Source organism: Nuphar pumila, chromosome 15 (assembly GCF_984573655.1).
Source record: "Nuphar pumila chromosome 15, dmNupPumi1.hap1.1, whole genome shotgun sequence".
Lineage (NCBI taxonomy): Eukaryota > Viridiplantae > Streptophyta > Magnoliopsida > Nymphaeales > Nymphaeaceae > Nuphar > Nuphar pumila.
Genome location: NC_143263.1, coordinates 10,985,210 through 11,129,388, shown reverse-complemented (window position 1 = coordinate 11,129,388; position 144,179 = coordinate 10,985,210). Strand labels below are relative to the sequence as shown.

Here is a 144,179-nt window from a genome sequence, read left to right as displayed (position 1 = left end):
TTTATCAAATTTCAAATTCACTAACTGCTCTATTCACTCTCCAATAGTATGAATTGAAGAACACCATATTGTCTTATCACATCTAGTATCTTGCTGTAAAGCTGCATTGCAAGTAAAACTTTGGATAAGTCATGAGCCCATGATTTGTAGAAGAAGATTTCTAGTTTTAGAGTTTTTTTTTTGGCCTTTGAGTATCACATCTTGCATCTTATGGTTGGATAAGGTGCTGGTTTATGCGCATCTATGTAAACTGCTTAGTTGTTTCTCATATCATCAGATTACTAGGTCATATTCGTAAGACTCTTTTGGTGCCAGTGGGAAAGTTTTGAATGATCTGTTGCATGTTGATTCAACAGGTACACGCTTCTCTAAATTATATCTGACAACAACTGGTAGTTTCGTATCTGCTATATATTGACAGAAAATATATAATTAAAAAATATAAGTTTTTACTGGCGCAGTTTTAAACTGCATCAACAAAACTTTATCTTTACTGGAGATCTTTGCTAGCGCTATTTGTGCGCCAGTAAAGGCTTTTTGTTGGCGCAATTAGCGCAGAATTGCGCTAGTAGAAGATCTTTTTAAATTTTGTGAAAGATCTTTGCTAGCACAGAACTGCACCAGTATTGATTTTTTGCTAGCACAAATTTGCGTCAGTAAAAACAACTTTTTTCTGGCGGTGTAAAGTTGCACTAGAAAATACATCGATGTTTTTTTTTTTTCTTGTAGTGAAATGATATGCCATTTCATTGCTCATTTTAAGGCAGAAATGAACTAGGCATAGATCATAGACGAAAAAATTGTGCAGTAGAAAAGAAGGCACCTGGTTGGCATACGGATGTAAATGCTACGAGTTCAGGTTAGATATTGAACCAACACAAACCACGTTTAGTCGAGTTTGGTAAACAATTTGAAAGGAAATTTTCAAAAACACACATAAAGTTTGCACATTAATCTAAAATAATGCGCAAATGTTTTGAAAAAGTTTAAAACGACACTTAAGTTATCACTAACCCAAGAATGAGTTAAGAGAGTTAATTTACCAGTTAACCCTTCAAAGGCTCCTTTCTCTAGGTGCATTTTGAGAATATGATGTTGAGGGTAAAATGGTAATTTCACATTATATTTAACAGAAAACTTCGTGTAGCAGTGAACTCTGTAACAAATATGGAGAGATTTATAAAAATCTTGCGAGAAATTGCCTGAAAGTTTAAAACGGTAAATTTTTATGAGATTTTCAATCCGTGACAAATATCACGATATTTATCACGAGATTTTCATTTTTAAATGTGTTTTATTTAGATTTTCCTATAAATTTTATTTTTTTATTTAATTTTTTTTGCCGAGATTTTGCCAAAAAAATGAGTTTTTTACTCCCAAGATTTTGCCGCTTTTAAACCTCTTTAATTAACGACGATATTTTTTAGGTGCATTTTTAAAAAAATTCAAAACTTAGGTGATTTTTTTATTAATTCCCAAACTTTAGGTGCTTTTCTAAAAGCTTCCCAACTTAGGTCAAATACAGTTTTATCAAAACAGATGTGGATCCCGATTTGGTTTTTGAACATGATCTGATCCGATCCTTAACATCGTTCAAAAAGTTGCCTCTAAAGAAGCTTAAACCTAAGACATGAGGTAACAGCGTACATTCCAAGTTTCCAACCTACCAATATAACCATGCGTCCACTCACGTGTGGGAAAGTTATTTCTGATATGCTGTAATAGCGGATCCGATCAGAACTGCATTTTTAAGTGGATTTCAGATTGAATTCAGTTAATATCCACATAATCGGACTAGGATTCAGTTTGGAAGTTTTCATATATGAGTTTAGGGGTGTAACAAGGTCGGGTATACCTGACCCTAACCGATATTGGTGGACCCATGGGGTTGTATCGGGTCCAAAATTTAGACCCATAGTGAAAATAGGTCGGGCCTTGGGTATTGTAAATGAAGACCTAAACCTGAATTGACCCAACCAGAGTATGTACTTGAATTTGCTTTGTACTCAAACCCGAACCGACCCATACCCAAACGAACTATATACCTTTACAGGTTCACTTGATTGAATTGGCAAATTAGCCAATTCATGTAATGCCCCGAAATTTTAACTCAAAAATTTAGTTGTTTTTTTTAAAGCAATTAATGGGAGACCTTATCTATGGCATTACTTTAACCATACTAAGCTTTAGAGGGACAGTTTGTGCGCAAGCGCTACTATTTAATGGCCCAATAGAACCATGTTCGAAAAAAAATAACCATGTCTAAAACCCTATTTGTTGTCATTCTAACCGGACTATGAAGCGTAAGGGTTTAATAGCCTAATAAAACCAAATGTGAGAAAGCGACAACCAAATTCAAAAACTTTATTTATGACATTGCTCTAACCGTACTAAGCTCTAGATAGTCAACGTGTGGGTAAGCGCATAACGTTTAATAGCCCAATATGATCAAGTTTGTGAAAGACGCAACCAAAGACAAGAATATTTTTATTAATGAAACTGAAATACAACAAAAACATTAGACTGGGTCCTAACCCCGTTTCAGAATAGGGTTCATGTCTCACTCATAATTCAGTTTCAACTAAAGAATTTGAATTTGAAACATAACATATATCATATGGTTTCATTACCATATTTCAAACCGTACATTAAACAAGCATAATTTTTTGATTTCAAATTAATATTACTATCCTAATACATCAAAAATAAAAATGATAGTCTTAGAAACATAACTAGTTTCTAAATCAAGTTTTTGGGATCTTAAAAGGTTTGGTTCTTGATACCATCTATCACATCCCACCAATCGTTCCACCAAAACAGAGACTATTTCATCGAGTCTCAGTAGGAATACTCTAACATTGCATGCTTATACAATACTATAAGTACACAAAATCCTACCCTCATTCAAAATATATGCATTTCAATCATAATAATCATTATGTATCAATTAAGAATTTATAACAATTACTTATGAATCAAATTACAAAATTAAACACATGACCATGATCAAGCATGTGAATCATTAGTTGCTTACTTCCAATACATAAATTCAAATTGATGCATGCTATAACAGTTTTGACCAAAGCTAATACATAATCTCACATGTGGCTTTCTCAGTAATTTAATATTCATATTTAATGTCATAAAACATTATGCCAATATCCACAATTGAGTGTTGTCGTTATTAGGGCATATTTTTAATATATGTTTAACATAAAATAAATGTGCTCAAGTATAAGGTATTTGTTTCTCTTTATTACCACTCTCATCAGGTAAGCGTGAAAAATTATCGAGATAGAGGAGATGACGAAGGATGTTTATTATGCTATGTATTTTAATTTCTCAAGTTACTAAACCAAATTCTTAAGCGGGCAAAGCTTATCTGCAAAAAAAACCCACAAAAGCAATATAAAATATGATGCATCATATACCACTACAGCAGTCATGAGACCTACCACCTAAGACAATATTTGGTAGTGCAAGCCTTCTACCACCTAAGGATTGGTGACCAGGTGAGCTGTGATACAACAATACTCCTATCAAACATATTCTACCTACCCTTTTTCATGGTAGATAAGGGTTCGCTGGTAATATATACTCTCCAAATGTACACAGGTTTTGGATATACGATAATATAACCCTTTGAGAATGCCCAGAATATGCAGATTATTCAATAACATAAACCTTCCAAGTGTACCCAGATCCTCCAAATAAGGTTATTTTATTAAGAAAAATTGGCTAAAGCATATATATATGTATATTTATTTTTCATATATCATTTACAACTTGACCCATCATAGACACAATGCTCAAATACCCCTTTCCAAGGTAGCTCTACAACATTAGCCTTTCTCGGTGAGAGTAACAAGTTGCCCACTCATGGCAATTGCATATCATATCACATAGATAGCCCTTTTTGATTCAGTATGTCTATGATTTTATTTTTTTATTATTTTCTTAATTATTTCTTATGAGTATATATGTGCATAATTATGTTTTTCATATGAAGTACACCATCACAACACGATATACTTTTCATTGGTGATACAAACCATATTTCATAACATGTTGAATATCATGATAGCATAACAGATCATGCTTAACATCATGACAACATATCACATCATGTTTAACATCATAACAACATATCAACATCATGCTTAAAAACATGACAGTCATCATTTTATTAGAGTGATAATATTTTGAATGTTTCTATGCACATAAGTTCCATACATACATGGTATTTCAAATAACTTTTTGTACATATTGTTTCCCTTCGTCATTCATGTATACATGAACACATTCTTAAAACAAAATTTTTTATGCATATAAGCACATCATTCAAACTAAATTTTTTGTGTACATATACACGTTATTCAAAGTAATTTTTTTATGCACCTAAGCACCTTATTCAAACTGAATTTTCTGTGCACATGTATACATCATTCATATTGAATTTTCTGTGCACATGTATGCATCATTCAAACTAAAATTTTCGTGCATATATGCACCACATTGAATATAAAAAGTTTTTGAACATGCACAACATTGAGTATAAATATTTTGTGCACATATGCTCAACATTAGATCTAAAATTTCTGTCAAATCTAAAAATTTTGTTCACATATAACAATATTAAATCTAAAATTTTTGTGCACATATGCACACTCTATTAAAACAGATTTTTATGTACACATAAGCACTTTATAGAATTAGATTTTGACCTATGCATAAACACTTTATGTGCACATAAATATTTTATAAAAATCAGATTTTATGTGCACATGTTTGAAACATTTTTCTAAATTTTGAGAATTTTTGGATTCACCATTTTAGAAAACTATGAATTTCTTTTAAACTGATCAAAATAGAAATATCAAGACAGAACACATTTTCAAGAAGCATCATAATGATTTCATATTTTTTATGAAGAAAATATCATAATCATGCATTTCATGATTTTGATTCGATATAAACACATCATACACAAGCATATAAACATCTAAATATTTTGTAAAAGCATAAACTATATATATATATATATCATAAATCAATCATAAGATCCAATGTTTTTATATATGAAAATACATTTTTCTCAAAAATGGTACCTCTATCTGTGGTGCTTCAATCAATCAATCGAGGGTTGGTTTGGATCACACGCTACTATTGAAAGGACTAGAAGAGGTAAAGAGTATGCTTTCTGTGGGGGTTTACGGGGGCTTTCCTTTTCCCTATGTTGGCTTACGTAGTACTTTGAAAAAAATTTCAAGTTTATAAAAACCTCCAACAAGATTTCTAATTTATAAAAACAATATTCAATCAAGGCATACATGTTTTCATCATGTTAGATAAAGAAAATAATACTATGTTCGAATTTGAGATAATCTGAAATTTTGAACATATTTACACAGTATAGTTTCATCAAAATCGATGCAAAACATGTGCATAGATTCAAACCATGGTTATAAACCATGATCTTGAATCAAGATCTAGATTCACATGAATCATTCATAGATCTAAGCCTGTTTGTATAGATTTTTCATACTTTATTGCAAAAATCCAAGTTCTACGGCTTCACACATCCGAAATAACACTCAAAAATTGCACATATAAATGAAGGCTACAAATCTGTAAAACATCTAATCTAAGTCCATACTTATATCTGGAACTAAGGTTGAATCCCAAAATACAGTAGAATATGGTTATGGTACTTAGTTATATAAGATCAAATACCGGATTTGGCCTCTATGAACACACCACCACTCATTTCCTCTACGCATGCACCTCCACCACCAAGACCAGCTCCTTCTCCAAGAAGGGGTGTGGGGAGGAAGAAGAGTAATAAGGGAGAGGTTGAGGGAGTAGAGAAGAGAAAATAAAGAATTAGAGAGAGGTAGAAAGATATTCCTAGAGGGAGGGACGTGTGGGTGTAGGAGAGAAAAGGCCTCTCTTAATTATAAAGTCATTAACTCTCTAAACCCAATCCTAATTATAGTTTAATTAAATTTGATGTGTATTAGGTGTATTTCTAAATATCGTAACCAAATTAGAGTTCCTACATGATTAGGAAACTATCAAACTCATTAACAACTAGGATTCTTAATAGAATTAGGTAATTGCAAAATTCAATAATTTTTTTAAATTTTATAATATATGTATAATAAAATTTTTAAGGCATTTTTTATGACTATCATGGGTATGGTTGTGTTCTTACATATTTTTCGAGAAGAATGGTCTCCATTTCAACAAAATCAGAGTTGATACGAGCCCGACAAGTTTCAGGGATATTATGATTATTCCAAGAGGTTTTAAAGAGTGTTCTGGTCACCAGGGTCATAGTCGACCGATCCTGAGTTGACCTAATGGTATCAACTGCAAGAAGGTCATTCTTGACCATTTTTGGTTGACCAAGTGGCATATAGTGTAATTTCTAAACATGGGTAAAGATATGAATGGGTCCAAGGGAAACCATTTAGTACTGTTTTGGCATGCAAGGGCAATTTGGTTCCTGCACTGCCAAGGCTGCCGCCCAGTGGACCAACTCCAGTAGTTCTTGAATCTGCCTTTTTTATGAAAATTGATCGTATCCGATTTTGGTTTCAAATCCATGTTGAAATCAGTGTTCTAGAGAAGTTACTTAGATATGCGTATCCTGTAGTTTTTGGTTTCACTTGATTAAGGAGAAAAAAAATATTAGTTGATGTATACGTAATCTGAAATAAAATTTATTTTTAATGTGTATATATAGCCTTGCTATTTTGGTGTTTGAACTTCAGGAATGAAGTGGTGACAGATGAGTGGCTGAATCGTGTATGTTGTTCATGTTGATTCATGAGAAAAAAAAATAGTAGCCCTGAGTTTTTGTTGTTTTAATGAACCTTCAAAAATGAAAATGATAGTGATTTAGATGTTTGCCGGTTATCCATCCTTTGAGTAGCCTATCTCTTTTGTGCCGAGCGAGGAATTGAGGATTTGGACCTTCATTGATACTTGCAGAAGCATCACCAACAACAACAATAAGACGAGAGAGAGCAATCGTCTTTCCATTAATGAATCTTTGCAAATCTTGACTTTCAGTGTGGGTTTTTCGTAGAAGAAAATTGGTTGGGTTGAGCTTAAGAGTAACAAAGTTGGAGACGTTAAGAATTGATGAACAGGGAAAGGAGGAAGAAGAGCTCTCATGCTAGACGATGAGGCAACCATTGAAAATGAGATGATGAAGAGTGAACAACAGACTTCGCTCAGGTTTTATTAACTCCTTTATGTCGAGGTAAGCATTGTTTATAAATAAATAGATTGCCCTGGAGTTCACACAAGAATATGGGGGTACCCTTAAAAAAACTTCTTTGTATATATAATTTTGAGCATTCCCCATAAGTCAAGCTCGAGGTTAGGCAGACCCCTACCAGTTATACAACTATACCATTGGGTTTTAAACTTGCAATCCTAACACAAGATGACATGCACTAGCTATACTTACCAGACAAGCTAAACTTGTCTCCTCATTTTGGTAGAGATAAAGTTATCACCGGCGCTCGCCACCCATAAAATGCTTTCATTTTCATGTCCAATTCAAATCTTTGTCTATCAAATGTTTTTCTTTATTGTTGTTTTGAAGGTAACAAGAATTTTCCTTGTTTGATTGGAGGCATCATTTATACACTAAGGATGCACTCTAATAAGAAAAATGTCAATGCCTCTGGGGATCCCTAGTTATTCTAAACGGGGTGGTTAGGCTATAAAGAAACCTAATTTTACACCACCCACGATTTATGATGAAGTGCTTTGCTTTCTAGTCATCTTGTCAGAATTCAGGGAGTCAGCTCATTCTGATTCTGAGCCAATCAAACTGAATCAGTCAATTTTTAACCAGCAAATGATACATTACAAAAAATTTATTAAAATATCTAAAATGATAATTTAAATCATTTTAAACAATTTAAAAATAAGCCAAATCAGCTTGGTTTCGTATCGATTTTTGGCAGATAAAATATAAATAGGCCGATTCAGACCAATTCACAATGATACTGACAACATTGGTTCTGGTATACATGTGCCAGGCAGTTTTGACTGTCTGTTCTGTGCTACAAAAAGTAATTAGGCTTTAGGAAAAACGTGTCTTTCTTTTTCCCTGATAAAAGGAGATCCAGTGGGTGTCGTATTCTTGGGTTACCAAGCTCTTGGCTCAAGGAATAGAGGATGGTCCTTGACTACTTATCTGTGTTAAAAAAAACAGCTAATATTGATTGGTGTTCATTAATATCAGCCTGTTTGCCTCAACGTTTAATGAGATTGAATATCAGCAAAATTGTAAAAAGAAAAAATGAAGTCATTGAATGTGTATCTGGGCATCATTCAATTGAAAAAAAAAAAGTTATTGGATATGTATAAACTTCTGAGGACACATTCAAAGGAAATTTTTTTCATGCCGCTTATTAAACATTTTATACAGTAACAGAGAAGATAGCTACCCACAAGGGCTCCACAAACCTGGTTAAGTGGGCCAGCTTAAGACATTCAAGTTGAAGGATATCAAGAGTTCGATACCTGTAGTGTGTTCCTTACGACAAGCTGAAGCCAACAGGAAACTATCTTATACCCAATGGTCAAGGAGGAAGTACTTGTGGAGTTATACTGTGGACACAGAAACAAAAACATGGTCAATGTGGCACCTTTTGGCCCATTAAGGTTGTGTTTGATTTCCTGTCTAGGTTAGGACAGAACAACTTGCCCAGGAAGAACAGGAAAGTGGTCATATCCAGAGCACACACTGTCCAGTTTGTACTGGACAGGTTTTTTTTTTTAAACTGTACCATTCCCACCAATCTAGGGGAGTTGATAAAAAAAAAGTGTTCTGCACATCCCATGGGTGTGTGTCCGCTGTTTGATAGCAGGCGCTTGATGCACGAGACTCACAATCAAACACACCCAAAGGGCCGTCTCAACCAAGGTTGTTAAATGCGATGAGGCGAAGCGAGGCGTTGAGCATGCGCTTCGCCTCTGAGGCGTATGCCTCAGGTACTGAGGCGTATGCCTCAGGTACTGAGGCGTACGCCTCTCACAACTGGTATGGAAGTGAAGCGGTGGGAGGGGAGGCAGTAAGAGAAGGACTGTTGGATCATTTTTCAGATCACACAGTTTCACAATCGTCATCATGATATAAAACAAGAAATATAACAGTGTAAATAACATGATTAACAAACAACCGAAACAGTAACAGGAAGCAAGCATGGCATTTACCGCATCAGACCAAAATCCAGACGGCAGCATAACAAACATATGCACAGAACATAAAGCAAACAACAGGAACATGTTTAGTTTATGTATCAGGCTAAGGCGTACGAAAGTACTCCCCTAAGAGAAGATTCGCCCCCACATACTGTGCAGATCAGGGTCCGGCGTCCTTCCCCCAGGATACAATAGCCACGACGAACCGAACGGTGCACTCTGACGGATCGTCCTTCGAAAACAGCCTCTTCGAACCAAGGTTGCAGAACAACCCCTTTCGGGATAACTCACAGGAAAGAGAGAGAGTAACAGGAGAGATGGGAAACTTCTTCAGAATTCGTCTGTCTCAGTCTCTCCGTAACCCCACCCCTGACCACGCTTTTATAACCCACGAACGGTTATGAAACGTGGAAGGAGCCCGTTACAGAATCCGAGGGGACGTGATCCGTTAATGGACTTCGAAAGATCGAGATCCGTTGCGGAATCCGAAGTTCCATAACGGGCACGGAATCCGAGGAGTCGTGACCCGTTATCCATTCTCATAACCCGTTACCGAATCCAAAGAAACTTTGGGTAAAAAGATACTTGTCTTGATTGGATATGGCCCTAAAGGGCCAATTACCCGAACCCGAACCCGAACCCGACCCGACTCGGCCCGGCTCGGCTCGGCACGGCACGGCGGGCGGGCGGGCGCGTGCGCGCGCGCGTGTGTGTGTGGTGGTCATCTCACTCCCTTGTTCTCAGGAACAAGTGTATGAGTTCACTAATTGCTTATAAAGCTCTCAGAAAACTCATGCAAAAGCAATATGGGACTATTCCACCTCATCAAGACCTCTATCTTAAACACCTCATTCCTTCTTTGAATTTCTCTTCATTCTTTCTTACACCTAACATTCCCCCACAAATTCAAAGAATGAAGCGGGAGGAAACAAAAGTGCCAAAAAAGACATTCTGCAACAAGACATATCATGCTTTCAGCAATGGTACCTTCCGGTTTGAACCACTACCTTAGTTGACTAACTTTTACCCCCACAGGAACGAAGTGAATTGAAGTCTTGAACTTGAACCTTTGGTGTAGGAGTGTCCATCAGCAACAACATGATAAAGGTTCTGGTTGTAATCTTTAGGGGCGGCGCGTTAAAGGCCATGCGCCCGAATCCTGTTTCATGAGTGACTTCAGGAATAACCCAATTCCTTGAACTGCGGCCACACAGTCACACTCACATAGGTAGGCTTCTCCAAAGATGCACTGCTAACATCTCGCCTAGAAGGCTTTGAACCCATTCAGAGTTTTAACTCTTCCTTAACTTGCAGTTACAGCACCTTTCCAGAGTAAACAGGGGAACAGACACATATACAAAGTATCATCTTTAATAAGGTGCTATCCAGTTCACCCTACAGCTTGTTATTACCACATTGAACCTACTTTGTGGGATCTCCACTCAGATAGGTTGGGTTGCTACTGTAGATGAACTACTGATGGGTTTCAGTCCCATCCCCTCTCTGGATTTTAGGACTAAAGACTTATCTAGTCCTTTCGTTAATGGGTCAGCTGTGTTTTCTTTGGATCCAACATAGTCCACAGCAACCACTAACTGAGACACCAGTTCCCTTACAGATTTTATCCTGACTTGGATGTGTCTCCTCTGCTTTTGGTTATATTTTGTGCTTTTAATCTTTGCAATAGTGGCCATATTGTCACAATGCACAGATATCGCAGGAATTGGCTTGTACATTAAAGGAAGTTCCTCAAGAAGTCCCTTTAACCATTCAGCTTCCAATCCAGTGACATCTAAAGCACAGAGTTCAGCCTCAAAAGTAGACCGAGACAAGATGGTCTGCTTTACTGATCTCCAGGCGACTGCGCTGCCACCCAAGGTAAATACATACCCTGTCATGCCATAACTGCCAGAGTTCATGGCTATCCAGCTCGCATCACTATATCCCTCAAGAACTACAGGGAATCTCTTGTAATGCAAACTCAAGGAAATGGTTCCTTTCAGGTATCTAAGTACCCTGTCCAATGCCTTCCAATGAGTGCGATTTGGACAACTTGTGTATCTACTTAATTTTGTCACGGAGAACAAAATATCCGGTCTCGTGCAATTTGCAAGATACATCAAACTTCCAATAATCTGATAATACCTCAATTGATACACAGGAACACCAGTCGTATTCTTATGAAGAGGGATAGAAGGGTCATATGGAGTTGCTACAGATCTCCCTTGGTTATAACCAAATTTCACAAGTACTTTCTCGACAAAGTGAGATTGAGAAATGGTTAACCCTTCAGATGAACGAGTCAGCTTTAAGCCTAAGATCACGCTTGCAACACCCATATCCTTCATATCAAATTTACTACTAAGAAACGACTTTGTCTCATTAACAATTCCCATAGTGGAACCAAACAGTAGAATATCATCTACATACAGGCATAAAATAATACAACCATCACTTTTAACTTTACAATAAACACACTTATCAGATTCATTGACAACAAAGCCAAATGATAATATAATATTATCAAACTTCTCATGCCATTGTTTAGGGGCTTGTTTCAGTCCATATAATGACTTAACAAGTCTACAAACTTTATCTTCATTACCATGAGCCACATAACCCTCAGGTTGATCCATATAGATCTCTTCTTCAAGATCGCCATGCAAGAAAGCGGTCTTCACGTCCATTTGATGGACCGAGAGATCATAAATGGAAGCCAGTGCAATAAGCACCCTAATAGTGGTCATCCGGGTAACCGGAGAATAGGTATCAAAGTAATCTATTCCCTCCTTTTGTCTGAACCCCTTGGCAACCAGTCTCGCCTTGTACTTGTCAATAGATCCATCTGGTTTCAACTTCTTCTTAAAGATCCACTTGCACCCAATTGTAGAACTACCACGAGGGAGGTCAACCAGTTCCCAAGTACCATTAGAGATAATGGAGTCCATTTCACTCTTGATGGGGTCTTTCCAATGCTTTGCTTCAGGTGAAGCCATTGCATCTCGGAAAGTGGGAGGATCATCTTCGATAAGGTAAGTGATAAAGTCACTTCCCAAATCCTTGGTAATCCTTGGTCTCTTGCTCCTTCTAGGTTCAACCACTTCCTCAGACTCATCGGGTCTAGGATGGGAACAAGATGGTTCTACCCCCACATCTGTCATCATTTCCACATGTTCGGGAATTGAACCAGAAGTTGAAGGTATATCTAAAGAAGACAGATTCTGAGGTACACCAACTTTCATGGGAAATACATCCTCAAAGAATGTAGCTTCTCGAAGCTCTACAATAGAGTTAACATCTATGCCAGATATCTCAGACTTAATTACTAAGAACTTATAGGCATAGCTGTTCTCTACATAACCCAAAAAGACAGCATCTACTGTTTTAGGACCTAGCTTCTTCCTATTGTGTTCTGGGACAAGTACCTTAGCAAGGCACTCCCACACTTTAAGGTATTTTAAGCTAGCTTTCCTATTTCTCCAGAGTTCAAAAGGGCTACTATCCTTATGCTTCTGAGGTACTCTATTCAGAATATGACAAGCTGTATTCAGAGCATCCCCCCACATATAGGTAGGTAATCCAGAACTCTCAAGTAGAGTATTTATCATGTTAGTTAGGGTTCTATTCTTTCTTTCTGCAATCCCATTGGATTGAGGAGAATATGGAGTTGTAAACTCATGAACTATTCCAACAGATTTGCAATATTCATCGAGTTTATTAGAGGTATATTCTCCCCTTCTATCAGACCTTAATCTTTTAAGTTTTCTACCAGTTTGTGTTTCTGCTTCATTCTTAAAGTTAAGAAACTTATCAAAAGCTTCATCTTTTGATTTTAGCAGATACACATAACAGTATTTAGTGCCATCATCTATAAAAGTGATAAAATACTTTTTATGATTTCTAGTTAACACTCCATTAAACTCACAGATATCTGTATGCACCAGATCCAATATTTCAGAATCTCTAACAATCGTATGAAATGGTTTCCTACAATGCTTTGCTTGCACACAAATTTCACATTTTTTAGTTTTATCAATGGAATGTTCAGGAATCATTTTCAAGTTCATCATGCGTTTCACAGAGTTGAAATTCACATGACCTAATCTATTATGCCATAAGTCAGATGATTCTATGTTATAAGCAACATTAGACAATGAGTCAAAAGAAACATCATTTTCTAATTTATCACTGCAAACATGTTCAACACGAAGTTTAAATAAACCATCATCTAAATACCCCTTGCCAATAAAAGTTCCAGAATGTAAAATAACAACTTTATTACATTTAAAGTTAAATTCATAACCCTCTCTAACAAGACATGAACCACTAAGAATGTTCCTTCTAACTACAGGCACATGATGCACTCTGTGTAAAGATAGAACTCGTCCTGAAGGAAACTTCAGATCCACGCGTCCAATTCCTAACACCTTTGCAGCCGTTGAATTGCCCATAGTCACGGATCTGCCTGCAGCAGCCTAGTATGAGACAAAGACAGACTGATTAGGACAGACGTGCACATTAGCCCCAGTGTCAACCAGCCACTCAGTTGGCTCATAAACGTGATAGATTTGTGGGTTAACAGAAACATACCCAGTACTGGTCCCAACGACCTCAGTCACCATGTTGACTTGAGCTGTTCCTTCTGTGGTCCCATGAGCTTTGGCTTTCTTGGAAGGACATTCCTTAGCCCAGTGCCCAACCTGCCCACAGTTCCAGCACGGTTTGTTCTTTGCCTTTTTCTGGATTTTGGCCTTAGGTTTAAACTGGTTTTTCATTGCAGATTTCGATTTTTGTCCTTTGCCCTTAAAAGCTCCGGTCATCATGTTCACCTTAGGCGGTTCAGTTGGCATTACGATCTGTTTCTGGCACCTATGCTCTTCTTCAATGGCAATGGCTACCATAAGATCATCTAGAGAAATTTTTCCTCTACGGTGCTTGAGAGACATACCGAAGTCTACCCAAGACTTAGGAAATTTCTCTACGATGGTCATAACCTGAAACTTCTCAGGTAGTTTCATTTCAGCCTCAGCCAAACTATGGAGCAGTAGCAGAAACTCGTGAGCCTGCTCAGTAACCGATTTGCCTTCTACCATCTGATATTTCAGAAACTTGGCAACAAAGTACTTTTCAAGACCTTGGTCTTCGGTATTGTACTTCTTGTCAAGTTGATCCCACAAACCCTTAGCAGTGGTAGACGAAGAACAGTACACATCAAACAATGTGTTGGACAGAGCCAACAGTATGCAACCACGGCATATACTGTCCTTTTCTTTCCACTCTACAGCCGCAGTAACTGCAGCAGGGTCAGGGTTAGTATCAGACAACGAAGGGCAGTCGACTTCCAGAACATTCAACAGCCCTATCGTAGTGAACCAGATCTTCATGCGTTGCTGCCAACGCTTGAAGTTCTGTCCGGCAAACTTTTCCGGCATACCGGACATGTCCACTTTTGGTACAAAAGCGGAAGAAGTCGACATGCTTAGAATCTTCTCTAAGACTGTTGGATCATTTTTCAGATCACACAGTTTCACAATCGTCATCATGATATAAAACAAGAAATATAACAGTGTAAATAACATGATTAACAAACGACCGAAACAGTAACAGGAAGCAAGCATGGCATTTACCGCATCAGACCAAAATTCAGACGGCAGCATAACAAACATATGCACAGAACATAAAGCAAACAACAGGAACATGTTTAGTTTATGTATCAAGCTAAGGCGTACGAAAGTACTCCCCTAAGAGAAGATTTGCCCCCACATACTGTGCAGATCAGGGTCCGGCGTCCTTCCCCCAGGATACAATAGCCACGACGAACCGAACGGTGCACTCCGACGGATCGTCCTTCGAAAACAGCCTCTTCGAACCAAGGTTGCAGAACAACCCCTTTCGGGATAACTCACAGGAAAGAGAGAGAGTAACAGGAGAGATGGGAAACTTCTTCAGAATTCGTCTGTCTCAGTCTCTCCGTAACCCCACCCCTGACCACGCTTTTATAACCCACGAACGGTTATGAAACGTGGAAGGAGCCCGTTACGGAATCCGAGGGGACGTGATCCGTTAACGGACTTCGAAAGATCGAGATCCGTTACGGAATCCGAAGTTCCATAACGGGCACGGAATCCGAGGAGTCGTGACCCGTTATCCATTCTCATAACCCGTTACCGAATCCAAAGAAACTTTGGGTAAAAAGATACTTGTCTTGATTGGATATGGCCCTAAAGGGCCAATTACCCGACCCGACCTGGCTCGGCTCGGCACGGCGGGCAGGCGCGCGCGCGCACGCGTGTGTGTGTGGTGGTCATCCCACTCCCTTGTTCTCAGGAACAAGTGTATGAGTTCACTAATTGCTTATAAAGCTCTCAGAAAACTCATGCAAAAGCAATATGGGACTATTCCACCTCATCAAGACCTCTATCTTAAACACCTCATTCCTTCTTTGAATTTCTCTCCATTCTTTCTTACACCTAACAAGGACCACGCGCACAGCTGGTACGGAAGCGAGGGATATGCCGCTCGTCCGGTGGTCGGAGAAGACTGAGCAGCAGCTGCAGCACAGCAACTCCGGTGGTCGGTGGTCACAACTGGTCGGAGGTTGATGAGGGGCGCATCACAGGAACGCCTCAGTACCTTGAGCGTGTGCCACGCCTCTGAGGCGTACGCTTCAGGTACTGAGGCGTACGCCTCTCACAACACTGGTCTCAACAGAAGCAGTGGTTTCTCCCTGTTATCCGAGAGAGAGAGAGAGAGTAGGGATGTCAACAAATTGAATTTTATCCGATATCCGACCGGATTCAATCCAGTTAGTTGCATTTGGCAAGCCAAAGCTATATTCGTATGTAATCAGATGCAGATATGGTTTTGACTTTTTTCTACCGAATCCGATGAACGTGTCTGAATTTGAAGGATATCCAAATCTGTTTACATGTAGAAGAGTGAATCTGGTGGTATGAGCTGTTCACCATCCGAATTCGAATCTGTTTAGCCAACATCCGATTAGCCCAATATGGTATTGGCCACATCAGATCCGAATTCGAACGGATTAAGTCCCTGGAAGTTAGTCACCTTGACAATACTGCATAGAGGTTATCCCTTGAGGTTCATCATGGTGAAAAAAAAGGTTTAGTTTTTAATTGGCAAAAGTCCCTTTACTAGGACATTCAATTTTAAATAAAACATTTTTTAATACGAGAAAATGTGCCCTTTTCAAGATTGGCAGCTTTGAACACCATCTGTTTCAACTTAATTTATTTCTTAAGGCGCGTTTCAAAATTCTTATTCTTTCCTTGATTGCTAATGCATTCTTTTACGACGGAGAAAGCTGGGGTTAGGCAGACCCCTACCAGTAATACAACCATATACCATTGGGATTCGAACTTGCAACTTCCCAACACAAGGTGCCATGGACTAACTGCTCCTGCCAGATTACCCATCATGGAAGGAAACCTCTCTATCATGCTTTTCATGCCAGATTACCCATCAAAGAAGTATTGAACTCTTGGTACCAACAGGGACTCCACTTTTCTGGTAGGAGCAGTTAGTGCACGTCACCTTGTGTTGAGACTTTGCAAATTCAAATCCTAATGGGATCGTTGTATCACTGGAACCCCACCTTTCCTTCAAAAAAAAAAAAGGTATTAGAACTCTAGGCCTCATTCAATTTGAACAACTTCAGCCAATCTAGATGAGGATGGTCCTAGAATTCTTCCATTATGAAAATACAGTAGTGAATTTGGTAACCGTATAAAGATACCCCAATTTGAAAATCAGTAGTTGTGATTCACAAACTCAAATATTATATTCTTTGCCTGCCTGGTTTCCATTTCTTCACTAAAAAAGGTGAGTGGGACCTTGGGGCTCTCCGACCTTGGGATATTTCAAAGTAGCCGTTGCTCTTATGTTTTAAAAAAAAAAAATCCCTACAGTAGATTTACCAAATTCTCCCTCAACCTTTTTTTTTACTCATAGAAACCAGAAAGTTGAAAAATGGTTAAATGAAAAAAGGGCAATTTCTTTTTCTTTTTTTTGACAGAGAAAGATAGGGTTAGGCAGACCCCTACCAGTTATACAACCTTGTATCATTGGGTTTCGAACTTGCAACCTCCTAACATAAGGGGACGTGCACTAACAGCTCCTGCCAGACAAGCCCCACCCTCTGTTGGTAAGGACAGTTTCTTTTTTCCTAACGACAAATTGCACCCATCTAATCGTAGACTCCATGCTAAAAGAAATGAAGTTGGGGTTTGTCATTCAAAGGTGAATGATGCATATTAACTTAGTATGGGCAGAGATCCTTTATGCTGTTCTTGGTAAATAGTGCAGGGTCCTTTTGGTAATTTTTCTTTTGCCCGGTCGGCTCTTTAAACCTCTCCAAACGCGCCTCTCCAGACAAGTCTTCCCACTTTAACGGCTTTTTTCCAATCTCTCTCTCTCTCTCTCTCTCTCTCTCTCTCTCTCTCTTCTAAAACTCCCAAACATCAATTTCTGGTTCTTTGTTGCAACCAGCCAGAAGCAAAAACAGGAGAACTCTTCTTTCCCTAGCTCCCTCTTACAGTCAGCCTTCAAAAGAAGATGGGCTGCTTTGCAAGAACTCCTCTGTCCGCCAGCTCCAGCAGAAGCCACCTTCTGGACGATGCCGAAGTTACTTCTGAAGACAGCCTCATGTCTCATCGATTAGTTTCTGACACAGATTCTGAGTACATGTCTAGTCCTTCATCAGATGCTTATTTTAGTACCCGTGCGACATTGAATTGCACGTGCAACCGATCGTTAGCTGTACTTTCTGGCCATGTGGGATCTGTATCTTGCTTGGCTTTGTGCGGTGAATTCGTACTCAGTGCATCACAAGGTATGGATATTCGAGTATGGCAGCAGCCGGACCTTCGGCAATTCGCGAAGTTTGGCCATGGTGATGGCTCAGTTAAGGCAGTGGTCGCAGTGGGGAACAGGGTCTTCACAGCCCATCAAGACTCTAGGATCAGGGTCTGGAGAGTAAGCCGGAGCTCCGAGAATGCGTTCAAGCTGCTCGCAACGATGCCGACCACCAGAGATTATCTTGGCAAGTTCATGAAGCAGAGCAATTATGTGCAGACTCGGCGGCACCACAGCCGTCTATGGATTGAGCATGCCGATAGCATCTCATGCCTGGCTGTTTCCAATGGTTTGATATACTCAGGTTCATGGGACAAGACTCTGAAGATATGGAGAATTTCTGATCTCAAGTGCCTAGAGTCCATAATCGCTCACGACGATGCGATCAATGCACTGGTAGCACACAGAGGACTAGTGTACTCTGCATCAGCAGATGGCAAAGTGAAGTTGTGGAACAAGATGAAGAATTGCACTAGTAGGACACATTGTTTATTGGGTGTGCTAGAGGGGCATAAGGATGTATCTGTGAACTCAGTAGTTGTGTGTGAGGATGGGAGATTGGTATATGTAGGGGAGTCAGATGGGTACATTTTAGGGTGGGAAGGGGATGGTGAGTCTAAGAAATGGAAGTTGGTATGTGAAGTTAGAGCACATCAGATGTCTGTGTTGTGCTTGTGCACAATGGAGGACTTTGTTTGTAGTGGGTCTGCTGACAAAAGTATCAGAGTTTGGAAGAGAGAGATTGGTGGTGGGCTCTGTAATTTGAGAGATATATGTGGACATGAGGGGCCAGTTAAGTGCCTGCAAGCATCTTCACATAGTATTGGAGGGGGATTTATGCTCTATAGTGGGAGTCTTGATAAAAGTATAAGGGTTTGGTGGGTTCCTAAGGATTGTGATGTAGAGAGTGGGGGTGACCCATATATTGGGTACAAGAAAGAGAACCATATGATCTCAATGTGATTTTTCATTCTCGGAGGTGTGTGGTTGTTTATTTTTTTCTTATATTTACACAGAGAAACCGCCTCCAGGATCAGAGACCTAGTTGCGCTGGCTCTGCCAGACATACTTACAATCACTGTCCTGGCAGCATAAAACTCTGTGGGCTTACCCCTTGCCCCCAGGGATGTTATTTTTAGTTAAAAGATTGAAACTGTGAATTTGTTTACCGCCTATTGGTGGCAAAATAGGAAAATGATATTTTTGCTTATGTGCTGGTGTGTGTAAAGATGAGGAATATTTGTTTATGATTGAGATTTGGAGAATTACTATTTAGAGTATTAATGATCTTCTTGCTTGATATGTGAAATGGGTGAAGTTTTAATATTCTGAATCTGTGAGGTATGATATAGAGACCACATATCACATTTAGTCCATGTGTTGGCATTTTCAAATGCACATTGTGCTTCATTTATACTGGGATAAATATTAGCTACAGTCGTTTGTACACACAATCTTGTAAAAAACATTAATCTTTTTTTAATGTCGATCTAACCTTATTGATGCGATCTACATGGTTTGTTAAGTAAAAAATAGGCTTGGATCATGTCTTTGCAATGTGTAAGCAGGTTTTTAAGGACTTTAAGAATCAACAGCCCATAATGTGTCCGAATTTTGTGAATCAAAAAATATGATTCAAGGTTTGTTTCCTAGCAAACAGAACATGTTGAACAAGTCTGTGAGATCAGATTGAGTGGATACATCTTGCACCTAGAATTTGCCAATTAGATTGTACATACTGTAGACAGTAGCAAATATATATCCTTTTTATTAAGCTGTTTATACAAATAGCAAATGATTCTGGCGGACAGAATAGCCCACCGAAAATGGCTGGTTTCAGGTAGAGCCACCTAACCAATGTCATGGAAGGGTCAGAAACCAGCGGAAGGGTCTTCACATCAACTGCTCCAAAGGTGACAGATCCATGTTTTAGGACACCGTATTTAATTGTCTGATTATCCTTTAGACACTCTAGGGCCAATGCAAAATCAATCATGATCCAACTGTGCTTGGTCATATTGTTTAGATTCCAGTTTGTCAATTTTATTGTTAGCTAATACCGACTCCATTCAACTCAGTCTTAGCATACCTAATTTTGCTTGGAAAGTGCCTATAGAAAAAAAATGCTTGGAAATTCTGGTCCAATTTGTACAGTTTCACCTTTAGGGTACGTTTTGAAGTGGAAAATTGATTGGGAAAATGTGAATAGATAAGAAAAAATACAGCTTTTGTGTTGGTGTTAAACAAGAGGGTCCACATGGTTAGGCATTGGGTACCAGAGGCAGAGCTATCCTTGTGTCGTGTGTTTAAAACCCACCAGAGGCATTTCTTGTGCGTAAGCCAAAACTGGAGGCTCCTTGGAGGTGAGAAATGTTGGAACATGGTGGCTAAAAATTGGATTTTTAAAAACTGAGATCTCAAGCCTTAAGAACTTCAATCTCTCCACTTTTTGCTTTTCGAAGATACGAATTAGGATTATGCATGATCGAGTCTCCAAGATACAACTAGGCTTGAACATCAAGAGTGTTACTGCTTTGCAAGACTAGGTGACCTTTCCTACACACAAACATGCAAGCCAAACAATAGCCAAAAGAATAAAAAGTAAGAAAGTTTGAGAATTAGAAAATCTAATAATAAAAAGGTCAAAAATAAGGGTTTTTATAAATGATATTGAATGGTCATAAATTCAATGTTTTAAACAATGACTGAAAACAATCCTAAATGATCACTCGCCTTTGACCAAACAGACAAGAACCTCCAAAACTGCCCAACAATCGCAAAGGCTCCTAAATACCTTTAAATACTCTCAAATGGGTCAAATCAAAATGAGAAACTGAAATCAAAAAGTCAAGTGGGCTTGGTTCAATCAAAACAGTGGTAAGTGCCTCTTAATATGCCTTTGACCAAATAATTAAGGACGCACACCCGCAACGAGGCTCTGGTACCACTCTTAGGTCTAAGATGAGGGTATGCACTGTGAAGACTTTAGGAGAAGAAGAGTGTGAAGTTGATTAAACTTCATGGGGATCCTCGATAGGCTTATTGAGACCTCTTCAAGGGCTGAGAATTCAACCTCTCCTAGGTAGTTGTTATCCCGTCCTAATTGACCCATTGGATTCCCAAATATGCTGAGAATCCAATGTGTAATGTGCCCCACCATTATTTTGTGCTGCATATCTCAATTAATGGCCTACTACTCAAGTGAATCATTGGATTCCAAGTGAGACCTATTTGACCACACTGGATCCATGTCAAGATCCAACAACTCTGCTCCTTCTATGACGCCTTCTTGGCTGCAATAGTGATCCCTCCGCCATCCTTATTGTTTGGGTAATGCATGACGACAATGGTGAGACAGCCCTTGTTGGTCTGCCTCGAAGCACCAAACCCTTGACTGCCCATGATGACGGCATTGAGGCTGAGCCGTTCGACCTCGACGAAAAGCTGATTCTTTATGTTGTGTCATCGCAAGCTGGGCAGAGCCATGGAGAGAAAGAGAGAGAGAGAGAGAGAGAGTTTGTGTGTGGGGGGGGGGAGGGTTTGTGTGTGTGGGGGGGGAGGGTATACCCTATGGTTGTGGGGTCGCATGAGGGTCAGAGGGCAAAAAAGGGAGTGGGAATATGAGTGGTTGTGGGGCCATGTCATCACGGGTAGGGCCAGAGAGGTGGTGGGGCCCATGTGGGCCTGAAGTGTTGTGGCTTGTGGGTCGCGGGGAGGGCCAGAGAGAGAGAGTGAGGTTAGGGACTTGGGGTATCAGCCATCGTGGGGTGTTGCGAATCAAGGGTAGGAGCCTGGTTGTGGGGTCGCAGGGAGGGCCGCAGGGCGAAAGAGAGAGTGGAGATATAAGTGGTTGTGGGGTCACATCGTCACGGGGAGGTTCAGAGGGCGAGAGAGGTTGTGGGCCCCTATGGGCATGCAGTGTTGTGGCTTGTGGGTCGCGGGGAGGGGCCAGGGAGAGAGGTTAGGGACTTAGGGTATCAGCCATCGGGGGGCTTTGGGAATGAAAGGGTAGGAGCCTTCGGCCTTCTTTGGATCGAGCACTAGTACCCAATCTGACCTGGGTCAGGGTGGGCACTGCCCACATATCATCATGCCGGTCAGGGTGAGCCATACCCCCTTGGACGATGTTTATCAGGACATCCAATGAGATGGGTCTTTTGTTTTCTTATGTAATACACACACACACACATATTAATTTGTCTATATGATTCACATTCATTGACAAGCTCTATATATTTACAGTTGCATCCAACGTTTGCCAATATGGTGTTGATAGCTTGGGTGTGATCGGGTCTCATCCATACTAAATTTGATAGGGTTAGGGTCTGGTAACAAAGGAAGGAGTCTGGTTAACGATCTGAGTCAGACCCATGAGATCCACTTAGCATATGGACCCAGTATGGTTCATTAAATTCATGTCAAACCTAGGACTGACTAGAGTTCTGATTAAGATCTTTAAAAAAACATAAAATAATATTATTTTCCCAGGTATAGATCAGTTCTGGTTTTCATAATCCTTATTTGAACCTGGTACAGTTTTTCCTATAAAAGATTCGATCGGACGAGGTCCAAACCTGATACCAGCACCTCTTAGCATCATTTGGATCCAGACCATCCACACTACAAGAAAAATGCTACTTAGCGACGGAAATTTGCGACGGATTTTTTCCGTCGCCAATTTGCAACGGATTAGCGAGCGAAAACTATTTGTCGCTAACGTTTGAAATATTTGCAAAATTAGCGACGGAAATATCTTCGTCGCTAAAGCCGTCGCTAATTAGCGAGGGATTAGCGACAATAATTTTTTGTCGCCAAAAATACGACAAAAAAGGCTAATTAGCGAGGGAATTTTTCCGTCCCTAATCCGTCGCTAAGTAGCGACAGATTAGGGACAGAAAAATTCCCTCGCTAATTCCGTCGCTAATTTTCGTCCCACCTGAGGCGCGAAATTTTCCCTTCCTCCGTTTAAAATTTTTCCTCCATTTGTTTTTCCCTCCCGTTCGATTTAAACCATCCCCACTTGAGGCACTTCTCAGGACGCCAGAAGCCCCGTTGACGACACGCACAAAGAGTCGATCCCCACCTATGGAGAAGTCGCAGATGGAGCCGCCGTGGCTTCGCTGGAGCCGAGACGTCAAGGGGGCGACAAAGAGTAGGCTGCTGTTGGGGAGCCACTGGAGCCTGCCGGAGTCGAAGAGAGTAGCGACGAAGAGGAGGCTGCTGTTGGGGAGCCAATCGAGCCTGCCGGAGTCGCGAAGAGCCTGTCGGAGTCGCCAAGATGTTGTAATCGTTGCTTCTCCCCCTGTAGCTCGCGAAGATCCGTGCGGAGTCGCAGCTGAAGGTGAGCGCCCCTGTCATGAAGCTCTTCGGCTGGTTCTCATGGCAAACCTGGAACTTGAAGAGGAGCTCCCCTCAGATCCGCACAGAGTCGCAGTTTGTCGGAATGCACCGGTTCTGTGCAAAAAAAATTGCTCCTTGCCGGAGAACGCGCCGGCAGCGAGCAATTTTTTTTAATTTTTTTTTTAAATTTTAACGACGGATTAGTGATGAATATTATCCATCGCTAATTTAAAATAGCGAAGGACTCACGATGGATCATATCTGTCGCAAATTAGCGACGGACTTAGCGGCGGATAAGTTCTGGCACTACTTAGTGTCAAAAAATTTACGATGAAAGTTTTCCGTCGCTAAACTGTTTAGCGACGGATTAACGACGAATTTAGGTCATCGCTAATCCACAGGTTTCTTGTAGTGCCAGTTCTAGCGGAGGGTCGACCCGTTGACACCCCTAGATCAACCTACTTTGAACTGTCACGGTGGTGGTGCACTAATCTCTTCTTGATAAGTCAGAAGGTGATCTTGCTTGGTTGAGTAAACAATGGCAATGCTTGTGATTGTGGTTGCTGCTCTATGAGTTTATACTGTCTTGATAGTTATTGTTTTGTGGAAATGAATTCCTCTTTTCTATCACCATTTAATTTTTGAGTTTCGTCATTGCTTCATTGTGCCACAATATTTTTGGTCGTGGAAGGATGCTGATAAGTTCTGAGGATCTTGCAGTATATTATTTGGTAGCTGAACCAATTGTTCAACATGTTCTGCATCTGGTGCATTGCTAATAATTTTTCATTAATGAGCTTAAATAGTATGATTTAGGCTGAAAATAGATCAATATCATGATTGAAAAGTGATCTGTTCCAAGAGTCTCATCTGATTCACATTAAGTGTGCGATTGTATCTGCCTTGAATCTTTTGGCCAATGATTCAGCTATATTGGACGATACAGATAAGTGAATCATTGGGTATCGGCCAAAAAATAAAACAAAATGTAACACATGTTAAAACCATTAAAATAATATTAAATTTTTTAAAAAAAATAGTTTTTTTTATGTTTATTAAAATTATAGCCGATTCAGGGGTGATGTGTATCAATTTTCTGCTGATACTGTACATATCAGCCAATAAAGATACAGGCCGATAAGCATAAGCACCGATACTGACAACATCCAGTCATAGCCTAGATGAGCAACTACTTAGTTGTAGCATTTTTTAAGGTTAGTGAAATATGAGAGAAGTACAAGTGATTGAGATTGCCAGATGTGATTGTTTGCACTTCTTTTCATTACTTTCTCAAGTTTCTTCATTCTCACGTGTGACTAAAACGATGGGGGCTCCCAGTTTGTCTGGTAGGAACAGCTAGTGCTAACTGGTAGGGGTCCGCCTAACCCCAGCTAGACTCTCAAAAAAAAAAAACTGTGACGAAGACAAACATTCCCTTGGTCACAGTATTGACCTTGTGTCCAACATTCACAGCTTCTACTTTCTCAACTCTAATTATTGATTCCTACCAAAGCAAGCAAACAACAACAATAACTAGGCCTTCATCCCAAAACAATTGGGGTCGGCCATATGAACCAAAAAAGAAAATCATTCTAGGTCTTCCACATGAATCATTCTCCTCCAATCATTTCTATCTAATGTCATGTCCTCGATGAGGTTCAAAGCATTCAGATCCTTTCCTATCATCTTCATCCAAGTCTTCATAGGCCTACCCCAACCTTTTTTAACTAATATATTGATTCCTACCAAAGCAAGCATGACCAAGGTATTAGATTTTCACCAGAAAGGGGCAAATTTGAAGTGTGACCCAGTGCCCAGGCAAAAAAATCTGGCTTAAGCAAGGGTTCCTCATCATCAAAAATAGTTGTGCAATGTGTTACTAATTTGCAAATTCTGAAACTATGGAGTTTTTGTAGGCAAACTGAGGGATGACCTATGTGGAATTTGAACCCAAGAACCATTGGTTATGTTAGTGTGACATTAACCATCCAGCTATCTCATTTGACCACCACCAAGATGGTATCCCATGTGGTGAGTGGAGTCCTGTTTCTAGCTGAAGGCCCAAGATCGAATCCCTCTGCCACATGGGGGCGGCTGTTGTTCTGGTAAGGGTCCGCCTAACCCCAGCTTGCCTTTCCAAAAAAAAATTGCTCTCTCTAAAATGTGTCTGCCAACCAATGGTCAATGCAATTTCCCAAATGACATCCTTTAATGCCAAGTTTCCAGTGCTGCATCTGCTTTTGCTAGAAGCCCAATATAGATAAGAGGATGAGAGCATGACTTTGTTTTCCAATTTTGTTTGGACAAATCTGCTACACAATCGTCATCCTTGGTGGATAGAATTCCCCTTGGAAATTTTCTCTAGCAGCCGGCTTCGGCACAACCAAGTTCAATCAATCCAGGACTATGCCATGTAGAATCCTTAACAAATAGGGTTGAAAACGGTTTGAATTTTGGATAAAAAATATAATGGGGGTTCGGTTCGGTTCGGTTCGGTTTGGATCCCGGACAGCCAAAATTTGCAAAATCACCATCCCATATCCGAACCATTTGCAGCACTATTATCAAGCCATTTTTTTCTTTTATTTTTTATAAAAAAGAAGAGAAACCTCTCTTCAGTTACCAGCCTTGTTTTGGTGTTTGTGGAGTAAAAAATCCATGAATACTTTCATTTTCCACTGGAGTTGGGTTTAACATTGCAGCAATGGAAACACATCGAGCTGGTAACGTCCTTCAACCTGAACACCTTAAGCAGACCTACTTAGCAAGGTATGCAGTACAAATGTGCACTCAAAACAAACTCCACACAGCTCAACCAGGGGTTCCAATGGAACTACTTTATCTTTTGGTAGCAAGAAAGCTAGTTCTAAAAGCATACTGTTTTTTTTTTAAAGGCAAGATGGGGTTAGGCAGACCCTATCAGTTATACAACTATACAATTGAGTTTTGAACCTGCAACGTCTCAACACAAGGCGACCTGCACTAGCTGCTCCTACCAGACAAACTGAGCTCCCGTTGGTTCTAAATGCATATTTGGGTACATGTCGCATGTGGAACTTACTGTATTCTATTCTAGTTGTATAAATTATCAAGCAAGGTATTCCCCACTATGATCAGGCTTTCAAAGCTGTTGAAATATGGTCATGTACACCATATAAAGGGATGGCAAATGAGACAAGTTGCTCTTGAGCCTGCTTCTTCAACCCATTTAAAGCTTGTAAAGTGAGCTTGGTGAGCTAAGTCATAACAACTTATAATGCATATATGAGCCCAGATTGCACAAGGGGTATTTTGCTCGGCTCAACTCAGCTCCCATGTATATATAGTGTGCTTAATGAAATATGCTTAACGATATACGTTTTTAATGAGTTTTTCAGGTTTTTTTGTTTTATTTTTAAATTTTGACTATACAAATGTGATCTATGTACTTGATTTTATAAGGATCAGCTCTTGAAGTGTTCGATTCTGATGCATGGATGAGTTTTTATAAGGTTCAAAAAATCAACGGTCCAAAATCTTTGTAAATTTTTTTAGGCTTCAAATATCAGTTTTTTCATTGAAAACACATGATCCGTGTGGATCCCTCATAAATCTACCGTGCCCAACACAATTATGGGGTTAAAAATGTGAAAAAAAAACACTGAAAGATCATAAAAGCCCATTAAACACATATTAAGCATATTTAAGCACCTACCCATTTCTGATTTTCTTTATATATATATATATATATATATATATATATATATATATATATATATATATATAGAGAGAGAGAGAGAGAGAGAGAGAGAGAGAGCAATGGGTATGTACTAAATGAAACGTGCTAAATGGATTTTTCAGATCTTTTCATGTTTTTTTTTGCAATTTTGACTCCATAAATGTGTTGGGCATGGTCGATCTACGACGAATCCATACCTGTATCATGTGTTTTCAATGACAAAAATGATATTTAGAACATAAAAAATTTACAAAGATTTAATTTGGACCGTTGATTTTTTTTTTTGAACCTTATAAAAACCCCACCCACGTGTCGGAACCAAATACTTCAAGCGCTGATCATTCTAAAAGCGAGTACATAGATCACATCTTTACTGTCGGAATTTAAAAATAAAACAAAAAAAAAATGCTACTCGGCTGCATCCTACCAGATGGTACCCGATTGCTTGGGACCCTCAATTTTTTATGCTTTTTCATAATTTCGACCTTAAAGTTCAGCATGATTGATTTACTATAAAATGATACTTTGATCATTTGATTCTGATGCATGGATAGGTTTTTATAAGGTTCAAAAATCAACGGTTTACAATCTTTATAAATTTTTGAGACTTCAAATACCATTTTTTCATCCAAAATGCAAGATCCAAGTATCAATTTCTAGTAAATCAATCTTGGTGAACACATATGTAACGTAAGAACTTTAAAAAAAATACTAAAAAAATTCTTAATGGGTAGGGTTGGTACGTTTGCTATCTACTAAGTTTTCATTTCTCTCTATATATAGAGAGAGAGAAAGGTGTAGCAGCATCTGCCTTTAGGTGCAAACACTAACATGTATGCACGATAAACTTTGCACATTCTTTTGGTTGTTAAAATGACCTTTAGCTGTGATCAATGCCCGCTAAAGACTTTTTCCATCATCCACGATGGATGACCCTCGTGCATCGATTACTGTATGCACCAAAGGCCATATGCAATTACGTCCTTTTTTTCTCTCTCTCTTTATATATATATATAGTGAGCGGTAGCTACACAACCTTTAGGTGCGTGGCTACCAGCGCAATCATATTGGTCGTCTATCGCGGTTTTGATGGATGGCCAGCACAAAAAATGATCAATAATGCTTTTAAATAGTGTTTTTCGCTTTTTAAGCTTTAGTGATGCTCAAAAGCATCGGTAAAACACTTAAAAGACACATACATCCTTTTTTTTAAAAAGTGTTTTAACGACGCTCTGAAAGTGCTTCTAAAGCCTAAAAAGCAAAAAAAACTCGCTTTTTATCAAGTTTTTCATGTTTTTTGCATTGGCCGTCCATCAAGGCCACGATAGATGGTCAAAATTCTTCGCTGGTAGCTAGGGGCGTAGCTAGGATTCATGTGAGGGGGGGGGGGGCAAACAGGGCTGTAGCAAAAAAAAATTATTTGTGCGATAGTTGGGGGTTTCGGTGGCAGCACCCCCGAAAAAAAAATTGAGATAAAATAAAAAATGGCTACAATTATTAATAAAAATCTATTTCATGTGGACAAATCAAACTATTTGCTGCAGTCAGGGTTGGGCTAGGACTGGGCTGAGCTAAAAAATGGATAAAAATCTATTTCATATGGAATCAGGGCTGGTGTAGGACTGGGCTTTTAAAAAAAAAAAAAATAACTGTTTCGGGAGGTCCTGCCCCCCCCCCCCCCCTAGCTACGCCTTTGCTGGTAGCTATGCACCTAATGGTTGCGCAGCTACCATATATATATATATATATATATATATATATATATATATATATATATATATATATATATATATATATATATATATATATATATATATATATATATATATATAATGGTAGCTGCGCAAGGATTCAGCACAAGTGCAGGTTCACCTTTAACATGCCGAGCCCAAACAACCTGAACTCAGCTCTTTTACCAGCATGTTGGGGCTGGTAAACGAGCTGAACAGCAGGCGTTTAAGCTTGGCTCGTTTCTTGTGTTTAGCAAGCTTGAGCTCATAAAAAGTCTGAGCTAAGTAAATTGAGTTTGAGCAAGATCATTTACAAAAAAATAAAAATTATTTTTTTAAAGTTAAAAACAATAGAATTTGAACCTTAAACCTATTAAGCCAAGCGCATACTAGCTCATTTAGAAAATAAATAATTTTTTTCAAACTTGTAATTAAGCAACACGATTTGAACTCTCTAAACTTATTGCTTGTTTGTCAAACACTCACCCATCTTTATTTTATAATAAAATATATTTATTTTTAACAAATAATCATATATGATTCAAGCAAAGATGAACATTGGTTGTTCATGCTCGACCTTGTCGAGCCTATTTCACGAGTTCGTATGAACACTTTACAAGCCTAACATGACCACATCCAAGTGCGGTTAATCTCAGTTTCCCAACCCTACTTGTATAGGATGCCATAATCATAGTTGTCTAACCTAGTCAACTCGTGACTAACCCAAGTTAGCTCGGATCGGGCCCTAATTAACCGAGTTAAACAAACCATATGACTCAATTAGGACCAAACTCAGCCGAGTCAATTTTTTGACTGGCCAAGTCAGTCAAGAATCACCCTAGTCTTACTTTTTTTTTTTCATGAGATGCATTTCTATTCAAGGTTTTGTTAATTTAATTAAACCACTAACTAAAAGCATTTAAACCCTTCAAATTTTTCAAAGCTGAATTTGAAAAGGTAACACTTTTCAAAGCTAGGTTTTCTTGAAAATATTTTATATTCTAGGTTTTGCTAAACATGGACGAGAAGACCACCGAACTGGTAGCCCATGTGGTAAGCGGGGTCCTGTGCCACGCTGAAGGCCCAGGTTCGAATCCCTCTGTCACATGGGGCTTAAAAAATATCTGGTAGGGTCAGACTAACCCCAGCTTGCCTATAAAAAAAACATGGATGATAAGAACTTTATTATCATTTTCTGAAGAGAGAGAAAGACACACAGATAGAAAGAGAGAGAGTTAAATGATAATAAAAAGATCGAGATCTTAATAAAAATAGAATTATTTTAATGCATACTAAATAACTCTCATGCAATTAATTATCTATGTTTTTTTTTAATTTATATCATAAATATCTTAAGTAAATTTATATTTTGTCAAATATATCACCATATTTGGCAAATATCATGTTATTGTAAATTTAAAATAATGAATTAACATATTTTATTTTTTCTCTCATATTTTGAAAATATTACCAATATTTGTCACCATAAATATTTTAAGTTGCGTGTATTATTATATGTAATAAATCACACTAATATATTAATTTAAAATTTCTTGTACTATAAAAATTATATTATATATTTTAATAAATTAAATAAAAAACCTTAACTCACTCTAATCACCGAATTGACTCGTTCGAGTCACCGAATCGCATACGTCCGATAAGATACCGAGTCCCAATAATGCCAACCATATAGAACACAATAATGAACTTCAAAGCTTGTTTTTTAATATCCATATTAAGATGTATTTTATATATTGGCAAACAATTTTAGCACCTACTGAATGACAAGGTGACACACGTCCACATCTTCCAGGAAAAAAAATTGACATAAAAGACTCAGTCTACTTTCACATGATTTGACATACGAATATTGATGCCTTCAATAACAGTTGGCAACCATGAGCTTATAGTTAATAATGAAATAATTGTGTCGAACAAATAAGTCATTTCTACATCCAACATCAAGGGTCCACTTTGGTTGAGAGGAAGGAAAAATTTGATTCCATGACATAGAGATCAGTTTGAAAAATTAGACCTTATTGTTGTTGCTTGTAGCCAACAAAACTTTTTTTTTTTAATATTTTTAACTCCCTTGCTTATTACAGCCCTTTAATTTCGATTAATTTGGTATAATTAGTAGCATGGCATGATCTACCTTGGGAGAAGTGGATTTGGGGAAAATGAGGTCTGCCCCGCCTTGCCTTGTTTGGACCGGGGATAAAGGACATGAAACGGGGATAGAGGTTAAAATCAAAACATGTGCGAGGATAGAGGCGGGGATAAACTTACACTTTTCTTCGCCATGTCCTGTCCTCGTCTGCAATTCCCGCCTTGTCCCATCACGCCCCATCTCTGATCCTTCTTTAGGAATGGTAGTAGATTGAGGAAAAATGGGATCCCACCCTGCCTCGCCTCGTTTGGACTAGGGATGGAGCTTAAAATCAAAACCTGTGCGGGGATGGAGGGCAGGATTTTATGACGGGGTGGGGGTGGAGACCTTGTCCCCTGCCCTCTCCCGGATCCACCGTCATCCCTAGATCTACCTTGACTTTTGGATTATACTTTAAACAATATATATATATATATATATATATACATATATATATATATATACATATATATATATATATATATATATATATATATATTTGCAATAGATGGAAAATCTTGGATAAAACTAATTTATCCCCAAGGGTTATGTTTATTGTACCTAAATCAACTTAGCAAAACTCACTTTTTCATGTTTCTTTTTGGTAAGTCCAACTTTATAGATGTGATCTATATGCTCTATTTAGTATGAAGGGGCTTTTGCATCGCATTAATCCAATATGTGCATAGGTTTCTTCGGTAACAATAAGTGCTATAAACTTTTTTAATACAAAAAATATATATTTTTTCATCGAGAAAACAGGTGGTCAATTCCTATTAAACTGATCATGTTCAACGCTTCTCTGAGGTTAAGTCAAAACAACTTGCATCGTGAGATTTCAACTAAATTATAGGCACAATTGATTGTAGCAAATATATGTGTGTGACCTCTAAAAAGATATTGGGTAGTTTCAAGACCACCAAAATTTTAGTCTAAACATTATGATGGTGCGACCTAACCATTCAACTCTCTTATTCCACAGCCTGACTTCTTCAACTTAGACAACAAAACTAATTGGCAAATAAAAACCTCATCTTACACTATCAACACTCGACAACAGTGAACTTTTTTTGTATATTTAAAGGCAGGAAAATGAATTCATATTGAACATTAAAGATAATTTGTGCATACATTTTTGTAAGGGTACTATATGACCAGCAGGGTGGTTGTGAAAGCCTTCTGATGAAGGTGCTAGATCAAACCTCGTCAGCGGTGGATCCAAGATTTTGCTTAAAGAGGGGCAAAAAAATTTCAAAAGCTTAAACAGGGGCAAAAAAAAAATCAAAATTTTGCTTAAAGGGGAGCAGAAATTTTTCAAAAAACTAAAAGAGGGCAAAAAAAATTCCAAATTCTGCTTAAAGGGGGCAAAAAAATTTCAAAACCTTGCCTTTCTTTTCTTTTATTTTTATTTGTTTTATTTATTTTCAAAACTTTAGGAGCGCCTCAAGCCCCTCCTCATCCCCCGAACCTCATTAGTGTTTGGGTGAGTATGTAGCTTAGGGATGGCAGTGGACCGGGGGAGAATGGGCCCCCTCCCCGCCTCGCCCCGTTTGGACCGGGGATGAAGGGCATGAAACGGGGATGGAGGCGGTAGGGGTGGCAATCGGGTCGGGTTGGCGGGTCAGCATACCTCAACCCGAACCTGACCCATTTATTAAACGGGTCGACTGTGGCAAACACGAACTCGACCCGTTTATTAAATGGGTAACCCGACACGACCCCCGATTAATAAACTGGTTGGGTCGGGTAAACAGGTTGGCGGGTTGGGTTGACAGGTTGACCCGCCCGCCTAACCTGTTTATTAAACGGGTCATCCGGGTTGGCATACTCTTAACACGAACCTGACCCGTTTAATAAATGGGTTAGGCGGGTCAGTCCGTTTATTAAACAGGTTTGTTTTTGCCCAACCCGAACCCGCCTAAGAGGCGGGTTGTGTCAGGTTTTGCCACCCCTTGGAGGCGGGGCTGAAGGTTAAAATCTATCCCCATGCAGGATGAAGGTTAAAATATATTAGTTAAGAAAAGAAACTTTTGGTGACTAGTTAAAAGTTGCCCTATTTTATTTTATGTTTTCATAAACCAAACCTTATATCTTTATAGTTTATTTAGCGAGTTTTTCTTTGACAATTTTTAAAGAAATTAAAAAAAATTTGCTGCACGTATTGCATCTTTTTTTTTTCCAAGGGCCTGATTTCCTCAAAATAAGCCCGACATATCAATTAGTCGGATAAAACTTAGAAATCAAGCTCCCCTATGTCAACGCTGCCAGTTCTACAAGTTAGAGCTTGCAAAAGGGCTTTTTTGAGAGAAACCCTCATCAACATTGAAGGTGGCACTAGAATGCCAAAGGGCTTGATTGCCAAACTCATCCCGTGGTTTTTACCAATGTATCATTTAGGTAGCATAACGCGTCGGCAGTAGTTGAACCGGAAGCAGCCGGTCACTAGGGCTTACCTCGTGCCTATAAATACCTGAAATTTGCTCGTCTCCGCCTCCAAAACGCGTAGTCTGTGGGTTAGAGAGAGATAGAGTGGTCAAATTCCGGAGAAAATTTTTCCTTCCAGAGGACACCCTAACGCCAGAAAGGTAAACATCTCTCTCTCTCTCTCTTCATCTTCCTCCGCGTTGGAAAGGAAGAAATTCACGAAATTCTTGTTTACAAGTACCAAGAGTATGTGTTTGACGTTTAATTCTCTAGCTACTACTACGTGGATTGCCTGTGAGGAATCCTGAAGGGTATTTTCGTCATTACGTGCGAGTTTCTTGCAGATTTTGCGCTCATCTGCATCTTCCGAGATATCAGATTTCGTTTCTCCGTGTTTTTTGTTCATTTCTGTTTGTCTTGGCGATGATTCATGGTTTCTGTAATTTCTTTCGTGAATTTTGATGTGTATTGAGAGATCGAGGAAGTTCTTTCCTTTATGTTCTGTTACAGTATTTTCTGTTTATCTTCCTCCTTTCTGGAGAATTTTTTTCTTTTTCTTTTTGAGAAGCTCTTTTCTTCTTTTTCTCGTTTGGCGTAGATCGGGAGGAGCAAATTTTTTCCTGAACCCGTTCGTTGATCTTTCGGTTATTTCCTGAACTAGTCCTGATTGGAGATTTAATTAAATTTCTCCGGATTTGTTGTCTCCTGATTAGACGTTTTCCATACTCCCTAATTCCTAAGGATCGATCCCGATTCTTACAATTCTTAGAAATAATCCGATGGAATAATAAGTATACAAACAAACAATTAAAGGAAGATCTCCCTCTCTCAGAAATGATTTATGTTTAACTTAGAAATAAATTTTCTAGTTTTGTTTATACTTCTTTTACATTTTTCTTTTTCTACGTTTTTTTTTTGCGTGAATTACATAATTGAACATTATCTATTTTACGATTTTTCGCGTTTTTGCTTTCCAAGGGAAAAAACGAAACAGGGAAAAAAGTAAGGAAAAAAAATGATTTTCCCCTAGGGAAAAAGAAGTCGTGCGTGATTCGCATCTTTCTGCTCGAGAGCACTAACGCACCGATTCACTCCCCGGCAGGAAAGGTTTCATAAATCCGCGGCAATTTCTTTGCACCGGCGCGGTTGCTCAGTGATTGTGGTCAATACGGCAAATCCACGAGTTTTCGTGAGACCCGTGAAACCCGTGCCTGTCTTTGTTCAATTGCCGTGAAGAGTCGTCCGGACGTATGGACTTGAATTTTTGGTTGGTCAGGAATCAGGATCCTTTGGCCGGATCGGACGTGGAATCCAGGGTCCTTCCTGACTAAAAAGTCTCGGGTTGACCCGGTGCAGTCGTACACCACCGAACCCATCATGGTCATCAATTGGGTGAGACCTAGAATGTAACCCAAGACTCAAGCCTGCTGGATCAAGTAATCAAAGCTACCAATAATCACACCGGGTTGCCCAAGCTGTAGCCGGGGCCTGGGGTTAAGGTGCTGAGCCCTTCATCCCAGGTTCAATTCCCGCTGGGTGTGCAGGTGCCTTTAACTGGTGGGCTCTGTAAGGGCTCAAGTGTTGGTGACCCCACCCGGGGTTTACCTCGCAGGAATGTGAGCCCATTAAGTGACCCGGTTCTCAGTAAGGGTTCCTTATTATTAAAAAAAAAACTACCAACAATCAAAGCAGTCACTTTCAAAATAATTACGAATGTAGTAATGGATTACATTAAATTGAAAGAGAAGAACGGGCCCATTAAGTGACCCGGTTCTCAGTAAGGGTTCTTTCGTCATCAAAAAATATTACAAACGACTTATTCAATAATGAATAGACTTAAGATCCAAGCACCAATCCAAAAACCAAGGTTCCAAGCAAAACAGGCTTACAAGAAACCTGGTTTTATCAGCGTTTCACTGGCTTTTGTTACAAAAGCAAGGGTGTTTTTGGCATCACAAAATGTGAAGATTTTTTTTTTGGTCTTCATTTTCTTTTTTATAGCCGAAAAAGTAGGGCTTTTGGTAAAGTACTTGTCTGAAAGGGGGAGTTCACACTGTTTTACTTCAATTTTCTTTTCCCTTAAACAAAAAAAAAACTATTTCTTCACGATTTGCAGCATGACATAATAGAACTTGAATTCTGATTCTTATGCCACACTATCACTAGTTGAACAGGAAATCCCATTATCTTGACTTTAGGGAAAGTGCCTTCATATGGTAATCTTACACAGTGGTCTTTGGGGACCCTTTTTTGTCTTTTTGCCTCACAGACTCGGCTGCTACGAGAGGGAATTGTTTTGCTTGACGACTCATCATACCCACTTTCCAACCCACCTAGCGTAAGCCTTTTGTCGTTTTTGAAGAAATCATAACCTCAGTAAACCAGTAATTATAGTGTATTCCCTAGCCTTCATTGGCGTAAAGCTAGGCTACTTGGAGTCGCTGGTTCTACAGTTTTTATAATTACAGTGTTTCAAGGAAATCAAGCCGATATTGTCAGCCTCATCATGATGTTCGACATGTTAAATCTCTCTCTCATGATATCTTAGCTTTATGACTTTCTTTTGTGAATATTTTAATTATTTCATAAATTCTACTCCTGTAACTGTAGATTCTATATAAAAGGGTCTGACGGTGACAAAATATTCGACCTGCACCTGCACATGGGTGTTGCATAATGCATATTATATATTTATATCTCCTATTTATTTATCAAGTCTTTATTTTTTCCAACATCAGCTTTATCGTAAAGTCTTTATTTTTTTCCAATACTAGTACGCCTTTAGCTTAAGAAAAAGGATTGGAAGGAAGTTGCCTTTAAATGCTGTGTCATTCACCCATGTGGTGTTTCATAATTTGTTTTGTTTTTTCCTTTTTCTTGAAATAAAATTGCTAGCCATATACCACGGAGCAGCATGGACTACACTGCATCTTTTATTCTCTCATGTAAAAAAACTCGTTTGTTGGGCAGGCTTCCAAACCACAAAACTGAATAGTAGTTGGTTGATGAAAAGATAGGAAACGCACCCATATGGCAGCAGCACCAGGAGTCATCAGGTCCTCACTGAACCCGAACGCAGCTCCTTTCATCCCCTCATCCTTCCAACGAGTGGAGGACTTCTCGCCCGAGTGGTGGGAGCTTGTGAAGACATCGACGTGGTTTCGGGACTACTGGGTCGACCAGCATCAGGAGACAGTCGATGGTGGCAGCAACGGCGAGGAGGAAGATGACATAGTGGCTCTTTTGCCGGAAACTTTCGAGGTAGAAGAGTTCCCTGATCTTCTAGAGGAAGCGGCACTGTTTCATCCTGGGATGCAGAAGAATCTCAGTAGCCAAATTGGTGGTGGTCTTAAACAAGAAAAACTGCGTTCGGGTAATTTCCTCTTCTTCCTGAATCCTGTTTGAAGTTCAGAAAATAAGTTCTTATTTTTGTTTACTGCCACTCGTGAAGCTGTGAAGTTTTTCTGTCCAATCTCTCCTCTTTTTAGAAACAACCTGATTCTGTAAGAATGACCGCATGGCATGATAGAACTTGGTTTTTAAGTTCGATTATGGTCACCGTATCATTGATATTTTCCTTTATTAATAAGGTTTTTAATCTGAACCATCATGTTCCAATGCCATTTTCTCTTCTTTTCACTAGTTGCTCATACGCCAGCCTTGCCATTGAATCTGTATAATATCTTGTTTTCATGGAAATTATTTATTTAGTGTTTGTTTGGCGTGGCAAAATTCATGACTCATTTTTCTACTGATGGAACAAACTTTGGATTAGGAAGAAGCCTTGAGGTTCATGAACTGTGTCACACCCCCTGCATTCCAAACATGGCCTATGCCTTGCCCCACATTTGTGAAGGGGAGGGCTCTCCCTGGATGGACCATTTTCAACAGGCTCTTACCTGCTTATCCCCTCTTTAAATCAACACAGCTACGCGAGAAGCAGGATAAGGAAACGTATTGGGGAGCTTGAAAAAATATTCTTCACATAGAGCCTTTTTTCAAGCATGGGAGAGGATGGGACGTGATAGTACCCAACCATGAGCAGCTGCACCACAGCTGTCCATCATGAGCATGAGAGAGGTGGGACCATGATAGGCTATGATGCAGTTTGCATACATTGTGCAGCATCTGCAGGTTGGAATTTTGTGGTTGGACGGTTAGAGAGAGCATTGGAAAGATCTGAGTTTTCCTGGTTCAATATATACTGGAGCCCTCAGCAGGATTCTAACTCAAAACCTCTTGGTTGAGATAGAGTGCTTCATAACACCGAACCATCATATTGAGTCTTCCATGCAGAGTGAATTTCTCTGAATTCAGTTACTGCATATAGAGAGAGAAAAACTCTGTAAATAAACAACAGCAGTGCTTTCCTGCTGGCAAAAAGAGCACATCATATACATAGGATGTTGCCAATGAGACAGTAAGGCTGCTTTTAAAAAAAAAAAAAAGTGAAATGCAATCAATTGGGGACACTATTTTTTGTCCTTTTGGTATTATTGCTATCCATTTCAGATGTTGATATATTCATAGTTATGATATTTTTTCCTACTTTTTTTTCGTGTGGGCCTGACCATGGGTTTGTTCTTTTGCAACCCCCTATGGGAAAAAATGATGATGGATATATATATATAGGAAAAATGGTAGGTGCATGATCACTTTAGAATCGTGACCTAAACGAACTCTTGCGGAGCGTCCATCGCGCGCTTGTTCAGCTGAAGAAGACTAAGACCTTTAGTGGCAACTTTTGTTCCACTAAAGCCCTTGTTCGGTGGAACATGCACGGAGTGTTCATCACACGCACGATGGCATGAGTTCGTTTTAGTCATGTAAGAAAGTGATCATGCACCTGCTCCTTACTATACTATATATATATATATATATATATATATATATATATATATATATATAGAGAGAGAGAGAGAGAGAGAGAGAGAGGTTATCTTCTGCAAGCTTCCTTTATCGATACATTATACTATTATAGTGAGCATTTTGGTGCTTAATTGTGTTGACAGACATAGGAGAGAGCTTGGGGCTGAAATCTCCAAGGGAAGCATCATGGTCTGCGATGGAGCGGTCCAAGTATTGGGAGAAACCGATACAGTGCGTCAGCCCCAAGACTCCCACTCGCAGGATCATTCAGCAGCCACGATGATCACTTTCAGCAAAGCAGAAAAGCAAGGGGCCACTTGGAATGTTAATCACTTTAACTCTTTTGTCTCTCTCTCTCTCTCTCTCTCTCTCTCTCTCTTTGAACTTTTTTTCTTCTTTTTTGGATAAAAATCCTTAAAATTCTTAGATGGTCAGATGTCTCTCGCTAGCTGTCTCTGTTAGGTTCAAAATATGGTGAATATCGTTACGCTTTCTCTCCCCCAACTGAAGTACATGTTGATGCACGGTCTCTCTCTCTCTCTCTCTCTCTCTCTCTCTCTCTCTCTCTCTCTCTCAAGCATGACTCCTTATCATGCATATATTTTCGGTCACCATAGATCCATTTATCAAAGCGATACTTTCGTCCGCGCACACACATATCCGTTCATCAAAAAATAATTGGATTCAAGTTCGGTATTAAGTTTTGCATTCAAACCTGAACCTGAATCCCACTAAAAACCGGGGCGATTAAGTGTAAATATCGGGTTTTAAGTTAGTTGGATCCGGGTTCAATTTTATCTTTTTTTTCATCTGACTCCGAATCCGATTGAGTTGGACTTGGTAATGCCTAGATCCGACCCTGCTTCAATCGGTTTACATCCCTACACACACCAAGCACATACGTACAGACTGCTAAAGGAATCAAGCTTTTGGTCTTCAAGCTCGGCTTATTTTTGTGGTCGACTCAATCAGAGCTCGAGATCATGACAAATCTGAGCTAAATGACTGAGCTTGAGCTGGCTCGTTTATGAAAAAAATAGTTCATTGTTTTGAAAGCTGTAAGAATTTGAACTGTAAACCTATTGATCTGAGACCAAGCTGGCTTATTTACAAAAAGAAAAAAATACCATTATTTTAAAGTCGGATGCAATAAGATTTGTACTTTAAATCTTTGATTTCAAGACAAACATTTCCAACTATTTATTATATACTATTTTATGTGAAATAAAATGTCTGTTACTGAAATATAAACAAACCCAGCGATATAAGCACCTGGTGTTAGTGTTCGGTTTGCGAGCGAAGCCTATTTTATGAGTTTGAATGAGCTCTTTACAAGTCAAGCATGAGCTGAACCACGAGCGCTTCATCTCGTTAAATGTGTCATGAATACATTGCTCAGATTAATGGGAAGCGGATCAGGTCATGCTGAACATGAGCGTTTTTGCTCATGCTGACATCATGGCCATCCGATTTGCATTTTAAAAAGTTCAAAAGTCAACAAAACCACGTGGCATTCATCCAAAATTCAAACAGACGGCCACGATGTCCGCATGAGCAAAAACGCTCATGTTCAGCATGACCTGATCTGCGCCCAGATTAATGTGAGGTTTTCATGGCAACCTTTCTAGCTTGCATACTAGCTTGTCAAATTGCCAGCAATGCTGGTTGACGGAGTCTCAATCTTTCTAGTCATTCAAGTTTGAGAAACTCTTTCAACAACCAAAAAGGATCCAGTCCTTTAACATAGGATGGGTTCCATCCTATGTAGATCCTAGCCGTCCAGCTGAAGCATCTGGATGGTTAGGATTAGTCCACATCCAGATGAAGATGTGGACCAATCCTAGCCGATTGGATGGCTAGGATTGAATGTAGGATGGAACCCATCCTATGTCAAAGGACTGGATCCGTACCCTTCATAAACATCTGGCTATGTGATTGGATACCCTAAAGGCGTATTTCATCAAAATAATTGGTTTAATCGAATGCAAGAATTAGTTCGTAATCGACCCAAACCAGCATAGGCCACATGCTGTTAATTCAGATCTCGGACTTCACTGGTATCAGAACCGATCTGCAAGAGGAAGGAGGCCCATATTATTGCCCTTGAAGGACCACGCAAATAACTTTTCCAAAGACAAATAGAACATCAATCCAATTAGCCTACACCAACAATGGTTTGGCACTGCTATTTGATACCCCATCATTGACTGCCGTAATTTGGCATCACCAACCTGACTTATAATCACTTGTTGGTCTTAATTAAAATCGGTATAGCATGACCAGCCTCATGAAAGCAGCAATAGTGATAGAGTAATTGGCTTTGGATATTTCTTGGGTTAAGTCGCTATGTTGTTGATCCCCATGGGAACCACCTCTCTGCATGGAAAATTCTGGCTACACATTTCATAGGAGCAGTGGGCCTTTTCTGGGATAGGCATGTCTGGTAATTTAGCATGAGATTCAGACTCGTGCAAATGAGAGAATGAATCTCATTGGCATTGGCTAACCATGCATTACTCTCGTTTGCAAAGGCAAATGAAAGCCATGTTTTCTTTGGTCATAGGTGGAGATGAACAATCACAGCTGAGAAAGTAGCAGTGATTGTTGGTCACTAGTCACAAGGCTAATCTTGTGGCCAGTTTTCACAAGATGCAAGGCAAGAACAACCACAGCTGTTAATCAAAATTTCAAAGAAAAATTTTAGCACTTCCTATTGTGTTCACAGAGTTCGGGAGAAAAATTTATCTCTTAAACGGCTGCACAGACAAATCTAAAAATTGGACAAGATGTCTAGGACAAATAGGAGAAGGTTCTAAACAAAAATCAAGGGCTGACTCAATAGGGTTAGGGAGCTATGCACTCGGGAGCAGAGAACCTGATTAAGGTTCACACTAGGTCTAAACTGTGATTTGGGTTCGGTAGGTCATTGTAAAATAGAGATCTCCTCACTGGGTTAAGGAAAAATCTCAATTTTGATGGGTTGATTAGGGACACGTTGAGAGACCTGGGGTTGAAATATCAACCGTACATCGTCAGGTTGGTGAGATATGGCTCAAGCAAGTTGTGTCAGATTCTGCAGTTTACAGCATGCAGAATCTAAGCTTGAGTTTAGGTTCGATGACTTGGAAGAGGTCAATGGGAGGTCTACGCTTACAGAGGGGAATTGAGCTAACTTACTTGGATTGTCTAGGCTAAGTCCACAGCTTGCACAGGGGCTGAGGGTCCGAAGGTCATAAAGTTCACCAGGGAGTAAGCTTAGCCACAGAGTTGAGCTCACCCACAAGTTGGACCTTGGAATGGTGTTTGGACTTGGGCTGCTGCCTAAATCCCAAGTAACAAGTCCTACTGGAGGTCTGCCCTCTGAGCTTAAGAGAAGCATAAGAAAAGAGAGAGAGAGAGAGAGAGAGAGAGATCCTTAGAGAGAGAAAGAGACGAGTTTGAGGGGAATCTAATTCACGTTTTTCATATATTCATTCTCAGAAATAGCAAGACCTATATATAGGCCACTAGGAGGCATTTAAAGCCCTCTACCAATTACAAAGTACAAATTAAGTAAGAGACCAAATTCATATAAAATCTAAACTAAAAATAGATAATACCTCTTTAGTTTTTTTCTTCATGCAGGACGGGGAAACCGCCATCAAAATCAGAGATCTAATTGCGCTAAGTCATTCGTACGGTCGCTGTCTAGACAGTATAAACCCGTGGCGCACCCCTTGCCCGTAGGGAGTCACCTGGCTTCAGCTGAGCAAGAAGGGGGTTGACGCTCATGAGAATGGAACCTTGACCACCCGTCTAGTGGCCTAGGCCCCTTCCACTTGTGCCAAACCCCTTGGGGAGCACCTATACTAAGTAAAGACCATGCTCCCAAACCCTTCACCAACTCCCAAGCTTAATCTTATTCTAAGTAAATACCTCCCAAGCCCAGGTACAACCTTCTAGGCTATTGTAACCAACTCCCAAGCCGAGCTTTAACCCGACTTTTTCATAATACCCAAAATGGGCATGTCCACACCTCCCCAGCCTCCTCAAGTGCGCCCCACCTGAGCCAGCTGGATCTAGGGCGGCTTGGTAGATCTTGCTCCAAATGGGTCCGCATCACTTCCACAGGTGTCCTTAGGAAGGGCATGTCATTGGGAAAACAAAACTGTGTGGAACAAGTCCTATCTAGACCTTGCTGGACGGGCACAAAATCATCCTAGACAAGTTGAGATTGTCTTAGTTGTTCCACTCCTTTTTCTTTTTGTTTTTTTAGTTTTTGTCTCAATTGTTCCAGTCACTGCAGCTACAGTGGCAGGGGTGGTACACTGCAGGACACCAAAAAGGTTTCCTGCTGGACACACGGGATGCCACGTTTTAGGTGTCGGAACAATCAACCACCGCCTGGGATTCTAGTGGTCCAGCCTAGCACTTTTTCCAGCACAGTTCAGCGCCAGAGAAGAACTTCACCCATGTTCTTAGATTCCTACATCCCTCCCAGGCCTTTGTGTTGAATTTTGAAGCTTTCTGGAGATGCGTTTGCAACCAAAACAAATATTAACAAGGATAATTGGTTCAACACATGATTTATAACCCTAGGGCATGTTTGATTGTACATCCCTCATGTCACACGGGACACGAGTCATATGCCTGCTATCAAGCAGCGGGCACACACTCACGATGTTCCGCACATCCACAAGACGCACAGCATGCTGTTTTTTTTGTACCGGTGACCAACCCCGCTCTGTGCAGGAACGCTGGGGACAAGGACGGTGCACAGTTTTATAAAATAAAATAAACCTGCCCAGGACAAATTGGACAGTGTGTCCTGGACAGGACTGTCTTGCCTGGAAAGGAAGTTAATCACACCCTTAGCTTACACAAAAAGTGAGAGCACATGATAAGCAAGCCACCAAAAATTGGTAGGTCTCTCTCTCTCTCTCTCTCTCTCTCTATATATATATATATATATATATATATATATATATATATATATATATATATAAAACTGTGTGTGTGTGCACGCGCAAGACCACCGTATGATTCAAGGTAGAAAATTATGCTAACACCGTTTTTTCAGGGACAGAAAACTTGGAAATATTTCCAAGCCTTTGGACTTCATTGAAGCTACCAGTTGTACTAATGTTAAACAAATACATGGTTATATAACAAGGAAAAAGGTAAAATGTGCAGAAAAGCTTCTCTTATTGCTTCATGTATGAGACTGTCAAAGTTTGGGCTTGGGGGATGTCAGCTGCCTCAGATTGTACTTGGATAGCTCCTTGTACCTTTGGACCACGCCAACTAAGCAAACCGTCTGTAAAGACCAATAGATTTTAAAACTGATTCAGAAGAATGGTAATAGGGAGTTCTAAACTCACAAATCACAAAACATCAAACTTCCAACATTTAAACAAATGAAAGGAAAATAAGGGCACTACAATGGTCTAATGTATTCAACAATTGCATATAACCCAGTGGCAGGGCGTTGCACTTCTCACTTCTTTTTAATCTACTTATGCTTTGTGATTTACCCCTCCCTAATTAACAAAGACTCAATCCAAGCTATTGAGAGAAGGTCATTTGAAAATTCGGTGCAAGTCCAACTTTGGTACGTTCCTAACCCAAGCTGCATCTCACGTTTAAAAGAATGGCTGTACAATTAAAAAACCATTTCATTCTAGCAGACAAATAGGCTATGCCAACAGACTCTCAAAAAAGAAGGTTTTTAACAATTGATAGACTCAGTCACTTAATGACTTAACCCAAATTGATGAAGGGGAAGTAAAAGCTAAAACCTTTTAATAATTTACAAAAAAAATGCGGCAAGAAAAGTAAATAATAGAATAAATAATAAAAAACAAGAACTACACCTTTTTTATGGAAACTCATCTTTAACATGTGTAGCTACAAATCATGGAATACAGAGCAGCCATCCCTATTTTTTCTCATGCAATGTTTTACTGATATCTCATGTTGTTTCAAGCATGGGAACTAAGAAAGATTAATGTTAGATGTAAAATGGTCAGCAATTCCACGGGAAGCTGCTGCAGACAAGAAAAAATTAACTTATGGATAAAACCACTTTTAGGTACTTCCCACAGAAAAAATTAACTTTTAGTAACATCAAAAGTAGTTTTAAGAAATGGTGCTATCAGTTGCATTCACATATCACAGTAAAGCATGCATGAAAAGATTTAGGAGTGCAGGAAGGTGTGAATCTGAGTAACAAACAAAGTAAACATGGGAAATGGTGAGAACAAATTGAATGGGAATGCTACTCCCAGCAGTTAAAAAATAAATAAATACATAGCATATTCTCTGTGCATTTCTAGAGGTTTGACATTTTTCATGCATCATATAATTTCCAGTAAAAATTCATAAAGATATTTTCAAGGGTAAGCACCATAATTAAAAAGATGGTGCACAATTACACTTACCTTGACAATCTGCACCACAATGGACTTATCTGGATTATTGAGATCCACTTTATATGGCTGGGGGACAGACTTTGCAACTGCATCTATGATTTTGGACCGTTCAATTCCAGTATTTGAACGGGCATCATATAATACTGCAAACTATGAAAACATGGGAGAGAAATTTAGGAAGGCTTCCAGCAAGCACCAGATATATCATCGCTTATTAGCAATTAATAAATCAAGGACAGAATGGGAATGAAATATAATAGCAACTTCCTCCATAACTTGATTGGAAGAGAGGGGCTCACAAAAGCACAGATCTAAATAAGTTCAATGAGAAAGACCTTGCGGGTTCGAGTAGCAAATATTAATGCAAACAAAACTTCTATATGAAAATTAGTCAGTAGGAACATAGCTGTGTAAAATGGTCATCTGAAATATAGTACTTAACCCAGCAAAGAGACACCAAATTCTTCTATCGGCTACAAAACCTTTTTATTTCCAGTAGAAGTTAGGAACAGCCCTGATTTGTTAACACTTGAATAACAAGATTGGAAAGGTTCTGTTGTCATAACCCTTAAACAGGGAAGAATGTTCGTGAAGTTTCCAAATAAGTCTGGCTCGCAAGCATTACAAAAACAAGGGCATGTATGGTACTATAAACTTTGAGATATCAACAGTCAACTGTTACTTGAAACCTAGAAGCAATGCCTGCTCCTATCAAAAGCTTTAGAAGTCCAATGATATGATTAGTAGTACAATATTAGGAGTAAACAGAGTTATTTCCTCATGAAAATATTTTAAATATGAAATGATCAATAGAATAGATTTTTGGTATACCTTCTCTGATGGACCTTCAGCTGGAAAGTATTGGGCAACAAGTGGTTTAATTGCCTTGGATATTTCTTCCTCAGATGCATAGCATGTCATTTCGGCTGGTAATAATCTCAAGATGAACCTACACAAAACATTAGCTGTGGTCAGAGCATGGTTGCCAGTCGAGGAAGCGGGAGCGGGAAGCGAGGCACTTTCAAAATTTTAGGAAGTGGGAAGCGTGGGACAACTTAGAAACGAATCACGAACCATCTCGGAAGCGACCTAGGAAGCGAACCGGAAGTGACCTAGGAAGCGAAAAAAGAGGGAAAAAATAAAAAATAAATGAAAAAAAGGGAGAAGCGTGGGGGAAGCGCGCTTCTGAAGCGCGACGTTTCGCGCTTCGGGGAAGCACGCTTCCCCATATGCCTAGGCGCTTCCGGTATCTCTAGGTAAGAGACATGTAAATTATCATTATGAAGACAGGCAAAGCGCAAGAAGAATTAGGTTTCAAGTAACCTAGACATGTGTTTCCTTGTAGAAGCAGCTGTTGTCATCAAATGTTCCACAATCTTAGCTGGACCAGGATCCCCAGAAGCTTTATTCATTCGAATGAAGATAACACCGTTACAGCCTGAATCGAGACTTGCAAAACGTCTCTAATTAGCATAGAAAAAGGATATTGTTAGCTTATAAACCACAAAAACATGTAGAACACAAAAAAAAAGGAAAAGAAAAGGAAAGAAAACTAAAGAAAGACAACATGATAGAGCATCGATAGAGCAAATACTGTAACATAAATAAGCTTTCTGGAACGTGACTACAATTGCATGGCATATAGAATAATCACAGTTTACTTGAACTGGCTTGAGGTGATTAACCAAAGATGTCAAGCCATAAACAGAAATACATGAATAGCTCAAGCAAGCAAACCATGAACCATAAAAGTTATCCCATTCTATAGCTGCACTTGTCTCATCGATATTAGGACAGCATGCCAAGACAAACACAAACATAAAGACAACTATTATAAACTGAATTAACTCAGCTTCATCAAGACGCAAGGAGATCAGCCAGAAAGACTTGGCCTCAAAGCTGCAAAAGTTTCATGCCACGCAAACCACACCCAACCAGATTTTGCCACATCCAAGACAAGAGTATGTATGTGTATATATATATATATAGAGAGAGAGGGGGGGGGGGGGGGGTAAGGGATTGGTTACTTTGAGGAAGGCCTAGCCCCTTGCTCTGGACTATTCCAACTTAAGAATAAGTCTCATTCATTAGTTTTTAATTCTCACCAGAATACATATTTATACACCAACTCAAAACCATAGTCACAAATATTGATATCCGCTATTTCTCTCGATATTACAGGTTTGGTGATAAATCTCGGGACCCTACACACACACACACATAGTCGTGTCCCTGTACCCACATTTTTCAAACTTGCCATGTTCCCTCTGTGGTATGTACCCGTACTCAGGTGACATAGCTTCTCAAACATGAAGCCCCTATAATTTGACTTGAAAAATGTATAGTTCCAAAACCCATTTCAACAACATAGACTAGGGTTTAGTGATGTCCATCACAACCGAGCTTGCATTGAGGAAGCACTGAACGTCTTAGGCACACCTATTACATCCAAGCTGGCTGGTCACCCGACCAAGGATGCTTGCTCACCACCATCCTAATCGACCAAGGGTTGATCAACTTGGGTCGGCTAGTGTAATACCAATGGAGCAAGCAAGGTCATTACTATTGTTCGTCCATGGCAGCAAGCATGATTTGTTGTTGCCAATCAACCTCTTGATCTATTTCGACACGAGGACTCATCTTTCTGCAATTGACTTTGCTACATGCACAGCAATGCTCTCTTGGCCAATAACTGCATATGGGAATTCCTACGGAGGACCATCTGGATGGATTGATAAAGCTCAGTATTTTTTTTGCAACGGCAGCAAAATTCTCCCAGAATAGTCTGTTTGAGCATGGAACGAGGGTTCACAATCTCCAAACTAGAGAAATTTTTCATCGAACAAGTAGCGTGACTCTGCCATGATGGAGACCTGATGCAATCTGGACACCCAAGATCGCGGTGACTCTACACACCCTATCGGGATTTACAACTCTTTTAATTGATTAAACTTCATGTTGAAAAACTCGGTCAGGATCAAGTTCTCTTCATTCATATTCTGAATTTCTTGTTTCACGTCGTGCATAACAATCTTTAAAATTTCAACTTGCATGATCATCATCTCCTCAGGACCCTATGAATCATGTGACATTGCGGGGGTCGAGGGTTGATACCAATGATGTAAGTTGCGGTGTCAACGGATCAGGTTTGGTTCGGACCCAAGTGGAACCAGACTTGGACCAGAATTTCAGGTATGGTATTGGGTCCAAACCCGAGTCTAATCGGGTCTACTATAAGAGAAACCATACCCGAACACAATAAGAACTACATGAACCAGATCTGGACCATACCCGGACACGATAACAACTACATGAACCAGACCTGGACCATACCCAGTAAAATAATATTTGTTATCATTTTTACATTGAAAAATTGCGGGTCTTAATCGAAACTCAAGTTGGGCCCGGGTTCGGTATAAAATTTCACAAACTATACCTGGGTCCATGTATTAATCGGACCTTCGAGTCCGGACCCGGGTCTTAATCGAGTCTTCTTATTTGTCACCATACCCGGACCCTATAGGGTTTGGACTGTGTCGGGTCTGGGTAAACCCGACCCATCGACACCCCGAGTTGTATCATATTGTATCGTACGATACATATCATTTTATCAAGGTATTCAATACGATACACACTTGTATAGTGATATGAGTGTGTATCATATATATATATATATATATATATATATATATATATATATATATATATATATATATATATATATCAGACGTATCGTACGATACACCCTTGGCAAGATTTTAAAATACCCAAAAGGCACTTTTTGGGTTTTGGGTTTTAAAGACCTCCCTAGGGTCGATTTTCCCATTTGTGTAGAGGACATTAGAGAGGAACGCACACACCCTAGGAGACTTGATGGGGCTCAATTCTTATGCAAGAGGAATTTTGCAGTTTTCTCGGGTAAGAGTGCATTTTTCACCCATTTTTCAAGGAAGTGAAATCAGGTAAAAAATCTTCATTCTTTGTTTCATTTTTGTATGATTGAAGTTTGAGGAGGGTAAGCCACTTTCTTTTTCGATGTTTTTAGAAAATATTTCTTCAATTTTACCCTTAATCACATTTTTATGCTCTTAAAACTCAAAATTTGTCCCTGAGTGTGTTATTAGGCATTGTTTTACACCTGCGTGGTGATTAGATTTAGTAATTTGTGCCTTAAGAGGTCGATGGAGGGTAAAGGTCTTGAAGGATGCCTCCCAAAAGATCCTATAATGAAATATTGTACACCGGTTGACTGAGGATTTCCATTAAAAGTAGTTAAGTGTAACATTTGTAGTTTTGTAATGTACGAAAGATTGTAGAGATTTAAATGTTATGTTGTAGGGCATAGCAACACCACCATGAAATTATGTACCCATCGCATTCCTACTGATATTCGTGTTAAGCTTTTTACTAGTCTTAAAAAAGATGCTAGATAAAAAAATGATAACATGCAGCAATTACCGAAAAGAAATTGTCAAAGGTAGTCCATGATTCATAAGATGAAGATGATTCATCATCACCATTATCGTAGGCTATTAAATGATGTAATAAACAAAAATAGTCATTGAGTTAAAAGTCGATACTGAAGAACTGAACCCTAGCTTGTATGTCTTTCTTCTTAGCATGATATTTTTTAACTAAAAAATTGTAACTTTAACTTTTGTAATGAGTTATGAAGACCTTTTGGCTTTTGAATAGTGTTATTTTGTCTTGACTAATTGTATTTGTGATTATTAGATTTACTCATGGCTAGACGTCCCCCATGTGTTGATGAGCCAATGTGATAATATTGTGAGATTCTTGAGGCCATAGAGGGCATGTGTCTTTAAGATATAGATTTTGTCATTTACTAATTTGTGAAGGCTTGCACCGCATGAAAGAGCATATTGCGGTGATTAGTAGAAACAAACCAAGATGTCCATATAAGGTACAAGTTGAGATATGTACTAATATAAAAGAAATTAGAAATATGAATATTACATTAAGGGAGTGAGTGACACAAGCATTGGCACATGCCCAGGCAGTGGTTGCACCTGCACAACCAAATAAAGAGCCACAAGGTCCACAATAAGATCTCAACTCTTATGCAAAACGTAGGATGTTTGATAGTGAAGATGATTAATGTTGTTTTATATCTTTTGTTACAAAACTTGTGTAATGAAATCTATATTTAGCTGATTGTGACATGACTGAGAGACATCTATGTTTAGTTGAATCATGAATCTCTAATGACAATATCTATGTTTAGTTAATCTTATTATATACATATATTTTTTTGTATTTTATGATGTTTTGGATTTTTCTAGATTTTTAAAGAATTTTTTAGTGAAAATGCATTTTTTACAATATGATACAATACGATACGTAACTTATTTTGATCTTGATCAATACGGGTTATGATACGCTTATTACAACCTTTATTGAAACTAAGCTCTGATACTAAAATAATGTAGTGAACAGGAGGATCGCTCCTGAACCCAGCCGGATTCGATACCAAAACAAAGATAAACTAGGAATAAACTGAAAATTAAATTAAGAATTGAAAGTTTAGTAAATAAAGAAAATAACAAACAATGAGAAAATAAAACTAGGGTTTTCAATGTCCAAATAATCAAAAAATTGATGCAATCTCGACACCAGAGATCGCAATGAAAATCTAGCAAACTAAGAATTAATTGAGAAAATAGGAAATTCAAGGAAATTGCAAGAAATAATGAGAAATTGCTAGAAATTAACTAAAAGCATAAAATAATTGGAAAAACTGAAAAAAAGCGAATTTTGAATCTCAAACTCAACTCTAACTTCTAAATTCTACCAACCTCATTAATATATAGATGAGGGATTATAATTTTCATGATATGGAACCTCCATATTGATAAGCACCTATCTAGGAAAGCATCATAATTCTTCTAAACTGCTAAAATGAGATATGGATCGTTCACATAGATCCAATATTCATTACAATTGATCCAAATATGATACTCAAACTAAAAACAAATTGATTGAAAATGACTCAATAGGCCCAGATTGCTTGGCTTCACTCCTCTAACATTCTCCCTAGGTTGGAGAAGAGTCTCCCTCAAGTCGGGTCTCGCTTTCACTTCTAGTTACGCTCTAACCTATGTCACATGGGTGTAGGTGCGGGTGCGGGGATGCGGCACTTTAAAAAAACATTTGTGCGAGGGTGCGGCAAAAAAAAAATCGGACCCAAGTCGGATTCGGATCCAAACCCGTGCTTATTTAAAGCATGCAGGTAGGGTTTCTCATTCGAGAAACCCTCCCCCACGCGGAAGCAGATCAAGTCATACTGAACATGAGCGCTTTTGCTCATGCACACATCGTGGCTGTCTGTTTGCATTTTGGATGAATGCCACGTGGTTTGTTGACTTTTTAGCTTTTTAAAATGCAAATCGAATGGCCACGCAGCATAACCTGATTTACTTCCCCCTCCTCACGTTGCTCGCTCTCTCTCCTCGCTCGCCTTCTCCCCCGCCGCAGGTTCCAGTTCGTTTTCCAACCACCTGACGCCGGCAAGCCCCACGTCCGGCGAGTCACCCGACGTCGGTCTCCGGCCCCCTTTCAGGTGAGCTCCCTCTCGCCTCTCTATTTTCTCGGTCTTCTTTCTTCTTCTTCTTCTTCTTCTTCTTCTCCTTCTTCTTCTTCTTCTTCTTCTTCTTCTTCTTCTTCTTCTTCTTCAGGCGAGCCTCAATGTCGTGATTTTCATTTTTTTTTACATAGGGTCGGGTTGACCGCACAAGGTGCCGCACCCGCGTCGTGTCGCGTCGACGCGGGTGCGGCACTTGGTTAGCCGAATCCTTGTGACATAGGCTCTAACTATAAGAAATAAAACGCGTTGCAATTTTTTGAAGGCATAGATCCGCTAACATTGATGAGATTCAATCCAAAGTAGATCCAAGCCATTGCACAGTGATGATATGATTTTCTAGTAATTGGTGCAATATAGAAACAAATGGGTCTTTATACGAGACATGGGCCAAACTAGGAAGATCCAGCTTGGGATGCGCTTGGATCGAATTAAAACAAGTTAGGTTTAATTGAATTCAAATGGGCTATGGTAGGTCCAAGGTCAAATGGGAAAGATAACATTTGGATTTGAGTTGGGTTTAAGGTTAACTAAGTTTGAATCGATTCAAGAGAGTTTAAAAGGAATTTAGGTCTTAAATGGATCAGTTTAGGATCCAAAATAAAATGGGTTGCACTAGAACTAAATTGGAACCGGATTTGGAGCGATCCTTTTGTTCATTACATTAGATTTTGTATCAAAGCTCAATTTCAACCCTCGATCCTTGCGATGTCACGTGATTCACAGGGTAATCCTGAGGAGATGATGATCGTGCAAGCTGAAAGTTTAAAGACTATTATGCATGATGTGAAACAAGAAATTCAAAATATGAATGAAGAGAACTTGAGCCTGGCTGAGTTTTTCAGCACGAAGTTTAATCAATTAGAAGAGTTGCTAATCCACATAGGGCAGGTAGACCTCGTGAAGTTGGAGCAAATTCAATGCGACAGGTAATTATGTGAGTGCAACTCGGGGAGCAACGCCAACACAACCAACTTCGAGCTAGCTATCATTGGACAGCCACCAGATGAATTTGGTTGGGGCAATATCAGAAAAGCGGTTGGATGGCTACATGTGGCCTCTCTTAACACCACCAGCCCTATTTCTACACAACAGCATTCACTTCCTTTTGCACAAGTTGAAACGGCCATCAGCAACCCCAAGCCATAAGCACAATCAACCATGGTGAACGGCGGGCACGTTTTGAATTTTGTCAACCATTAAGTGCCCCTTCAAACACACCCATTATCTGGCAGGAATAGAACGCATCAGTTGCTGAAATCTGAACAGAAACCTGTTAGTGGGCCACCAACAATGAGAGGAGCCTTTGATGCACTGACTATGGTTGTTTTTTTCTATCGACAAGAGAACTCCCTTCTTGGTGGCCATTCTCAGTCACCTGAACCACCTATTGAGTGCCCTAATCAACTGTTCACCATACACCACCACCCATGGCCAAATCCAGCCGAGTGAAATGGCCACTGTTTAGGAACCCATTTGCATCCCCTTGCTGGCCATTTAGGGCCAACGGAGCCCTCTGTTAATATATATATATATATATATATATATATATATATATATATATATATTTATCTTTTGTCTTTTGTAATGCCCACTAGGGGAAATTTAGTCTTTTTCTTCACTGTGAAATATGCATGTGCATTAGGATTATTTTTTAGTTTCTTTTTTATTTTTCTTATTTTTTTATTATACTTTTTAGTTAATCATTGTAAGGGGCCCAGATTAGAGCTGTTGGGATACCCCCAATGGTCACATTTAAAACCCCCAATGGTCACAAATGTGACCGTTGGGGGTCTCCCAATGACTCTATGGTCCCATTATTTGTATAAAAAGGGGTGAGCCCCCGCCTTTCATTATCAATGCTTTTTCAAGCATATTACAATACATTGTGACTTATATTGTAAGTTCTCTGTTCTCACTTTGTGCGTGTTTGGTGTTTGCCCTTTGTGGCACATTGTATTTGGTCCATTAGTGACATCTTGCTTATGCATTTGTGCCTCCTTGTAGTCACTTTGTGACATTGTTTTTGGCACTTGTATTTCATTACACCCTCCACAAACACTGAAATCCCTTTATTCCCCATCTCCACGTTCCTCTTCATCTTCAGTTTTTCCCACCGAAAGACCACCCAGCGCCAACAGGAATCCGTTGAAGGAGCCATTGCAGACCATGCCTGACCGACGGTCTTGTTGGTTGGGTTCCAATGAAGCTAGAGGAGGGCAGTGGGTTGGAGGCAAACCCTAACCACCCTTCCCCTCTTTCTTCTTTCATCGTGAGGGAGAGACCATCCACCCACCATGAGTACAGAACCGGTTTAGTCTATGTCACATGGGTGCGGGTGCAACACGGAAGCGGCGCAATTTCAAAAAATTTGGACACGGGGACTCGGCTATATATATTTATATATATTTTTAAAAAAGTGCACAGTCTGTGACTGTGCACACAGCACAGTCTGTGACTGTGCACATAGCACAGTTATATATATATATATATAATCAATTTTTTTAGTTTTTTGCCCTAAAAAATGGATGAATATAGACTCGGTCAACATTGACCGAGTCCAAAACGTGGACGGACTTGGCCCTGATGCGTTGACCGAGTCCGACTCTTCGTTGACCGTGTCCAAAGCCACACCCGTGTCGGGGCGTGTCGACGCGGGTGCGTCGACCCCCTAGCCGAGTCCGTGTGACATAGGGTTTAGTGAACCCCTTTTTGCCATTTTCCCTTTGAACCTAGCCAATCAAACCAGTTTGAAGTGTCAAACTTGGTTCCAATCTAGTTCCAATACTGCCCACCTTATTTTGAATGTTAAACTGGCTCATTTAAGACGTAGGACCCTTTAAACCCTCTTGAATAATCCAAACCCAATTGACCTTAAACCCAACCCAAATCCAAATGTTATCTTTCCCACCCGACCCTAGACCTACCATAATCCATTTTGATCCAATTAAGACTAACTTGGAACTTATTAATTTTAATTGGATACAAGTGCATCTTAAGCTGGAACTTCATAGTTTGACCCATTTGTTTCCATATTGCACCAATTACCAAAAGATTGGATCGTCATTCTACAATTGCTTGGATCTAATTCAAATTAGATCACATTAGTGTTAGTAAATTTACGTCTTTCAAAAATTGCAACGCGTTTTTATTTCCTACAATTGGAGCATCATTAAAAGAAGCAAAAGCAGGACCCAACTCAAGAGTGAGCCTTCTCCAACCTGGGGAGAATGATACAAGAGCGAAACCAAGCAATCTGGTTCCATTGGATCATTTTCGGTCTATTTGTTTTTAGTTTGGATATTTCATATTTTGGATCATTTAAAATGGATATTGGATCTATGTAAATTATTTGTATCCCATTTTAGCAGTTTAGAAGAATTAGGATGCTTTCCTGGTTAGGTGTTTATCAAGATAGGGATTCCAAATCATAAAGATTGCAATCCCTCGTCTATATATTAATGAGGTAGATAGAATTTATAAGGCAACTCCGCCTGTGTAGTTATACACTGCCGGTCCCAAGCCCGGATAAAGGAGGAGGGTTGCGGTAGGCCTGTGACAGCCAGCATAAAAACTGTCATATCCTATGAAAATGAACCAATATGAGAATTTCGTTGGGGCGTTCCCTACTGAGCGACGCGCTGTACTCTCTAGGCCCGGAGGCAGTGATAAATGTGCAAGGGTTGCTAGGTCGTCGCCCAGAAGCGACGCGTCACACCGGCGCCCGGGTGTGGTGTCAAATAGGCAAGGATTCCCTCACTTTGTTGGACGGGTGGGGGTAAAGAAGTTAGTCCAAGACCATAAAATTAGGTTAGCCACTTGGAACATAGGGTCTTTAACTGGTAAGTTGGTAGAGTTAGTAGATGTTATGTGTAGGAGAAAGATTGATATTTTATGTCTGCAAGAGACCAAATGGGTAGGTGAGAAAGCTAAAGTGATAGAACCTTGGGGATATAAGATTTGGTATAAAGGAATAAATAGGAATAGGAATGGAGTAGGGATTGTTATGAGTCGTCAGTTTATAGATAATGTAGTTGAGGTCCGTAGGAAGGGTGATAGAATTTTACTTATTAAATTAGTATTAGGTACGGATATTATTAATATTATTAGTGTTTATGCACCTCAAGTAGGTTTAGATGATTCCATTAAGCATCAATTTTGGGAAGATTTAGATGGAGTAGTACAAGAGACATCTTATGGAGAAAAGCTTTTCATCGGCGGTGACCTTAATGGACATGTAGGCATTAGTAGGGATGGATTTGAGAATATCCATGGAGGCTATGGTATAGGAGAAAGGATTTTAGATTTTTGTTTGTCCTATGATATGATCTTAGCAAACACTTGGTTTAGGAAGAGGGAGTCTCACCTAGTAACATTTAAAAGTGGGGTTAATACGAGTCAGATAGATTTTTTCCTACTTAGAAAGAGAGATAGGGGTTGTTGCATCGATTGTAAGGTTATACCAGGAGAAAGTGTAGCTACACAACATAGAGTCTTAATTTTAGATCTTAGAATTAGACAATGCCGCAAAAGGGATAGACATAGGATAGATCCTAGAATTAAGTGGTGGGCACTGAAAGGAGCTAAACAATGAATGTTTGTAGAGCAGGTAGTTAAGGAAGTTGATTGGTGTCTCGAGGAGGATTCAGAATCAATGTGGAATAAGATAGCGGGTGGTATGAGAAAAGTAGCTAAGGAGGTATTGGGTGAGTCTAAAGGCGGTGCACCACTAGGTAAGGATACATCATGGTGGAACGAGGATGTCAAATTAGCTATTAAGGTTAAAAGAGAGTGTTATAGAAATCTAAGTAAGAGTCGTGATAATGAGAATTTGGAGAAGTATATGATAGCAAAGAAGGAAGCTAAAAAAGTTGTTCGAAACGCGAGGGCTAAGGTATATAAGGAGGTTTATGACAAGTTGGATACCAAAGAAGGCGAGAAGGATATTTATAGGCTTGCAAAGATGAGAGATAGGAAATCGAAGGATTTGGGTATGGTTAGATGTATCAAAGATGAAACGCAAAGGGTTTTAGTCAAAGATGAGGAGATTAAGGAGAGATGGAAAGATTATTTTGATAAGCTATTTAATGATAGTCATGCTCAAGATCTTGGAGACTTCTCCATTCCTTTTCATGAGATAAATCGTGACTTCATGCGCAAGATTCAAAAGAAAGAAATTGCAGAGGCTTTGAAGAAAATGAAATCAAGAAGGGCAGTTGGCCCAGATGGTATACCTATCGAGGCTTGGAAATGCTTGGGAGAGAAAGGTTTAGAATGGTTGACAAATCTTTTTAACTTGATTTGGCGAACAAATAAGATGCCTAATGAGTGGAGGAAGAGTACTTTGGTGCCTTTATATAAGAATAAGGGTGATATACAAGATTGCACAAACTATCGTGGTATAAAACTCATGAGTCATACTATGAAACTTTGGGAGAGGGTGATTGAGTCTAGGTTGAGGAAGGTTGTCATGATATCGGAGAATCAATTTGGTTTTATGCCTGGAAGATCAACTATGGAAGCTATACATCTTCTTAGACAACTTATTGAAAGATATAGAGAGAGGAACAAAGATTTGCATATGGTTTTTATTGATTTAGAGAAGGCATACGATAGAGTACCTAGGGACGTTCTCTGGTGGACAATGATGAAGAAAGGTGTTTCTCTCAAGTACATTAGTATAATTAAAGATATGTATGAAGGAGTAGTAACCAATGTCCGCACTTGTGGAGGGGTGACAACCAATTTTCCGATAACGGTTGGGTTACATCAAGGATCTGCTTTAAGCCCTTTCCTATTTGCGATAGTGATGGATGAGCTTACGAGATCAATTCAAGAAAATGTACCGTGGTGTATGTTGTTTGCTGATGATATTGTTTTGATTGATGAGTCTAGAGCTGGGGTTAATGCTAAGTTAGAATTATGGAGACAGACATTGGAAGCTAGAGGTTTTAAGTTGAGTAAGAGTAAGACTGAATATATGGAATGTCGGTTTAGTAAGCAACGAAGTAGTGATGGGAGTGTAGTGAAGCTTGGTGAGCAAGATATACCGGTGAATGATTATTTCAAATATTTGGGATCCATCATTCAAAAGTATGGAGAAATTGATGGAGATGTAAATCATAGGATAAAGGTTGGGTGGATGAAATGGAAAAGTGCTACTGGAGTGCTGTGCGATCGTAGAATGCCATTGCGGTTGAAGGGAAAGTTTTATAGGACGACTATTAGACCCGCTTTACTATATGGTACGGAATGTTGGGCTGCCAAGAGACATCATATTCAAAAAATGAATGTAGCTGAGATGCGGATGCTTAGATAGATGTGTGGAAATACAATAAAAGATAAGATTCGGAACGAAGAGATACGTAAGAAGGTAGGTGTTGCACCCATTGAAAATAAGATGCGAGAGAATCGTTTACAGTGGTTTGGACATATTCGGCGAAGGCCTAATGATGCTCCAGTTAGAAGGTTGGAGAAATGGGAAAATATATTAGTTAAAAGAGGTCGGGGTAGGCCTAGGAAGACTTGGATGGAGATGATAGGAAAGGATATGAATGCTTTGAACCTCACCGAGGACATGGCGTTGGATAGAAATGATTGGAGGAAAAGGATTCATGTGGAAGACCCAAAATGAATTTCTTTTTTGGTTCATATCGCTGACCCCAATTGTTTTGGGATGAAGGCGTAGTTGTTGTTGTTTGTTGTTGTATAGAATTTATAAGGCATAGTTGAGTTTGAGATTCAGAATTACTTATTTCCGGTTATTTCAATTATTTTTTGCTTTCAAGTTTCAATTAATTTCTAGCAATTTCTCGTTATTTCCTGTAATTTTGTTGAATTTCTTACTTTTCTCAGTTAATTCTTAGTTTGTTAGATTTTCACTGCGATCTCGAGTGTCGAGATGGCATCAAGACCTGACTCGCTAACTTTTGGACAGTTACAAAGATTTGTTACAACAAGGTCTGTGCCTCACGTTGTTGCCCCTTGAACATGTACATCTCAGCCTTGAGCTCCTTCAACATCATTTTTTAGGTCTAACAAATGTCACACTGATACCAATTGTTACAAATCAAACTAACATAGTGTGATTAAGGAAATCAACTAGAAAAACTTGGCTACAAGATGCGCAAACTTCATGCCCAAAACTCAAAAGGCAGCCTAGTCTAGTGTATTACAGACCCAAGATTGTGCCTTGTTGCACATCCAAGGCAAGTAGACAAAGAGAGGCAATGAGAGAAATTGGGCTTGTGGCTATGGGAAGGAGAGAGAGAGAGAGAGAGAAGGAATGGGTTACAAACTCTGGCCTCCTGTTATGAGTTATTATAGCCTAAGAATAATGCTCATCCATTAATTTTCAATCTTCATTACAACAAATATTTATGCACTTACCCTAAACCCTAATTGGACACCAAGAAACCAAACTATAACTTGGCCATCATTAACCTAAGCAATTGTAGACTCTTTCACAATTGGATACCCCTACATGGGATCCATGATCCAACCCAAATTAAAATCCAGAAGATTCCAAACCTAGACCAAGACCTACAAAGTTAACCTAACTCCAATCCTACAATAGATGATGCATAACAACGCGAGCAGTTGGCATGCAGATTATGACAATGATGTGATTTCTAGGTGTATGTACAAAAAGTCATATTGTAGTGTTGCATTAAATTATTTGACACACTGAATGAAGTCTATAGAAAATGAACCATCACTACCATAAAATATTGCATTCAACCAAAAAAGAAAGAGCACATGGACTATATATATGCACAAGCCAATCACAATTTTTTCATGGCTCAAAAGGGAGACATTTACAATTCACATGGAAGAAAAACAACAAACAAGCATGAACTTTTCCAACAGTCTTATCCACAACGTGAAAGTTAATGACAAAGGCTAACAGTTGGCTTTGAAAAAGGATGGATATAGTCAATGATAAAAGAAATTGAGAAACAAATGAATGCATAAATGACAGTGATGGAAGATATAATGCATTAGCCCAAATGGGAAAATGTGATTTGTCTCAAACATGTGGGTTGCATGTGCAATCACTGGGAAGGGTCAGATACTTCACTGCTGCATGACTTTCATCCATCTAGTTGGCTTGGCAGATACAAAATGGCTGGGCACCTAATCACTCGAGTGGATCAATGAAGCAGCTAATCATTCACTTTTGTTCCATATTTTCCATGCCTTCAACCACTCCAAACACAGAGGAGTTAAACCTTCTAAGGTTCTTCTCAAGGCACTATCCATAGGATTTTACTAAAATACGGCAAGTGGCAGCTCTCATAGTTCAATCTTAAGTTGGTAGCTATAAGGATTGAGAGGCTTAAAACATATATATAACATGAGTAGACCTAGCTTCCTGAGATAATTGGGGGAATGTTCACTATGTATTTCCCTTCTAATAGATCCCTAATCTGGCATTGTGTTCATATTTTCCTACCTTGACATGTGTGTGTTTGCGGGTGTGCATGTGTATGTGTGCAACCAGAAGGCTTAAAGGACTCATATGAGATAAGTAGATCTTTACTGCCCAAGATAATTAGAGAAATCTTCACTATCTATTTCAATCCCTTACTACCTTATGCAGTCGCCTTATGTAGAACTGTATTCATATATTCCTACCTTGATGTGTGTACTGCATGTATAACATTAAGCAACAAGAACTTTGCAGTTTCAGGAATCGGGATCACCTTGTTTCTATCATATAATTCTTCAAATTCATCTTCATGCTGTTCATCTGTACTCTTTTCTTCAGTCTTGTCACATTCCGTAGTGTCAGCCTTTTGTCCATCAGCATCTAGCCGCTGCTTCTTAGTTGGATTTTCATCAGTATCCTCACCACAATTTTCCAGTTCTGCTTTCTCTTCATGAGGCTGAGGTTTTTCATCTTCATCACTTCCTGATGAATCAGAATCACTAAAACGAATTTTTTTGTTCAAAGGTTTACTGGTGTTGGTAACACTCTTCCCATCTGAACATTTTCCAAAGAGAATTTCTTCATAAAACTGCACAGAAGAATATCTCAGTCATTTAATGAGAAATTAAAAACTTGCAATTATCTGTTATATAGGCAAACGACCTCAAAGTTGGAAGAGAAAATGCCAATGCACCATTAAGCAGAATTAAATTAACCAGACAAAATATCAAAGACAAAGATGGGTAACAAAACATGTCCAAAATATTCAGATGGCTAATGCCAGACAAAACCTGTGATAGTTTTAACAACTTGACAGTCTTCACAAAATCAAGAAAAGGGGCACCGATGACATTAATACAATTATTTCATGAAGCTAGGAGCATTGACATGAAGAACATGTGCTTGATTGATTGTATTTATTCATTTTGTATGAAGTAATAACATGCTCACTTTGCTTCTTGTCGTTTAACATGCATCTCAAATGCCTATCTTGACACTAGCCATCTGTCACTGGTGTTCTAACTGCAGACAGCATATATTGGCTATGCTGAATCCTTGAATACACCCAAAAGTATAACCTCGAAGCAAGAGGCACCAAGCCTCAAGGCAAGGTGCCAGTGATTTGCATTGCCTCTGGAAGACAGATTATTGCATGATATTTTAAGGCTTTAAGCCTACATGCCAAGCTATGCTGAGCCCTTGAATACACCTAAAAGTATAACCTCAAGGCAAGAGGTGCCAGCGATTTGCATTGCTCTGTAAGAGGGACATTACTTGCATGATATTTAAGGCTTTAAGCCTCGTTCAAGCAAGTGTATGCATGGCCTCAGGGCATACAGCATAACAAGAGATCTTATTTCTGGTTGAATGAGACAGAGAGAACATTGTTGTGGTTGACTCATTGTTTCTAAGAGAAGTCATTACATTTTGAACTAGTGTAACTTGAAAGTTGGATATCTTGAAATGAAATAACTAACAATTACAATTTTTTAATAGTTCAGATTGACCTTTCTTTCAGAAGAAAAATTCTTGAGGCTAACGCCTCACTTCTAAGTAACTCAACTGCCTCGCGCCCACCTCAATTCCTTTTAAACCTTGATTCCAAATAGTGTACCCAGTAACATGAGGAAATGAAACCATGTCACCCAAACACACTTACTAAATTTACTCGTTTTCACATAGTTTATCCTCATGTTCTACTCTTCTCCCATATGTTGAGTAACTGCTAAATTACCTGGACGAAAACTGCAGACATTTGATGGTGATTATTGGGAGCCCTTCCCCTCAAAAATAAATGTTTACGTTTACATTATTTGCTCTTAATTTCGTAGTGGAGCACCCTTGTCGCCCTCCGCCACAGTTTTCCTTCCATCTCACTGACAAAGAATTGGCTGCATACTATCACCAAGCATTACAAGAAGTGCCGCAGGGATATGAGCGCTCTTGGACCACTATGGTTGGAGGTCATGCCAGGTCTGAAGATATTCTCAGCAAAGATAGCTCTTCGATATAACGCCCACATACACCGTGTTTGCTGCTAGTAAGGTGGCCTGGTGTGTCATTGTCGTGACATCCTTGCCTAATTCCAAAGTTGTCAAGGACTTGATTTCTTGGATCCCTCCTACTCATAATAGATGTTCTACCTTGACGAGATCACACTGTCCAGTGCCGCATAGTCGCTGCTCCCACAAAATATCTTGAAATAGGGAAAAGCATACAACTTTGCCTCATTTAATACAAACAAAATGGTCCTGAAGAGGTTGTAAGAACAACACTGATTGAGGTTGTGTGTGGGAGTACCGAAACGTATTTGTTTGTCATTCTATCTTTTCATGATAACAATCTCTTTTGCTAAATTTATGAGTGAGAAGGCCTTGATGTGCATAGTTATAGCATGAAGCAATTAACATTCATGGCGTTCTGAATGCATGTAATCATGAGAGAGAGAGAGAGGGAGAGAGAATTTAAGTAAACAACCAACATGCACAGAAGACATTTTTTCCGGGTTTTGAGGTATATCCAACCACACCATGCTTTAGAATCAAGTTGGGAGGAGTCTATACGCCAAAAAAGTTAAGCACGATCAAAGAACAAACGCTCTTAGGAAAGAGCAAGGCAGCGGAGTTTACGGGCATACCCTGTCCAGAAGACATAGTGCTTCCCTGGCGGCTTGACGCTCTCGACCTCCATCACATGTGAGGAAGAAACCCTCTACGCCCGGGCGCAGTGGGTGCGGCCCCTTCTTCTTCACCGGTTTCTATATCAGCGAGGGAACAGAAGTCGCAAGGATTCGAACGCATCAACAACCAACCAAAAGAGAAACAGTATTTATGAATACCCAACAAAGAGAAAACAAACCCCAGCCCAGTTTCTTCCTCAAACAGAAGAGTTGGAGGAGGAACTACACTATTACTTACGTTGTGAGGAAGATAACGAGGCCTCCTCTTCTTGCTCTTCCCATTTGCTTTATTAACTTCACCTGCATCTGCCATTCTCTCTCTCTCTCTCTCCAGCGATTTTGTGAGGGAGTTTCTGAGACTGCTGAAACGGGTTAGGACTCCAGATTTTGGAGTGAACTAGGGTTGGAAAATTGGTACGATTTGGTCGGGTAACTAGTCGACCCGTATCCATTTTTAAACCATGAAGTGTTCAAATATTGTATCTGAAATTCTGAATTAAATTTCATATGAAGATTGAGCAAGTGTTTTAGTCCAAATTATAAGGCCCTGATAGATCCAGTTAGAAACATGCATTTTGGGCTTACATGTTTGTGTTGATCACAGCTGTTCTTCCTCAGGTGAACAGGTTAAAATTCAAAATAAGAAGTTCCACTTTTTCATGTTTGTATAGCATGTGATTCTTCCATTGTGATCAAGAATCACATATAGCTAAGTTCAAAAATCACAAGTAGGGCTGTCAACGGGTAAGGTTTGTACGGGGTGCTGGATTGGATCAGAACCCGAATTCTGAGATATGGGCATAAAAAGTGTTGACCCGAATAATATTTGGGTCAATCTGAACCCGACTCGAGCAATATGCAGGCCAGGTTTGGGTTATCGTTTTTGTCAAGTACTTGGTCGGACCCAACTTTTTTTCCAAGTAGCCGACTCGACCCAAGTGTTTATATGTACTTCAAGTAAAAGTGAACTAAAATTACTCGGATCCCGGTTTGATATTTCATTTTCGTGACCCGATAAAACCCGAACCTACAATTTGTTATTTGAACAGATTGATGTACACTCTGATGGGTCAAAATATCCGATTCTTTGACCGCCCTGATCACAAGGCAAAGCAAAATTGTGGATTCAAACATATATGATACACATGTGATGTGGGGGCAAAGCAAAATTAATAAGCAATGATAAGCACATCTAATGATTCAGATCTATCATAAAATACTTAAAATTATGAGTTTTTAAGGGCCTTAAGGAGACCTAACTAAAAAGGGAGCCTAATATGTTTAGATCTCTCTCTCTCTCTCTCTCTCTCTCTCTCTCTCTCTCTCTCTCTCTCTCTCTCTCTCTATATATATATATATATATATATATATATATATATATATATATATATATATTGGCTACTAATGATAGAAAATCACTTTTTTCTTTAAAAAAAATATCTTTTTTGTATATATGGTTTGTTTAGTAGAAAACTTGTTTTGAATCGAGTGATTATAACAAGTAATTAGGTTTTTAAAGGGGTCAAAAAAGCAATATAACCTATAATATGCTAAAATTTCATAACTCAAAAGATCATATTTTTACACCAGAAAAGCACTCCAGGGCTTGACCCTCAACAAACAAACCATGTTGAGCACATTTATGTTGTTAGATTGAGTTGATATAACTTGCACCTATGATTTCTAGCTCATTAGTTTCTAGCAAATACTTTTCATATAGAAAAATGCATAGCTACACGATGAATAGGTGCTTAACCCATCCTTAATCATGTTGAATGTCCATCACATGCACGTCCATCACATGCACGTGATGGACGGTCAGCACGAAAAAAATGGTAAAAATGCTAAAAAAATGAGTTTTTGTGCAAAAAAAGACATTTAGCATGCTTTAAAAGTACTGCTAAAGTGTCACAGGGGATGCACACGGTATTATTTAAATTGTTTTTTGTGGTGCTCTAAAAGTGTTGTTAATGATCTTTTTTTACACATTTTTTCTCATTTTTTGCATAAAAATAGTTAGTGTCCATGGTACGCACGATGGACGCTCAGCAACATCAAGTAGCAGCAGCTACCACTCACTCTATACATATCCAACCATCCAAAATTATTGAAAAAAAAAAAAGATCATGTAACAAATTAATAATGTTGTAAGTACGATTCCATTTTTCTCTATTGATTCCCATGCATGACATGAAAAGTAATGGGACCATTGATGGCCTCACCCACTCCGCTAGTGGACCTAAGGAACTGTTCTGGGTCTATTGATCAAGCCAATCCTAGTTAGCTTATCAAAACTGGCCTAATCCTTTTCCACCACAATATTTGATTGACAACTGAACAGGGAAAGATGGCTAGGGCTTAAACGAGCAAAACAAGCCTAGCTTGGCCCGTTCATGCTCATCTAATTTAATACAGAAACCAAGTTCGAGCTCTTGACGTGCTGTGAGGCTCGAAACAGGCCCGAGCTCATAATAAACCAAGCCAGATTAGCTGAGCTCGAGCTGGCTCGTATATAAAGAAAGTAAATTTTGTTTAATATGATAACAATACGATTTGAACACCACGCGTCTCAATAGATAATTCTATTTCATTAAGTATACGAGCCTACACAGGCCAAGCTGAGCCAAGCACCCCATGTTTGTGTGAGCTCGATGAGCAAGTCATGGCTCAGCTCATTGAGGTCAATTTATGAGCCCAAACAAGTTTTGATGTGACTAGCTAAGTGTGGTTAGCAATAGGGGTGTGAATGGGTCGGATCTAGGTTGGATCATGCCAGATCCAAATCCAAACTAAAATGCAAACAGTAGATCTGGATCCAGATTCGAGGGGGTTAGATTAGGGGTGACAAAATCTGACACGACCCACCAACCCGACCTGCCAACCCGCTTCTTAGCCGGGTTCGGGTTTGGCTTAAACGGGTTCGTGTCGTAAACGGGTTGACCCGCCTAACCCGTTTATTAAACGGGTTGGGTTCGTGTTAGGGGTATGCCAACCCGTTTGACCCGTTTAATAAACGGGTTAGGCGGGCGGGTCAACCCATTTACACGAACCCGTCAACCCGCAACCCGTTTATATTTAAAATGGTTCTTTGAGATGATTAAATTCGCAACCCGTTTGTAATCCAAACTGGTAATCATGTCGACCCGTTTTAAATATACACGACACTTTTAAATATTTAAAACCCGCCCTACAAAGGTAACAAGTCTTGAAAACAATAACATTAAATGTGAGAGAGAGAAAGAGGTGGAAAGTTAATCGCAGATGTGACAAGACTTGAGAGCAATAGCATTAAATGTTCTCATCTAAAAAAAATGTTAATTTTTTTTAACATCAAATCAAGCTAAAAGTATAACTCTTTTTAATTTATTCTTACTTAAAATAATTCCCCCTTCTTATTTCCTGCTTGCAACATCTTTTAACGGAGAGATATAATCGTGTCGAGTCGACCCGACCCGTTTATTAAATGGGTTAACCGTGTCGGGTCGGGTTACCCGTTTAATAAATGGGTCGTGTTCATGTTTGTCACATCCTACCCATTTAATAAACAGGTTGGGTTCGTGTTGAGGTGTTCTAACCCGCCGACTCGACACGATTGCCACCCCTAGGTCAGATTGAATCTGGATGCAAAATACATGTGGTAATACTGGATGCAAGAAAAAATTGAGCAAAATAACCTATTTACACGTAAAAAGTGCATTTGGGTTTGGATTTTGTTTCGGATCAACTCTAGAGCTGACTTAAAATGTTGATCCAAATCTGATTCGGATTTGACTGCGATTTGATTGAATAAAAATAGGTAAATAGGGCGCACAAGTTTAATTCATTTTTATGGTTCTACTAAGATATGTGTGTGTGTGTGTGTGTGTGTGTGTGTGTGTGTGTGTGTGTGTGTGTCGACAAAACATGATATACATATGACATCATTCCTTTTAACATGAAGTTAAAGTGAAATTCAAGATTCAAAGTGATTCGAACCTGAAATCCAATAAAATTTTTGGAAATTGTCAGTTTTTTTAAATATATTTTCCTAAATATAAATTATCGTGTTCTAATCATGTCAATCTTTTTGCCAAATTTTTAAAAAATATACAATTTCTTTTTTTTCATAATCATATATCAAAAAAGATGTCTGAACATAGTCTTGCTATACTCATCTGGTTTTCCAAATATGATAACTTAAAGAATCCAACCAAAAAATAAATAAAAACAGAAAATCTAACCGAAGCTCAACCTTAACTGAAAGAACCCAACAACCACGAGAAAGGTTACATTAATATGGTATATCCATGGGCGTTTGAATCCCCGTCCACACTTGTCCACGGGACACACCGAGCCGGGGGGGGGGGCGAGCACGTGTCTGCATACCCATGCAAACTCAGGATGAACAGACCAAAATTTTGTTTGTCCCGTGGACGCTTATTTGGTGTGTGTTGCTGCTCCATGGCGAGTGGTGAGGGCTTGTTTGACGGCTTGTTTAGGACTGGACGAAATAAACAAACAAAATGGTTGTACCAAGTCTAACGTTTTGTTTCAACTGTACAAGAGGCTTTGCTCTTTGTGCCCAATGTTTGTTTTATGTTGTGTGCGGACAGCATGAACACACACACATAATGAGTCGGATAACTTCGGTTTGAATCATAAGACTCAATCCACCCAACCACATGAGTGCTTTAACACATTTAATATGGATTTTAACCCTAGATATGTATCTTGGATTGGATCTAAAAACAAAAAAAATATTTACAATTTGAGTAATTTGAGAAAAAAATAGATATTTTTTATATATAAATGATTTAATCAATGTTATTCGCATATAATTCTGAAAGTTTATCATAAAAATATCAAACCCTAAAATCAAATTAACTATAAATAATCAAATTATCAAAACATATTAAATCATAAAACCTTAAAATACAGTAAAATAAATCATAAATAAATAAAAAACCCTAAACTATAAGAAAAATATGCCATAAAATTAAATGAAAAAGCCCTAATTCAAACCTTAACTAAAGAAAATTAAAAAAAAGCCGCAATCAAATACAAGAAAAACCCTAATCAAATTAAATATAAAAAACCTTAATTAAAAAAAATGATTTAAAGCCCTAATCATAAAAAATCAAAGAAAAAAACTCTAATCAAATCAAAGAAGTCCCTAATCAAATTAACTATAAAAAATCCCTAATTAAAAAAAATTGATTCAAAGCCCTAATCGAAGAAAATCAAATAAAAACCCCTAATCAAATTAACTAAAAAATTATATAAATATAAATACATAAATATATCATAAAACCCTAAAATGCAAGAAAAGAATTCATAAATAAACCAAAAAACCCTAATCTACAAGAAAAATAAACCAAAAAACCTAAACTATGAAAAAAACTAAACCATAAATAAACAAAAAACCCTAAACTAAAAAAAACCATGCATAAAAAAAAACAAAAAAACATAAACTACAAGAAAAATAAACCACAAAATTAAACATAAAAAACCCTAACTCAAACCCTAATCAAAGAAATTCAAAGAAAAACAACCTTAATCAAATACAAGAAAAAAGCCTTGATTAAAGAAATCTCATTCAAAACCTAATAAAAAAACTCTAATAAAAAAACATTTGATTCAAAACCCTAATCAACGCCCTAATTAGAGAGGGAAGAAGAAGAAGATAGAGAAGGAACGAAAAGTGAGGAATGTTTAAGAAGCCAAAAAAAGAAGAAAAGGGAAGGAGGGAGAGAAAGAAAAGAAGAAGAAGAAAGAAAAAAGAGAGAGGGAAACTATGAAAAAGGAGAAGAAAGAAGAAAACAAAGGGAGAGAAAAAAAATAAGAAGAATAAGATAGAAATAAGAGAGAGAGGGGAACCATGAAGTAGGAGAAGGAAGAATAAAAGGGAAGGAAGGAGAGAGAGAAGGAAGAATAAAAGGGAAGGAAGGAGAGAGAGAAGAAGAAAGAAAGAAGAGAGGGGAATGATGAAGAAGGGGAAGAAAGAAGAAAAGGAAGGGAGAGAGAGACCTTTCGTTGCCGGCTCTCGCTGTTTGGTGGATGCATAGGAGAGAGGGAGAGAGAGAGAGTCAAAATTGAAGGGAGAGGAGCAGAGTCGAAATTCAGGGGCACTCATTTTTTTATTACACCATTTGCCCTATTCATGTTCTTTTTTATAATAGGGGTCCAACGAAAGTAATGGTGAAAAATGGACATGTCTGATGCATTTCTCAGGTTCGCCACATCCAGGTCGCGACATCTCTCGCGATTGCGGATGCGCCATCAAACATACCCTATGGAAACACTAAGAGATAGAGATAGAAGGCGAGTGGACAACACCATTGATGGTGGTGAAACAAATTCTTGGGTTTCTTCATCTACATGCATTGTTCTTCTTGGAACACCATCTCTATCTTTCATTCATCAATGAAGACAAAGACTACATTGGCCTTCTTTTTTTTGTTGAGAATAAACCCTGAGTTGCTTAATTACAAATGCAATTAGGGCTGTCAAACTAGTAAGGATTCTAATGAAGTTGTGTTCTTAGCAAGCTTTTCAGTCTATAGTTGGAGAGGAGCTTCATCACTCTTTAGCATTACTATTAAGCGATCATAGTTTTTTATAAGGGCTGAGCTCAATTAGGAAGAAGTTGCGTATAAACAACTAAGTAGGATGGGTTGGATATCTGATCCATCAGTGTCTACTCAAACCCGCCCAAATAACAAATAGTCAGGTTTCGGTTATGCGAGGTTTCAAAAATTGGAACCCTCACCAAGCATAATTTATAAGAGGACAACTAAAATATGTAAACTAGTCAAATATGTAAACTGGTATATACATATGCGATTTAGATGAACAGTTTTATAGAAACAGACTCTTGGATCATCTGATTACGATGTATAAGAAGGATCTTTTAAGGCTTCAAAATCAATTGTTGATTTTTTTTGTAATTATGCAAACATAAAAATCACATTTATTGATCCAATTACGATGATCCAATAGTCGATTCCAAGCAAATAGAGTACGCCGAACACATTTGAAGGGTTAGATTTGAAAAAAAAAATCTATGAAAATCATGGTGAGACCACACCGAACGCATTTCTTGATCCGATTACGATGATCCAATAGTTTACATATTTTGCTAGTTTACATATTCCAATTTCTCATTTATAAGGTATCCTATGATTTCTTATATATATATATATATATATAAAGAGAAAGAGAGAGAGATGAACATAGTTTTAAGTGTTTATGATAGATTTTAACTGTTAGATGTGTTTATCATTGCTTATTAGTTAAGAAACAAACTTTGTTTTAGATTGATTTTCTGTAAAAATATGAATATTTTATCATCAAATTTTAGTATAATATCAATCATTCATTTTTTTGCCTGTTTAAAATACACGTCATAAAGATGTTTAAGCAAAATCATGTTTTCTATTGAATAAACACATCGGGTGGTTTAGAACTATCATAAAACACTTAAAACTTTGAGTTTTAAAGGGTCTAATGAGACCTAATTAAAAAAGGAAGCAGATCAGGTCATGATGAAAATGAGTGTTTTTGTTCATGCTGACATCGTGGCCATCCGATTTGCATTTTAAAAAGCTCAAAAGTCAACAAAACCACGTGGCATTCATCCAAAATGCAAACAGACGGCCAAGATGCCCGCATGAGCAAAAACACTCATTTTCAGCATGACCTGATCTGCTTCCATGGAAAAAGGGTTCCAAAGGAACACATTACTCATATATATATATATATATATATATATATATATATATATATATATATATATATATATATATATAGGGTAACTGGAATATGTAAATGAGCAAAATATGTAAACAGGTATGAATCAAATTTTCATAGTTTTTTTGCAAATCTAACCCTACAAATGCATTCAGCGTGGTCCATTTGCTTAAAATCGACTATTGGATCATCATAATATGATAAAAAATATGTTTTTTATGCTTCAATATTTAAAAAAATTATGAGTTGTTGATTTTCAAGCTTTAAAATATTCTTCTTATATATCACAATCAAATAATTCAAGAGTTTGTTTCTATAAAACCAAGCATCTAGATCACATCCATACGATGAAACTTTATAAAAAAATAAAAAAAACTGATGAAAATCTTGGTTCATACCACTTTACATATTTTGTTGGTTTGCATGTTCCAATTACCTCTCTCTCTCTCTCTCTCTCTCTCTCTCTCTATATATATATATATATATATATATATATATATATATAGAGAGAGAGAGAGAGAGAGAGAGAGAGAGAGAGAGAGAGAGAGACTTTTTTTTTGCTAAAAAAAGCCTTTAATTAGTGGCAGTTGCAACTACCAATAAAGGTCATTTTAAAGTGCACAACCATAAAATCATGTGCAAACTTAGGATCATACGTGGTCCGTTGATATCTCGCCCTACCACGTTCTATATATGTATATATGAAAAGTTGTAGCTGCCTACCAGTTTTCTAGTCTATCACCATGCTACCATTAGAGAATGGATGTTTCGAGTTGTTTTCACAAATCTGTCCATGCAGATATGTTCAACATGGTTGATTTGTTAGGAAGCAACACTTGGAACATGTTTTTCAGTAAAAAAATTAATGATTTTTTAAACCTTGAATATTTATGAAAATCTTATATATATATATATTTATTTATTTTTAAACACTATAAAAATCCACTTTTGTGTCAAAATCTGATGATTTGAGAGTCAATTTCTATCAAATCAAGCATGTAAAACACATCTATACAGTCATATTTAAGGAAAACATGAAAAAAAAACTTCAAAATCCCCGTAGGTAGGGGGTGTTAACAGGCCAGGTTTAGTTTGGACCTAAGTGAGACCAAACTCAGATCTGATTTGAGATATTGGTACCAGCACCCAAGTCCATTTGAGAAACCATACCTGGATCCTATAAGGATTGCATGAACTAGACCCAGACTACACGCTATAAAATGATACTTTTTATCTTTTTTACATTGAAAAATTGCAGATCTTAGTCAGAATTCAGGTCGGTCCCAGGTCTGGTATGAAATTTTCCAAATCATACCCGACTCCATATATTAATTGGACCCTTTGAATTTGACCTGGATTCGAATTGGACTTCTTTGTTTATTACCAAACCCTGTCCCTATAGAGTTTGGTTAGATTCGTGCTTGGGTCAAACCCGACCTATTGACACCCCCTACGGGTAGGCTAGAAAAGTGGTAGGCAACTACCCTATTCAATATAGGAAAAGTTGTATATATATATATATATATATATATATATATATATATATATATATATATATATATATATATATATATATATATATATATATATATATATATTGGATATCTGGCAAAAAACATTTCCAAACCCCACAATCCACATGTTACACGAGTTCCGGTCGGATTGACCCAGATAATATTTGAGTTGGCATTTAATTTAATGCCCATACTGGGGATGTAGGTTCAGGCTGGTTCAAGTACCTGAGGCATGCCCAACCCATTGACACCACTAAAAATGGGGATGCAATTAAGTTGGATACGGGTTGGGTCATGGTCCAACACCATACTCATAAAAGTTCAGTTTCGGATTTAGATCAAATTTCAATCTCGTAGTCAGATCCATGATTTGGGAATCTGTAATACTCCTAGCTAGTAAACAGATCATTTCTATCAAGTTTTATGCGGAGAAGGTAAAATGAGTTGGTTTGGATCTGTATTTGACCCCATGGCTGATCGTGCATGCTTATTGAATTTCAAATCCAGATCCAGAAGGGACTGAATCCAATATAACCTATAGAAAGATTTCTCCTGCCCATATCCAAGAATAAGCGATGGATCCACTAGTCCAGTTAGAACCTGGGATGATCCTCACACCCATATGCCTCCCCAACTGTACAAGTCCATATTGGCTGTGGGAGCATAGTATGAGAAAGAAATTCTCGGTCAGTTTAGGAAAGTTATAGTTATGGCTGTGCTGTAGAAAATGCATGTTGTGTGATCAGAGCATAGTGACAAATATCGAGAGATTTTTTAAATCTCGCGCTAATATCGTGAGAAATTGCCTGAAAGTTTAAAACGGTAATTTCTTGAATATCACGAGATTTATGAAAAAACATAAATGCTGTGATTTAAACACAGTATTTACGTTTTTAATGGCTATTTATCATAAAAAAAACCATGTATTTTTATTTTAAAATAATTTGTACTAATATTTTCTTATAAAACACACACAAAAGGGAACGACTTTCTAAAAAACAAAAAACAAAAACATGTCTATGCTGGACAGGATCAGATAAGCAGTCAAACACGCCCTTAAGGGGAATTTGTGAGCCTCAAATCTTGTACCTAAGGCTGCAACGTGATCAGATATGGTCGGATACCCGATCCAAGTCCGATATGTAATTTTCAGATATAGAACCTTTATGTAAATTCTGAATGTGCATTCTAATCCTATTCAATCTAATTCAATCAGATTACTTTTGGATTGGGATGGACACTTTAAGTTGGATCTGGAGTTGATTCATATAAAAATTTGACTCGATTGCATTTTTTTACATATAACTGTAAATAGCTATTTTTTTTCGGAATCCAGTATCACTACACTCATTTCAGAATCGGCCTTAGCTCCTCAGAACTGATTCGGATCTACTGTTTATATTTCGGTTTGGATCTAGAAACATCTGCCACGAATCTGACCCGTTTACACCCCAACTTGCATCCCAATACCTAAAGTGGCATGGACATGCTGATGTGGCACAGACTGCACTCCAATACTTAAGTTTTTTCAAACATGGGGTTTTAAATTGGAGATTTGAGAAAAAATAGGTAAATTTTCAAAAACACACTTAAAGTTTTGTCAATAATAAAAAATATACCTAAATTTTTTATATTATTAAAAACACGCACAAGTTTATGTTACATTAATAGAAAATACACTTCCATCAATTTCATTTGGGTTTATCGTTAACTCTAGTTGAGTTAATAGGATAAAGTTTTTGAAAAAAAATCAAAAAGGCACCTAAAGTTTAAGCATCAATGAAAAAAACACCTAAGTTTAAAAAAAAAAGGTACCTCAATTTTTTGCAGTTTTAATAAAAAATAAACTTCCATGCATTTAACCTAGGTTTATCACTCACCCAAGATAGGTTAATAAGTTAATTTACTAGTTAACCGGGCAATTTTTGAAAACATGATGTTGAGAGTAAAATGGTAATTTTACATCACCTTTAACAACAAACGTGACGGTTGTAAACTCCTAGGTCTTTTTACTTAGCCGTGATATTTTTAGGTGCATTTTTAAAATTTTCCAAAACTTAGTTGCCTTTTTATTAATTCTCAAACTTTAGTGTCTTTTTGAAAAATTTCTAAAGTTTTTTTCCTTGAAAGGAGTTTATAGGATACAATTACTGATTTACTATGGAAACAACGATTTTTTTCTAAAAAATGCAAAAACGCACCTAAAGTTTTGATAATTATAGCTGACATTTAACAACAACTTTGTGGAAAGTAAGCCCTAGTTATTTTGATTAACCATGAAAAAAGTGTAAATGTGTTCTTAACAACATTGAAAACTGAGCATGTTTTCTATTATCACTCAAAATTTTGATGTGTTTTTGAAAAATTTTCAGAAAAAAATACAAGTTGGATTTAGGGATTGTCGTGGATCGGGGGAAAACGAGCCCCGCCCCGCCCCGCCTTGCTCGCTTGGATTGGGGATGAAGGACATGACACTGGGATGTGCGGGGATGGAGGCGGAGATGGACTTATGCTTTCCCTTGCCCTGTTTGGGCCGGGAACGAAGGACATAAAATGGGGATGGGGGTTAAAATCAAAACCCATGCGGGGATGGAGGGCAGAATTTTCGGATGGGGCGAGGGTGGAGACCTTGTCCCCTGCCCCCGTCCCGGTCCACTGTCATCCCTAGTTGGAGTGATGGCAAAATCCTAAATTAAAGAACAGGTGGGAGAGGATCCATTCTCATATCCTTGAATCTAAAATCCTAGGATCTCATTCAGATTTGAAAAATAGAGAAACTCAAAAGCTCTCTAAGTAGTTTTGGCCTTTTTTTTTGAAAAGCAAGCTGAGGTTAGGCAGACCCCTACCAGTTATACAACTATGCCATTGGGTTTTGAACCTGCACTAGCTGCTGCTACCAGTTTCAGTATTTTTGGGTGTGACTTGTTGTATTGAATTTGGATCTATTCTATGGCTGTCAATAGGTCGGGTACCAGACCAATCATGGTGCACCCGAACCCCTCCCAAACAACAAAGTGTCAAGTAATTCGGGTTTTGCTAGGTCATGAAAATGAAATCCAAAATCCGAATCCGAATCCATATAATTTCAGAAGATTACTTAACACATATAAAACACTCAGGTCAGTTCAGGTCCCTAGCAAAAAAACTGGGTTGGGCCAGGTAGCCGGCAAAAATCATAACCCAAACTTCACTCACATATTACTCGGATCACCCGAATATTATTCAGGTCAACATTTTTTATGTCCACACATGAGAATTCGGGTTTGGGCTGAATTGGGTACCCAGTACAAAACCGAACCATTGACAGTTCTAGCTCATTCCCAGATCGAGGGTCAGCCTTTGGTTTTGTGCATCTGGATCTGAACCCTATGAGTGGCTGCGTGACACACTTCAAGCTCAGGGTTAGGGGTGTCAACCCCTCGGGTTTGGTTCCGACCCAGGTGAAACAAAACCTGGTCCTGATTTTTGGATATGGTATCAAGTTTGGACCTGGATATAATCAGACCTACCATAAGAGAAACCATACCCGGACGATAAAAACTACATGAACCAGACCTGGTAAAATAATATTTTTTTATCATTTTTACATTGAAAATTTGCGGGTCTTAATCATAACTCAGGTCAGGCCCAGGTCTGGTATAAAATTTTACAATCTATACCTGGATCCATGTATTAATCGGACCTTTGGATTAAGACTCGGATCTTAATTGAGTCTTCTTATTTATCACCATACCCTGACCTTATTAACGGGTCGGGTCCCGGTAAACTCCACCCGTTTATACCCTACTCAGTATAGGAAACTTATAATACTGTCTCCAGTACTGTTACAACTCCAATGTCACACGCGATGATCCAACTGTAACTGGACCAAACCCGTTGGCTTCTGCCACCAGACTTAAGCTCACAGGATGGCCTACACAGGTGCAGTCCAGATCTGAGACCATAGAGAGCCCATGGCACCAAGATATGAATGAAAAAGTGAAACCGCTTCCAAACTTTTTGCCTTTTGAACTTTTTATGGGTCAAACCCTGCGGACGTGATCACATGGTTCTTTTTAATAAATAATAAAATTAGAATTAGGGAAAAAGAGTAAGCCCACTGAATTTTACGTTGCTAGGACAGCGAGCAGACTGAGCCAACACGATCAAGTCTCTGATCATGACGTTCATTAGAGTTAAAGCATTGACTTTGATTAGTGATAACCAATCACGGTCTCTTAACGGCTTCCGGTTACCGGTTTAAGCTCTTCCGAGTCGGTTTCTTGGGTTAGATATCGTTTCTTGACTCGGGGTTTTTTTTTTCCAACGAGTGGTGGAGTGTTTGGATGAGAATTTTTCGAATTGTAGTGTTTGGATGAGATTTTCTTTCCTGTCTCTTGGTTGATGGCAGGGATGCACTCTTCCCTCCATGATCTCCTTTTCCCAGGCGGTTGAACCGGTATGGCGCCACAAATGGGAATAACATCCAAACAGAAGATAAGATTTTCGAGGGAATTCTTGGAGGCTTGCTTTGTCCATTGTGACAAACGCTAAAAGTGGCAAAATCTGGTTTTTTCAAAACTCTTGAGAATTTGAATTTTTTTCATAAATCTCACATTTTTTTTGCCAAATATCCACGAAAAAAAAAATTAAAAATCTATTTTTTTATAAGAAAATATTAATAAAAATTATTTTAAAATAAAAATACATTGTTTTTTCATGATAAACAGCCATTTAAAACGTAGATATTACATTTAAATCGTGGTATATATATATATATTTGTTATAATTCTGGTGATATTTTGAAAATCTTGCAAGAAATTGCCATTTTAAACTTTCAAGCAATTTTTCGCGATATTATGTCAAGATTTTCATAAATCTCACGATATTTTGTCACTATGGCTGTGTCATTGGTAGTTGGAATTTCGTAGATTTTGCCCCTCTGGACAAACAACCTCCTCTCCCTGAAGAAACGTTTGTTTCACCACGTTGAAACAAAAGTCGACATGGTGGGCCCCACCAATTTTGCCTAGGAAAAACTGCTTCGTGCCTTGCTCCTTGGAAAAGTAGTTTCCCACATGACCATGCCGTTTGATTGCAAAAAGCCACTTCCCGTTCCCAGCGCTTGAAACAAACGAGCCTTAAGATGATGTGTTTGCTACACGGGGTGCCCACGAGAAAGCTTTTCATGCATTTTCCAAATCTCCCGCGGTAAAGTGCTTCCCCACACGGTTTCATAAGAAAAACATGTGTCCAACCACAGTTTTCCCATGCAGGACTCTTTTCCAAGTCAACAAATTGTTTTTCTCCCTCTTGGCATTCAAAATCAAGATCCATCTGGATTCGAGTCTAGAGCCAACCCATCTCCATTTGATCATCCCAAGCTCAGGCTGGAAGCCACCAGAAAACGCGGGTTCCTTGACTCCAGCCTCAAGTCCAAAGTCCAAAGTCCAAAATCCAAACATAGTCTAGCCGAACCGCTTACCGTATCACATCGGACTCAACCGAATCGGTCGTTAGAGTTTAAAAACAGCCCACAGTTTGTTCTTCTTCACAGAACAAATACAGAGGACGACGACGAAGAAGAGGAAGAAGAGAGAGAGACCCTAACCCTAGAATGGCGGGGCACTACGGTCCTCTCAGGGGATCTCCTACGTCACAGGCGTCGAGGATCATCCTCCTCCTGACATTCCTCCCTCTTACTCTGGCGGTCTTCGCCTTCGTCCTTCAATGGCGGGGAGGGCTCACCGATCCCTCCGGCCGGTGGCCCAGCGAGTCTCCGGCGTTCCCAGGCATGGTGAACAGCCCCGTCAGCACCACCCACTCTTCTTCGTCGACATCCGATTGCTCCCACCTCTCCGGCCGCGGTTCAACCTCCGGATTCCCGTATTTGAAGGATTGGGGAATGGGTTTCCCGGCCGAGCAGCGGCCTAAGGTCAGAATTTGATCGATTTTCGCTTGTTTTTTCTCTTCCCTTCCTCCCTTTCACCGTGTTTATGATATTGGCGGCAGTGGTTTCCTGGCATACTTTTTGATTGTATGTCTCTGTTCACTCTTTTTCTCATGGAGGGTGTTTGAATTTTCGGTCTGATGGTAACGAGAGTCATTGGGATATTATTAGATGGCGGAAGAATGATCTAATAAATGAGGAAGCATGGTTTGTGCGTGTTTTCTCCGGTATTTTTGGCTGCGTAGTGTGTAGTTGTAGACGGTGGATCGGAGTGTGGCGGAGCGTGACTGAAGGTCATGATATGGATTGAATCAGTTTGTGCTCGTACGTGTTTTAAGCTTTGCATGAGACGAATCGGATGTCGGGGTGAACGATGATCGTGGTTATGATTTGTTTTTGGTGTAATTTGCATGCAATGTTGTCATGCAAATGCAACAAATGCTAGCTTGAAGAACCGAGATAAAAAACTTGTTAATGTTTTTTTTTTTTGAGGAAGATGGAAATCAGATAAGATTAAAGAGCATGGGACTGAGATTCAGCCGCTTGTCGCATCGATTCCTTAAACTCGTTAGTGAATATGTTTCCGCATTTAATGAGTTTCTTCTTGTGTCATACCCTGAGATATGTGATTCTCTAGTAGTAATCGTTTGTGATTTTGCTTGAGAGTGGTTTTTATTGTTCCTCCTTGAAAGCACGGCCCTTGTTCCTCACCATGCTTGCCATATTTAGTTCTTATACTCTTGAGCCAGTTACAGTTGCTTTTGGAAGACCACATAGGTTGGCAGAAGGGGCGCCTTTTTTTTCTGCACCCTGATCAATGCTGAAACATAATGATGCGATTTTGCAATGTTGTGTTGCTGTATTTCTGTTTTTCTCACCTTCAACTGTACTTTAGTTTTCGATTTTACATGATATCTGTTTTTTCATCCTATGAAGTTGCGTTCCTGTCAATTTTCACCTATAATTTAGGTGATGTGCAATCCACATTCTCTAGGTTCCCATAACATGTTTGATGGTAGACATTGTAGCTGAAATGTTGTCTTCATCCGCTAAGATTGATGAGCAGGTAGAGATTAAACTAATTTATTATTATTACATTTGGAAGTTATTGTTTATGGTTTCCCTGAGGGAGAGATCCTATAGAGTATCAAATCTAATTCCATTCTGCTACATACTTAATTTCAGGAAAAAAAATCTATTCTGTTATGTAGGATATGGTTGGTAGACTTACAACACACTAGAGTCTCCAGCCTGTGTGGATACTCTGGTTGGAACACTTTTTAACAGCTTTTACCCATTCAAACAATGACTCTGGCTGTGTATAAATCTCTCTCTGAAAGAGCTTAACATAAATGAGGCTTGATACTATTAAGAATCTATTGCAAAAACTACACTAGAGGGTTCTTTTCATTTTCCGTGCTATTTATTAGCTGCAGTGGAGTCATGACTCTTCTCTTGAATCCAAGAAAGTATGGGGCAGATGCAAACTGACAAGAAGCTCTCTTCCTAGTCTTCTACTGGCTTTGGTTTTTCTTGTGAAATGTACATGCATGAAAATCATTCAGAACATAAAAATCCTGTGCTTTGATGGCCATGTCTTTGTAAGCTGTATATTGTGTTTAAAACTTTTAAGGCTTAAATGGTCACTACATGTTAAATTCCTTGTAACGTATGGATTTCCTTTTTTATTTCTTTGCTTTTCAATGTTTCTTCATTAGCTGCCAGATGCAGACATGGAAATTGTTGCTCTGAAATTTTTTATACTCTGAGGGGTTAAACCAGTTCATCTGATTGGTGACTTTACATTCCTGAAGAACATGACATAGACTGAAGTATTTAGGACTCTCTGTGCACGCGTAACTGCACAAATTATACTCTTATGTCATATTCTTGCTCCCCAAAAGGGAAAGGGGATGTTCAAATCATGAATTGGTTTATCTTTACATGTTCCATCTTTCATTGCATTGATGTAAAGATAGTACTTTTCTGCATGCATTAAACCCTTGTCCTGGTAATTACTTGTGTAGCTACTTGCTATATTCAGCCTTTTCTTTTTCTACCATTTTATCCTTATGGAACTGTTTCGGTGGTCAGCTGCTTACTCAGTTTCATGATATGCAGATATGCATCACAACAAGCACATCAGCTGGTTTAAATCAGATCCTACCTTGGTTGTTTTACCATAAAATCATGGGTGTTACCAACTTCTTTTTGTTTGTTGAAGGAAAGGCTGCATCCTCAGATGTATCTGCTGTCTTGGAAGCCATCCCTGTGAGTGGTCTTTGAAAAGCCTTTTTACTAGGTTAAAGAGGGGAAAGAGAAAAAGCTAACATTTTTACTTGTTCGCTAACAAAGTTGCCCCCTCTTTATGACAGGGAGTGAAAGTGATATATAGAACCAAAGAATTGGAGGAGGAGCAAGCTAGAAGGTTTTGAAATGTTGAACTTGTTGTCTCTTTTATTGTATATTTTCATTCATTTAATTTTGGAAGTTTGTAGTCCGCTGCTTTCTCTTTCTATTCAATAATGGATGCTTATGTCTGAAGTCTTAAATCAAATTATGCTTCAATGGAGGGAAGAAATACTGCATACATTAAATAAAAAAGTTTTTATATATAACTGCTAAAATTGTGCTAGTTACTGAATTGAAGATATGCCAGTTTTCCATCTTTGAAGAAATCATATTTAGTCCACCACTTTGTACTGGATCCATATTGTTAGTTCTCATGTAACCTAGTTATCTGTTACTTATTCAAATGCTTATATATATTTTTTTTTACCTTTTTGAGTTTTCAGCCGTATTTGGAACGAGACTTGGTTGTCATCCTTTTTTTACAAGCCATGCAACTATGAACTATTTGTCAAACAGACACTTAATATGGAGATGGCTATTGTGATGGCGCAGGTATGGTATTTTTCCATTTTCTCTTTCCTAGCCATTTTCACACTTTTTATGTATCTAACTCTCTAATAAATGTGAACTTGTCAATAAAATGATCTTTTATTAGTTGGTCAGTGGTCACAAAAAAAAAGTTGATCTTTGTTGACAAGATTGCTTTTTATATTGTCATATTGCTGATTTGGTAGGTCTAGTTTTTCATCTTTGAAGTGGTCACACACATGAACTTGTAAATGCCTGTTTCAGATCCAAAAGATTATTAATGCAATCTTTTGACCTAAATTTGCTTAAATTTCTTAGACCTTTTTTTTCTTTCCATACCACTCACCACGAGATCCATAAGGACAGATAAACAAATGAATATGAAAAGAAAAATCACAAAATAAAGGAGAATTAGTTTTCACAAAAGTATTGTGAAATTTATGACATCCTTCAAAAATAAAAAAATGCTATATTTGATTTTTTTTTTGAGATTTTGAGGCTGTTCTCAGCAGCTTAAAACATCAAAAAAAAAAAGAGAAAGACAGACTTGCAATTATCACCAACAATTATAAAGGCAAGATAAAACCATGTTCCTTTGTTCTGAAGTGCTTCTCTTAATCATTTAAAATTTTGAAGTAAAACTAATCATGTCGAAGAGTCGATTATCAGGCACTTGTGTTTGTGTTCATGCGCAATTCTGAATTCATAAGCACCAATGCTTGCACGGATTCATATCCAGCTGAAATGAACTTTATCTTTTCTATCTTTGAGTGCACACGGACCCGCATGCACGAGCATGATCCAGCTGAACTGAACTCGACTTGAAAAAAAAAATCTTTGGCACAGATGGACACATACAAATGCATTTATGCTATGTCACATGGGTGCGGGTGCGGGGGTGCGGCAAAAAAAATATATATATATATATATATATATATATATATAAAGTCCAAAAGTTGGACATAAATGACCCTAGGTGCGTTGACCGCACCCAGGGTGAGCTTGACCGCACCGGGTGCCACACCCACGTCGTGTCATGTTGCATCGACGCGGGTGCGGCACCCAGTTGGCCGAGTCCCTGTGACATAGCATTTATGTTGTCTTTTTGTGAGAGCAATGTTTTCAAAGAGAACAAATGCTATTGATCACTGCGTATGGTTTTATCATGAAAAGGTTAACAGTTGAAGTCTTTTTCCTATCAAGGCGATTGCAATATCCTTATAGGGAATTCATACCGACTTTATTGTATTAGAGAAGGGATTAAGGTCCTTAGGCCACTAATTTATTTTTCATTAAGGAAAAATTGCATGCCACATGGGCATACAAAATACATATGCTAAGGGGAATTACGTTCTCTGTCGATGTGTCCTACATGTGACCATAGTTGTGTAAAAGTATCTCCAAATAAGATACTAAGATCAAGACCTTAATATTCTTGATAATAAATCTGGCACACATGCACAATAAGAACACTTTAGAACACTTGTGCACAAAAGCACAACTCACAAGAACTCACAAATGCACAAAGGCATAAAAAATATTGGAATCACTTTATTGAGCACTTGGGCTTTGACTCAAAACCATGAGAAATACAAGAGGGGGAAGCCCCTATTTATAAGGGAGAAAAGGAGCAACATAGGGGGCTCCCAAGAGAGTCGTTGGGAGCCCCCAACGGTCACATATGTGACCGTTGGAGGCTCCCCAACGACTCTTTGGGGAGCCTCCCTATGTGGCACAAAAAAACAAAAAAGGAAAAAGAAAAAGCAAAAAGAAAAGGAAAAAGCAAATTTACAAGCATATTCCAAAATGGAATATCCGTAAAACAGGAATTTACAGAAATACCCTTTTGGGTGAATAAGAAAAAATATATATATTTATATAAAAATATATAGATATATATACATATATACTATGTATATATGTATATATATCTATATAGATATGAATATAAATATATATGAGATTACAAATATCGATACATAATTTAACCCCCCCCTCAAACTTAGGGCAAGATGACCGAGAGTTTGCCAAGGAGAAAGTTGAATCTTGGGGCACATAAGGCTTTGGTGAAAAAATCTGCCAACTTATATTCTGAAGTAACATAAGGTAGATCAATGACTCCTTTTAAGTAGGCTTCACTGTAGCACCCCGAAATTTTAACCCAAAATTTAAGAGGATTTTTTTTTTAAAGCGAAAACAAGTAATATTATAGGGTTAAGCATTCCGGAACATTACTGTGAAGAGTAAACCCAAAACATTTATTTCATTTCAATATTAATGAAAATCATCAGAGTTTTAAATGATATGAACAGTTAAAATTTACAATAAACTCAAGCGATCCCTGGAACAATAAATCCAAAAATCTCGATCCGATGCCTCATCCCGCAGCCGCTCATAAACCCTATCCTTTACCTGAAAAATAGTAAATTGATTGGAATTAGACTACAACGTCTAAGTAGGAATTACTGTAATTTTAGCAAATATACTAAGTAACAAGTATGCAAGGGATTTGTTTAATTATGAACACTAAAACATAGCATGAGAATATGAACATTACTAAACTACTGCACATTGTTAATTTAAGTTTCTAGCTAGAATATATGAACACTACCAAGACCAAATCAACCATTGCAGGAGTACAAAATTCATCTCATGATAAGGTAATATCATTTGCAGCATTTAAATATATCCTGACCACCGATTCCATTGAATGCTTAAAAGTAAGTGAAGCAGACTATGCAACAACTGTAACTGACATATACATAAACAAGTAAAGCGAATTGTGCAACAACAGCAACATGCATCTCAGTCATGTGACAACCACAATATGAATTCAATTATCTCATATCTACACCTTTCAGTATTTCATTTCATCACAAGCTCAGAACATGCTGGAAGAATATCAGCATGTCTCCCCAGTAATTTCAATCACTGTGATACTTAAAATATTCTAATTGATGTTTATCTTTTCTTATCCCGCGGGTACACACGGGCCAAGACAACCATCACAGAAGAGAACGTTCGGGGGTATATTATTCAAAGTTGTTTTATTAACCCGAACATTCTAACTGTGACTGAAATCCCAAGGGAGCGGCCAGTGACCGAGAGAAACTCCCAAAGGCCAAAACCAAAACAGGATGCATCCCTAACTTCTGCAGAAGAACATGGAACTACCACCTAAGACACATTTGGTAGTCCGGGTCTCCCAACTCTGAGGACTGGGACCAACGAGTCGCTTTACGCTCAAAACTAAACACATGTCCCCAGAGTTTTGTACCACCTACCCTCTCCAAGGTAAGCCCGAATCTGAGTGGGTTAATCTTTTCATTTAATTATTTTCCCGAAGTATGGGGCATTTCCCCAACTTCTTTCTACTATCATAGTAGTAGAAATCTCAACCTTAGTCATTTTACCAAGGTGCATAGAACAGTTCCCATCCTTTGTCATATTGATTGCATAACCCACTCAAAGTGCTCCGGTGCCTTTAAACCAGTCGAGCAACAAGAATTAAATTTAAGTTCTTATCAGTATTATGATCATTATTCTAAATGCTTTGGTACTTTTAAACCAATCAGACACAAATGCCCCGGTATCTTTCAACTAGTCAGGCTCACAGAAATTAACCTTTAATTTTCTCACCAATGTTATTGACATTGAGTACACGTTCATTAACAAAAGTACCTGCATCAGGTACCCAATCCATATTGCCCAATTAGGCATGATTCCCAAACTCCCTATCATTCATTTTGAATTCTCAGTGGACAAGGGAAAAAAAATTCACATAACTTGACTGCATGCAACCAACAATTTCAATAAATGATATTTCATTTATATGTCTCATAGCTCTTCTACAGAAAGCAGTCAAAACTCAGACATTTCCAGATTTGAATGTCAGCAGTTTATATGAAAAAAATTCAGATAAAACCAAATTGCACATACACCCATTTCTATATCAAGTTACAGTTCGATTTATTACTAAAGTGTAAAACATAGTGTTTCACAAATAGGTCACATCACATATATCCAACTACAAGTAGAAAGCTCACCTACAATCTCATAACGAATTACAATTCTTAATGGCAATTTAAAAACACTGTTGGTTTGTTTGTTTGCTTCTTTTTTTTTCAGGTATCTAATATCACCCAGGTGCCAGCAATAACCGACCCAAAGGTTTGGTCAGGAGTTCATTATTTAAAGGGTTTCAGTTAGGTTCCCTTTTTAAGTATCTCACAAAGGATCAAGTATACGGCTTCATATAAGTATTCATCTCATCAAGCACCATTGTGTTATTATCCAAACCTAATCCTACTACTTCATGTAGACAGTGTACAGGCATCACCAAAATGTGAAATAGAAGTATAAGAATTGAGTGAAAGAACATGTAATTTAGAAGTGTGCAGGAATCATAATCATCAATATTAAAATTTCTGGTATTACCCCTTTTTAAGCACCTGAAATCAGTAAATATCATGTATTAGTTCTGACATGGCAGTTCAAAAATTAAAAATCCATATTATCATGGTATGAGGATCGACACCCACAATATTTATTGCGTGTAACAAACTGCTTGTATTATTCATACACTTACAGACTCTATCTGTGTTATGTAGTTAGCAAGGCAATCATTATAGTCTTGATTTTCTTCTGAGTTTAGTGAGAGCTCTGATTTAAAGTTTGAAAGGTAGTTCACCCAAGTACTGGTGAACAGACTCTGTGTACGTATAACAGTGTAAATGGGCATCACATAATTTATCAAAATCAGAAGTTACTGCAATGTTCATATGGGCTGAACACTGATGCCCTACTCATAACCGAGTAACGTACACAGGCTTTTCCAGTAACAGCAAATCAATGAGCACCAGGGACCCCTAATTAATTGATATAGGAATAAAACACAGTACAAGCTACAACAGTTGAACCTTACAGTGGAAATACAACTTATGCAACAAAAGAAAACCATGAGACTTATCCCATATTACAGTTTATTGTGTTATATAAGTATACTTCTAAAACCATCTACCAAAAAAAAGTTTACTAGGTTCAGTTATATAATCAAATCTATATGAGTATTAACATCCACAGAATGTTTGTGCTTATAAGGAATAACATAACATGCTGTATATTAACTGAATGGGTGGACTATAATGTACATATTACATGATCTAATCTAACGTTGCAAACCATATTGTTTTTGACTTTAAGACCCAACAATCAGATCAGAGTATCTGATAAGGGTGAGCATTAGCAACCCCAGAAGGTCTTTAATTTCAGGCATAATAATGATAACTTCTAAGTTATTATTATTCATCTCTTCACCGACAACAACTAAAACAAAACACAGAACTGCAGCCTACTAGAAACAACAGAATATGCAAGTCCCAAAAAAAAATGGAGTAATCGATGTTCTGAATAAAAGACCAGATAGCTTGGATCATTAAGATATAAATAACATTTGCAGGAAAGAAAAATAACCCACTCATTCAGTATAGACAGTACAGAACTACAAATCCCCATTTTTCTAATGAACTGGTCTATTAAAAGAAAGTCGAATGTAGCTATAACCATAAAGGGTCTTGACTACTTTAGATTTCAGTAGGCACACGCCTGATCATATATCATGCAAGGTCCAGCACGATCCAATAGAATGGACAGAGGATTAAAAGAATTGGGATTTCCAAAAATCAGTATATGAAAAAAAAAAAACCCTTTACGATAATCAGTAACCACACAGAACCAAGGTTTTGCACAGCTTCAGTCCACTCATAGGGATTGTATTGCAAACCATTACCTCTTTGGAACAAATACCCGATAAAATCACGATAGACCTTACAAAATCGTTGCCAATCCTACCGTCGAAAAATCCAAAATCCCCAAATCGAAGATTTGGGATTTTCGGCAAACCAAATCCCAAATTTTTGATTTGGGATTCACGACAAATCCAACACATACTAGTAACTTAATACATATGCGAAAAGCATAGTAAAAACCTACCTCGGCAATGCGAAATCCCCAACTTTGTGCGATTGTTTCTCCCTAGCCGCTGTGAAGCCAAGCCCTCCTCACGCCGACTCCACGAACACGAACGAGAGAGATGGAAAAACCGAAGTAACCTCGCTGTCGTGCTCGTGTGAGTCGTGCGTCCTCCACCGGCTGGTGTAAGAAAGAAAGGAAATTGGGAGGGAGAGGAAAAGAGAAACGGAAGGGAGTTGAGGGAGACCGAGAGAGAGAGAGGGTTCGGCTAAATGGGAGAGGAAGGAGGCGAGATATGGAAGGGTGCCACGAAGATCGGAAGGGGATCTGCTACCCTCCCCTTCACACGGCGGCTGCGCATCCCCCTTCCTCAACTTCCTTACTTCCACGCTGTGTTAGGGTTCAAAAACGAACCCTAACACTTGTTTTTATCGGGTAGGGCTTTTTTTTTGTTTTTTTTTTTGTTTTTTTTTTGTTTTTTTGTTTTTATTTTACTTGGTTTTAACGTGCTGTGGGGTGCCTGTTTGGTTCGGCTGAACCCAAACCCGAACCCGAACCCGCCACAGCTGGGTCCAAGTCTTGGGCATATCCGGATCCATCTGAGGATCCAGACCCACATCTAAATATTTAACTTATTAAATATTGAGTATAACACGAATTAAAAATGTTGTGGATCCAATTACATTATTATAAATATCTACTAACTTACTATGAATCTGGGGTCCATTGTGCTTGATACACTCTTTAAATAAATCTGGATCCAAGGATCCATATTAATATTTGAAGTTCTGATATCGAAGATCCAAATGCAATATTGTGGATCCGAACCTCGCCTTAAGCTATACCAATTCCCACTAAAGTGTTGTGGAAATTGTCTCATAAAAATCTGATTTATTTCAAGGATCCAAATAGGTTATTTAAGATCCAATTACGAATAAATAATTAAAACCATAAAATATTCGTGTATTACCTTAATGACTTACAATCTACATTTATTTATCTGATACAAATCGCGGGTATTACATTCACGAACATAGTGACAGTCCATTTCAATGTGCTTCGTTCGCTCATGGAAAGTATGATTTTTGACAATGTATATTGCACTCTTGTTATCACAACATTACTCAGTGGGCCCTTCAATAGTGATCCCCATGTCTTCAAGCAGCTGATGAATCCATACAATTTCCATGGTAGTAGTTGTCATGACACGATATTTAGCTTCAGTCGAAGATAGAGAAACTTTTTGTTGCTTCTTACATCTCCATGAGATTAAAGAATCACCTAAGAATACACAAAAACCAGTGGTGGAGTGACGGTTATTTGGGTCACCTCCTCAATCAGAGTCAGTATAAGCAATTAATTTTAACTCAGAAGAGGATGACAGAAAAACTCCCTTATTAAGAGTACGATTTAGGTATCTTACGACACGTAAGACGACACTCATATGAATAGAAGTTGGTGTATGCTGAAACTGACTTGCCGTATGCACTGCATGTGAGATATCTGGTTTGGTAATACTTAGGTACATCAACGATCCTACAAGTTGTCTGTAGGGAGTAGGATCAGAGAGAAGAACACCATCATCAATCTTCATTTTAACTCCTACTATAGTAGGAGTTTCACAAACTTTATCATCTGTAATACCTGACCTGTCAATAATCTCAGATGCAAGCTTAGTTTGAAACAAAAAATACCCTCTATGAGAGTATGCAACCTCAATACCCAAGAAATAAGTTAAAAAACCCAAGTCAGACATTTCAAACTTATCCTTTAAAATCGATTTTATGCTTTTAATCCCTTTAGAATCGCTTCCGGTTATAAGCATGTCATCCACATATAGAAGTAGAATAACAATCCATGCATTAGATTTTCTAACAAACAAAACAGTATCAGGAAAACAGGATAAAAAACCATTTTCTAACATTACAGAGTTAAACCTATCATACCAAGCATTGGGGGCTTGTTTCAAACCATAAAGTGCATTTCGAAGGCGAAACACTTTTCCTTTAGGAGACTCCATTCCAGGAGGAGCATCCATATACACTTCTTCGTTTAGATCTCTGTTTAAAATAACATTTTTAACATTCATTTGATAGATGTTCCATTTGTTGATTGAGACAACGGTTATAAGACATCAGACGGTGACCATTCGAGCTATCAGGGCAAAGGTTTCTTCATAATAAATCCCATATTCTTGACTATATCATTTTGCAACTAAACGAGCCTTGTATCTCTCGAGGGACCCATCACTCGTAGTCTTAACTTTAAACACCCATCGACACTCTATTGCTTTCTTATCTTTAGGGAGGTCTTGAAATTCCCATGTCTTTGCTCTCCTTAGAGCTTCAAGTTCATTATCCATAAAGACTATCCATTCTGGGCGTTTTCGTGCTTCCTCGAAGTTTCTAGGTTCTATGTAAGAGTGAATGACGCTTAGACAAACTCTATATTTAGGTGAAAAAGACTCATATGAGATGAACCTAGAGGGGGGTTTTCTCTGTCTTTCGGTCCTACGAAGGTTTTCCTCACTTTGAAGAGTAGTCTCATTAGCATCATCATATCTTTCGAGGGCACTTCTGAAAGTATTCCTATCTCTATGAGTGTAGGTTATGGGATCTCTATGCGGTTCTTCATTGACATGATGAAATGTTGGGGGCACATAATTGGTTTCATTATTACTTGAGTCATTTTGATTTGACTCATCATCACCAGTATCATCATCTTCAGTCAACAGATCAAACAAAAAAGAATAGTCTATATTCTCGTCATTAGATTCAGATTTTTCAAAACCACTGATATTTTTCAAGAAGCTTACATTTCTGGAAACATATAGTTTATCATTTTTAATATCATAACAACGAAAACCTTTTTGAGTTTCAGAATAACCAAGAAAGGCACAAGGAATGGCCTTGGGGGAGAGTTTGTCATTTTTATCAGTAAAGACAAAACATTTACATCAAAAAACCCTTAACCTGCTATAATCAGGTTCTTTTTTGTATAATTTTTCAAATGGGGAAACCTTGTTCAAGTTTTTTGATGAGAGTATATTTATGAGATAGACTGATGTAAGGGCTGCCTCAGCCCAGAGTATTTTCGAAATATTTTGTGAAATAAGCAAAGTTCGTGTTGTTTCAATAATATGCCTATGTTTTCGTTCCGCCAACCCATTTTGTTGTGGGGTTTTAGGACAAGACTTTTGATGGAGAATACCATGATTTTCAAGATAACTTTTGAATTCATTGGAAAGATATTCGCCACTCGAATCGGTTCTAAGAATTTTTAAATTTCCATTGAATTGATTTAAAATCATCATATGAAATGTTTTAAAAATCGAGAAAACTTCATGTTTATGTTTAAGAAAATATATCCAACTAAATCTAGTGTAATCGTCCACAAAGATAACATAGTATGAGAAACCTTCTTTAGATATCACCGGAGCCGGACCCCATACATCGGAGTGAACAATTTCAAAAGATTTTATTGTAAACATGGATCTTTGAGAAAAAGGAAGACTTTTCATTTTCCCAAGAATACATTCATTACATACAAAATTTTCATTACAAAGATGCTTAATAAAAGGCAAATAAGAGATTTTAACAATGTTGGGATGACCCAATCTCTTATGCCATACATGAATATCTTTGTTTTGAGCAACATTACAAAATTGATTCTTGGGAATTTTGAGAAAATCAACACAGTAGAGGTCTCCTCTCCTAGAGCCTTCCCTAATCAACTTCCCGAACTGGCGATCCTGTATCCAACATTTATCAGAAGAGAATTTTATATCGCAACCATAGTCCGAGAGTTGAGAAACCAAGAGTAAATTTAAGTTTAGTTTTGGTATAAGACAAATTTTTGGAATAAAGAAGTCTTGTTTTTCAAAATTGCCCATTCCTTTAATTTCAAAAGGTGTTCCATCCGCCGTTGAGACAAAAGATGAAAGAGAATTTTTAGAAAAATTAGAAAGAAAACAAGAACTTGGAGTCATGTGAAATGAAGCACCAGAATCTAGGAGCCAAGATGTCTTACCGAGAGAAGAGGAGGATGACATAGCGGCTCCGAAAATGCCTCCTTTAAGAAGAGGTTGAAGAGCATCCACAATTTGTTGAAAGGAAAGAGGCTCATTTGATGAACAAGGTCGTTCCTCTGGTTGGGATGCCATAGCCGCAGCAAGAATTTTCTTCCATTTGGGGCAAATGGGTTTGATATGCCCGGGTTCTTTACAAAAATGGCAAGTTAATTTGCTATAGTCTCTTTTGCCATATCGATCATTTCTTCTTTGTCCTTGATTTTTGAAATGAGGAGGTTTGTAGGCCTTCATATTATTCTCGAGTCTTGACAAACATTAACCGCTTCATAATCATTTTGAGAAGGTGCAACAAGGATGCTAGGATTATTTTTACTAATCCCCATACGGGTTTCCTCACCACTTAGCTTAGTGATAACATCTTCAATAGAGGGAGATGTGAAGGCGGATAGAAGAGAGGACCGAATTTGCTCAAATTCGGGTCTAAGACCATTTAGAAAATTGAAGAATCGATCTTCCTCTAGTTGTTTGTGTCTTAACTCGATTGCTTCTCCGCTCCATTTTGGTTCGAGCATAGCAAGCTCGTCCCAAATAGATGATAGTTCGGCAAAATATTCCCGAATAGACAAATCGTTTTGTTGAAGGGTCAAAGCCTTCTTTTGGAGGTAATATTTGTGAGATAAGTCCCTTGAAGTATAAATTTTTTCAAGGTACAACCAAACTTTAGAGGTCTTTTTAAACTTAATGATGTTGGCGTTGATCTTGGTTTCTACGGATGAAAAAATCCAAGACAAGATTTTGAAGTTCTTCATCTCCCACTCATCATGCCTTTTTGGCATAATCTTCTAGGGCTTTTTGTCTATCTTCACCTTCAAGAATCTTAATATCCCCTTTTTCTATAATTGTGAGTTTGGGTTCAGGTTCCGATATTGAACCTTGAACGTACCCCCAAAGACCTTTCCCTTTGATATGGGCTTCCATATTACCGGCCCAAACATGGTAGTTCGAACCACTAAGTTTAAAACCAAGGGAGAAGTGAGAGTCTTTTACACCCATTAGAGAGGAAAGAGGATAAAAAATAACGCGTACCTCAAATGATTTTCAAACCTTTCTTGACAAAAGATGCTCCTAAAACATTGCCCGAAGGAGATGATTCATTTCAAAACTTCAATAACTTGAAGGCACGTTTTTCGAGGCACTTCAAAAGTGAAGAGATGCACGATCCTCCTTCAACGAGGCTCTGATACCATGTAAAAGTATCTCCAAATAAGATACTAAGATCAAGACCTTAATATTCTTGATAATAAATCCGGCACACATGCACAATAAGAACACTTGTACACAAAAGCACAACTCACAAGAACTCACAAATGCACAAAGGCATAAAAAATATTGGAATCACTTTATTGAGCACTTGGGCTTTGACTCAAAGCCATGAGAAATACAAGAGGGGGAAGCCCCTATTTATAAGGGAGAAAAGGAGCAACATAGGGGGCTCCCAAGAGAGTCGTTGGGAGCCCCCAACGGTCACATATGTGACCGTTGGAGGCTCCCCAACGACTCTTTGGGGAGCCTCCCTATGTGGCACAAAAAAACAAAAAGGAAAAAGGAAAAAGAAAAAGCAAAAAGAAAAGGAAAAGGAAAAAGCAAAGTTACAAGCATATTCCAAAATGGAATACGCGTAAAACAGGAATTTACAGAAATACCCTTTTGGGTGAATAAGAAAAAAATATATATTTATATAAATATATATAGATATATATACATATATACATATATACATAATATATATGTATATATATCTATATAGATATGAATATAAATATATATGAGATTACAAATATCGATACATAATTTAACAAGTTGACTCTCAAAGTGAAATATCATTCTTATAAGATTGAGATGGAATGCTTGATCCAATATCTTATTGGCATTTGTTTTGTAGGATGCAGGTGTGGATTGGATCATCCATCTTGACACAGATGAACTTGTTCATCCAGCTGGTGCCCGGGAATACTCACTTAGGCAACTACTCATGGATATTCCCAAAAATGTTGATATAGTTATTTTTCCAAATTACGTGAGTTCAAAATTCCTATACTTTCCATTCTGCATATTCAATGTTTTCAAAACTGATGGAGTTAATTTGTTCATTTATAGGAGACTTGTGTTGAGAGAGATGATATAAAGGAACCCTTTAGTGAGGTATGAAGTGTCATTTGAACTCAGAATCATGTTTAGACTCTGGACTTTGCTTTGTGAAATTTTATTAGTTGTTGGGTGTTGATAATATTGAAATAGATGGTAAATGTCGCTAGGATATTTAGACTCACATGCAGGTCAGATTTTATTTAAATGTCATTCAATAGTATGTGGTAGTATGCACATGATCATATGATTTAGATCAAAATGTTGAAGTTTCTAATGATGATGGAACTTTTTCTATATCATAGAATAGGCTTATTTCCTTTGAGATATATGCACAATGGAAATGCTTATTATTTTTTACTTTTGAGAGAAATATGAATTATGATACTCTTATGTAAGCACATTGGCCAATTTCTGCTTTCTGTGCATGCTTGAATTTTGAAAAGCATGGTTTGAAAGCTTAAGATGTGCCACAACTTAGGTTCTGAACTTAGGTTATCCTTCTAATTGTTGCTTGTCCATTCATTGTTTTTTTAACCACTCTGAAGCCATTGTGTATTTTTTAGGTGTCCATGTTCAAGAAGAATTATGATCATCTTTTGAAGGAGACATACTTTGGCATGTATAAGGAAGCAACACGTGGTAATCCTAATTACTTTCTCGCTTATGGAAATGGAAAATCAGCTGCTCGCGTCCAAGACCATCTACGTCCTAATGGGGCACATAGATGGCATAATTATATGAAGACACCAAAGTATGACAGATCCTTGTATCTGACACTATAATTGCATACAATTTTTTTGTTTGGTTTGTTATTGGTGTCATATGAATTTTGTTTATGTATACTGGATGGTTTGCTGTGCAAGTATGGTACCTTATTAACCATAGAATGGGGTTTTGTTGCTAGTGAGGTCAAGCTGGAGGAGGCTGCAGTTCTACACTATACTTACACCAAGTTCTCAGACGTGACTTCTAGACGTGATCGTTGTCATTGCAAGCCTACTAAGGAGGATCTCAAAAGGTGTTTCATGCTGGACTTTGACAAAGAGGTAAGTACCTGTTCTCATCAGTTGAGCATTTTCTTATAGGAACTCCTTTTAGTTAATTTTGGTTATTAAATTTACCCTAGAAGAAGTCTCTTGGCATGTGATACAAAATGATCTCATTTTATACTTGTACTGAGAGTTTATGTAACTGAGCTTTCAGTCATTCTGCAGAAGGATTGAACTCTTTTATATCTCTAGAAACAAAATGGAATTGAGCTTTCTTGATTCTTGGGAACGCTGTATTGATTGATGCTCTGTTAGGACTTATTGCAATTGTCCTTGAGTGGATATAATGGTTATTGGTTCTTCCCTTAGACATTTACAAGTTTGTGGTAAGCCAGAATAGTCCTAGTGATGCATGCTTCTTGGAATTTTCCTTCTTAGTGTTAAGGATGACAATGTTAAAATATACTGTATATATTTGTATACCTAACTGATATACATATATTTGAACAATATACATATATCAGGGGTATTTTGGTCATTTAATGACATGTAATATTGTACAGTCCAATAGGGACTGTAGAGTCTTTTTTGTTTTCTTATTTTTCTGTTTTTGTATGTCAATCAATGTGATTGTTGGAGAGGCAGTCCAACCACTCCCTCTCATTATATGTGAGGCTCTATAAAATAAGCTTATTGACTGTTAAATACTATGTCACATGGGTGCGGGTGCGGGGATTCAACACTTCCAAAAAAACCGGGTGTGGGGGTGCGGCAGGGGCAAAAATGTAATATATATATATATATATATCATGTATAGTGTATATGTATGAATGTATGGTAGCTGTTAAGGTCCATGACATTTATGCCCAACTTACTTTTTACCATTTTTTTATCTTATATGGTTGTCTCCAAAGATGAAAGTGATGAGTTGTGGAGCCTGATTCATTGTTTTTGCCCTTGCAAGAAGGGGGGTCCGGGGGCTCCCCCCGGCGCGGGGGGTTATAGGGGCGCAGCGCCCCCTCCCCCCCCCCCCCCCCCCCCAAAGATTTTTTTTTTTAAAATTCCGCAGCCCATTTCATAGGGCAAAAAAAATTAAAAAAAATCCAAAAATGACCCTGGGTGCGGTGAACGCACCCAGGGTCGGGTTGACCGCACCCGCACCCACGTCGAGTCGCGTCGACGCGGGTGCGGCACCCTGCTAGCCGAATCCCTGTGACATAGGTTAAATACAACCTTACCACTGTAAAATAAGCTTTTCTAAGCTTATTGGCTGTTATATAAAAATCAGTTTTTTATATTGTGTTTGTGTGAAATTTGTGCCATTGTGCTCTTGTGGAATTCATGTTTTGTATATCTCTTTTATGAGATTGTTATCGGTCCATTAGAGACCATATTGTATTTGTGCACTTGTGTAGCCCTTTGTTGGCATTGTGATTGTGCACATCTTGTTTCATTACATGGTATTAGAACTTAGGGCTCTTGAAGTGTTTAAAGTTATCTTGGAATTGCTCTCTTTGTGGCGGTGCTCTTCAATCTTTAGTCTTCAAACACAAGCCTTCTTCATTATGGGAGAAAGAGATTCCGCCTCCGTCATCTTCTGCAAACTCAACGAAAGCAACTATTTGATGTGGGTTACCGCAATGAAAAATCACATTTGGGTGTTTGTTAGTGGAACCACTAATGAACCTCAACTTAAATTAACAAGAAGAGAAGGAGATCATGTCAAAGCTCTATCCGAAGAAGAAAAAGAGAAAGTTTTGCAAGAATACCAAAACAAGTTGGAGGATTGGAAAGCTAGCAATGCTCAAATACTCTCATGGTTCATGAATACCATAGAGTTCAAGATCGCCACCAACATCATCAAATTTAAAAAGGCACGTGATACATGAATCTTCCTAAAGAGCACATTCATTAAAAAAGATATAGCTAGATTATATTATCTTCAAGACAAGGTACGTAATACCAAAAAAAGCGATAAAAGTATAAGAGACTTTTATGGTATTCTGTCTTCTATTTTGGATGAACTAACTATGTTAGAACCAAAATGGGAAGGTTCGGCTATTGAGATGAGGAAATTACAAGTTGAAAGAAAAAATCTTGTATCTTTTCTATATGGTCTCCGACCAGCATTTGAGCAAGTTAGGTCCTCCTTGCTTCATAAGACTTCGATTCTTTTTATAAGTGAAGCTCTTGCGCAAATTTGTCAAGAAAAAAACAAGACTTGGAATGCATAAGTCTAATGATGAGGTTCTTGCCGTATCAAGACCCAAATTTTTTGTAAAAACTTATAAACCACTTCATTTTGAAAGAAAATTCAATGGAGAAGGACATAATGAGGGATGATACAAAGGTAAAATTACTTGTCATCATTGTAAAGAACCAAGACATATAAGACCAGATTGTCCCAAGCTAAAAAAAGTGGTCACCGTAACTGAACAACCTCAAGAATCAAAGAAAGGGGGCAACTTTAATGATTTAACAATTGCCCAAATAGCAGAGGCCGTCTCACAAATTCTAAAAGTCACTTCTTCTACATTCAGTGTCGCCATCTCCTCTTCTTCTCTTCAGGGTAAGTCTTCTTGGATTTTGGATTCGGGAGCCTCTTTTCACATGACTCATAATGAGTCGCTTTTATCCGATTGCACTAATTCATATTTTTCATGTGTGTCAAGTGCTTATGATACTTCTTTGAAAGTTAAAAATATAGGAAACCTTAATAATATTTCAATTTTTTTTGTTCCAAATATGAGGGTTATTCCAAAATTAGATTTAAACCTTTTTTCAGTATCTCAAATTTTTTATTATGGGTATAAAATATTCTTCTCATCTAAGGCTTGTAGGGTGCAGGATCTCTAGTCAGGAAAGCTGATTGGGCAAGGCCATAGAAGAGATCTTTACTATATGGATTCCTTATGTTTACCTAAAAACTCTTTTTGTAATAATATCAAAGAAATTAATTTAGATATTTGACATAAAAGATTAGAACACCCAAATATATCCAATTGTCTCATTTTTTTCATTTTTGGAAAAATTTTGTAAGGATAAAAAATTTGTATGTGAAGATTGTATACTTGGAAAAATGCAAATGATGCCTTTTGGATTTAGAACTTTCTTAACTAATGAAATCTTAGAATTAGTGCATTCGGATGTATGGGGTCCCACTCCCGTTATCTCAAAAGGTGGTTATTCATATTATGTTACATTCATAGATGATTTTAGTAGACATACTTAGATCTACTTTCTTAAACTCAAATCCGAAGTTTTTTTGTGCTTTAAAAATTTTCATAAACTTGTTAACAATTAATTTAAAACAAATATTAAAATCTTTCGCTCTGACTTAGGGAGAGAAATTCTTTCAAATGAATTTCAATCCTATATAAAAACTCATAGTATTTTATATCAAAGATCTTATCCTAAGATCCCCAACAAAATGGTAATTCTGATAGAAAGCATCATCACATTATTGAAACTACTATGACCTTACTCATTTCAAAAGAAATTCCAAAAAAAAAATTGGGCCGACGCTGCTCTCACCGCAATATATCTAATAAATAGAATGCCTTCTCAAACTTTGAAAAACAAATCTCCAATTGAAAAACTCTTTAAAATCTCTCCCGATTTGAAAAGAGTATGGGTCTTCAGATGTAAATGCTTTATGCTTTTTGAAAAATATAACAAACTCTTTACTAAAGCTATAAAATGTGTTTTTCTTGGATATGCCAAAAATAAAAAAGTCTATCGATGCTATGATAAAAAAAATGATAAACTTTATGTCTCTAGAAATATAACATTTCTTGAAAATGAAAATGGATTTGATCTTGAAAAACTTAAGGAAGAATCTGAGTATGCCTTCTTATTTGATTTGTTACCTAAATCAAATAATAAAATTATTGATAATGATGATATTGATGATTTTGAGTCAAATAATGGACTAAGTGAAGAAAGAGAATCAACTCATAACCTCTTATAATACTTTCAACAAGATAATGGGGAGCATCTTGAAAAATATAGTTAACCAACAAATGTTGAAGAGTAGTGTTATAAGATCTGAATGGATACATAGGCCTCCAAATAGGTTTGCCTCCTATGAATCCTTCTCTTTAAACTATAAGGATGCCTTCTAGCAATTTATAATGAACCATCTAACTATAAAGAAGCTGAAAACATAAAATAATGAGTAAAACCTATGAAAATAGAATTAGATGCATTACACAAGGCCTATACTTAAGAAGTCCAACATCTTTTTAAGAGAAAAAGACAATATGATGTAGATGGGTATTTAAAGTCAAAACAAAGAGAGACGGGTTCCTAGAAAAATATAAAGCAAGATTAGTTATAAAAGGATATTCCCAAGAATATGGAATAGATTGTAAGCAAACATTTGCTCAAGTAGCTCGCATGATCACAGTTAGGGCTCTAGTTTCAGTAGCATCTATTAGAAAATGACCTGCATATCATTTAAATGTTAAGAATGTTTTCTTAAATAAAAATTTAAATGAAGAAGTTTACAAGGATCCTTCCCCTGGTTTGACTATAGAAAATGAAATGGTTCTTCGTCTTCAAAAAACTTTATATGGGCTTAAACAAACTCCTAAAATATGGTATGATCGGTTTAGTAGAAGTGTGTTGAATCTTGGATTTAAATCCTGTTATACTGACACTGCTCTTTTTGTAAGTTCTACAAGTACCTCCCTTATCATTATGATTTTGTATGTTGATGATATGATTATCACTAAGAATGATCAGAAGAATATTGAAGAAATTAAGATTATGCTTAAGAAATCTTTTGATATGACTGACCTTTTTTTTTGAGATATTTTTTAGGAATTGAAATATCATACTCGCCAAGATGGTACATTTTGTCTCAAATAAAGTTATATTGTTGCACGTTCGGGAATCAAAGACACAAAATATGCTGATACTCCTGAAGTGATAAATGTTAAAATGAGAGCTAAAGAAAGAATTTTATTAAATGATCCAACTCCTTATAGGCAACTCATCGGATCATTAACGTACTTATCTATTACCAGGCCAGACATTGTGCATGCAGTACATACTGCAAGTTAGTTTTAACATGCGCCTACATCAGTTTACATGGGTTCCGTGTTAAGAATAGTTCAATACATGAATAAAACTATATTTAAACGACTATTCTTATCCTCTTCATCATCTTTAAATCTTATCGCTTATACTGATTTTGACCGGAGAGAAGATCTCAATAACCATGACTCAACTATAGGTTTTTGTGTGTTTGTAGGTAATTTCCTCATTTCTTGGAGATGTAAAAAACAATAGAAAGTATCTTTAGGGCAATGGCTACAACAACAACCGAAGTCGTGTGGATGAGATCATTACTCTCATATATGAGTGTTGATGTTTCAAATCTTCAAAATTATGTTGTGATAACAAAAGTGTCATACATATAGCCAGCAATCACATATTTTATGAACACACGAAACATATTAAGATGAATTGCTATTATGTTCGAGAAAAATGCTTGAATGAGACGATTACTTTACCATATATTCAGTCCGAGTTTCAAATTGCAGACTTCTTCACCAAAGTTCTTCCTCTCAAGATTTTTGTATCTTCTTAGCAAACTTTCGGTGATCTCACCGTAAGTTTGAGGGAGAGTGTTAAAATATAGTGTATATATTTGTATGCCTAACTGATATACATATATTTGTATAATACATGTATATTAAGGGTATTTTGGTCATTTAATGGCATGCAATATAATACAGTTCAATAGGGACTGTAGAGTCTTTTTTGTTTTTTGTATTGACTGTTGGAGAGGCAGTCCTAGTCGTTGGACTGCCTCCCTCTCATTATTTGTAAATAGAGCCTCACCACTCTATGTAAAATAGGCCTTTTAAAGCTTATTGACTTATATAAAAATCAGTTTTTTACATTGTGCTTGTGTGAAATTTGTGCCATTGTGCTCTTGTGGAATTCATGTTTTTATTTATCTCTTTTATGAGATTATCGGTCCATCTGAGACCATATTGTATTTGTGCACTTGTGTAACCCTTTGTTGGCATTGTGATTGTGCACATCTTGTTTCATTACAGACAAGTAAAATAAACCATTGATTCATATGGCAGACGGAGACCTGGATCAATGGCCTGATGTTTGGCTGATTGTCATGTTCAAACTTTATGACGACCTGTTTTTGAAAAGAAAATTGACATCCTGTTGGTGGTATATCCTAAAAGGAGGTGCACTTTTATCAAGTATGAATTGCTGATACATTATGATGAGTGATGACTAGCTAAGGAATATCAGGACAGTTAAATCAGTTTTGACTCTTAGATTGGCAGGTTAATCAGATATGTGCTTTTCTTTGTTTAGGGTTTATAGGATTTTATGCTAAAGATAAATCAAATAAATATATTACATATACAAATGTGTCTGTCTGTAGAGACACACACATATACAATGGGGTGTAGGTATAAGATTTTGTGAGGGGTTCAGCCTTCATTGCAGAAAATAAGAAGAGAGAGAGAGAGAGAGGAGGGAGATTCACAATGGCTGGGGGCGGCGCACGTTAACCCAACCTCCCAGCCCTAAACTTTATAAATAGGTAAAAATACAATAGCTAAGATAACAGAAAAATTATAGGAATGCCATTAATGAAATGGCATTGAGCATGTGTTAAAACATAACGTGCGTATGGATCTGGATCCAGATCCATACGCATACCATATCTTAACACCCTCCCTCAAGTTGTACGTGGTCTTGGAGCATGTACAACTTGCTCTTCAATAGCCAAAATTGATGTCCTGTTAACCCCTTGGTAAACAAGTCTGCCACTTGATCTTCTGTTCGAACATGACGTAGTTCTATCTCCTTCATCTTGACTTTTTGTCGTATAAAATGTTGATCAATCTCAATGTGTTTCGTTCTGCTATGCTGAATAGGATTACATGCAATGTTTATTGCGCTTTGATTGTCACATAGAAGAAATGATCGAATAATTGTCTCTCCAAGATCACTCAATAAGTGTCTAATCCATGTAGCGTCTGCCGTGCCAGCAACCATCGACCTGTATTCAGCCTCTGTACTCGACCGTGCCACTGCCTTTTGTTTTCTGCTGTTGCAGGACACTAAATTATGTTCAATATATACACAATATCCAGAGACAGATCGTCTCTCATCTGGATCCCCTGCCCAATCTGCGTCTGTATAAGTGATGAGTTCATGCCCTCTATGCAGGTTATCGTTCTTGCGATAAACAAGTCCATCTCCTATAGTTCCTTTTAAATATCGTAGATTGCGCTTCACAGCTTCCATATGACCTTCCGTTGGAGCATGCATAAACTGGGATACATGATTGACAGCATAAACTATATCAGGTCTGGTAAAGGTCAAGTACTGCAACATCCCCACAAGGCTTCTATACGTTGTTGGGTTGACACAAAGATGGCCATCTTCAGAGCTCAGCCTTTGATGTAATACACTCGGAGTGCTGACTGATTTGCAATTCGTCATTCTGGCTCTTTCTAGAAGATCAAAAGTGTATTTTTGTTGCATGAGTGTCAATGTGTCTTGTTGCCTGTCAACTTCCACACCAAGGAAGTACCTCAACTCCCCTAAATCTTTCATCTTGAAAGTTTTCATTAAAAACTGCTTCACGTCTTGCACATGATTATCTGAGCTCCCAATGATCACAATGTCGTCAACATATATAAGAAGAAGTATAACGATGCCTGTCTTTTGGTAAATAAAGAGCGAGTGGTCCAGCGAGCATCTTCTAAAACCATAGCTTTGAATTTGCATAGAGAAACTTTCAAACCAAGAACGGGACGCTTGTTTCAACCCATACAGAGATTTCCTTAGTTTGCACACCTAGGCAGTAGGATCCTTTTCGGCATAACCAAGAGGTTGCTCCATATACACTTCTTCCTTTAAAGTTCCATGCAAGAATGCATTTTTAACATCCATCTGGCTAAGCCTCCATCCTCGGTCGACTGCTAGGGATATGATGATACGAATTGTACCCATTTTGACTACAACAACAACAACAACTACGCCTTCATCCCAAAACAATTGGGGTCAGCGATATGAACCAAAAAAGAAATTCATTTCGGGTCTTCCACATGAATCCTTTTCCTCCAATCATTTCTATCCAATGCCATGTCCTCGGTGAGGTTCAAAGCATTCATATCCTTTCCTATCATCTCCATCCAAGTCTTCCTAGGCCTACCCCGACCTCTTTTAACTAATATTTTTTCCCATTTCTCCAACCTTCTAACTGGAGCATCATTAGGCCTTCGCCGAATATGTCCAAACCACCGTAAACGATTCTCTCGCATCTTATTTTCAATGGGTGCAACACCTACCTTCTTACGTATCTCCTCGTTCCGAATCTTATCTTTTATTGTATTTCCACACATCCATCTAAGCATCCGCATCTCAGCTACACTCATTTTTTGAATATGATGTCTTTTGGCAGCCCAACATTCCGTACCATATAGTAAAGCGGGTCTAATAGTCGTCCTATAAAACTTTTCCTTCAACCGCAATGGCATTCTACGATCGCACAGCAATCCAGTTGCACTTTTCCATTTCATCCACCCAACCTTTATCCTATGATTTACATCTCCATCAATTTCTCCATACTTTTGAATGATGGATCCCAAATATTTGAAATAATCATTCACCGGTATTTCTTGCTCACCAAGCTTCACTACACTCCCATTACTACTCCGTTGCTTACTAAACCGACATTCCATATATTCAGTCTTACTCTTACTCAACTTAAAACCTCTAGCTTCCATTGTTTGTCTCCATAATTCTAACTTAGCATTAACCCCAGCTCTAGACTCATCAATCAAAACAATATCATCAGCAAACAACATACACCACGGTACATTTTCTTGAATTGATCTCGTAAGCTCATCCATCACTATCGCAAATAGGAAAGGGCTTAAAGCAGATCCTTGATGTAACCCAACCGTTATCGGAAAATTGGTTGTCACCCCTCCACAAGTGCGGACATTGGTTACTACTCCTTCATACATATCTTTAATTATACTAATGTACTTGAGAGAAACACCTTTCTTCATCATTGTCCACCAGAGAACGTCCCTAGGTACTCTATCGTATGCCTTCTCTAAATCAATAAAAACCATATGCAAATCTTTGTTCATCTCCCTATATCTTTCAATAAGTTGTCTAAGAAGATGTATAGCTTCCATAGTTGATCTTCCAAGCATAAAACCAAATTGATTCTCCGATATCATGACAACCTTCCTCAACCTAGACTCAATCACCCTCTCCCAAAGTTTCATAGTATGACTCATGAGTTTTATACCACGATAGTTTGTGCAATCTTGTATATCACCCTTATTCTTATATAAAGGCACCAAAGTACTCTTCCTCCACTCATTAGGCATCTTATTTGTTCGCCAAATCAAGTTAAAAAGATTTGTCAACCATTCTAAACCTTTCTCTCCCAAGCATTTCCAAGCCTCGATAGGTATACCATCTGGGCCAACTGCCCTTCTTGATTTCATTTTCTTCAAAGCCTCTGCAATTTCTTTCTTTTGAATCTTGCGCATGAAGTCACGATTTATCTCATGAAAAGGAATGGAGAAGTCTCCAAGATCTTGAGCATGACTATCATTAAATAGCTTATCAAAATAATTTTTTCATCTCTCCTTAATCTCCTCATCTTTGACTAAAACCCTTTGCGTATCATCTTTGATACATCTAACCATACTCAAATCCTTCGATTTCCTATCTCTCATCTTTGCAAGCCTATAAATATCATTCTCGCCTTCTTTGGTATCCAACTTGTCATAAACCTCCTTATATACCTTAGCCCTCGCGTTTCAAACAACTTTTTTAGCTTTCTTCTTCGCTATCATATACTTCTCCAAATTCTCATTATCACGACTCTTACTTAGATTTCTATAACACTCTCTTTTAACCTTAATAGCTAATTTGACATCCTCGTTCCACCATGATGTATCCTTACCTAGTGGTGCACCGCCTTTAGACTCACCCAATACCTCCTTAGCCACTTTTCTCATGCCACCCGCTATCTTATTCCACATTGATTCTGAATCCTCCTCGAAACACCAATCAGCTTCCTTAACTACCTGCTCTACAAACAATCCTTGTTTAGCTCCTTTCAGTGCCCACTACTTAATTCTAGGATCTATCCTATGTCTATCCCTTTTGCGGCATTGTCTAATTCTAAGATCTAAAATTAAGACTCTATGTTGTGTAGCTACACTTTCTCCCGGTATAACCTTACAATCGATGCAACAACCCCTATCTCTCTTTCTAAGTAGGAAAAAATCTATCTGACTCGTATTAATCCCACTTTTAAATGTTACTAGGTGAGACTCCCTCTTCCTAAACCAAGTGTTTGCTAAGATCATATCATAGGACAAACAAAAATTTTAAATCCTTTCTCCACTTTCATTTTTTTCTCCTATACCATAGCCTCCATGGATACTCTCAAATCCATCCCTACTAATGCCTACATGTCCATTAAGATCACCGCCGATGAAAAGCTTTTCTCCATAAGATATCCCTTGTACTACTCCATCTAAATCTTCCCAAAATTGATGCTTAATGGAATCATCTAAACCTACTTGAGGTGCATAAACACTAATAATATTAATAATATCTGTACCTAATACTAATTTAATAAGTAAAATTCTATCACCCTTCCTACGGACCTCAACTACATTATCTATAAACTGACGACTCATAACAATCCCTACTCCATTCCTATTCGTATTTATTCCTGTATACCAAATCTTATATCCCCAAGGTTCTATCACTTTAGCTTTCTCACCTACCCATTTGGTCTCTTGAAGACATAAAATATCAATCTTTCTCCTACACATAACATCTACTAACTCTATCAACTTACCAGTTAAAGACCCTATGTTCCAAGTGGCTAACCTAATTTTATGGTCTTGGACTAACTTCTTTACCCCCACCCGTCCAACAAAGTGAGGGAACCCTTGCCTATTTGACACCACACCAGGGCGCCGGTGTGACGCGTCGCTTCTGGGCGACGACCTAGCAACCCTTGCCCATTTATCACTGCCTCCGGGCCTAGAGAGGACAGCGCGTCGCTCAGTAGGGAACGCCCCAACGAAATTCTCATATTGGTTCATTTTCATAGGGTATGACAGTTTTTATGCTGGCTGTCACAGGCCTACCGCAACCCTCCTCCTTTATCCGGGCTTGGGACCGACAGTGTATAACTAAACAATTATACACAGGCGGAGTTATTGTACCCATTTTGACTACTGGACTAAAAGTTTCATCGTAATCTTCACCATATTGTTGTGTGAATCCCCGAGCAACAAGTCGCGCTTTATATTTGTCAATACTTCATTCAGGCTTATACTTTGTTTTATAAACCCATTTTGAGCCAACTACATTCTTTCCTTCTGGCTGAGGTACTATTTCCCAAGTCTGGCACTCATGAAGTGCTTCCATTTCTTCATTTATAGCTTCAGTCCAATGACGAGATTGAAGAGCTTGATTAAAACAAGTGGGTTCATCCTGTTTTGTGAGCTGAGACATAAACAACTGGGAATCAAGAGAAAAGGTCTCATAACTCATCCATCGTTGAATAGGATGCCTAATGCGTGACGGCCTTTGAGCCGGATCATTAGCGATGCTTTCCACATTCCTCTGCTTTATATTTTTGTCCCGTCTAGTGTGTATATCTGTCCAGAGAAGCGTTCTACTGGGGGTGGTTTTATTGGAGATGGTTCAACACGCATCTGTGAGTCATCCAACCCCCTGCTCAAGCCAAAGGAAGTACAATTCGCCTGACATGTTTCTCCTGTATTAGCAAAAAGATCTGCGCTCATCCATGGATCATATACCTCTACTTCTCGAGATGGCAACGCTTCAGAGTCATTTACCTAAAAATTTTGTTCATAAAAAACAACATTCCTAGAGGTCCTAATACGTTTTGTAGTAGGATCATAGCATCGATAGCCTTTGTATCCATCCGCATACCCAACGAATCTGCACTTAACGGCCTTGTCCTGAAACTTATTTATCAGAGATGAATCAATATGTACATAACATACACGCAACTCATCATAAGAGGGATGTTGCCCAAATAAAGTATAATATGGAGAGTGTTGATCCAGAAGTGCCATAGGAAGACGATTTATGACATGAACAGATGTATGAAAAACTTCTGTCCAGAGACTAACGGGCACATTGCTATCATGTAACATGCTCATCGCACTCTCGACAATATGCATGTGTTTCCTTTTCACAACCCCATTTTGTTGAGGAGTATGAGGGCAAGAAACCTGTCGACTTATTCCTTTATCCCGAAGAAAGGCAATAAACTCGTTTGATGAATACTCACCCCCACCATCACGTTGTAAATGCACAATATCACAGGAAAACTTTATTTTGACCATCGAATGGAATTCCCGAAATAGTTGAAAAACTTCATGCTTATGTTTCAAGAAATATATCCAAGTATAACGGGAATAAGAATAAATAAAGATAACATAGTAACGACTACCGGAAAGAGAAGGAATAGGTGCGGGTCCCCAAACATCAAAACAAATAATCTCAAATGGCTTTGAAGCCCTTTTATTAATAATATGAAACCGAAGAACATGGCTTTTGCAGAGTTCGCATGAGGAACATTTATTATTATCTAAAAATGAACATAAACTAGACTCTGGAAGAAGACCATCAGATACAAGACTTTCAACGAAGCCCCGACTACAATGGCCCAAACGATTGTGCCAAATATTTGGCTTATTACAATGAGATAAATTAAAAACTTCCAACGAAGGGAAAAACAAAGACTCTGAAGGCGAAGACACTGAAGAATGCTTGGACGAGTTCAATTGGAGGACTGGGGCTGAAGGTAAAGACATTGAGGGAATCTCCTTGAAGGCGTACATGTTTCCTTGTCGCTCCCCCTTAGCGAACGTCTCCTTCGTTCGTAGATCCTTAACATAAACAGAAGAGGGAGTAAATTCGATGGAAGAATTCATATCGTCAACAAGTTTAGCTACAGAAACAATGTTCTTTTTAATATTAGGAGCAAGAAGAACATTGGACAAGTGAAGTGAGGACTCTGACATAGGGATATGTGCACTGCCAGTATGACTAATGAAGTGATAAGTTTCATCTCCCGTAACTATACTACCTTTTTCAGAATAAGGCAATAAGTGAGATAACTTACCGACATTACCCGTAACATGAGTGGCAATGCCGGAATCAACATACCACTCGCCTTGTTCATTTTGCTTGATCGTCATTTGTGACAATGTTGATAACAAAAGTTGTTGCATATCTGTAGATGGCGCTTTCGTGTCCACAGTAGTAGCTGACTTATTTTCAATTTTGTTTATTTTTCTTCTATTTTGTAGATTAAACCAACAATCAGCTTTCACATGTCCTCTTTTGTTACATAAGAAACAAGTGGGCACTCTCCTCTGATTCCCTGTATTAAAACACCAGAAATATTAGGTGTAGGCAAGATACCACGACCTCCCTGCCCAAAACGTCTGCGGCCTCTGCCTCCTTGATGCCCTCCATTTTCTCGTCCAAAACCGACAGAAGTGTCCATGGCCAAAACTGAATGAGAACGAACTGATTCATTTCTTTCTGCTCTTTGTTTCATAATCATCTCATGCTGGAGAAGTTTCGCTTGAAGATCGTCAAAAGTAGGCAAGTGAGGAAGGCATGACAAAGCTGTGGCAAACATGTCAAAATCAGGGCCCAATCCATTGAGGAGTTGTTGAACTTTATCTTTATCTGAAATAGCACTTCCAATAACCGTCAATTGGTCAGTAATACTCTTCAAGCGGCCTATGTATTCCATGACTGGCATGGAGCCTTTCTTCAAACTTTGAAACTCATTTTTTAAGTACATAACTCGAGCTTCTGATATCTGAGAGTATGTCTGAGACAACTTACTCCACAGATCCGCCGCAGTGCAATCATCTTAAAGAGTAACCAACACTTCTTGAGATAGTGTTGACGTAATATAAGCAACCAAAGACTGATCCCGCTTCTTCCAGGCTGTAAACTCTGAATTCTTAAAGGAAATAGTAATTGTGTCACCCTTCTCATTGGTGGTTTCCTGTAAAATAAACCGTGGTGGTATAGGAACCAAACCATCCAGATGTTCATCGAGATCCTGACTCCGTATAAAAGGAAGTATTTGTCTCTTCCATGTCAAAAAATTAGAGTGAGTAAGTTTTTCTGTAACAAGCTGACTTAAGAAATTTGCAGAGGGACCGGAGGATAAGGTGGATGACGAAGAGTAATCCATATCAATAGGACAATGAATAAACGAACAAGACGAATGAAGAGAAAGAAAAGAAAATTGAAGATCACTTAATCAATCAATAGAACTTTAATAAGGGATGCACCCGTGATACTAATAGACGTAAACCCTTTTTTTTTTTAGGGTCGAGATTGTAGACTGTTATAACCTGCCTATAGGCGTCGCACAGAAAACATTAAACAGTAATAGAAAATGAAACTTCTCCAATCAAAGAGGAAATAAATCAAAAAATACTAAAAAACTGCAATAGATTTGATTGCAATCAAAAGGAGACTGCAATCAAAGAGGGAAAACACGAATCAAAGGGATTGCAATCAAAGAGACTGCAATCAAAGAGAGGAAAACTGCAGTCGTTGATGTCGAAGAGGGGCGTTAAATGTGAAAACTGCAGACGTTAATGATGTTGCAGACGTTAATGCTGAAAAAGAGAGACAAATGGTGATGATAATGAGAACTGTGAAGAAGAGGAATGAACAAGAATCAGAAAAATGAACGAGTGCAGAAGTTACCAGGAAGGAAGAAGAATGGACGAAGATGTGTATAAAAAACTGTTCCTTCAGAAATCTTCAAATCTCGCTGAACACACGTCGGGTAGGGTTCCGCAACCTAGAGCTCTGATACCATATAAGATTCTGTGTGGGGTTCATCCTTCACTGCAGAAACATATATATATATATATATATATATATATATATATATATATATATATACAACATGCAATTAAAGCATATTTAATGTAGATAATAATGAAAGAGAGCAATCTCACATATCATAACCCATTAGGATTCATTCACACAACCTAGAATGGTTTTAAGCACAAAAGACCAAACATCAATCTTAAAATATATATATATATATATATATTATTAATAAAATGCACATAAGATGTATAAAATTGTATCAATAAACAATTTTCTATACAAGTAGAAAAAGTTTAGAAATTTTATGGAGAGATTTTAAAAATCCCACACAACAAAAGGAACGATATTTGCAAATCTCAACAATAGTTCAACCACCACAAACAATCACCTCACTAGACCTCCAAATCTCAAAAATCAAGTGTATCAGCCACTAGAACAAGCGCATAATTACAATGTCACTAATGGACTAAAGACACACAAAAAATGTGTGAATAACCAACATTTCTTGTTTACATAAAATGACACTTAAACAAGTGTATCAACTACTAAGAACAAGAGCATAATCACAATGTCACTAATGGACTAAAACATACACAAATAGTGTGAATAACCAACATCTCTTGTCAACATAAAATGACTCTTAAATAAGTGTAGCAGTTATTAGAACAAGAGCATAATCACAATGCCACATATGTGCAAAACAAACACACAAAAAGTGTGAATAACCAATGGGTGCACATATCTCACCACATTTTAAAAACATTTCTTGTCTACATAAAATGACACTTAAATAAGAGGTATAACAGGAGGAAACCCAAAAGGTAAGAGAACTTGTAATGAAAACAAATTCATGCCATCAAGAAAAATAAAAATAATGATTTTAACAATCTTTCAAAACTCCATGCTTTCGAAAACATAATTGCTATCAGAGAAAAATTAAGATATCAAGCATCCAATATTGTAACAATGACCACATAAATAAATGAGTGGTAAAACATACTCATAGAAGCCGAGGTTAATCACCTGTCAGTTAGATGCATACCTATACTATGAAGACATAAGGTGCATACACAACTCACCCCAACAACTAACTCGGATTTTCAATAATAATGAGTTCAGAGGTCAATCAACCATCAAGTAAATGGCAATACGTTACTCATAACCCCTGGGAATCTAGATTGATAAGATGACATGCGGTGCACACATAACTCACCTCAACGGCTAACCCTGACTCCACATCATTGAGGTGCACAAGAAACAAATGAGTGATACAACACACTCATAGAACCATAGGTCAATCAACCGTCAGTTAGAACCAAATCATTTGACAATCTATACTGACAAGAAGACAAAGGTACACACATAACTTGCCTCAACAAGTAACTCTGGTCCCACAACATAAAAGTGCATACAACTCACCTCGATAAGGCCAAATAAATAATAATGGATGTATCGAAAGAAGAGTGATGGACTTACAAAGCCAAATAATAAAAACTGGCTCCCACTTCTCATCACATGTGAAACATAATCTCTTCTTCCCCTTCTTCTCCATGGCAGCCCAACTCAAACGCTCCACCCTTGGAGCCCTTACCTGCAACGAGAGCCTGCCCATTAGAAGGGACAACTCTACTGTGAGTGTTGGGCAAAGCTATGAGTTGTTTATTCCTCTCCTCGATGCATCGATAGAGGGTGAAACACTCACTTAGTGTAAGGGGGTTGTGGAACAACTCAACCCATATTTTCTCCTTAAGCATACCCACATACTCACTTATGAGTGCATGCTTCGGCCAACCGTGCATCATGCTAGTCAAATCCTTGAATTTTGCTTGGAATTCTTGTACGGACCCTCGCTGCATCAATTTCTTCAACTTCACATCAAAGTTGTCATTAGGAGTTTGACTAAACCTCCTCACATCCAAGTCTATGAACTCAGCCCATGTGGGCCTCCCGTGCACTTTGCATTTGCCAATGCAGCAATTGGCAAGCCTCACCTCCTACATTCATGATCACCCAATCCATCTGATACTACACGGGCACCGATTGGCCCATGAAAATGTTTTAGGCCTTAAACAACCAATCATAAACATCCACACCATTGAGTTTAGAAAAATCATACTTCTACCCACGATTTTGGTTTGGGGTCGCCCACATATGTACGTATCGGGGTGAAGCGGTCTTGTGCAGTTTCGTTGAACGGCGGCTTCTGGGTATGCCATAGCCTCCAAAGGGTGTCTCGGCCTGATGAAAGGGTATACTAACATACCCAGGCCATGTGGGGATGTATGGTCGACCATGGAAGCCCCCAACAAGCCCTTGTGAAGCCACCCCAACAATCAGAATCCTGGATGACTCTGTGCACCATTGAGAATGGACGACTCTTTGTTCAGGCCTCTCCTCGAACACCGGACAGGTAAGGGTAGGCACGACCATATGTGGTCGTGCTACAACCTCTTCTCTTGCTGCACATGCCACCTTTCAAGGTCCTCGGTGCGTAAATCATGACGATCTAGGCGCTTCTCTATGGGCATGTGCATCTCGTCAGTAGAGGTGCTCAATTCAAACATCTTACGAACCATGACACCCAAATCAGGGGAGGGATTACCTTGGCCGACTGCGGTGGTGTCGAGCACCTCTTGTTGGTGCTCCATAGGCTCTGATACCAAACTGGTGCGGTTCATGCTCTCAATGTCCAAGCCGAATACTATTTATGCGATCAGGTGACCCGGGCTTGAATCCAGTGCTTACAATGGAACATCCACCGTATGTGCGGGTCCCAAAGCTTTTCCAATGTGTATGGGAGGTAGGATCAGCTATGAGGAAGCTATCTACGTGTTTTGAGAGTCCTTCAGTCTACACCCACATCGGAAGGATCAACGACAATGAGGAACATGCTTTCGGTATGTTCAATGCAACGGTGTAACCCTGAGAGGCTTACCGATTCCCTGGAATAGTGCTGATGCTTCCAACAATTCATGCAAGCCCGTGGGGGTTGATGGACTTTCGGATCTATGCTTGGACATGCTCTAGAGGTGTGGAAGGCTTCCACATGCTGCAAGAACAGGTCTGGACGCCCAACACACGGATGGGGGCTGCGGTGGCCACGGTGTGGCTTTGACATGCTCTACATTCCGGGCAGAGCCTTCGAAGGCTTACAGCCCTGTTGGATGAACATCACCACCTACACACCACCCCTGGGAGCCCATAGGGGTGTTGCAACCAGGAGGGGAAGAGAGGGAGAGTGAATCACGTCAAACAAGGGGGCCCCAAGGCAAGGGACGTCTCCTTGGGTGAGTAAAAAGGAGAGAGAGAGAGAGAGAGAGAGAGAGAGAGAGAGAGAGAGAGAGAGAGAGAGAGAGAGAGCTCAATAATCAATTCATAAAACTTGGGGTCCCTCTAATAAGTTGCTTATATAGAGAAAGTTGCCCTAAATGGATCCCGGTCACCACAAGTCGGACCTCGGATCTTATCCCAACAATCAAATCCGATCCAAATGCCATAAATTAAAAAGACTAAATAAACCAAAAGTTAGGCCCAAAAGCCTTGTGCACCCAGCGCTAGCCCAGCGTGTGCATACTCATGCTTGGGGCGTGGATGAGTCTCCTTGTGCTGCATTACTTGGCGCTTGCAATTGCTTATCATTATCACGTTGTTAAGTTACAAGCTTGGCTTCTTAGTCCACAGACGTGCCCACGTAATGATGTTTCCCATGCACTTGTTTGAAACTTCATTAGAGCAACAGAACAGTAAAGCGACAGTAATCTTATTCACCGGAAATCAGAACAAGCCAAAGAAAAGGATATAGGTTGAAAAATATGTCCTCTCTCTGTTTGAAATAGAAGTATCAAACTCCAATCAATATCACATGCTAAACCATTTTCTGTAAGGCCATGATGCTTTACCCTACAGATTTATAATTCCAAACCAGTGGTGGATATAACAACCATGAGGTTGAGCTAGAAGCTGTGATCTTGTTACAGATGTTTTTATTATCTGGGTATGATCTGATTGTGGATTTTGAATCATGGATTCTGATGGTATATTTTGGTTAGAACTTACCTCTCAATGCAGATCTAATAAAATAGATGCAGTTAACTTTGTATTAGTAGATTGTTCCTGGTCCATTCCTCACTTTTTTCTTTTTCTTGTTCTTTAAACTCTTATTTTCAAATGCTTATTTGACTACTATCTCTATCTACAGGCTTTCATAATTGCTTCAACTGTGACTGAAGAGGAGATGTTTCACTGGTATTATGTTCTTACCAGACTGCCTTTTTCTTCTGATATGGTGGTGCCAGATATGCACTTTTTTTTGGAAAGAATATTTGCCTGAATTTAAGATGAATTTTGGTGTGTATTGCGATGAGATGCAGACTCAAACTTTTAAGAAATGGATTGACTAAAGTCACCAAGGCCTTCCCTCCCTTTTCTCTCTCTCTCTCTGCATATGTCTGCATGCATGTGTTGTGTTTGTGGTCTGCGTGTATATATGTGTCGGTGTGATTTGAGAATTACACATGGCAGCATGCATCTAACTGATGGAAATTGCTCCTGGATTGCATCTGTACTTGCCACCAGCATGAGCATGTCTCACTAAAATATGTGACATTTGTATGTCTGCTTTGATGATATAGCAATTAGCTGAAAGAAACAGCACCAGAAATACTTAGGTCTAACAGCCTCTTTTGTAAAATTATTTTTTTTGTGTGAAGGTATCGTGAACGCGTAGTCTGGACTGATGAAGCATTAAAGATAAAACTTTTCAGAAAGGGTATTTTGACACGAATTCATGCTCCCATGGTAAGCTTCAAATAATGTCTTCAAGAATTGTTTGATGTTTGTTGGAAACCTAAAGGTTTTTGATAGCTGATTGTTTTGGCAAGATGGAGGTTAACAGCAGTTAGTGAAGTGAGATGTTCAGAATCTTCAGATGCCTTCAACTGCAACACCTGGCATTGTGGCTTCTAATGCCATGGTTTGGATAAGGAACATTTGGATATGAAACAGAGAATTGGATAGGCCCTACAGCCATCACCATTTGCGATTATGAAACGCATCAAGTGGCTGTATGGTGCAAAGACACCACAGATCAACATTCAAAGAGTGATACTATTGAATCATTGGCCATTGTAGTTCTCACTAATTACTCTGATATATATATATATATATATATATATATATATATATATATATTAGCCAGGGACTTAGCATGCCTCTAGAATTTGGAGCAATTCAGACCAAGTCATCCAACCTGGGGTTCACGACCATGTAGATGGAACCCCATGGGTGACCTTACCCATTGCATCTGAGTCGTTGGCCAGGTCAATGTCTTGGGGCAATTGCCAATGCTCAGGCTAAATAGAATGAGCCATTTTTCTTTTGTTTTATATATAGAGTAAATGCATGTTTTCATGTCCATTGTGTATCTTTGGGTACTACGAAAATGGTAGAAGCCCAATATGAATCCTCGAGGCTCACGTTGTCTTTTGTAGGAGGGACTTCCTCTAGCTACTGCATTATCCACATTGATGATTTATACATCTCTGATAACCTCTTTCATTCGTTAATTTTTTATTTGGCAGGTTATAATTCAAGGTCTGCAACATTCTGGCATTTTCAGCTCGTTACTTAAATCTACAAAGAATTCAATATCAAAAGAAAAGTTCTTATCATCTGTAGAACACCCAAATGGCAGAAACGTTTCTGAGGTGCCAAATTTAGTGGCAGGGAGGAAACAAATGAATAAGGGAAGCTATCAAGCAGCTTCTCGAAGAACCTTGGCTGCCATTGATGCTACCCTGAAAGCAATCCCTCCGCTGTCTCCGCCATCTTTGTAAGCTGTGTATGATGATCTTTCCCGGACATGAGAAGACTTGAAAATTTGATGTCATGATTGCTTCTTCCAATTTAATGATCTCTAATGTGAGAGATGACAGATAGCACACAGAGAACAGGAGAGCAGTCTGATATGCAGTGTGGGTTTCATTAGCTGTTCAACTTTTTGGGATCTTTCCGATCATTACCCGAGTGCTGGTGTAAATTTTCTGGTTCCTGTGCTGTCTCAGGGTTGCTGGCCCATGCTCTCCTAACTTTGACGCAGACCTTGATTATGCATTTTTTTATTCTGCATTTTGATGTATAAATTATTGAGACAAAAGGGGAATGATTCATTCCTCATAGAAGCTTCAGGTTCTCTAAGGATTATAGATCCCATCTGCTTTTTTAATATAAGTGGACGTGATGTATGATATTGTTCCATGATTTGCCTCACATATAGAAGATTGCTTCTTTTGAATTGATCCTTTTGAAACTTTTGTTGTAGATGATTAAATCGTCTCTTGCTGGTAACATTGTTGAGATACCCCAATCAGTTATACAACGATATCAGTCCCAACACAAGGAGACTCAAAGTAACTGCTCCTACCAAACAAGCGGAGCCCCGTTGGTATACCATTTTTTTTTATAATGCAGATTCATACCCAAAAATTTTGGTAATTCAAGTGCACACCTTATTTATTGTATGGTTAATCCAAAGCCTACTTATGATTGGTTCTTAGGTTGGCCTTTCATATTTTCACTCAAAATCATGATTTTGCCTTAACAACAAAATAAAGCAAGTCAACTTTTTTTTTAAAGAGAAAGCTGGGGTTAAACATACCCCTACCAGTTGTACAACCATACCATTGGGATTTGAACTTTTAGCATCTCAACACAACCCATTAGTACCAAAAGTCAATTTTACCTATATGTATATATAGAGTCACTAGAATATGAGAACTAGAAATATGGGCATTTTCAACACTTTTTTTGCAAATCCAGACATGGTGAATTTGCTAGGAATCAACCATTGGATTATGTATTTTAAATGAAAAATGTGATTTTTGAATGCTTAAATATTTATGAAGATTATGAGCCATTGATTTTAAAGCATAAAAAAAATCATTTATGCATCAAAATTGGATGGTTCAAGAGCGTGTTCTTATAAAACCAAGCATGTAAATCACATCGGTTCAGTTAGATTCAAGAGAAAAGAACAAAAAATCAATGAAAATCGCAGTTCACATATTAGTTCTCACATTTTAGTCTCTCTCTCTCTCTCTCTCTATATATATATATATATTCTGTAGAACTAGCCTGCACATTTCCTTGAAATGGATCTGTTTTTGTCGATGTAGAAGAAAGATGGCTTGATATGGCTGACAGCATTGCGCTTGGCTTGGGGGACAATCTCATAAAAGGAACCCTCAGTCTCTCAACTGTTCTAAACTTTAGTTCCATGCGTTTTTTGCTTAATCTGTACCGCTAGATGTATAAATAGTTGCTTATTCACCAAAAACTTTGCTTTAGATCAAATCACTTTAATGAAAAACCTTGATTTTTTTTATGTCAGAAGCTTTTAGTGCAATCTCAGTTATTGATTTTTTATTGCTTTAAGAACACATCTAAACATGAAAAAAATACTTCACTCTAGTACATGTTTTTCATTAAGCTACAGAAAATCTATCTATAAGTTCAGATCAAGCAAACACTTAAAACTTTTGTTCTTTGAAGCTGTTTATGATGGTTTTGGAGAGACACACACGTGTGTGTATATATATATATATATATATATATATATATATATATATATATATATATATATATATATATATATATATATATATATAGGGAAGGACACATTTTTGTAAGGTCCCAAGTCAGGTTCTAGCAAAAATCATGGTTGTAGGTGTTTTTTGTCAAATATGAACATGTTGATGTGTTCATAATTGTCTATTTATCAAGGAACATGTTTTGGATCAAATCAATTTACCGAAAATATTAAAATCTTCTTTCATCAAATTTTAACACAATATGAGCCATTGATTTTTCACCCCTCAAAAAACATATGTGCATGAAAAATAATTAATTGAATACATGTTAACTACTAAGTAAACTATGATAAACACATCTAAATCACCTGTAGCCACATTTTCCACTGGAGCTAACTTGGGGCCTAATGAAAATGGAACCTGGCTAGAACATTCTGCATATATATATATATATATATATATATATATATATATATATATATATATATATATATATATATATATAGAGAGAGAGAGAGAGAGAGAGAGAGAGAGAGAGAGAGAGAGAGAGATCGTGTATCCTAATTATTAACTAGTTATCCTCTTAAACCAGATCAAAAGAAAAAAGTTGCAGGTGTTTTTGCTTAATCCAAACTTGCAGATGTATTTTTTACAGTGTTTTTTGTTCAAAAACAGTTCTAAATTAGGTTTTTTTTTATTTAAAGAGGGTTTTAGAGAGAGCTAAACATCAATGGCTCATGATAACAACAAAAGATATATCCTTAGGTGTCTAGCAGTATTAGGCAATGTACATGGTGCATTTCCAAATTTCTGTCTATAAATTGAATTTAGACCAGCATGGCAAGCTTTCCATTTGATGGTCAGTTTTTTTACAAATTTGTCTACAAGTTATATTATTAGCAGCAAGAACTACAGTCGCTAGTCAGTTTCTTTATGAATCACATAGAAATGCCCAGCAACAAAAAGCTTCCCAACAAAAATAATCGATTATTTACACTTGAAAAAATATGTAATCAATCAAACAAATAATTGACACAACATACATGACTCGCAGTCTTAATATAAAATAATAATATCTACATTTACAAGAGAGAGAGCGACCATTATGGAATATCAACATAAGAGGAAGAATGAGCTGCAGCAAGAAGCGCAGCCCCTATTCCTGACCCATCTTCTGATAGCCTGAGAACAACATGCTCAGCCACATCTTTCACTAGTAATTCTTCAACTGCTGCATGCATGTACTCTCTAAACGTTGAATAGCTTTCATACAGACCCCCTTCTATTGAAACCACTGTTCGCCTTGGTTTACTATATGCTTCGCCCTTTAATCTACCACTAACACCACCACTACCGTCTCTACCAATCTTCTTCAAGATCCCCACAATTCCGGCGGCAGCCAATCGCGCAGCTCTACAGGTCACCATATCACATACTCTAACAATGAGTCTTCGAACCTTCAGAGGCATATCAGAAACCTGAACAAGACAAACAAAACAAAAGCTTCAAATTCAACATTCTCAAAAAGCTTGATCTGCAGACGCTGATGACTATGCAATGAGAATTGTTTAAGGATTGTTTCCTATCACCCCCAGGTTTTCTTCCATGATTCTTGCAACTTCTCTCAAGTCAGGAGAATCATCTTCATGCATTGCAGACATTAGTGGTGTCCTGAAAAAGTGTGGAAAAATAAGCAGTGAAAATGCACTAGAAAGCAATAAGCATACTGAGAAGCACGATGCTGCTGCAGCATCAATATAGAAGTCTTACACTAGGATGATGTTAAAATTATGCCCAAGGTAGCCATGGTAAGGTCTCTGGTGCCTTCTGTTTTAACTGTGGTTCACATTTAATGGCTACTCAGAAGCACGATGCTGCTGCAGCATCAATACAGAAGAGTCTTACACTAGGATGATGTTAAAATTATGCCTACAGTAGCCACAAAATGTGAACCACAGTTCAAACAGAAGGCACTAGAGACCTTACCATTGATTGCAGACGGAAAACCTTCTCCAAAAGAGAGACTAGGAGAATGATTATCTGACTATGTACTTCATTTGTCAGCCCTAAGAAAATTTGCTAGCATGAGCAAAGGTGAGTTTTTTCAAAAAAAAAAAAAAATCCCTTTTTCTCAATTCCCAAAACACATCCTACAAGTGAAATCAAAACAATGTTGAACTAAGTTTTAAATTATATTCCATTCATAAAAAGGAGAACCATTATCATCTTGATTAGCATTGGACCCAAAAGTCCACCGTTAACATCCAGAGTGAATCTCGTCCATGTAAGATGAGCACTTCAGAACGGTCAACATACCCGTGCAGCTAGGTGTGCAAGTCAATAAAGAGTCAAGTGTTGTCAACATACCCCCAACAACTTGTCTGATTCTTGGACTCCTTCAACGTTAACGCAACCAATAGAATTTTTACAGAACATTTCTAATCAACAAGAAAAAAATGTACAATTCTTTTACCTTGTCAATGTTGACCAATTTACACCATTTTTGGATTCAACAATGTTGTCTCTGTCCAATTTTGAGTAGTTTTTAAGCTTTAACCCCTGATACAAGGACTTGGTCTTTTTTTTCTACCATGAGGAAGGACTTGTCTATTCATAGTGCATTTTGTGTTGAGTTGGAACCTTTATTGTCTGTTAAATTTGAGTCTCACAAACACATGATATGTTTCTCAATTGAAATTTCACATGATGTAAAAATAGCAATATAAAAAGGAAAGAATTCAGTTCCAACAGTCCAACTAAACAGTAACAAGGAAATTATGCTAACAAGAGAGATCAAACTAAACAGTTGTAGTTTATGCAAAGAAGAGTTTTATACCTTTATTCGACAGGCAGTTGCACTAGAGAGATCAAACTAAATAGTAACAACAAAATTATATTAGCAAGAGATCAAGATCCAGTTGTGGTTTATAACAAGAATTTTATCACTTTATTCAGCAGGTAGTTGCACAAGTAGCACATGAACCAGTTTTGTCATGTAAATATCATAGAACATATTATTGACCAATGTAGCATTTTTAAGTAGAAAAAAAAAGATGGATGGACCTACATACTTTCATGATTCATAGTAGACTAGCCAGTTAGTCTTTCAACAAACTAAAAACACCGAAGTTGACATGCTTCAGTGAACCCATAAGTTGATTAAAGAAAAAGTACCATGGGACAAGACTAGTTACAAACCTCAAAGAGAATGGCACGTGTAGCCCAGAACCAACATCACCAAAAAGATCAGACTCCTCTGCCATTTTTAAAATCACCCTTCTCACAATGTCGCCTAAGTACATTCCAGAAATCATCTTCTCAAATCCCTGAAGAACAACATCAAAAAAAGATGAAACACAATTATGGAGAAGATAATAAAATAGGTATTTTAATACAACTAGGTAGGCTTGCCTGTTCAGATGGGTTCGGGCTTTCATAATCTAAAGCTTTATCATATGAAGTTCTTGGAAGATGAGATGACCAAAAATTGCCCCATTCCACATTGACAACCTGATCGAGCAAGCAAAGTTTCGTCCATGATCACATGATGGCAAAATGTTCATGAAAAAGCATTCGTAACAGAGGGTTCAAGTTGACAATGAAAAGAAGAAATACCATGCCTCCAGAGTTAGAAAGAAGCCCCTGGCACTTCGTAATTGCATCTGCACGCTCCACATAACAAGCATTTGTCCCAGTTCCAATGATAATTGCTGCAACGGCATCTTCATCATGATAATGCCCCAGAGCCAGTGTTCCAACAGTATCATTTACCTAATATTTGGATAAATAAATTAGAGCATCAAAGGAGGAAATAAAATTGCCAAAGCATAACGGTGATATTAAACTAATAATTCTGGAGTAAAAGCCACAAACAAAATCAACTATTAGTCGACCATATTACAATTGAGGCACAGGAATACAATGACAACATAAAAGACGGTTCACGAGGAATCAAGTCGTACGAAAAATATTGAAGGCAAGACAGCAGAGATCATCCCCAGCAGCAGCTTAAACCTAACTAGCAATATCAAACAACATAATGAGTTAACATGCTATCACCACCCTCCCATCACTGAAATGGCAGTACCAAACAAGATTATAACTCACTTATACTACTAGCCATCAAGCATCAAACACCAATGAGAATAATATTCTGCATGGATATGTAAGTTGCATAACACAACCACATTTAAGCAGCCTATCCAATACTTTTGGAACAAGTGATTTCCATATTAATTGCTGCACCAACACTAGCTATGCTCAAGAATGGTTTGGAAATTAGTGCTGCAGTAACAATATGTTCAAGTGACCCTATCAATATCGAGGCTATCATAGCCATCCCCCAATGAAGAAAACGAGTTTGTCCAACATATTGGTCGAAACTTTCTTTTATGTCACAATAAGAAAATTGGATGTGCAAAAAAGATTATGCCAAAAAACTTATATGCAGCATCATTTCTCTGGACACTGTACTATGATGGTTTTATGTGGCGACAAAACCAATCTCTAGTACAATTAAAGATTCACCAAAGTCAGGCCTGAAGAAGTTAACATCCAGCAAGATATGGGCATTCATATGCAACAGAAAGAAAGAGAAGGATTACTTATCGAATAGCAGCCCAAGAGTAACCTGGACAAACTCATAGCATAGAGGATGCCAAACAATTTTATATTCATCAAGACGCAAATAGAGATTCACCAAATCATTTGATCAACCTAAATATAGGCATTCAATTTAATATATAGTCAAATGCATGTTAAACAGTTGCCTGTGCAACCAGCAACCCATGCAATTTTAAAATGTATGTATATATACATATATGTATTAGATTTTTTCCTTTTTCTTTATTGTAATTTTTGTTATTTTTCCTTTTTATTTCATTTAATTTTTGGTCAACTCAATGAGAAAAATATCGTTACCTAGGTTGTGTAGTCGATAACCTAGGTTACACAGTAAAATTGCTTGGATGATCATCGCAACCATAGGGTATGGTGCAAAGAGTGTTTTGGCCTCTTTCCACATTTATAGAAAAGATTTTAGATTTGCATATTATACCACAACAAAAACTAAACATATTCTTAGAATCATTTGAGATAAACTCTTCTATTCATGAATTTGGTAACTTTCAGAGAAACATTTGAAGAATTCAAAGATTTCCTAAAATTTTCTGTATATTTTTTCTTAGATTGGTTCCTTTAAGAGTATTTTTCAAGCCTGAGTCAAGATGTGAAGGTGTATCAGGATATGTCCAAGGACAAGCTTTATTTCTGTTATTTCTGTTTTTTGTATATGTTTTATTTGTTATATGTGTCTAAAATTCATTTTTTCCACTTGCTTATCTCCTTTTGGTGTTTTATATTAGTTGCTAGCTTCTTATTTTTCTGTGATTACTTGAGCCTTAGACTGGTTTCTGTGGCTACTTCAAATTTAGACTTATGATAACTTATTAGTTGCAAATCAATACTTGTTCATATAATCCATACCAGTTTGAATGGTATGATGCAATCATCATCTTCTTTCTAACTATATACTATTGTTTACGTTTCAATAATCAAACACTCCAAAACAAGTGCTTTGAAGAGTGTTAAACTAGGCTGAAGGACCCTGTTTACCTCAACCTACATTCAACATTTGACAACATGGAGAATAGTTGACATGGCCATGACAAACATTTGTATCCGACTTTTCCTAAGCAATAGGCTAATCATGATAAGTCACATTTATCTCATAATTGATCAGCAGTGCAAGAAATAACAGTATATGAAATATATAAACTGGAATGATGAATAAGAACACCCAATCATACCAGTGCCACTACACGCATATCTAGTCCTACTCTTCCCATTGCTTCCTGTAAACATTCTGTGATATCTTTTCCTTCCTGCAAAACAGACAGGGAATAAGAAAGCTATCATTCACCAATCTCATCAATTTGATGTCCAAAATAGCTAGTAACAATGTTTCAAAAATAAACCATACCAACATATGAAATCTTCGATCAACATCCAGTATACTGAGAAAATAGGCTGGCCAAATAGATGCGACTGTATGATGCAGTTTAACCAAACAACGATCCTACAGGACTAGAAAGCCTAGACCTAGGTAACATATATCACAACAATTTGAGGCCATGTCACAAACACAGCATACGAAGAGAACCAGCAAAAGAAAAAAATTGCATATTTAATCATTAATAAAGGAAAGAAAGACAGCAATGCCAACTACGAAACCACAACAGAACAATGTGAAGTAGACATGTTGTCTGATGTAAATTTATTGGATTGGTGCAATGCAATTGAGCAATAAACAAGTCCTTCACCCACTAAAGGTGATTTTAAACTTTGAATTACTTTTCCCTAAAAGGATGTCAACTCCTTGTCATGTCCATTTTTCCATAGGCAAGACTAGTTTATACAAAGGCGGAAAGCCTGTAAACCTTTCTTTAATAAGGGTTCACATTTTCAGTAAGGAAGAAGGAAACATTCATAATGAATGAGGTGAATGACATAAGCCTAGTATTGAAGATCAGGCGGTGTCTTTAAAAGAAATGTTCTTTCGTCCAGCAATGGAAAAGCGAAAGAGAGGAAACATGATAATAATGATGAGCAATAGAGGCTGTTCCAAAAGTTTGATAATAAATTGTCAAATTTGAAAAGAAAAAGGATGTTTGCCAAAAGATAGACAGGAAACTCTTCCTCTTCACCGGAATGATAAATTTCATTGATAGCCTGTAACCATCTTGATAAAGAAAATAGCCACAAACCAAATAAATTTCACACTAGATCCTTACAAAATGCAGGAAACAAAATCAATGTGTAGTGAACTAGGTAAATGTTAAGACAAAAAGACCAATTAAACAACTAGTAATTTACTGACTGCTAAGGTTCACAACATAAGTTTTTGATACACTCCATCAGTCCATCGTACAAATAAACTACAATACACAACCTTGCAATTAAAAAGAAAAAAGATATAATCCAGCTTAAAGTGCACGCCGTGTGTGTCCATCTTTTTACTAAGGGAAATTTCATTCACGTCAATTGTATAAAGTTACATAACAGTAACAAGAACATATATTTAAGTTTTAGCAAATCACGTTCCAAGTTTCATTCAAAATGAAGGAGCAAAAATGTAAAGAAACAAACACGAGGCACTTGCACAAATCAAACCAGACGAGAAAAACTTGATCAAGAAGATGCTAACTGCTGCCAAAATTCACATTTTTCTTTCAGTATCTATGAAAGATCCTAGCTGCTTAATACTGATCTGCAATTGCACCATGATTAATCTGACTGCTGGTCCTGTTTAAGCAACAATCTCTACAATGAAATGACAGACAGCCAACACAGAGGGAACTGACTCGATGACCTATCATAGAACTAAAAGGATACATAAACAGGACTTACACATTTTGCAAGTACGCTTAGGTTTTGCGGCTGTTTGTGTATGTTTGTGTGAATGTGAGTGTGAATTTTGTTCCTGCATGTCCTTGTATCATCAAAGCTAATACTTAGTACAAAACTGCCAATTCTCTTATAAAATTTTCTACTTCCAACTATAGAAAAGGGGGGAAAAACATTTACATGTTATCATTTTCACAAAAAACCATAGCACCAAACACTCACAAGCAAGACTGATGACCACTGATCACATGACATGGCCCAATCTAGAGAACCAAACGGTTATGTTGAATGGGGAAGATCCTTGAGCCATATTTCCCTACCGAATATCAAAAGACGAAAACCAGATGTAGGAAAACACAAAAACCCATCTTGTACATAAAAGAACAATAACAGCAATTGAAATGGACGACATAATGATACAGTTATACAACATATAGAACCAATATCTCTTGGCTACCACAGCGACAATACATTGAGGGTTGCTGATACAAGTTCGGTGATTCGCGGAATCCATTTGCAATTTCTCTTATCAATGTCAAATTAGAACTTTATTGCTCCAAAGTAGTGGATATCTTTCTCTCTAAAAGACAAACCTCCTACTGAACTGATCTAAAGTTTGGATTATTTCCAATTTCTTTTTAATAAATATGGGTGATAAACCTCCAACAAGCTTAATAGAAAAAGAAAAATGAACACTCAGGAGTAACGACACGGGCAGCAGAACTCGGTTGTCAACAGTGTCTCACATTTCTTTCACATAATTATTCATTGTATAAATGTCTCATATTGTTCATCAAGGTGCAGTGCCTTAGATAAACACAATTTTTGACATCTTCATTTTGTCTCAGGTTGAAAGCATAACAGATGTGGTTTGGACATTCTAATATACCCAAAAGTGAAATACTTATGCCTATTCTATTCCAACAATTCTTCAAAAGACAAGAAGCAAGACCATGTTGCTTAATCCAATTCTCAGTCCAAAATTGAAATGCAAGGCTATAGCATTTGTTATTATGAGAGTGACTTTTCATGCATTACCTGAACAATTTCACAAGACCAGATCAAAATTTGTAATCAATCTTTCCTTATGTACTAACATTCTGATTTTGTGAACTTGCAGCACTTCATTGGGTGTGAGTCATGTGACGTGTCACTGCTTAATACATGTGTATATTGCTAGACAGCTTTCTAATGCAAGTAAAAATTACTCATGTCAGGGTTTACAGACATTTCATGATCTAGTAAAATCACTTCACGAACTAGCATAAAATTCATGTGCTTAATTAATAGTACAGACATCTTCAGGCCACTGCCTGGTGGTTGACAAGAAAGATAGAACACCTAACGGAAGCTGCTTTGTTATATGCAAATATAGCAGGAAATTATTGTACTAATACTTTATGGTCTAGTGGTTACCACCTACTGCCTAGAAGCTAGAATGTTACACAAATCTTCTAACAATGCCTACTGATCCATGCAAGATTTAGAAATGACACCTTATGAAAGCTGACACAACAATCAAACAGTAAAAATATGGTGCAACCTATATGCCATCTAAGCAAATCTTTTACATATCAAGAAAGTGTCACTGAATGCTTATAAATTTATAATGCAACAAGCACCAAAATACAGGAATAGCCAGCCCAGTTACACTTTGTCATAAACAACACTTGAAGAGCTTCACACCCACACCACACATGAAAAACTGGATACCAACTATAAAGCACAAGATCCTGTTTTCAAATAATTGAACCTACCGTAGTAACAGATGTGAGGGTCCTACAAGCAGTCAAATGTAATACTGGAGGAAGATGTAGAAAGAAGAGCCCAGAAACCACTATGCATTATTATCCAATGCCTCATCATTAATGAAACATGAGGAAGCATTAGTAGAAGATTATTATCCAACTAATGAAGACATATATTCCTATATTAGTTGGAATATTAAGAGAAATTGCAACAAAAATCCCAATCACTATAGAGTCTAGACTTACTCTGATAGAAAAGGGTCTTGCAATGGAAGCAGAAGCAACCCATATTCACTACCTGAGTTGCACAAAATTCTAAATAAGATTTAAAAATTTTCTCGTGATAATTTCTTAGAAACCAAAAAAAATAAACAAAACCCAGCAGACAGAAGCATGAAATGTCATTTGTCATTGTACCTCGTGTATCAACAAATCCTAATGAACAGTAATAGAATGGCAGAGTAGATGCCTGAAATGAACTAAAGTATCCACTTTGAGGAGATCAAACTCAGATGCATATACCTCTTATTAGTGGGCACAGATCATTGAATGCATCCAACAGTCCCAAAGAAGATACACAAAGAAATATATAAAAAAGCAAAAACTGCAAGGACAAGGCGATCTACTTTTCTACAATATTAACAGAAATACGGTAAATATGTCACTCAAAAGCAACATGTGATCAATCTAGGTTCACTTGGAAGTTGGAAACAAAAACTAAAGCTACAGTTTCACCTCCATCAGACTACAAGAATGATAGGTCGTACGGAGAATGTATTTAACATCTCAGAAGCGTTGTTCAGGAATTACTTAACTAAATCAAACCAATGCTGTCATAGATGATATCTTTAACCAAAGACATTCCTTTTCTCTCATTTACTACAAAAAAGAACAAAAGTTCTCAAAGCTTATACTCTGTAACTAATTTTATACATAAATTCTATCAGTTTTAACTAACATATTATAACTGCAGAAGATTGTTTAATAAAAACTCCAATAGACATAAATGTTCAATTCTTAACTGCAGAAGACTGTTCAAGAAAAACCCCAATGGACATAAATGTTCAATTCTTCCTGCATCTCCACATAATGATCAGACTTAAAGATCTAGGGCATTAAGATGAAGTTTATACTGAACAGTCTCAGTTCACAAAAAATACCAGAATGTTTTCTAGTAGCACAATTGATAGCCCAAAGTCCAGACAAACACAAGGAATCTTTGCCAGATGCATGAGTGGGTTGCATTAATGTAACTCCATCGCAAACATTTTGTGATAACACCCTCAGTGGCATGAAAACCGTGAAAATAAAAGCATTATATAAACATGGAGATTCTTGGCCAACTGTCGAGAAGCCACTAGCACATTTTTTCATGACATTCTATGAGAAACCTACAAGCCATTCACATTGTCATTAGCTGGCATTCTTGGAATAGTCCCCACAAATTTAACCCTTGACCCTTCCAGTTGTGCACCTTCACCATCCATCCCCAACATCCAACTAAATCATTTTCAATTGATGCTAATACAAATTGAACACATTGGCATGGTGTTAATGGGTGACGTGCACGTCAACCTACCTATCTAAAACTCTTTCTTTGTGGTACAACTAATCTCTGATATGAGAATCCTTAAAATAGTTGTCAGAGAGTTCTGCACCAAAAGATAAATGATTAAAGAAATGGCTTTATAGACATGAATGGCTTGCTGTGAAAAATAATGCTAACAGAATAATATGATCCCAAAAATCCAAAAGAATTACAGAAAGGGGGTGCCTGATCCACAAAAACAACTCCAGCATCATGACTTTTTGAATAACCTTGGAGCACAAAATCAACTAAACCCTACTAAAGAAATAGCCAACGCTATCTTAAAGAAGTGTCCACCTTAATTTCTCGGAGTTTTCACATCAACAACACAAGTTTGAGGATTAGAACATACAATGTGTCCATGAAGCCCATAATAGGAAGTTCCCCATTGATTGACATATGACACATGATTGTGTGCTTTCCTTGATTACCATAAAATTTAGTCTCTCGACCTGTCACATTCATCTCCTTGACTGAATAAAATCGTCTTTTCTCCCTCTTATTTTGATCATAAACATGATATAAAGGAAATGTGATCATAAAGTATAAAAGTACCAACAAGAAGGGCTCAAGTTGTACAGTGATAGGAAAGTGAAGCAAAGGGAGACACCACGCTGAATATTAAAAGCAAGCTCAGGTGATAACCTTGAAGTTAAGAGACAAACCCCAATAGTCAGAAAATACATGACAGATTCATGGCACAAGTCAACACCCTCAAGAAATACTCTTCCTAGTCATCAAAAGTTCAGGAACCAGAGGACATAACACTAATAACCCTAAAAAACAATCAGAAAAAGCAGCATAATGACAAGTCCAACTGTTTAATTAACATGCTCAGTTAAAAAAGAACAAAATATTGTAAAATATAATTTACATACTCTCACAAAAAAAACTACATAACAATGCAATGCAAAGGAATACATCATTTGAGCCAATAAGAAAAATAAGAAAATGGAACAACTTATTAATTAAGCACGCCACACAAAACAAAACAAAACTAGTTACAGAAAGAATGGTGGGAACAAAGTAGAAACAGTTACTGTTAAAGCACCAACAAGTGTATAACATAAAATAACCAATGATTAGGCATCACTTGCATGCATCTCATTAGATCAAGCAACTTCAACACTAATGAAATGGAACCAACGATTATTAATTCTGTTGAGTCCAACAAAAAATGGAAGAAAAAAAGTTTAATATCTAAGAAAAGCAGAAAAACTGTTCTCTCTTGCATAAATTCCAAAACTAATCCTCAGACACACAAGCCAAGAGTTGGGCTAACAATAGCTCGCCGACCTAAAATAAGAACTGGAGAATGCCATCAAACTACAAGACATGCCCTAACAAAGCCTGCTTGAAATAAATAATCACTAAGGAGAGACTGATCTCACTATATATTGCATACATGATTTAGCATTCTTGCCGGTTGGGTGGGCCACTTGCAGTGACTACATTCTGGGGCAGTAATATGTAACCAGCAGTCCATAGGAAGAATGAATAAATCATACATATATTACAAGTTTGATATTCATGACAACCCCCAAAATACAAACATAAATGCTATTGCTAAAATAAAGATGGTCTGCTTGCTGCCAGAACACCTTTTCAGAGCCACAGTGAATATATCTAGCACTATTCAAGAATTGTTGCCTCCAAGTTCAAGTCTACAAAGCCTGTTCTAGGAAAAAATTACAATGAATCTTGAGCCTAAATGAGACAACCAGAAGATGGCAGTGAAACCACTAGATAGCTCACTAAAAAAATAACATCAGCATAATGAGTCGCACCAAAATCCAACACTTGTTTAAGAAGGATTCTAAATGTGCACAGGTCTGACAGAAGGAAAAAACCCTAGAAGCTAGAAACTAAAGGAATCACCAAATCAGAAGGCCATGAAAAGGTGAAAGGTTGGATCATGCTCAACTCATCGTTTTGCAAACCAATATGAAAAGAAACAGTTCTAGTGAGCATATAATGTGCCTAATGTGGCAGATCGATAATTTGCAACCCATAGAATCATCAAACAGAAACAATTAAGAGTGCATGAATGTATAAGCAGCATGGGAATCAGATGTAAATCGCCCCAATCAATACATAGTTGTCTAAAATTTATTTTAGATAATCCTTTGAAAGCATACACTAACCATGTCATCAATTGCAAAACCCTTTGTCCACTTCACAAGCACACCTGAAGAAATAGAGGTTTGCCTCGTAGGAAATGAGAATGTAAAGCCAAGCGCCCTTGTGCTCGGACAAGGAGTAAGACTGTCTTCCTTTTCAACAAAACGCCTCAAGGTAGATGCAATGTAATCAAAAAGAGCCTGTAATAATTGAATTATAAATAAAATAAGATAGATGAATTGTTCCAGATGATGATCAAAACAACCCAAACATATTCAAGATCACTAGCTACACAGAAATAATGGTGCGAGGAAATCTGATAAAAGGAAATACAATAATGGTAGGCGGTAATCCAACCAATGAAAATACATCATTAGAACATATTCTATAGCATTTTCCAAGTTCACCAGGGAAGAAAGAAGAAAAAGAAGATAGCAACAATGAAAGATAGTAGTTAGAAAAAAGAACCAACACCTACCACACTTGTTCCGGTCATTATATGAGGGGGGATCGTCTGTTTCTCGACTTGGTGGTCCACAATTCTTTGCCTTTTACCCGCAAGCTGAACCCTTAGCACCCTAAAATTAGTTTCCCCCAAATCTAGAGCATAATAGATCCCCTTTTCATCGCTGAAACAAGAATAAAAAGAAGGATTACACAAACTAACCTTCAGCATTCTCAGCACAACCACACCACCGTCATACACCGTTAACTCTTCTACGTATCCAAACCAATATCAGAGAACAATAAACCAGTAGAATCGATCACTAAATGGCCCCCCAACAACATAAGACCAAAACCGAAAACCCGAACAAAACCAACATGCACCAATCATGGTAAAAGAACCAAATATGCGCCAAAAGTATCATAGCAACATATTTTACGCTACTCGATATACATCCTAGGAACCCCATTTCCCAAACAACAATAGCAGCAATCACACCAACAACAATAGCAGCAACCACACCAACACCCAACAGCAATCAATACGAACCATTTACACAACAGTATGTAAAAAAGCAATCAGGAAAGCCAAAACCCCTGACAGAACACAAAAGTATCACACCCCAACAAACGAATGCAAACAAGTATATATGGAGTTCCTTCACACCCAAAGCTTAAATCTTAAATCAACCCCCTTTAACTGAATCCCAATATCCATCACTATCAACCCCCTAAAAAGCAAAGGAGACCAAGAAAAAACCCATATTTTCTTGAATTTCTTCCCACTCAACAAAAGAAATGTTCTAAAGAGAGAGAGAGAGAGAGAGAGAGAGAGAGAGAGAGAGGTGGGTGCACGCACCCACTGGGGAGGGTATCAACGAAGGTGAGGAGCATCTTGAGCTTGCTGCCACCCTCGGAGGCCAAACCAGCGTGCATCTCGACGGCCATGGCGTCGACGACCTGCCTCAACCGCCCTGTGGACGTCGAGCACTCTTCCTCGAACTCCCTGAGCACCCCCACCGCCTTGTTCCATTTGGCCCTGCTCTTCAGCCTCCGGCTCACTAGGATCGCCGCCAACGTGCACGACACCACCGCGCACCCCACCGCCACCCCCAGACCCACCTTCCCCATCAAAACCAAGCGAGAAAGAGAGAGAGAGCGGGCTACACCTCGACAGAGAAACACCCACAACCTACCAATCACCAGAAACCAGGCCGGCGTTGTGTTTTGGCCAGGCAGACTGAGCGCCAGAAAGCGGTGGTCGAGCCTAAAAGCAAAGCGTTCGACGAAATGCCTCAACGAAACAGAAGGCCGAACGAGCGAGAGGAAACCGAAGAGACACTCTTGTTTTTCCTCCTCTCCTTCTGTTTCTCTTCTTTTGTTACTGCTATCATGGATAATAAAGGGTGGAAGACGGGAGGGGAGAGGAGTAGGGAGGGGAGTGGGCGGATATGCATTTATTATGTCCTTGTCTCTCTCTCACTTTGTTACGTGTTTCCAATTCCTTGTTCACCAAATTGTCCCTAGATCTTTTGTCAAGTAATCTACTGTCTACACTATCACTTTTATTTATCGAAAGAAATTAAACTTCTAATTTTCTACCAACTACGTAATAGTCTCCACCAAAATATGGATGTGCTTACGTCATTGTCAGTTTAATTTGTACTTTCATAATCAATTTCTTATCAATAATTTGTTTAGAAAATAAAATTTTTTAGAAATTTGAATTCTTCACAAGATGTTAGCAGCTGATACCATTTACTTTAATAAGAAGGAAGAGGGGCGTCAATGGATGCAATATAATACATAGATGTGAGTCGTGTGGTAAGACTTGATGACCATGGAGAGCTCTGCCTTCTGATTTCCAGGTTTTAAAAATAATCAAACATTGTTTTCAATACCTTATTTCACATGTCAATAATGCTTCCATTATAGCCCAAAAAAGTAAACACAATCAATTTTTTATTCTTTTTAATGACGAGGAACCTTCGCCGAAGCTAAGAAAACCCTGGGTGGGACCCCGCGACCACCCTCCCTTATGTGGCCCCACCTCTGAAAAGCTAAGCTTTGTTGTCACTTTAAATAAATTAAATTGAGCTTTACCGACAAAATCAAACACTTATTTTGCACTTGCAGGTGATGGGCCTTAATTATAGCTACAATCCATACATCAATTGCCTGAAACAGATCGTTGATTGTTTTATGGTCATGAAAAATTAAGATGGAGCCAAAAGGTTGCACTCCTAAAATAACAAATAATTTTTCTCTAAGTAATCAATTAAAATCACCACACTCACTGGCAAACTCATTAAACCTTGAGCTTTTCTTACCAAATAGGTATGGAAGTGGGCAGGGAGAAAACAGGGTCCCATCCCATCTTGCCTAGTTTAGACTAAGGATAGAAGACATGATACATGACATGAAACGGAGATGGAGGCAAGGATGAAGGTTAAAATCAAAACCAGTGCGAAGATGAAGGTGGAGATGGACTTACACTTTTCCTCGTCCTGCCTCATCGCCGTCTTGATTCTCGCCTTGCCCCCTCTCCCCTCCCCATTCTCATCCCCAATCCTTCTAAGGATGGCAATAGATTGAGGGAAAGCGGGGCTCCGCCATGCCTTGCCCCGTTTCGACTGAGGATAAAGGGCATGAAACAAGGATAGAGGTTAAAATCAAAACCCGTGCGGCGATGAAAGCAGGGATAAAAGTTCGGATTTTAAGACAGGGCGAGGGTGAAGACCTTGTCCCCCGCCCTGTCCTGATCCACTGCCATCCCTATACCTACCAAGGAGTGCACTCAGCTTTGGCCTTCTAGCATGAGGCACACACCCATTAGTTTAAAAGTTCATTGTGTTCCTTCAACTACTTTGTCAACTAGCTCCTATGTCCCAATGATTCGTGGACTTGAAAACATGAGATTTGGGTTCAATTCTAAAGTTAATAAATAAATAAAAAGTAGCAGCACAAAGACTAAATTCTTTTAACATTTAATTTTTTTAAATTTTTTGAAATTTACGCATAAAAACCAACCTTTAAAAACTCCGTGAGCTTACTCCTTCCCTCCATGTTGTCACCATGCTTCATCTTGCACAAGAAATTACGCTCATGAGATTTGAATTTAGATAGTCTGCATAACGGCCTAAGCCCCATCCCACGCCATACCCATGTTTTAATACTAAAATAACTTTTAAATTAAAATAAATTATAAATATTAAAATAAAGACCCGCCAATGTAAGAATCCACGTGTCCAAGCATGTCACCGAGGACATGGAGCCAAAGTGGCGTGTCGACAAAGAGCCCTAGACTAGCACGATTAAATGAGTTGTGCTCTTCAAGAGGTACCATGATAGCTTAACTGACCGCTTATATGACATCAAACAACCACGTGGTAGCATTTGCAGTTACGTGATTGGTTGTGTCACATAAGGTCACAAGTGAAGCTTTTGGAGTATTTATTTATTTATTTAACCTAGGAAAAGCTAAAGAAGAATGGCAACCATGTTAGTTCCGTACAGGAAGAAGGGCGTTTTGGTAACTTCATATATTCTACAAAGTCAGTTTCCCTCTTCCACTCCAACGGCTACAGTTCTCGACATCTATCGCCCAAACGGCGACGGTAGCTGCGTATCGGGGCAAGTAGGGATGCCAGCTGTACTCCCGCTTCTGCCAGCTAAGCCAGCGTGGGACCGTACGGTCAGCACGAGGGACGAAGAAAAAAAAATCGAAATGGGGGGGGGGGGAGGAGAAAAGAAACTTCTTTTGTTTTTCCCATTTTTTGGTAATTCACAGAAAACAGCTTCACTTATCAGATATTTATCAGAAGGTACTTACTTTTTTAGTTATTACATCCAACTGCCCGTCTGGCTTTCTCGGATCTCGCAGTTGCAAACGGGTTGGATATGGGTCGGGTCGGGTCGGATTTAACTTGATACCTGATCAAAATATTGAAAAGTGGGTCGGATTTGGATCCAGATCAGTCTGTACCTCAATGTGAAGTTCAAGATCGACTAAGGTAGAAGACTCTGCTAGTACTGGATTTGGTGAATATAGATTTTCTATAATTTTTTATTTTTTGTTGCTTTTCATAGAAAGCACATGCCTTAAGTTTAAAACGTGGTAGGTATTGCAAAAACCAAAACCCACTTACTGACATCAAGGGTAGTGACAAACGGTTCAGCAAAGGACCAAGTATATTTTGTTTTATTTATCAAATAGACCACCCTATTGCTCTGGTCCACTGGTACCACAGTTTGTTGGACTTTTGACCTTGATCCATCTTTTACTCATATATTAAGCTATGTCACATGGGTGCTCTAATTTACTCTCGTGTCGTGCCCTCTTATATACTATTAATAATAATAAAAAAATCACACAATTAACGTGTCCCGTGTCCTTTTTGTTGTATCCTTGTGACAGATTTGAAGTTTACATTCCCATAAAAATCACATGACTAACTGGTATGATCATGTGAATGTTATGCTCTATAAAATGGTTTTGTTACAAGGTCTGATGTAGGTCGAAAATCATATTAGACTTGGCGTCTCAAAGAAAATGTCAATCTAATACTCTAAACTTTGGTTGCTTGTGGGGGTGATGTGTAAATGAGATTCACTTTATAAATCTCAAGAGAAGTCTAAATCTCATTCGGTCATTTGCCGAGGCTTGTTTTTGGGGAGATGTGGTTGATAGTTTGGTTGCTTTTAGGGATGGCAGTGCACCGGGGGAAAATGGGGCCCCACCCCGCCTCACCACGTTTGGACCGGGCATGGAGGACATGAAACAGGAATGGAGGCGGGATGAAGGTTAAAATCAAAACCCGTGCAGGGATGGAGGCGGGGATGGACTTACAGTTTCTCCGGCCCGTCCTCATCCCAATCCCCACCTTACCTTGCCCCGTCCATAATCCTTGTAAGGATGGCAATGGACTGAGGGGAAACAGGGCCCCGCCCTGCCTCACCTCGCCTTGTCCCGTTTGGACAGGGGATGGAGGACATGAAACATGAATGGAGGTTTAAATTCAAACATGTGCGGGGATGGAGGTCCGGATTTTGAAATGGGGTGGGGGTGGAGACCTTGTTTCCTTCCCCGGTCCATCTGCCATCCTTTAATTAGTCCTAAATAGAATATAAAATCATATGCACTTAGCTTAATTGGAACATTTAGATGTATTCTATATGGATTATAGGGGGAAAAACCATGCTTTAGATTATGTACTTTTTATGTTAAAAGTGGTATTAGAGTGATTTTGACGACGAATCCTCGTTGAAGCAAGGAAAACCCCAGGTGGCGCCCCACGACCACCCTGCCCTACGTGGTCTACCTCTGAAAGCTACACACATTAATGATAAAAGATAAAAAAATTGTATTAAATTGATTAAACTTAATACACAATTTTTATTAAATAAATAACAAAAAACATATCTACAGGTTTAGATTAAGCAAAAAATAGTTATAATTGTCTATGTTCACACACACACATGTATAGCGTAAAAGGCTTAACAAAGGGGGCCACTCTTGGGTCGACTTTTTGGCGGGCTCCTATATTATTAACCTAAAAAAGCAAAAAAGTAGCATGATTTGGTTTATATCTTATCATGGCAAACTAAGGTTATTTTATTGGTATTCCTTCTAATATATGTTCCGTTCAGCCTTTTCTTGGACGGAATTTAAGTTATGGGTACAAAACCTAATCTATTCTAAAGAGATCATCAACATCACAAGTATTCGATTTGTGATATTTGCAACGCCTTGTGATTGTAAATCACAATTATCAAACTTTCTCAAGGTTAGTGGAACATGAACAAGTGAAAGTTGTGGTTGTGATTGTGATTTTCAAAATGTGATTTTTTTTACTTGTTTTTGCCTTCATTCATCACAAGGTTGATATTGTGATTTACAATCATAGATACTACTTTCTTAAGATTTTACTTTTTTTTAGTATAAACAATCTTGTGACCAATTTTCACGAGATCCAAGGCCACGAGCATTTACAATGACACTCCTACTTTTCTCATGTTTCACTAACCTTGAGAAAGTGTTGTGATTATGATTTACAACCACATGATTCTGAGAGAATTCAATAATAATCACGAGGCATTGCAAACATAGCCCCCCATCTCCTAAATTGGAACTTTTAGAAGCTATAAAAGATAGGTAAACTTAACACAAAATCTTCTTCTTTTTTCTTTTTTTATTAATAGAGGAAAACCACTATTATGGTTTGAATGTCCTATTACATCTGAGAAGGAACTATTTTTTATGGTGACCCTTTATTGGTGTCTATAGTGTAAAACTCTGCAAGTATTTTCCTCAGCTAGCAGAAATAATTTTTTATTGACTTCAATCTTACACTTTGGGAATCGAACTAGCAACATCCTTTAACTTGAAGGCTTTAGGCTGACCGACTTAGCCAAGTGTATGGATCCTTTAACTTGGGGGCAAACCTTCCTTGGCTTCACTTCAAAAGAATTATTTTCAAAATTTTTGGGTTGTGCAGTTGTTTTCTTGAGAAAATAGTAGGTGAGTTTGATAAGCCAAAATGAGTGGAAGCACCTTGGCTCTATACGTGTTCATAAATTTTTTGATAAAAATGAAGCTTTTTTTTTTCTTGTTTTTCGACAGAGAAAGTTGGGGTTAGGCAAATCTCCCACCAGTTATACAACCATGTACCCTTAGAATTCAAACTTGTAACGTCCCAACACAAGGTGACATGCACTAATTGCTCCTGCCAGACAAGCTGTTGGTTTTGATAAATAGAGACTTGAAGGCACTGGTTATTCATCATTTTGTTGATCAAAAAATTTGTTATGGAAATGTTAATATATATGAAAAAATATAAAAAATAGCAGTAAAAACTACTAAAACTTAGTAAACACAACGAGAGTTAAGTGTCATGGCTCTGTTTCTTACATCTATGACATAGTCCACAATTCTTTTTTTTTTGACATTTTACTCCGATAAACCTCTCTCGGCACAGAGACCAAGTTATGCTGGCTCATGAAGGGGTGATACCCATGAGATTTGAAGCTAGACTGCTTGTTAGGGATGGCAGTGGATCGGAGGGAAATGGGGTCCCACCACATTTGGACTGAGGATGAAGGACATGAAACGGGGAATAGACTGGGGATGAATGTTAAAATCAAAGCCCATGTGGTGGGGATGGACTTACTCTTGACTATGCTTCGACTCGCCCCATCTTTGATCCCTGTTAAAGAAATTATTATTATACTCTTATACATATTATAAAATCATATATATATATATATAACCCTTTTTCAAATCTCCCATCTCTCCTTCATTTTCTTTCTATAACAAAACAGGTGAGCTCTCTTTTTTCTAATGAAGGAAGGTGACAATGGCAGAAGAATTGGAAAATGGGGTCCCATCCCACCTCGCCCTGTTTGAACTAGAGATGGAGGACATGAAATGGAGAATGGATCGAAAAACCCGTGCAAGGATGAAGGGCAAAATTTTGGGACCGAGCAGGAGTGGCGTGGCGACCTTGTCCCCCACCCCTTCTTAGGTCCATTGCCATCCCTACAGCTGGTCAAGTGGCATAGGCCCCGTTCCACTAACCCCTTGGGTCTGACATGGTCCACAAATCTTGTTCACACAAGGCTAGTGCATTTTTTTTAAGGACAAGAGGATAATAAGGATCAATGTTGTCAAAATCAATATCGGGCTTGAATTGATTTTCCAAAACGATTCAGAGGTCGAGTCAGACTCTTAACCAAGCCAATTTTAACCAGAAGATGAGACGTTTCATTAAAATATTAAAGTATATTTTAGAACCCTTTTTTTTTGAAAACTATTAAAAAAGAAAACGGAATCAGTTGATTGCGAATTGATCTTGGGCCGATACGGGGACAAATCGGCCTGAATCGACCGATTCGCAACGACACCGACAACCTTGATGAGGACAATTTGGGGGTGGCGGGAAAGAGACCGTTACCGGCATTATAAATGTACACGTGCCATGAGCCCCTGTGCTGGCTCGCACGTGCCAGTAGGGGCCCACAAAATATTCTGTGATGGGTGAGTCCACCAAACACAACTTTACACGTTTCAACTCGCGTGAGTCCAATCATTTGGGGACCAACCTAGTCTCTCTCTAGATCCTAGGGCATAGCCTCAGCTCTTTGTAAATGATGCGTCTTGAGCAATGTTCGGGGTCCCAAACTGTGGGACCCACACATTACCCTGCCTACATGGGGCCCATGCTGCATCACGTGGACGGTTCATTTTTTTTTGGCTCAGTACACATATATAGGGATGGTAGTGGACCTTCCCATCTAAAAAAATTGTCCTCCATACCGGACTCTATTATTTTCACTTTCATCTCCGGTCTATTCTTTGTTTCATGCCCTATAAATTTTGGTTGAATCTTTATTTTTTCTCATCCACTACCATCTCTATGCCATTGGATTCGAACTCGTCAAAGAAAGAAGAAAAAAAATATCGCGAAATGAATATATATATATATATATATATATATATATATATAAAAGATTTAAATATTATTTTATAAAATATTAAGAGTATATTAATAATGAATCTTTATTTTTTCTCATCCACTACCATCTCTGTGCCATTGGATTCGACTCGTCAAAGAAAGAAGAAAAAAATATCGCGAAACGAATAAATATAAATATATATATATAAGATTTAAATATTATTTTATAAAATATTGAGTATATTAATAATTTTAATAATGAGAATCAAGGGGGGGGGGGCAGGCGGGAAGGGGGGAAAGATTAAGCCCACTTCCACCTCCATCCCCACACGGGTTTTGATTTTCACTTTCAACCCCGGTCCATTCTCAGTTTCACTACAACAGAGCAGTAGATTAGCGACGACCACCTTTCGTCGCTAATCCGTCGCTAACCATGTTAGCGACGGATTAGCGACAACGCGGCGACAGTATGCTTACGTCGCGAATATTTCGACGCTAACTGGCGACGGAATTATTCCGTCGCCAAGTCCGTCGCTAATTGCGACGGAATAACGAGCGCTATATTCCGTCGCCAATCCGCTGGTACTAAACGGCGACCACGGCGTGGCGACGGATTTAATTCCGTCGCTAAGCCGTCGCTAGATTAATATGAATAGCGACGGAATCATCCGTCGCTAATCCGTCGCAAAAACGAAAAAAAATCAAAAAAAAATTATTTAAAAATTAATTACGGAGAACTGTACAATTTATATTTCCTGTACAATTTATATTTCCTGTAAATAAAAAACAAACCACACAAAAAAATTCATATAACAAGTATCTATAATAATTAATCGTTCCACCTTAAAACTAAAAAGTTTAATTATTTACAATTCAACAATTACAATTAGGAAAAATAAAAAAAATAGAACTTCTTCAACAGAGTCCTCTAATCATCGCCAAGATTTTGTGCGTCTTCTTGTTCATTGTCTTTATCTGTCCCTTCAGCTCCACTACCCTGATTATCGCTAGCAGCCTACACAAGAAAAGAACAGTCAGTATTGATAAACAAAATATAATGAAATAAATTACACACTATATGTGATTCTATCATGTGCTCATGTGTGATCTAAGGCAATAAAAAAACTCTATATGTGATTCTATCATGCTCATATGTGTGCTAAGGCAGTCAAAAAATTGAATATGTGATTATAGCATGTTCATATGTGTTCTAAGGCATATAAAAAAACTCTATATGTGATTCTACCATGCTCAGATGTGCTTTAAGGCAAGCAAAAAACTATATATGTGATTCGATCATGCTCGTATGTGTGCTAAGGCAGTAAAAAAATTGAATATGTGAATATAGCATGCTCATATGTGCTCTAAGGCAGGCAAAGCCAAAAATTTTATATGTGATTCTATCATAAATGATATATAACATGTTCATATGTGTTCTAAGGCAGTTAAAAAACTCTATATGTTATTATAGCATGTTCATATGTGTGCTAAGGCAGTCAAAAAACAGAATATGTGATTATAATATGCTCATATGTGTTCTTAGGCAGTAAAAAAACTGAATATGTGATTATAGCATGCTTATGTGTTCTAATGCAATCAAAAAAACTTTATATGTGATTCTATCATGCTCATATGTGCTCTAAGACAGACAAAAAGTTAAATATATATATATGTGATTCTATCATGCTCATATGTGTGCTAAGGCAGTAAAAAAATTGAATATGTGATTATAGCATGTTCATATGTGTTCTAAGGCATCTAGAAAAACTCTATATGTGATTCTACCATGCTCAGATGTGCTTTAAGATAGTCAAAAAAACTATATATGTGATTATACCTGAGAGGGACCTGGAATCGAAGATCCCCTATCCTGAACAGCGGCCTTGATCTCATTTCGGAGAAAGGGGGCGACGGTGTATTGGAAGTAGTTATTCAGTGATTCATTAATGATCTCGCGTACATCATCACCGGAAAGAATAGTCGGCTGCTTGGAGCTTATGTCGGCGCAAGAAGTTGGTGAGCCGTAACTGGAAGAACCAATAACTGGTGAAGTGTTCATATTACTCCCAAACCCGAACACGCGACCTTTTTTGGGTTCACCTGCTGCAGTCACCCATGCTGTAGGATCAAATGATGGATGCTGAGTAGCGTCTTCACCATATCGCTCTACCATTTGTTGCTCATATGCCTCCTACAAAATAATGTTTAAAGTATTCATTAATAATTAATGATAACATTATGATGACTTGCATATATATTGCAATGATTATTAATAGAATTAATACATACCGTTGTCGTTCTCGCCTTCTCTGATACGAAGACTCCCGTGGTCTTCCGTTTATGTGTTTCTACAAACACATCCTTATATGGTACACTGCCTCCTTTTTCTGCTTCCTGCGAAGTTAAATGACAAAAGATTTAGTACACAAATTTGCAACTATACTTATAAAATTAATATTATATATTGATGAGTTACCATTTTCTTTAGGTGGCTCCCAAATGTCTTAGATCCACCTGTGTGTAGATGGGCTTCGGGCATCTTCGATCGATTTTGTGAAGCCTTCGCAGAGCGATTTTTAAATGCATCTCCCGCCCACATATCGCACATTTCATCCCAGTAATCTCTCCTGATAGTAATAGGACCATGGCCCTTCCACAGTAATGGATCATCTACTACGCCAGATGCTTTTTTTGCTGCAGTCTTCATAGTGTGCAGCATGTCTGCAAATCGATTGGCAGCCACCTTCTGCCACACCTTCCTTGCATCATTTTCTTCCACCGTAGTTGCAAAGCGATTCGAAGCCTACAAATATTTTCAGAAAGTTAGTAGACATTGCTTAAATAAATTAAATATGAAACACATTAACTATGAGGAACAACTGTATACCATGAATGAGGACCACAATCTGTCTAATACCTCCTTTGGGTACTCTTTCCATTGAGCAACTGGTCCTGGTAGATGTTGAAGAAGTGAATTCCTAATCTCCCGTACTACTTCTTGTGGCTCAAACCTCGTGCTGCACATGAATTGTTACACAGTAAATATCAATATAAAATATTTAAAAGATATGCAATAATTGAAAACAAAATACTTACGGTCGATTATCGATATACACTATTCGAATGAGTCTTCTTGTGCCAGCCTGTGAAGACCCTGTTTCCTGTGTTGGCTGTTGACTTGTGCGATCAACTGGTGTAGGTGGGTCGTATACAGGCGCAACATCATCTGTAAAAAAATACACACCAAGTTCTCAGAATGTGCATTTGAACTAATCAAGCATCTAATTAGTTATATGATATACCTATCACAGGAGCCCGTGAAGATGAAGGTTGAGCCTGGCTACTACTGGATGAGCGACCACTATAACCTCCACGAACCATATTCTAACAAATAACATATGTCATACAATACATTCAAATAATTCACATCAAGTATTACAATGCATTCAAGTCATTCACATCAAGCATTGCAATGCATTCAAATAATTCAAATCATTGACATCAAGTATTGCACTAATTCAAATCATTCGTTAATTGCATAAATTATAATACATTCAGATAAATTACAATGCATTCGAATCATTCGTATCAAGTATTACAATACATTGAAATAAAATTTTTAATCATTCACACCAAGTATTGCAATACAACTCACATCAAGTATTACAATGCATTTAAATAGAGGTTTGTAGTATAAGATTTTTTTCACTAGCTTGAGAATTCTTCCTCGTCACTAGTTTGACTTTCTTCTTCTTCTTCTTCTTCTTCTTCTTCTTCTTCTTCTTCATTGTTTGCCCATCCACTTGGTACATCATTTGGATCACATTCCTCTATGAATGTTTCATCAGCCAATGGAGATATGACATGCATATCATGCGCAACATCGTGACCATAAGCGAAGTCACAGACATCATCTGATTGATAGTAATCACTGTCTTCAGCTAACTCATCTTCTTGTAACTGATCATACTCGGGGTATAGTTTGGATTTCACCTTGCAAACTGCCCACCATTCATTTCTATCTGACTTTTTTATACTCGGATATGAAGTATAATAAACTTGTTGAGCTTGCGAGGCTAATATGAATGGTTCATATGTTCCAAACCTGGATTTATGATTCACCTCCACAATGCCTGAAGCTTTGTCGAGTCTTGTTGCAGTTGGATCAAACCAATGACACTTGAATACCGTAACCCTGTTATTCATGCCTAAGTAAGTCAACTCCATTATTTCCTCTATAACACCGTAGTAATCATGTTCATTTTCACCGTAGCTGCTACCCTTGACACACACGCCACTATTTATCGTTGATTTGTTTATACCGTAGTCTTTTGTATGGAATCGATAACCATTTACGATATACCCGTTGTAGCATTGCACAACTTTGGTCGGACCATTTTCTAAATCACATATTCCTTGATCTTTAACATCACCATGGCGAACCTACGCACAGACATAAACAATTATTGTGATCACGATCAATTAAGTAACTTAGTGTTGTTTATAAGTACAAAATTTATGTTAGCTTCTTTACCAACTGTTTCAACCACTCCACAAACTTAGTTTCACGTTCTTTTTGTACTTCTGCATTAGTGAGATGTGAAACTTTGCTTTGCAACTCCAGATCAAATCGTCTGCAAACCACAAATACTTATATTACCGAGCCATGTATCCACATATAGAACATAAAAGGATTTATAATTGAGTTGCATATACATATACTTACTCGATGTATGGGTCGATCGCTGAACAATTAAAAAGAATATAGATGTGTGCTGCATCTTGCTCTCGATCTGTCAATAGCCTTGATCGGCAACTACCAAATGCATGCCCAAGTCGTTGAAATATCGACAGCTTGTCAGCTACAGTTACTTGTTCTCCATCATCGTTACGGGGCGGGCATGTGTAACGTGTTGAAATATGAGGTTCGAAGTACATAGATGAGAAATTTGAAATCTCTTCTAAAGTGTACGCCTCACAAATAGAGCCTTCTACTCTTGCTTTATTACGAACCTTTTTTTTTAGGTCGAACATGCATCTGACAAGAATATACATTTCAAATTTTAAATATCTGTCATTAAAGAGACAAATATAAAAAAACATATACCTTTCAAATGGGTACATCCATCGATATTGCACAGGGCCACCAACCCTTAGTTCATATGGCAGATGTATGATCAAATGTTCCATAACATCGAAAAATGCTGGCGTAAATATCTTTTCTAACAGACAAACAGTGGTGATGACAGAGTCCTCGAGATTCTTTACATCTGATACAATGACCTCCGATGCGCACAATGTTCTGAAAAATCCGCTCAACTCAGACAATACCCCGCATATAGGTTTGTCTAACATATCATGGAATGCTAGGGGTATCAATCGTTGCATAAAGATATGACAATCATGGCTCTTCAACCCATATAACTGTCCATCGTCAATCTTCACAGCCCGAGCAATGTTAGAGACATATCCATCTGGAAATCTCAGTTGTCTCAACCATTGACATACATGTTTTATTTGATCAGGTCCGAGCACGTACTTCGCCTTTGGTTTCAGTACTTTGCCATTATACTCTTTGAGTTCCAATTCTGGTCTTTTACATATTAATTTTAAATCCATACGGGCCTTCGGATTATCCTTCGTTTTTCCTTTAATATTCATTACTGTATTGAACACATTATCAAACACATTTTTCTCTACATGCATCACATCCAAATTATGTCGTATCAATAGGGTCGGCCAATACGGTAGTTCCTAAAAAATAGATTTTTTCGTCCAATTGTGTTCCTTCCCAAATCCACGGAAGGGTGTAGGACTGCGGGCATCTGTTAATACATCTGGAAAGTATCGCAATCTTCTTAAAATCTCTATGCCAGACAATCTTGAGGATGGACCTTCCATTTCAGTTGTGCCTGCTGTAAATGCATTCTTTTGACGTCGGAACGGATGATCGCTGGGTAGAAATCGACGATGGCAATCAAACCAGCAAGGCTTCCTTCCATGCCTCAATCTAAAAGCTTTGGAATCCTCCATGCAGTACGGACAAGCCAACCTCCCATGTGTGCTCCAACCAGATAACATACCATATGCAGGGAAGTCACTGATTGTCCATAGAACAGCGGCCTTCATGTTGAAATTTTGTTTTTTGTGGGCATCATACGTGGTAACACCGTCATCCCACAGTACTTTTAATTCATCAATCAATGGCCTTAGATATACATCAAGATTTTGGCCAGGT

The 144,179-nt window shown here is 38.1% G+C and overlaps 5 protein-coding genes across 6 annotated transcripts; 3 read left to right on the top strand and 2 right to left on the bottom strand.

The window, feature by feature from the left end:
* The first annotated feature begins 17,802 nt into the window (after positions 1-17,802).
* Positions 17,803-19,382, top strand: LOC149814476 (protein JINGUBANG-like). Its single transcript, XM_089990359.1, has one exon. The coding sequence runs from the start codon at positions 17,803-17,805 to the stop codon at positions 19,063-19,065; it is 1,263 nt and encodes a 420-aa protein (XP_089846485.1). The 3' UTR covers positions 19,066-19,382.
* Positions 19,383-33,533: 14,151 nt separating this feature from the next.
* Positions 33,534-38,769, top strand: LOC149814475 (protein EARLY RESPONSIVE TO DEHYDRATION 15-like). Its single transcript, XM_089989687.1, has 3 exons — positions 33,534-33,627; positions 36,437-36,839; positions 38,479-38,769. Exons 2-3 carry the CDS (start codon positions 36,497-36,499, stop codon positions 38,616-38,618), a joined length of 483 nt encoding a protein of 160 aa, XP_089845813.1. The 5' UTR covers positions 33,534-33,627; positions 36,437-36,496; the 3' UTR covers positions 38,619-38,769.
* Positions 38,770-43,383: 4,614 nt separating this feature from the next.
* LOC149814474 (uncharacterized) lies at positions 43,384-62,799 on the bottom strand. The gene is made up of 7 exons (XM_089989006.1): positions 62,696-62,799; positions 62,416-62,535; positions 60,052-60,366; positions 46,069-46,208; positions 45,577-45,694; positions 44,755-44,895; positions 43,384-43,631 (listed from the first exon to the last, which is right to left on the bottom strand). The coding sequence occupies exons 1-7, from the start codon at positions 62,768-62,770 to the stop codon at positions 43,542-43,544; spliced, it is 999 nt and encodes a 332-aa protein (XP_089845132.1). The 5' UTR covers positions 62,771-62,799; the 3' UTR covers positions 43,384-43,541.
* A 14,438-nt stretch (positions 62,800-77,237) lies between these two features.
* On the top strand, positions 77,238-114,852 carry LOC149814473 (glycosyltransferase-like At2g41451). 2 transcript variants are annotated; one of them, XM_089988786.1, is made up of 11 exons: positions 77,238-77,613; positions 79,750-79,899; positions 80,004-80,056; positions 80,424-80,532; positions 92,451-92,585; positions 92,666-92,710; positions 93,220-93,407; positions 93,561-93,702; positions 112,796-112,842; positions 113,307-113,394; positions 114,177-114,852. In XM_089988786.1, exons 1-11 carry the CDS (start codon positions 77,296-77,298, stop codon positions 114,429-114,431), a joined length of 1,530 nt encoding a protein of 509 aa, XP_089844912.1. In that variant the 5' UTR covers positions 77,238-77,295; the 3' UTR covers positions 114,432-114,852. The 2 variants fall into 2 exon arrangements, with proteins under 2 accessions (XP_089844912.1, XP_089844913.1); XM_089988787.1 differs by lacking the exon at positions 79,750-79,899.
* Positions 114,853-117,180: 2,328 nt separating this feature from the next.
* Positions 117,181-130,898, bottom strand: LOC149814472 (hexokinase-3-like). Its single transcript, XM_089988352.1, has 9 exons — positions 130,348-130,898; positions 129,523-129,673; positions 129,068-129,244; positions 121,991-122,065; positions 119,799-119,954; positions 119,595-119,693; positions 119,382-119,509; positions 117,773-117,854; positions 117,181-117,661 (listed from the first exon to the last, which is right to left on the bottom strand). The coding sequence occupies exons 1-9, from the start codon at positions 130,617-130,619 to the stop codon at positions 117,287-117,289; spliced, it is 1,515 nt and encodes a 504-aa protein (XP_089844478.1). The 5' UTR covers positions 130,620-130,898; the 3' UTR covers positions 117,181-117,286.
* Positions 130,899-144,179: the final 13,281 nt, after the last annotated feature.

Excerpts from the sequence above, each read along its gene's own strand:
- LOC149814476 (XM_089990359.1), top strand. The coding sequence starts at position 17,803 with ATGGGCTGCTTTGCAAGAACTCCTCTGTCCGCCAGCTCCAGCAGAAGC.
- LOC149814475 (XM_089989687.1), top strand. The coding sequence starts at position 36,497 with ATGGCAGCAGCACCAGGAGTCATCAGGTCCTCACTGAACCCGAACGCA. Across the intron at positions 36,840-38,478 it reads ACAAGAAAAACTGCGTTCGG|ACATAGGAGAGAGCTTGGGG; the intron begins GTAATTTCCTCT and ends TTGTGTTGACAG.
- LOC149814474 (XM_089989006.1), bottom strand. The coding sequence starts at position 62,770 with ATGGCAGATGCAGGTGAAGTTAATAAAGCAAATGGGAAGAGCAAGAAG. Across the intron at positions 45,695-46,068 it reads ACAAGGAAACACATGTCTAG|GTTCATCTTGAGATTATTAC; the intron begins GTTACTTGAAAC and ends TGTTTTGTGTAG. Across the intron at positions 43,632-44,754 it reads TTGTGGTGCAGATTGTCAAG|ACGGTTTGCTTAGTTGGCGT; the intron begins GTAAGTGTAATT and ends TGGTCTTTACAG.
- LOC149814473 (XM_089988786.1), top strand. The coding sequence starts at position 77,296 with ATGGCGGGGCACTACGGTCCTCTCAGGGGATCTCCTACGTCACAGGCG. Across the intron at positions 92,586-92,665 it reads TAGTTATTTTTCCAAATTAC|GAGACTTGTGTTGAGAGAGA; the intron begins GTGAGTTCAAAA and ends GTTCATTTATAG. Across the intron at positions 93,408-93,560 it reads AATTATATGAAGACACCAAA|TGAGGTCAAGCTGGAGGAGG; the intron begins GTATGACAGATC and ends TTTTGTTGCTAG.
- LOC149814472 (XM_089988352.1), bottom strand. The coding sequence starts at position 130,619 with ATGGGGAAGGTGGGTCTGGGGGTGGCGGTGGGGTGCGCGGTGGTGTCG. Across the intron at positions 119,694-119,798 it reads TTTCTAACTCTGGAGGCATG|GTTGTCAATGTGGAATGGGG; the intron begins GTATTTCTTCTT and ends TTGCTCGATCAG. Across the intron at positions 117,855-119,381 it reads CACGTGCCATTCTCTTTGAG|GACACCACTAATGTCTGCAA; the intron begins GTTTGTAACTAG and ends ACACTTTTTCAG.